General features: G+C 37.9%; 1 protein-coding gene across 1 annotated transcript; it reads left to right on the top strand.

The window, feature by feature from the left end:
• Positions 1 to 36344: 36344 nt before the first annotated feature.
• On the top strand, positions 36345 to 84331 carry BTC (betacellulin; the record flags this gene model as incomplete). The annotated part of the gene is made up of 6 exons (XM_054554777.2): positions 36345 to 36471; positions 57924 to 58022; positions 73163 to 73280; positions 78428 to 78574; positions 80955 to 81064; positions 82428 to 84331. Coding segments are annotated over 5 exons (600 nt in total), but the record flags the coding sequence as incomplete, so codon positions are not given.
• Positions 84332 to 133525: the final 49194 nt, after the last annotated feature.

The following is a 133525-nucleotide window of genomic DNA, read 5'->3' as shown; positions in this document are numbered from 1 at the left end:
TCGCCATTGTAACTGGGGTGGAGGGTATCTCCTTGTGGTTTTGATTTGCATTTCTCTAATGACCAGTGATGATGAGCTTTTTTCATGTTTGCTGGCTGCATGAATGTCTTCTTTTGAGAAGTGTCTCTTCATATCTTTTGCCCACTTTTTGATGGGGTTGTTTGTTTTTTTCTTGTAAATTTGTTTAAGTTCTTTGTAGATTCTGGTTATTAGCCATTTGTCAGATGAATATACTGCAAAAATTTTCTCCCATTCTGTAAGTTGCCTGTTCACTCTGATGATAGTTTCTTTTGCTGTGCAGAAGCTCTTTAGTTTAATTAGATCCCATTTGTCAATTTTGGCTTTTGTTGCCATTGCTTTTGGTGTTTTAGTCATGAAGTCTTTGCCCATGGCTATGTCCTGAATGGTATTTCCTAGGTTTTCTTCTAGGGTTTTTATGGTTTTAGGTCTTACATTTAAGTCTTTAATCCACCTTGAGTTAATTTTTGTATAAGGTGTAAGGAAGGGGTACAGTTTCAGTTTTCTGCATATGGCTAGCCAGTTTTCCCAACATCGTTTATTAAATAGGGAATCCTTTCCCAATTGCTGGTTTTTGTCAGGTTTATCAAAAGATCAGATGGTTGTAGATGTGTGGCATTATTTCTGAGGCCTCTGTTCTGTTCCATTGGTCTATATATCTGTTTTGGTACCAGTGCTATGTTGTTTTGGTTACTGTAGCCTTGTAGTATCATTTGAAGTCAGATAGTGTGATAATTCCAGCTTGTTCTTTTTGCTTAGGATTGTCTTGGCTATATAGGCTCTTTTTTGGTTCCATATGAAATTTAAAGTAGTGTTTTCTAATTCTGAGAAGGAAGTCAATGGTAGCTTGATGGGGATAGCATTGATTTTGGGCTGAGATGATGGGGTTTTCTAAATATAAAATCATGTCATCTGCAAACAGAGACAATTTGACTTCCTCTTTTCCTAATTGAATATCTTTTATTTCTTTCTCTTGCCTGATTGCCCTGGCCAGAATTTCCAATACTATGTTGAATAGGAGTGGTGAGAGAGGGCATCTTTTCTTGTGCTGGTTTTCAAAGGGAATGCTTCCAGTTTTTGCCCACTCAGTATAACATTGGCTATGGGTTTGTCATAAATAGCTCTTATTGTTTTGAGATACATTCCATCAAAACATAGTTTATTAAGAGTTTTTAGCATGAAGGGGTGTTGAATTTTATTGAAGGCCTTTTCTGCACCTATTGAGATAATTATGTGGTTTTTGTCATTGGTTTTGTTTATGTGATGTATTATGTTTATTGATTTGCACATGTTGAAGCAGCCTTGCGTCTCAGGGATGAAGCTAACTTGATAGTGGTGGATAAGCTTTTTGATGTGCTGCTGGATTCAGTTTGCCAGTATTTTATTGAGGATTTTTGCATCGATGTTCATCAGGGAGATTGGCCTAAAATTTTCATTTTTTTTTGTTGTATCTCTGCCAGGTTTTGGTATCAGGATGATGCTGGCCTCATGAAATGAGTTAGGAAGGAGTCTCTCTGTTTCTATTGTTTGGAATAGTTTCAGAAGGAATGGTACCAGCTCTTCTTTGTACCTCTGGTAGAATTTGGCTGTGAATCTGTCTGGTCCTGGGTTTTTTTCATTGGTGGACTATTAATTACTGCCTCAATTTCAGAACTTGTTATGGGTCTATTCAGGGATTTGACTTCTTCCTGGTTTAGTCTTGGGAGAGTGTTTGTGTTCAGAAATTTATCCATTTCTTCTAGATTTTCTAGTTTATTTGTGTAGAGGTATTTATCGTATTCTCTGATGGTACTTTTTGTTTCCGTGGGATCAGTGGTCATATCCCATTTATCATTTTTTATTGTGTCTATTTGATTCTTCTTTCTTTTCTTCTTTATTAGTCTGGCTAGTGGTCTACCTATTTTGTTAGTCTTTTGAAAAAAACAGCTCCTGGATTCATTGATTTTTTGAAGGGTTTTTGTGTCTCTGTCTCCTTAAGTTCTGCTCTAATCTTAGTTATTTCTCGCCTTCTGCTAGCTTTTGAATTTGTTTGCTCTTGCTTCTCTAGTTCTTTTAATTGTGATGTTAGGATGTCAATTTTAGATCTTTCCTGCTTTCTCCTGTGGGTATTTAGTGCTATAAATTTCCCTCTAAACACTGCTTTAAATGTGTCCCAGAGATTCGGGTGCATTGTATCTTTGCCCTCATTGGTTTCAAAGAATGTATTTATTTCTGCCTTAATTTCCTTATGTACCCAGTAGTCATTGAGGAGCAGGTTGTTCAGCTTCCATGTAGTTGTGCGGTTTTGAGTGAGTTTCTTGATCCTGAGTTCTAATTTGACTGCGCTGTGGTCTGAGAGACTCTTATGATTTCCATTCTTTTGCATTTGCTGAGGAGTGTTTTACTTCCAGTTATGTGGTCAATTTTAAAATAAGTGCGATGTGGTGTGAGAAGAATGTATATTCTGTTGATTTGGGTGGGGAGTTCTGTAGATGTCTATTAGGTCTGCTTGGTCCAGAGCTGAGTTCAAGTCTTGGATATCCTTGTTAATTTTCTGTCTTATTGATCTGTCTAATATTGATAATGTTGTGTTAAAGTCTCCCACTATTATTGTGTGAGAGTCTAAGTCTCTTTGTAGGTCTCTAAGAACTTGCTTTAAGAATCTGGGTGCTCCTGTATTAGGTGCATATATATATTTACAATAGCTCTTCATGTTGCATTGATCCCTTTACCATTATGTAATGCCCTTCTTTGTCTTTTTTGATCTTTGTTGGTTTAAAGTTGCTTTTATCACAGGCTAGGATTGCAACCCCTCCTTTTTTTTCTTTCCATTTGCTTGGTAAATAATCCTCCATCTCTTTATTTTTAGCCTATTCGTGTCTTTGCAAGTGAGATGGGTCTCCTGAATACAGCACACCAATGAGTCTTGACTCTTTATTTAATTTGCCAGTCTGTGTCTTTTAATTGGGGCATTTAGCTCATTTACATTTAAGGTTCATATTGTTATATGTGAATTTGATCCTGTCTTTATGATGCTAACTGATTATTTTGCCCGTTAGTTGATTTAGTTTCTTCATAGTGTGAACGGTCTTTACAATTTGGTATGTTTTTGGGAAAACATACCAAAAGGTACCGGTTTTTCCTTTCCATATTTAGTGCTTCCTTCAGGAGCTCTTGTAAGGCAGGCCTGGTGTTGACAAAATCTCTCAGCATTTGCTTGTTGGTAAAGGATTTTATTTCTCCTTCACTTATGAAGCTTAGTTTGGCTGGATATGAAATTCTGGTTTGAAATTTCTTTTCTTTAAGAATGTTAATTATTGGTCCCCACTCTCTTCTGGCTTATAGGGTTTCTGCAGAGAGATTTGCTGTTGGTCTGACAGGCTTCCCTTTGTGGGTAGCCCGACCTTTCTCTCTGGCTGTCCTTAACATTTTTTTCTTCATTTCAACCTTGGTGAATCTGATGATGTGTGTCTTGGGGTTGCTGTTCTCAAGGAGTATCTTTGTGGTGTTCTCTGTATTTCATGAATTTGAATGTTGGCATGTCTTGCTAGATTGGGGAAGTTCGACTTTCAATATAAAGCTTTTCTTTTCTCAAAAACCTGATGTCATAGTATTGACTTCTAATGCATTGGGCAGCGAGCCCCTTTTACTCCATAACACTTTTAGATGGTCACCATCAATAGAACCCAAATTATGTAGATAATCTTGACTATAACAGCATAATGATTTTGCTGAAACAAGGCAAATAAGTATAAACAATTTTAAAGAGCAGATTTTAATAACATAAAAATTTTCTCTTTATTTTATTACCCAATCACACATCACTAACTCACTCAGATTGAGCCACCATCTACAGAACACCCACATTTGTGCAATAACAATTAAATTCAGTCATCCTTAGTCATATTCTAGATATAGCTTCACATACTTTTTTAAATTTTGTTGTTACGAATGCATATTTATTGAGATAGGAGGACAGAACATATTTTATTTGACAGCATTTTGGCTTGAGTTCTATTTTTATAATATTTGGACATATGAAGTATGGGCCTCCATTTTTACTTTTGCCCTGGGCCTATGAATTGTTAAGTCTAGCTGACTGGAACCGGTTTCATCACTACAGAATCCCTAAATTCAATCGTTGATTTTTCTGCAGTTCTTCCTTTTCATCTCCCTCTATTTCCGTTAGCATTTCCTGGTTTTTCACAAATTTAGCCATGTGTCCACTCCTGCTGCTTCTGGTGGCTTCCCATATGAATCTGTCAGGTTGTGCTGGCCCCTGTGATCACTGCTGGCTGTGCAGAGACATCGGGCTTCATCTCCGGAGGGCAGAGGCTGAAGAGGATTGTGTTGGGGGCACCAGTGTGTGTGTGTGTGTGTGTGTGAGAGAGAGAGAGAGAGAGAGAGAATTGGAAAGAGATGGGTATGGAACAAAGCTAGAAATAATGAAAAGAAAATGATGATGAGGAGATACACTGAAGGAAGGAGTAAGTAAAAATAAAATGTACATATATACAAAATGATGATGGATGAGGATTTGTCTGTCTTAGAATTTCAAAGTGAAAATAAAGCAGATGTGAGTGTAGGGTTTGGAGCATAATAACAAAGGTGGCATTGAGAGCTATCTCTACATCAGCAGTCATGGGAAGCTCACTTTTGGAACTGCAGATATTCAGACTCTAAATTTCTTTAACTTACAGAGCAAATGTTAGCCAATTTACTTTAATGGACAAAGCAGAACTTTACTTATATTTTAGCCAAAGCCCAGTCAGATTCATTAAGAGGGTATAACCACTGCTTTATGAAAATTTGACCCTTCTTGTCTTTCTCCCCTGCCTTACTTCAGGCTAAGATTCCTAATGATGTGAAATCCTCTCAATGAATTGGTCAAGAGAAGTATGGTCTCATCAGTCCAGATGTCCTTTTGAAAGACTTTTAATGATAAAAATCAGAGGTCGGCCAGGCGCAGTGGCTCACGCCTGTAGTCCCAGAACGTTGGGAGGCTGAGGCGGGCAGACCACGAGGTCAGAAATGGAGATCATCTGGGCTAACATAGTGAAACCCCGTCCTACTAAAAATACAAAAAAATTAGCCGGGTGTGGTGACACACACCTATATTCCCAGCTACTCGTGAGGCTGAGGCAGGAGAATCACTTGAACCCAGGAGGCAGAGGTTGCAGTGAGCTGAGATCACACCACTGCACTCTAGCCTGGGCGTCAGAGTGAGACTCTGTCAAAAAAAAAAAAAAAGCTCTGGGCAATGGCTTGGGTCTTCAGAACATCCGTAAGCACTAAAGGCATTTAAAGATGAAAGGAAATCCCTACACTGTCTTCTTAACAGCTGTAGTCTCAGAATCAGCACTCTGCTTCATAAACAGAAATGGGGAGAAATGAGATAAAATAATGTTAATAAAAAAGTTCAGGGGAACAACAGAAACAAGAGGAAATATACAAAGCAGGGGGTTGCGGAAGCATCCTTACATTGTCACCCTAGTGGTGTGACTCCAGTGTGGGGACAATTAGAACCCCAGTGAACACCATTCCTGGACCAGAGAAAATGTAACAGGATAATTATGCCGCACACTGTGATTGTTATGTTTAGAATTCCTGCCTAGGAAAGGAGATATAGGAGTGCATTGAGAGCTCTCCTACTGTGATCTGAGAATCAAACACCTGCATTAGCATCACCTGGGTTCTTGTCACCATTATTCTTGGGCCCTACCTGAGACCTACTGAAGCAGAAGCTCTGAGATCAGCGTCTGGGGATATGCATCTTAAACAAATTCCCTAGGAGGTTCATATTCACAATGAAATTTGAGAATGACTTGCTTAGAGGATAACTAAGAACACAGATATTATTTTACCTGCCTTGTAATATGTTTTCTTGTGTTTATCTCCTTGTGCTTTGACTGATGAGAAATCAAGTAGCACTAAAGGATTCCATGGTAAACTCAGAAAATCTCTTCGAAACAGAAGTTCACTTTCCTACTGTGTCTTCACGGAAGGAGCCAGCTTGCCATATGGAGGTCTGTTTGAATATCCTCATTGACATGATCTTATCTAATTTTGAGTTTGAATAATTACAAGTTACAGACACTTATTAAGCTCATGAGCATGGAAGAGCAATGAATATAAGTAAGATATGATGAAGTATTTAGTAAAAATGCCAATATAAGCTCTGAATCTGTGATGTTTGAATAGGGTAACTACAGTCACCCTTATCTGTTTAATAAGGCCAAACTCAGCTGAGCTATTCATTAAAGCTGGATCCAGCTATGTAATGGTTGCATAACAGGATATTGAAATAGAAGCATCAGATAACTAAGTGACTTGTGAAAGAACACTGATTGAATTTGAAAAACGTAGGTGGCTGAGAACTAGTTGACATATGGCCAGATAAAAGAGGATTTGAGGGACGAAAGCACTTTTTGGAGAGAACGGTTTATGTGTTGTGAGCCCTACCTTCCTCCAAAGAAGAAGGATGGCTAGGGCTTTCCTTTTCATCTCAATGCAAGGGAGGTATTGCAATGGACTGAATGTTTATGTTCACCTGAATTCATATGTTAAAGTTCTGGCCCCCAAGGTGATAGTATTGGGAAATGGGGCCTTTGGGAGGTGATTAAGGTCACTCTTATGATAGGATCAGTGCCCTTATAAAAGAGACCGAAGAGAGACCTCTTGCCTTTCTGCCATGTGAAGTTAGAGTGAGATGTCCCTCTGTGCAGAAGCAGGCCCTCACCAGACATTGACTCTTCCAGCACCTTGATCTTAGACTTCCCAGCCTCCAGAAGAGTGAGAAATAAGTTTCTGTTTTATAAGTCATCCAGTCTGTGGTATTTTGTTATAGCATCCTGTACCGATGCACATAGGTGCTCTAAAGAGATCACTGAGAGTTTATCAAGATTACTATGAGTCACTGGTAGTTTCAGTGGTTCACGGTTACTATTTGGGGACCTTGCCTGAAAATATAGTGAGCAAAAGTCCATCTGCTGATGGATGAGCTGATGGATCAATGTTCTAGAATTGGCCTGCTACAACAGGGTTGCTCTAAAACATGCCCACGTGTTTCCTTTGCTTCAGATGTGCACCACATGCAGAAAAATTGCTGGACTAGAGTTGTCTTAGGTCCAGAAGACCCCCTGCTGACCAAACAGGCCTCATTTTTTTTTTTTTTAAAGGTGCTGAGGATATGGTCAAATTCGTAGGATCTAGGTGACTAAGAGAATAGAGATGTACCCTCTAATATCAAGAAAACTTCAGGGAAACCATCCTGATAATGGAAGTTTTCTGAACAATCAGTGAATGTGCCCAACAAAGGAAAAGCCAGCTCCTGTGATCTTCTAGGCTCTGAATGCTCTAGGCCAGCTTATCATCAGGCCAGTCAGGTGAGAACTTTGATGTCTTCCTTCTGTTTTCTCCTCTCACCCCCCCACACCTCTATTTGCAAAGCCAGAGGCATCAGTAAGAGCAGCTGGCTGTTGAGGGAGAATATGAGAGAGGAAGGGAGGAGCCAACCACACTCTCTCTCCCTAGCTTCAACATTGCTTCTGGCAGCAAGAGGTGGCTACAGGTGAAGGGAGAAGCCGCACCTTTGAATGAGGATCAGACATCCTGGATTTGAACGGGAACTTTGCTTTGTAACTTTAAGTAATCATCAGATTTCAAATTATTTTAAGAGACTTACAGGAATATAAAAAAGGTTTTGATTTATCGTCCAGGAACAAGAAGAACAAAAGGAAACAAACAAAAGCAAGGACTGTAAGAGACAAGAAAAAAAATAAAGTAGCTTTGTAATTGCATCTCATGAGATGCTCTTGATTGGTGCAGTGGTTGTATTTGGTTAGTGTAGCTCTAGAATTTTTGTGCTTCAGGTGTAGTTTGAACAACTTTTTCACTGTTAGTGTTATCCTTTTAATTTGATTAGTCAGGCTGAAAAATTGGAACTAAGGAGGATTTAGGTTTTGTAGAGCTTGAAGTCTTAGAGGTCCTTTTTTTAAAATAAAGGTTATGAAATTACAAGTACAAAATTGCCAGCATCCCTCTGAAATGCTTGAAAAGTGTCCTTTCAAGTGAGTGGCCTTGAAGTTTGAGCTTCTGTAGCTCCAGAGCACAGTAGATCCACCTCTTTCTAGAAGTCAGCTTCTCTCTGCTGCACCCCATCACTAAACCATCAGGAAGGCTTGTGGGCTTTACTTTAAAAATACATCCAAAATCCCATTACATGATAATTTCTCACTAACTCTCAGCCAGACCCACCCTCGTGTCTCACCTGGACTGTGTGGCCACCTCTGACTTGCCTCCTGAGTCCACCTTTGCCCCTTTTTGCATGTTCAATAGTCAGAGCTATCTTGTAAAAGCATAAATTAGATCCTCATATAATTTCTGTCCTCCAGTGGATTCTTATCAAACTTTGAAGAAAACCCAGAGACTTTCCTATGTCTTAAGTGGTTTTATGTGACTTGGCTCCTGGCTATTTTCTGACTTCACCTCCTGTCATTCTCCCCCTTACTCACTGTGCTCCTGCCATGCTGGCTTTCTTGTTGTTCCTCAAACACACCAAGCCAATTTTTATCCCCATGGCCTTTGCATTTGCTGTTTCCTCTGCCTGGAATATCCTTCTCTTGGATTGTCTCAAAGTTTGAATTCCAGATTTGGTTACCAGGGCAGCCCTGGAGATATAGCTGAGAAAGTTCATTATTTTCTTAAACAGTAAGTAGCTGAGAAAGCTCATATTTCTTCTTAAGCAGTTTTTTTCTAGTCTCTTTGTCTATAGGTGTGCTTGCTTAAAAGAACTCTAGATGGCCCGAGAGGCCACGGGAGCTTCAGGACACTTCAGCAATTACAAGAAGAAGATGATGTCAGTGTGAAACAGGCACACACCAGAACTGGGGACCCCTTGTTACCTTTAAATCATTAACATATCATCATAATGTTAAAATCCCTGCCCATAAAGAAAATCACCACCTTTGTAAACATACGTTGTATGAAGAGGAAGGCTTGTTACCTGTGCCTGCATGTCTGGAGTTCTTCCCTGCCTGTGTTTACATACCTCCTTGCCCCACATCTAACTCCTTAATATTCACTAGCTTCCCACACCTGGGAAGAAGGTGACAGCAGGAGCTCTCTCCTTCTCCACTACTGGCCAGGAATAAATTTGCTTGTCTTTTGTTCCCAATAGGGTATTCTTTCTTCGCAACTGATAGAAAGTAGAGGAAGAAGTCAGTTCACTGGTGACAATTTCAGCTTCTCAGAAAGGCCTCCCCTGAGCACTTTTCCTATAGGTCCAGCCCCTGCTCACCCCATAACCTGATTTCAGTCTCTACTCGCCAGTGCTGCTTTAGTACCTTCATGGCACTTAATATGGTCTAAGAATGCATTAATTCAAGTTCGTTGTGTATATCCCTGTATCGGTCAGTGTTCTCCAGAGGGACAGAACTAATAGGATAGATGCATATAAAAAGGGAAGTTTATTAAGGAGTACTGACTCTCGTGATTACAAGGTCCCATAGTAGGCTGTCTGCAAGCTGAGGAGCAAGGAAGCCAGTCTGAGTCCCAAAGCTGAAGAACTTGGAGTCTGAAGTTCAAAGGCAGAAAGTATCCAGCATGGGAGAAAGATGTAGGCTGGGAGGCTAAGCCAGTCTAGTCTTTTCACGTTCTTCTGCCTGCTTTTTATTCTGACTGCACTGGCAGCTGATTAGATTGTGCTCACCTAGATTGAGGGTGGGTCTGCCTCTCCCAGTCCACTGACTCAAATGTTAATCTCCTTTGGCAACACCCTCACAGACACACACAGAATCAATGCTTTGTATCCTTCAATCCAATCAAGTTGACACTCAGTGTTAACCATGACACTTCCTCACTCTTCCATGAAGTAGCAAGCTTGTCTTTTTAAATGCTCTATTTACATTTGATTTGAATCTTCAGTACACAAAAAATGGTCAAATAAATTTGTGAAATAAACAAATAAAAGTCTTAAATACATTCTAAGATGGAGACTTTCCACTAATACAGAAGACTTCCTATCCAGCAGCCTTCACTGCATAGATTTCACTATAATGAAAGCTTTCTTTAATCCTTCCCAGTTGATTATTAAATTAGAGGTGCCTAGAGGTTAGTGTGGAGGGAGCATGGAACTTGGGCATTCTAACAACAAGCATTTAAAACTGAGTGAGGCTCAACCTCCTTTCTCACAGAGTTTATATTCTATAAGGGCATAGATTCTCTCTGTCAAAGAGCCAAGTCCTCCGGGCCATCTTAGGACCATGATGGAGGCCAAACACTTCTAGTGGGCTCAGAATTTGTCTGCTGCCCTTGGGACCAGAGTGTGACTCAGTGATCATCCAGACCTGAAGAGGCTGTTCTAGAGAGAAGACCCTTCTGTTTACGTCCTTACCACCTAAACCTGTAGAGTCTGGTCATTCTGTAACCACCTGCTGGCAGGAAATGAGTTTGACAGTAATTTACCTATAACATCCAGATCTCAGTGATGATACCAGAAGGGCACATGACCACACAAAAAGGAGCCTCTTTCCTGTTGCTGCCTGATGCTGAAAAATCCTAGAACAGACTGCAAGTTGCCTACATCTACTGAGTGGCTACTGGGGATAGCAAAGGTAAAGAGTATTGAGTTACATGATTTCTCCCTGTGAAGACTTGCCATGTTGCTATGGAGACACATCTGTATCCTAGCATCTGCATTAATGATCTACTAATAAAGAACATATATATGCTGAGGACACAGAGAAAAAACAGTGGTCAAAATAATGTTGTATTAATGAGGGTGCTCCAAAGAAATAGAACCAGTTGGAGGATATATATATATATACTCTTTATTGAAAATACACCTGGTCACTCAAGAGCTCTGATGGAGATGTACAAGGAGCTTGTTGTTGTTTTCATGACTGCTGACATAACATCCATTCTTAGTTCGTATATGTGTGTGTGTGTATATATATATATATATATATATATATAGCCTATGTACATGGATATAGGCATACTTTATTTTATTGTGCTCCACTTTATTGCACTTTGCAAATACTGCACTTTTTACAAATTGAAGGTTTATGGTAACCCTGAATTGAGTAAGTCTATTAGTGTCATTTTTTTCCAACAGCATGTGCTCACTGTCTCTTTCACAATTTGGAAATGATTGCGATATTTCAAACGTTTTCATTATTACTATATTTGTTATGATGACCTGTGATCAGTGATCTTTGGTGTTGCTGTGGTAATTGTTTTGGGGCACAATGAACTGCACTCATAGAAGACAATTAACCTGATAATTTCTGTGTGTTCTGACTGCTCCACTGACTGGCCCATCCCCCATCTTTTTCTGTCTCTGTACTCAGGCCTGTCTATTCCTTGAGACACAACAATAGAGGCATCAGACAAATTAATAATCTCACAATGAGCTTGAAGTGCTCAAGGGAAAGGAATTGTTGCATGTTTCTCACTTTAAATCAAAAGCTAGAAATGATTAAGTTTACTGAGGAAGGCATTTCAAAAGCTGACACAGGCCCAAAGCTAGGCCTCTTGTGCCAAACAGCAAAGTTGCGAACGCAAAGGAAAAGTTCTTGAAGGAAATCAAAAGTGCTACTTTGATGAACACACAAATGATAAGAAAACAAAATAGCCTTATTGCTGATATCAAGAAAGCTTAAGTGGTCTGGATAGAAAATCCAGCCAGCCACAACATTTTCTTAATCCAAAGCCTAATCTAGAGCAAGGCCATAACTCTTCAATTCTATGAAGGCAGAGAGGTGAGGAAGCTTCAGAGGTTTAAGGAAAGAAGCCATCTCTATAACACAAAAATGCAAGGTGAAGCAGCAAGTACGGATGCAAAAGTTGTAGCAAGTAATCCAGAAGATCCAATTAAAGTCGCTGATGAAGGTAACTACACCAAACAACAGATTTTCAATGTAGAAAAACAACCTTCTATTGAAAGAAGATTCCATCTATGACTTTCATAGGTAGAGAGGAGAAGTCAATGCCTGGCGTCAAAGCTTTAAAGGACAGGCTGACTCTCTTGTTAAGGAATAATTCAGCTGATGACTTCATTTACCATTTTCAAAATCATATGACTCTTAAGAATGATGCTAAATCTACTGTGCCTGTGCGCTATAAGTGGAACAACAAAGCATGGATGACAGCACATCTGTTTACAGCATGGTTTGCTGAATATTTTAACCCTGCAGTTGAGACCTATTGCTCAAAAAAAAATTCGTTTCACATTATTACTGTTTATTGAAAATGCACCTGGACACTCAAGAGCTCTGATGGAGATATACAAGGAGCTTGATGTTGTTTTCATGACTGCTGACATAACATCCATTCTTAGTCCATAGATCAAGGAGTAATTTTGACTTTCAAATGTTATTATTTAAGAAATACATTTTGAGGTCTGGCATGGTGGCTCATGCCCATAATCCCAGCATTTTGGGAGGCTGAGGCAAGTAGATCACAAGGTCAGGAGTTCGAGACCAGCCTGACCAACATTGTGAAACCCTGTCTCTACTAAAAATACAAAAATTAGCCTGGCGTGGTGGCACACCTGTAACCCCAGCTACTCAGGAGACTGAGGCAGAAGAATCGCTTGAGCCAGGAGGCGGAGGTTGCAGTGAGCCGAGATTGCACCACTGCATTCCAGCCTGGGTGACAGAGCAAGACTCCTTCTCAAATAAATAAATAAATGAATAAATAAAATTAAAAAAAGAAAAGAAAAAGAAATACACTTTGGAAGATGAAAGCTCCCTAGGTAGTGAATTTTCTGATGGATCTGAGCAAAATAAATTGAAAACCTTCTGGAAAGGATTCATCACTCTATGTACCATTAAGAACGTTTGTGATTCATGGGAGGAGGTCAAACTATCAACATTAACAGGAGTTTGGGAGAAGTTGATTCTAATCTTCATGGATGACATCAAGGGGTTCAAGACTTCTGTGGAGGGAGTAACTGCAGATTTGGAAATTGAAAAAAGACTGGAATTAGAAGTGGACCCTGAAGGTGTAACTAAACTGCTGCAATCTCATGATCATATTTGAATGGATGAGGAGCTGCTTCTTATGGAGGAGTAGAGAAAGTGATTTCTTGTGATTAAATCTACTCTTGGTGAAGATGCAGTGGACATTGTTGAAATGACAGCAAAGGATTTAAAATATTACCTAAACTTAGTTGATAAAAGCTGCAGCAGGGTTTGAGGGGATTGACTCCAATTTCGAAAGAAGTCCAATTGTGAGTAAAATGTTATTAAATATTATCACATTCTATAGAGAAATCTTTTATGAAAGGAAAAGTCAATTGATGTGATAAACTTCATCATATTATTTTAAGAATTGCCGCAGATACTTTAATCTTTAGCAACCACCACTGTGATCAGTCAGCACTCATTAACATCCAAGCAAGACCCTCCACCTGCAAAAAAATTTACAGCTCCCTGAAGGCTTAGATGACTGCTAGCATTTTAAAGCAATTAAGTATTTTTAAATGAAGGTATGTACATTTTTAAGAGTCAGAAAACAACAGATGCTGGCAAGGCTGTGAAGAAATAGGAATGCTTTTACACTGTTGGTGGGAGTGTAAATTAGTTCCACCATTGTGGAAGACAGTGTGGTGATTCCTCAAGGATCTAGAACCAGAAATATCATTTGGCCCAGCAATCCCACTACTGGGTAAATACCCAAAGGATTATAAATCATTCTACTATAAAGACACATGCACCCTTATGTTTATTGCAGCACTATTGACAACAGCAAAGACTTGGAACCAACCCAAATGCCCAACAATGATAGATTGGATAAAGAAAATGTGGCACATATACACCATGGGATACTATGTGGCCATAATAAAGAATGAGTTCATGTCCTTTGCAGGGACATGGATGAAGCTGGAAACCATCATTCTCAGCAAACTAATACAGGAACAGAAAAACAAACACTGCATGTTCTCACTCATAAGTGGGAGTTGAACAATGAGAACCCATGGGCCCAGGGAGGGGAACATCACACACTAGGGCTGTCGAGGGGCCAGGGGCAAGGGGAGGGAGAACATTAGGAAAAATGCCTAATGCATGCAGGGCTTAAAACCTAGATGATGGGTTGATAGGTGTAGCAAACCACCATGACACATGTATACCTATGTAAGAAACCTGCATGTTCTGCGCATGTATCCCAGAACTTAAATAAAATAAAATAAAGAACATGAAAAGAAAGACACAATTCTATTGAATATTTAATAGTGTACACAATATGGTATAACTCTCATTCAAAGAAAACTAAAGAAAATATGTCACTTGTTTAATGGTGATTTAGCTTTATTGTGGTAGTCTGGAACAAAACCCACAATATATGTGAAGTATGTGTAGTTTGTGTGTGTGTGTGTGTGTGTGTGTGTGTGTGTGTGTGTAGACAGAGAGACAGAGAGAGAGAGAGCTTTATTACAAAGAATTTGTTCACATAATTATGGAGGCTGAGGAGTACCACAATCTGTCTTCTGCAAGCTGGAAACCCAGGAAAACTATTGTTGTAGCTCCAATCTGAGTCTGCAGGCCTGAGAACCAGGAGAATCAATGGTACAGGTTCCAGTGCAATGTCTCAGTTCAAAAACAGTCAGGGAGAAAGAGGTATTTCTTCCTTACCCCACTTTTTATTCTATTCATGCCTCCAACAGATTAGGGATTGGAGGAGGCTCACCACACTGGGGAGGACAGTCTGCTTTACCCAGTCTATTGATTCCAATGTTAATCTCATCCAGAAACACCCTCATAGGCACACTCAGAATAATACTGAACCAAATTTGGGCACCCTGTGTCCCAGTCAAATTGACATGTAAAATTAACCGTCACACAAATTAAGGGGGAGACTTCTTGAGGAAATTTTTGAGGATGGTTTTGAAAGAGAAGAGAATTGTTTAAAGAAAAGTAATGAGGATGCAATATGCCCAGATAGCAAACCTGCACACGTACCCCTGAATCTAAAATAAAAGTTGATTTTTTTTTCAAGTGGTGAGGAATTATCTCTGCCCTGAATGTCTTTCCAGAAGTCCTTCCTGCTTGTGGTTAGGCAAACTCCCCCCTTGTGATGTCCTCCGTAATCCTGATCACAGATACATGTCTACTCGCTGCCCTCTGCCTCTTTTCTACCTTATTTATACCTTTCTTTATGGGCAAAGTGCACCATTTTAGTATTACGTCTTTACATGGCTCTCTACTCCCCTTCAACTGTTAATGTTTTAGGCAGGCTTTGTGTGTGGCACACAGTGAGTAGTTTGTGTGCCACAGAAGTGATTGCCAACAAGTCAAGAGCAGAGGTTGCCAGATAGATATATCAATCTAGGGTAGAGTTAAGGAATGCGGTCCTGGGTCACTCAGTCTAATTTAAATGCCCAGGATATGAGTAAGATTGTCTGGGTTCAAATAAGGGCTTGAGTTAATACATAAAACAGAATGCCTGACTAGTATGTAGTAAAAATTCAAAAAATTTTAGCGACTCTAATCATTCTTGTTATTATTACTATCATTCTGTTTGTCAGATCTCATAAAAACCTTTGATTTACTTTTCTGTTCATTAATTACACTGTCTTTCTGAGAGCAGAGGCTAGTCTTATTTAATACAAGATGCCCAGAGCCTTTCAATATACTGGCACATAGTGGGTGCCTTCCTCTGACTGTTGAGTAATTTAATTGAATGTATCCAGGTGTGAAGGAGGTACTGTGGGATGAGAGGTCAGAGGCCTGTTTTGAACTATTTGCTCCAGATGTGTATTTTGCTGGAAGAGTCTGGACAGAGGAAGCAGAGCTGTGCCAGGTGTGTTATAACACGTCTGGCAAGATGAACTGAGGGTACAACTGGATCATATTTGGGAGAAATTTTTTAGCAGTGGTACTATGGGCTTTTATTATTCCTTGTCTCTTGGCATACAATTTGAAGTTTAACTGACCTTCACACACAAAAACCTAGTAATGAATTCAACTCATTTTTGAACAGAAGGTGATAAAAGTAATACTGTGCATCAGGAAAGTAAGAGAATTAATGAAGTAATTAACCTTAGTCAGCATGTTATATGACCCTGGCCCAAGGAACATAACAAAACAAGGAAAAGTGCCTGAGCCAAGAACTTAGTTTATGATCAGCAGAAAAAAAAAAGAGATACTTGAAAACCATGCTAAAAGGGTACTGACAGAAAAAAAGCCTTATGGGACTAGTACTCAGCAACTTTTCCCATTGAAAGGAAGTGGTTTGAAATTGGGCTAATGACAACCAGAGCATTGCAAGGACAGTTCTGGTAAAAAAAAAACAAACCATGCCCTCCACCCCCAACCTCAAACCCAATAATTCTTTTTGTTTTCCCCTCTTCTTTTTCTTTCCTCTCTCTGGTTTCTCTGCTTGTTCCAGCTTGAATATTTGATCTAGCATACAATATTGGAAGCTCTGTGGAGTCATCCTCTCGTGCGTGATCACCCTTCCCTGGATTCCACACCTCTGCTGGCATGAGTCAAGAGAGACTCCCTGAAGTTAATGCAATTCAGGAAATATCCAGAAATCTGGGTGGTCCAGATATGACCCCCTTTCGACTTCCATGTTCCCATCAACGGATAAGAAGACAGTACCTCTGGGCTCTGTGTGTTCCTAGCTAGATCCCTGACCTTTCTCTACCTGTCTCTTTCTGCCTTACCTTTGTTATCTTCCTTGAGAGCATCATCAGTAGTCTCGGGTTCATTTGAAACACATAGGCAGAATATTTGACCTGGAGGAGCTTTGACTTTCTAAACTTTCTGCTGTTATTAGGTAGTATGGGAATCAGCATATCCAATAGACATCTTTCAGGCATTCCTATGACTATTCAACAATATAGATTGAGTATCTATAATCCATATGGCTTACTTTGCACTGAACATAGTGCTGGGTGTATGAGTAAGTTGTCTGCTCACATGTTGTCCACAATATGGTCAAGGGAGATAGGCATGGAAACAAATGAAATCAATACAGTGACTTTATTGCTGAGCTAGAAATCTCTTCAGGATATACCAGGGGCACAGAAGAGGGAAAAATACCTTCTACAAGGAATTGGAAGGTTAAGAAAAGCTTCTCAAGTGAGGTGACGTTCTGAAAGCTGGGAGGTGTTTACCAGGTGGAAAAGAGAGCACAGGCATTCAGATCAGCAGGAGATGTTTGGCTGCATGGCCAGGAAACTTTAAGTAGCTCAAATAGTTCAGTGTGTCTTGAGAGTGCACTGTGTGTGGGTCACCACTAGAGATCAGGGCTAAGGGATGGGCAGGGGCTGGGTCATTAAATGTACCTGGCTAAGAAGTCTGGACTTAATTTGGCAGTGGGGAGATATTGAAGGGTATTCAGCAGAATGGCAACATGTTCATTAACTTGTTTATTCATTGTTTTATAGGATAAATGTGTATTAAATATGTTACATGCCAGGGATTCTTCTAAGCATTAAGGACACCTCAATAAACAAACAGATAACAATCTCTGCCCCTGTGGAGCTTACTTTTTTACTGGAGGTGGGGGATATATGTTATCAACAAGTAAATTATACAGCACGTCAAAAGGCCATATGTACCATGGAAAAATATAGAGGAGGTTAAGGGATGTCAGCACTACTGGGGTAGAGGAAGAGTTGCAGTTCTAAATAGGGCAGCCAAAGATTGGAAAGAGATAAAGGAATAAATGATGAAAATTGTATGGGAGAGGGGAGAAGATGTCACAGGAAGAGGGAACTGCTGGTCCAAAGGATCTACAGTAGGAAGAGACTTGGCATGTGTGGAGTATCCTGAAGAGGCTTGAGAGGCTGAGTTAAGTAAACCGCGAGAAGTGGAGGTGGAGGTGACATCAGGAAAGTAAGGGAAAAAAGGTCATGGACTGTGCAGGGCCTTGGAGACCACTGTAAGGATTTTGATGTGTACTTGTAATGACATGAAGAGTTGAGAGAGAGAGGGAAAGAGAGCACAGAGGAGTGACATAATCCAACTTGAAATTCAAAAAGATCACTTGGCCGCTGGGTTAACAGACCAATTTGGAGTCTATTTTAATAATCCAGGGCAGGTGATGATGGTGGCTTGGACCAGAATGGTAGCAGCAGAAGAGATGGGAAATGGTGGATTCTGGGTGCATCCAGATTTTCACTGTAGAATGATCAGCCTTGGGGAAGCATAGGAGATAAAATTTCATATGTGGTTAACATTTACTGAGAGCTTACTATGTGCCAGACACTAGTCTAAACAGTTTCTATGTAGTCACTCATTTGTTTTTCATAGCAATCTATAAAAGAAGGTGCCATTATTATTCTCTACTTTACATACAAAGGAAGTGAAGCAGAGAAATAATATTGGAGTCAGGAGAATCAGTTAGCAGACTATTCCATGCATGAGATGATAAGTGTCTGAGTTATTGCAATAGCACTGGAAATGAAGTGGGAAGTCAGGCTGTGAAGGGGTGGGGGTGGAGATTATCTTTTCCATCTTTAGTTATTTCCTTCTTTCTAAGCAGGACATTTCATAAGTCCCTATTAAGAGGGTGAAGACAGCTTGAATCTCTTCCCTGGACAGAAGGGCTTTTGGAAACATTTTCTCTGAAAAGCCATGAGAGACATTTATTGTTGGCAGAGCTATCATTTTGATTCATGAGGGAAAGTATTTTAGATGTTAATAAAGGAGATAGTTGAAAATAACTGCAGTATAAATAATACCCTTAAACTGAGAGAAATGATGGAAGTATAAAAATTGAGAGAGTTGAGGGAAGTGTTTTTTTTTTGAATAATAAATGATTTAATTTCTTTTCCACACTATCTTCTGCTAAGTAAATTTCTAAAGAAGGGCATAATTTTTTTTCTTATCCCTGAGATGTTAGGCAATGACAGTTTGCAAGTCTGGATTGACTTGAAGGGTTTTATTAATGAACTTATCAGCCCTAAGGTGGGAGAAGATTATAGTGTGCTAGATTATATATTGGGTTTGGTCACAAAAGTCCTTGATTCTGGTTCTAATGTTGAGACTTCGGTTACAAAACTTATTTGTGTCTTATTTATAAAACAAAGGCCAAAGACAGCAATGGAGATGAATACTTCCCAAGCCTTATTGAGGATGAAGAAGATGTGAAATGAATAAAAGGTACATAATGAAAAATTAAAAACTCAAATTATAAATATTTGAAGGGAGAGAATTAAGGTTATTTAGTCACTTGTGTATTTTCTGCGGAATTTACCATTTTGACAAGGGATATAGCAGTTAGAAGTTATTTAGAAAAAAGGGATATAGCAGTTAGAAGTTATTAAGATTTATAAATATCATTTGTCATCACAGCTGGAAGTCTCAATAACAGCTTTTCAGTGTAGATTACATTTAAAATCTCATTCTTCATCTTCTTAGGTCATTGACTGAAGTTATTATAGAAAGAATCCTTCCTTTAGATTCCTTTGTTCATGGGAATATTTACTCTGCTTAAATGCAGTCTTATGTTCTTATTATGGTGTCAAATCCCATGTTGTGCCCTCAGCCATACATTTAAAAATATATTCTAGATGGCTTAAAGATGTTGATATGGACTGCATCAAAATTTAATGTGATCTAATTCACATTTAAGTGCTTTAATAACTGATATTAGCTTGTAATTGTTGATAGGCTACAGAATGCAGAAATTGCTAAATTGTGCCCTTTATGGCCAGTGATGATGAGCATTTTTTCATGTGTCTTTTGGCTGCATAAATGTCTTCTTTTGAGAAGTGTCTGTTTATATCCTTCACCCACTTTTTGATGGGGTCTTTTTTTCTTGTAAATTTGTTTGAGTTCATTGTAGATTCTGGATATTAGCCCTTTGTCAGATGAGTAGATTGCAAAAATTTTCTCCCATTCTGTAGGTTGCCTTTTCACTCTGATGGTAGTTTCTTTTGCTGTGCAGAAGCTCTTTAGTTGAATTAGATCCCATTTGTCAATTTTGGCTTTTGTTGCCATTGCTTTTGGTGTTTTAGACATGAAGACCTTGCCCATGCCTATGACCTGAATGGTATTGCTTAGATTTTCTTCTAGGATTTTTATGGCTTTAGATCTAACGTTTAAGTCATTAATCCATCTTGAATTAATTTTTGTATAAGGTGTAAGGAAGAGATCCAGTTTCAGCTTTCTACATATGGCTAGCCAGTTTTCCCAGCACCATTTATTAAATAGGGAATCGTTTCCCCATTTCTTGTTTTTGTCAGATTTGTCAAAGATCAGATGGTTGTAGATATGTGGCATTATTTCTGAGGGCTCTGTTCTGTTCCATTGGTCTATATCTCTGTTTTGGTACCAGTACCATGCTGTTTTGGTTACAGTAGCCTTGTAGTATAGTTTGAAGTCAGGTAGCGTGATGCCTCCAGCTTTGTTCTTTTGGCTTAGGATTGACTTGGCAATGCAGGCTGTTTTTTGGTTCCATATGAATTTTAAAGTAGTTTTTTTCCAATTCTGTGAAGAAAGTCATTGGTAGCTTGATGGGGATGGCATTGAATCTATAAATTACCTTGGGCAGTATGGCCATTTTCATGATATTGATTCTTCCTACCCATGAGCATGGAATGTTCTTCCATTTGTTTGTATCCTCTTTTACTTCATTGCGCAGTGGTTTGTAGTTCTCCTTGAAGAGGTCCTTCACGTCCCTTATAAGTTGGATTCCTAGGTATTTTATTCTCTTTGAAGCAATTGTGAATGGGAGTTCACTCATGATTTGGCTCTCTGTCTGTTATTGGTGTATAAGAATGCTTGTGATTTTTGCACATTGATTTTGTAAAAAAAAAAAAATTGTGTCCTTTTTGAGACCAATAGACCACAATTTGTAATAAAAACACTTTAGAATTTATTTTATATTTCTTTAGGAGCAGATGAGCATATAAATATTACAGAATATTACAGACCATAAATCAAAAGTACTAGTTTTAAATAAAGTTGCAGTTAGAGAATAGTTTAGAACATAGGAAATTCTCAGCCATTAGTATGTTAATGAATTTTTAAAATTATTATTATTTTGCTTTATTTTTAAAATTTGTATAAGTTTAAGGTGTTCAGGTGCAATTCTGTTACATGGTTATATGGTATACTGGTGAAGTCTGGGCTTTTAGTATATCCATCACCTGAATAATGTACGATACCCATTAAGTAATTTCTCATCATCCATCCCCCGAGTCCCCAAAATTATTTTTTCAATGGCTGGTTTCATGGGATATTTAAGCAGAAATAATTTATTAATGACCATTTGGTCAGTATAAAACTATGTTGAAGGAAGAAATCTTGACATGCATTAGCATTTTAGGGCTGAAAAGACTGTTTGAGGTCCTGTAGTCTTAGAGCATCCTAATGTCCAGTTTAGGAGGGAGATGAAATTATTTTAGTTTCCTTTACAATACACAGCATGTGCACTTCCAGTGCCAGGGAACTTACTATTTCCCAAGGGAGTCTATTCTCTCATTAAAATTTTAGACAGACTTTCTTATATTGAATCCAAACTCATCTGCCTCTAAGCGCTAGGTCCTTGTTATAACCACTGGGACTCAGCAGTTATGAATATAATTCATTCTCCACATGACAACTCTTCAAATATTTGAAGACATCTGTCATGCAAGCCACTTTCCCTCCCTCCTTGCCCTGTCCTCTCTGCTTAAGGCTAAACAACCCAGAAAGAGCTGTTACTTGTGAAACAGAGGCAAGAACCCACCCCAGTCTGGTTAAGTTTAGCAACCTATCATTTATAAATACATATTCTTCCCTTTTGGGATCACTAAAAATATATTTCCTTATCTTCAGTCTTTTGGAACTGATTTCACATGGATTACTAAGAGCTTCTCACCAGCACCCCCCTTCCCCACTGTCTTTGGAATGTGATCCATAGGAATAAAAAATACTCAAATTCATTAAGGGAGTTGAGAACAATTTTAAAATCTCTACACGCATCTTGAGTTTTCATACTACTTCAGGTGTTTTTTTCCTGCCCCTTTTGTTCTCCTTGGTAGAAAAAATAAAATCACAATACAGGTGAAAAATTTAAAAATGTATGTGATTCATGTATGTTGCACCATTGGCATAGAACAGTCGGGCTAGGCCTTTTTTTTGATATTTTCATTATGAACATAATTAGGGCAACCTTTCCGTGGTCCTGAATCATTTTCACACACCTCAGCCCCTTTTGATGCTATTTTTAGAAGTCTGTGACTGCCTCTAACTGAAATTGTTAATAATTACATAATTCGAATCATGTTTTCTTGAGCACTTTTACCTCTTGAAACATTCATTCACCTCTTTTAGCTTCATGTGTCCTATTAATTTAACATGCCTGTTTTCCCTGATATGCTTTTGCAAGTCTGCCTTCTTTCAACTGAAGCTACAGAGTGGACTCCAGCTTTCCCCTATGTGGCCATCACTAATTCTAGGGTTGCATAGTCATTTTTCTTCTATAATTTATTTTGCCTTAACCGTATAACCTGTTCCTCCTGTGAGTTACAACTACATCCAAAGCAATAATTTTCCCATCTCCTCCTCTATATTTTGAAGAGATATGATTTTTCAGAAAGGAAAGTGAAGAATTCATTAGATACACTGTTGTTCCCAAATGTGGCTTTCAGCAGGTGGTCAGAAGGCTGACCTCACCCCACACTATTATTTGAGGTCTTCAAAGTCAGAGTTAGTGATTTACTACTAGGTCATTGGATTTGAAGTGTGTGTTCAGGGTTCAGAATTTGCACGTATGTAGCACATATAGCAAAGCTCTGCCACATTTTACCCACGTGATCTTGGGCGAGTTATTCAACTTCTGTTTTAGTTTTTCTCAATGGTGAAATGAGGATAACAATAATACATAATTCACAATATATGTGATGAACATTTAAAAAAGTTAATGTACATAAAGTGCCTAGAACAGTGCCTGGTACACAGTAAGCGTGCATTGTTGTTATTATACTAGCAGAGGAATAAGGCACTCACATACTCTTAACTGAAGGAATTCCTTCCCTACCTGTTAAGGTGACCTTCTATGGAATAGCTAGGTGGGCAGGAGCATCCAGTTTGTTCGGAATAAGTGTGTCTACAGTCTAGTGAAAGATGCTACAGGCAGAGGGCCCTCATATATGATGTTTTCATTTGAGTAATAACAGCACTTCCTAACATAAAGCCTAGTACAAGGTAGGTATTCAGTATATATTTGATGAGCTGGAATAGGGACAAAAGTAGAAAGAAAATCTTTTCTTTCTAACAATTTTGCCATTATATAGGTTAAGAAATTATTTTTTATCTGGCCAGTAATTTGCAAGATATTTTCACAACAGTGTTACTTCTGATTTCTATCCCCCACCATCTCCCCCAGCCCCACTTTTTTTTTTCTATCTTCACCCTGATACTTTCTACTATACCTCATAAGGTCTGCTTTCAAGATCTGAGAGTCTCATACAGGTGTAAATCTCTACATCTTCTAACAAGGCTGCTTCTTTCTAATATACTATTCCAGTGATTGCTACAATTGCACCAAATCTTGGGATAACTTTGAGGCTATCTTGTGCATCATTATAGTAATGAATAGTGAATGTTTGTTATGTACCAGGCACCATGCTACAAGCCTTTAATTTCCCATTTGAATCTTACAAGAACCCTATGAGTAGTTCTGCTATAATTTTCAATTTAGAGCTGTGAAAATTTGGGTTGGATAAAGCTAAGTAACTTGCTCAAGGTCACATAGCTGGCAAAGAACAATGCTAAGTTTTGAACCAAGGTTGTATCTTTACTTAAGATTTAAATTTTAAGATTATACTATCCTCCTTGTTTAACTTTTTAACTTACTTTTCTTGTGATATTAGCACATATAAAGTAGTATTTTCTAAAAACTCCTCCCAATTATTTTTTTCCTCATGGGATTTATGATAATGCTTATGAATCAATTGTTGGTCACTTAACATTACTCTCTAGGGGGTGCTCTGTGCATTCTTTCTTACATCATTCCAAAGGAGGAATGTTAACATGAGTCAAGGATGTAATGGAATCCTCAGAGATCCACAATTGGACCACTGTGCTAAGAGGAGGAGCAAATAGGGCAATGTTTGGAGGAGCAAATAGGGCAATATTTTCTTCATAGTACTGTATATTTGCTTGGAGAGGGCTCAGAGGCGTTACAGAACCAGAATATGATATGGGATAAATGAGGCAACAGGATAGGCTAGCTTTGCCCTATGTGTAGGGAACGTGGCTCTCTTGTCCTTGGGCTTTGTCTTCTTACCTCCTCTCAAAACCTGATAAAATCCAGAGAACAGGATCAGGATGTGACCTGGAGGAAAGGCACTAGGGGCAGGTATGACATTCTTTAGTGTCACTCTGCTTGGCTCATTGTAGATTCTCCAGGAAAATTTGCCAAATAGAATAATGAAATGATGAACTAATTGTTCTGACAATTCAGGTGAACAGGAGTTTAGTGACACTTAGTGTTTCACTTCTACATCTATGTGTTCAAAGTACTCTTCTTTTTCTTGATAATGAATCTAGAAGCTGGGATGGATAATAAACTTTCTAATTTTTTTATAGGTTTTTCAGAAATGTTGGTTCTTAATAGAAGAAGAATCAGTCATTGTGATTATTCTTGGTAGGTTCTCTAGATTTTAGTTTTCTTGATTTAGAACATCTCAAGCCCAGATGCATCCAGTTTTGTAGAGTCGTACCCTTTTTGTTGTAGTCTGTAAAGCTGTTCTAAGATTTCTAAGAAGCTTAAATATTTTTGTATTATGATTGCAGTGGTAGGACGCCATACCACCAATGTAGACCTCCTGCACTCAGGCTCAGGTGAGCAAGAAAAACATATCATGGGCCTGGAGGATTCCATTGTCACAATGTGTGTCACCACCTTCCAGAATGCAGAACTGGTTATTGCATGTATGTGGTTACCTATAATACCTCCCCTACAATTTTATTTTACCTGCACCGCTTAACATCCCAAAAGAGAAATCTGGCCTTGTGTTAGAAAATTCTACAGTTCTAAATCACAGGATCTGAGAGTGAGACCAAGTTGTATCATGTACTCTCTATGTGTCCTCAAGCAAATAATTTAACTTACTTTAGCCTTAGTTTTTCCTCTTTAAAATGGGAGAAATAACATTTCACAGGGTTATGATGAAAATTAAATAAGAAAATATAGAAATAGATTTTTTGTATATTATTTCTACAGAGATGCTTTGTGAAATTATTTAGTAGAAGATATAAGCACAATTGCAATGCTAATCAGATTTTACCTTCATAAATATGAGGCAGAGAGGAAAGGCACGGTTTGCTTTCTTGAGGTTCAGTTCTACCCAGGTCCTCAGGCCAGTGTTATATCACTGAGATTTGTATTTCTAATGAAATTCTACAGATCTTTCTGCAAGAATAGAGGAGCAGAAAGAAATACTATAATGAAGGCCAAAGTGGACTATAAACAAAATGCAGGGTAAGCAAAAATTGTCTCGGTTTTCCCTCCTTTGCCTTTTGCTGTGATTTTTTTCCCTTTCTTCCTACTCAGCACATTTGCCTATAGTAAGGTGACCCAGCTTTGAGTTTGATTTCCCAGCCTGTAGTCTTTAATGATACTTTATGCAGCAGACAGAAATTTCCTGTCATATCTCACTAAGTGACTGACTATCTCTTATACTAAATTAGTTCATCTACTATTTAAAGGATGTTAATGTCTTAATGAGTTAGCTCTCTTGGATAACAACTTTACATTTTTTATGAGCTTATCTAGGAAATATACTTAAGGGAGAAAAGAATTTTAGTGAGAATTTTAGCAAACCAAAGAAGGGGATTTGAGCATATATTTTGGGCCACGGCTTGTGTTGTGGTTGAAATAACATAGCTGAGGCATCAGCCAGCTCTGCCAAGAGTGCCAGCCCAGACTAGAGAATGTCAAGGAGTTTATAATTTTGAGCGCCAAATGCCATACTTTGTCTAATATAAAATACTATTGTTTATAAGATGTATCATTACTTTATGTATGTTAAGGAAACAATTTTTTAATTAAAAATTAAACAATGACAAATATTTTCTTATTACTTGGAATTTTAATTTTATCCTAATTGAAAGAAATATTTTAGATTTATACATAGATTATTATATACTGGTATTATGTATGCATAAAAAGAAATAAATAGGCAAATGTTAAATACCAAGTCTTACTTTTCCTAACCAGTTTTAACTTTGAATTATTGCTATTTTTGTTATTCCACACAAATTTTTTAATGCTTTTAAAGGTATTAGTGATATAGCATTACTCAAAAGGATGTTCCATTTTGGTCTACAGGATTATCTGTTAAGCCTTTGAGAGTATGCTGAAGGAATAACAACTTTATTGTAATTGCTGCGTGACAACATGGAGAGATGCATCCTGATGTCAATGATGATAAAGCATCAAAAAGTGTGCATCTCAGAATGAACAAATTCTAAGTTAGTTATGATTGTTGTGGATAACACATTTTCAATATATATATATTTTTAATGCATGAAGCTAAAATGAGAAATAATTATAACATTTCACACTTGTTTACAAGTTTACAGCCTCCAAAGCATTTCCCTACACATTATCTGATTAAAATTTCAGCCTAGAACCAACACTAGCAACAGCAGCGTTATCTCTGGTAGTAGATGACATTTTTAAAACCATGTCAGTGATGTTATTCTGCAAGTTTGTATTCACACACTTCTTCTTTTCATTTCATTTACTAGTTGTGGCAGACTGCGTGTCCACCAAAATCCATTCTCCCTTTTTTCCTGGTACAACTAGACTACATTTTCCAGCCTCCCTGAAAAGTTATGGCTGTGTGACTGAGTTCTAGTCAATGGAATGTGAACATACAAGGTATATACTACTTTCAGGCCTGGCCCATACAATTATTCAGTACATGCTCTCCCCTCCATTTAAACATTGGAGACATTTTACTGGGAGACAAATGTGAAGATGGCATAGCCTCCATCACTCTAGGTCTTTAAATGGCTTTGTAGTTCCTGTTATCCCCACCCTAAGCAGTTACATAAAAAAGTAATAAACATTGTTCTTTAAGCCACTGAATTCTGAAATTTATGTGTCATCATATCTTAGCTTGCTTTTTTAATTAAAAAATTTTTAAACTTTTATTTTAGGTTCAGGAGTACATATGCAGGTTTGTTACATAGGTAAATTGCATGTCATGGGGGTTTGGAGTACAGATCATTTCATCACCCAGGTAGTAAGCATAATTTCCAATATGTAGTTTATTGATCCTCACCCTCCTCCCACCTTCCATCCTCAATTAGGCCCTGGTGTCTATTGTTATCTTCTTTGTGTCTATGTGTACTCAGTGTTTAGCTCCCACTTATAAGTGACAACATGCAGGATTTGGTTTTCTGTTTCTGTGTTAGTTTGCTTAGGTTAATGACTTCCAGCTCCATCATGTTGCTGCAAAGGACAAAATCTCATTCTTTATTATGGCTGTGTGGTATTCCATGGTGTACGTGTACCACATTTTCTTCATCCAGTCTACCATTAATGGACATTTAGTTGATTCCATGTCTTTGCTATTGTGAATAGTGCTGCAATGAACATACGTGTGCATGTGTCTTTATGGTAGAATGATTTATATTCTTCTGGGTATACACCCTGTAATGGGATTGCTGGGTCAAGTGGTAGTTCTCTTTTAAGTTCTTTGAGAAATCTCCAAGTTGCTTTCCACGATGACTGAACTAATTTACATTCCCACCAGCAGTGTATGTGTTCCCTTTTCTCCACAACCTTGCAGGCATCTGTTATTTTTTTGACCTTTTAATAACAGCAATTATGACTGGTGTAAGATGGTATCTCATTGTGATTTGCATTTGTGTAATTACTAGTGACATTGAGCATCTTTTTATATGCTTGTTGGCTGCTTGTAAGTCTTCTCTTGAAAAGTGTCTGTTCTCCCATCCAAGTACTAACCAGGCCCGACCCTGCTTAGCTTCCGAGATCAGACAAGATCGGCGGCGTTCAGGGTGGTATGCTAAATGACGAGTTAATGGGTGCAGCACACCAGAATGGCACATGTATACATATGTAACTAACCTGCACATTGTGCACATGAACCCTAAAACTTAAAGTATAATAATAATATAATAAATAAAAATAAAAACATAAAAATAAAAATACAAAACTGAAAAAAAAAAGAAAAGTGTCTGTTCATGTCCTTTGCCCACTTTTTAGTGGGTTGTTGGTTTTTTGCTTGTTAATTTGTTTAAGCTCCTTATAGATTCTATACATTAGACATTTGTTGAATGCACAGTTTGCAAATATTTTCTCCCATTCTGTAGGTTGTCTACTTACTCTGTTGGTAGTTGCTTTTGTTGTGCAGAAGCTCTGTAGTTCAATTAGGTCCAATTTGTCAATTTGTGTTTTCGTTGTAACAAAATCTTTACCAGAGCCTATGTCCTGTCTTAGCTTACTTTAACAAATACAATAGATCCAGTTGCATGTTTTCCTCCAATGTAACCTGTATTCCATACATGACTGCAATAAAGAGGAAAGGAAAAATAACTCATACTCTATTAAAACGTGCATTCAGCAGGTGGTAAGAGAGATCCAAGTTGTTTTGGATTATAGGGTAAATATAAAATAATTCCATTAATTCATAACAATATAAATGAATGATTGAATAAATAAATATAAGAGAATAGAAAAATCTTTGCAAAAAATGCTAAATAATTTATGTTGATACCTCCTCCTTTAGAAAGGTAGAGCATAACTCTCCACCAGTAAGTATGGGCTGGACTTAGTGATTTCCCTCCAGAATACAGTATGGGGAGTAGGAGGAGGTAAAGAATTACTTACTATGGAGAAACCTGACAAAATGAACTCGACCAGGTGACCAAGGTCAATATCAAGAATAGTTATCATGTTGACATTATTCACCCTTCATAAAATCAGTAGAAATGACATTTTATCATTGTGGTCTTCTTCCACCAAACCAGAAAAACCTCAGAAAAGACACAATTGTAGAACATGTTATAACATACCTGGTGAGTACTCTTTGAAACTTTCAAGGCCAGCAAAAAAAAAGTCTGAAAAACTGTCACAGCCAAAAGGATCCTTAGGAAAGATGACGACTAAAGGTAATGTGGTATCCAGGATGGGACACTGGAACAGAAAAAAAAAATTAGACAAAAACTAAGAAAATGTAAGTAAAATATGGACTTTAGTTAATAGCAATGCACTAATGTTTGTTCCTTAGTTTCAACAAATGAACCTTACTAAGGTAAGCTATTAACAATAGGAGAAACTACATGCAAGATGTACAGAAACTCTCTGTAATATTTTTGAATTTTTCTTTAAATATAAATGTTTTAAACATAAAAAGCTTTATTAAAAAGAAAAAAGTGACAGAGCTAAACCTGTCTAATTCCCAAACCCAAACTCTATGTTATGAACTAAATGTTTGTATTCCCTCAAAATTCATACATTGAAGCCCTAACCCCCAGGGTGACTTGGATATAGGATTTTTAGGAGGTAATTAAGGTTGAATGACGTCATAATAATGGAGTCCCAACCTGATAGGATTGGTGGCCTCATAAGAAGAGAAAGAGCGAGATCTCCCTATCTCTCTTAATGTGAACATGATGAAAAAAGGCCATGTGAGCTCACAGTGAGAAGGTGGCCATCTGCAAGTCAGGAAAAGAGCCCTCACTAGGACTGAATCACCGGATCTCATACTTCCTAGCTTCTAGAACTGTGAGAAAATAAATTTTTGTTGTTTATGCCACCCAGTCTATGGCATTTTGTTATGATAGCTTGAGCCTTACTGCCTTTAGACCTTGATTCTAGGAGTTACTTTGAAAGTTGGACCAATCACTTGACTATACATACATCTATTTCCTCTCATTAAGATGAGAATAATAATACTGCCTGCTTATCTCAGCAGCTACTTTAAATTCAAACGGTTAATATATGGGAAAGTATTGTACAAATGTAGATAATTAATTCTTATTAAATTAAACGGATACTAGTTTTTCTTATCTCCCAAAAGCCTAAACATAGTAAATTTAGAGAGTAATGCTGGTTTTATTTTCTAAGGTTTAAACTTCTTTGCATTAGTGGATTATACTCCTTGGATCTCAAAACTAACTAGTTATGTGGACCATTATTAGGTGGTAATGCTAGGGACAAAATTATTAAAAGTATCTTACAGAGATTCATAGGGACAATAATAAGAACTTTCAATATACCTTAAAGACAAAGGACAGTAACTTCAGAATATTTTGTAAGCATGATATCATATTTTCTGCTAAGTCATTTCTGAAGAGTTTACATTAGTTTTAGCATTTTAAAAATACTGTATTTATGGACAGAGGGCAGGTATATATTATAGGGCTAAAGAAATATTTCCAAAAAAATTACACTATGAGAAATATAAAAGCAATTTAAATGTATCTATTAAAGGAAGACATGTAGTTCTCTCTGAAAAAATCTTAAATTCCAAGGATTGTTAGACTAAAGATATAACTGAATTGTTTGGGGGAATCATAAGGACCATTAAATTATTTTGAGGTTAATAACACGTGTATTGATGTCACCTTAAAACAAAGGAAGGATGAGAAACGAAGATGATACAAAAGGTAGATTTCACCTTTTTTTTTTTAACTCCTTTAGTGTATCATTCTACATCTATGAAAGATTTTTCTAAGAATTATTTTAAGCTCAACCTCCCTCTCTTCTCCAGCTTTGCTGCTTCTCATTTCTTACTCTTTCTTGTCACCATTTCTCCTTACCAAGAAGTTGGGGGAAGGAGGGAAAATGACCACTTAAAGCCATGTTAGTTTGTTGTAAACTCATTAAACATTCATTATTTGGCTGGGTGCGGTGGCTCACACCTGTAATCTCAGCACTTTGGGAGGCCAAGCTGAGTGTATCACCTGAGGTTGAGAGTTCAAGACCAGAGTGGCCAACATGGGGAGACCCCATATCTACTAAAAATACAAAAATTAGCTTGGCATGGTGATGCATGTCTGCAATCTCAGTTACTTGGGAGGCTGAGGCAGGAGAATCGCTTGAACCCAGGATGCAGAGTTTGCAGTGAGCCAAGATTGTGCCATTGCACTCCAGCCTGGGCAACAGAGTGAGACTGTGTCTCAAAAACAACAACAACCTGGGCAACAGAATGAGACTCTGTCTCAAAAACAACAACAACAGCAACAACAAACATTCATTTTTTGAGTTAATTTTTGAATTTATTTCTTTGCATTCTGGGAAACTAGGTAGCTCATTTATTTAAGCCTTCAAATCACAGTACTTTGTTTATATTCAACACGTTTTTGTATCCTGGTTTACATGCTATCTTGGTCTCTAAAGAGAGTTGAAGGAGGAAGGAGAAATGAAAAGGCTGGAGAAGGCGGTCAGAGAGGTCTAAGGGCATATGAAGAGGCAAAATTGTACCCAAATCCATGGAATTTTAGCTCAGTGTTACTTTCCCAGCAGAGCCTTGCTCTGTGCTTTTCTTTCTCTACCTCAACTATTAGTAAGAGAGGGTTAGTAAGGATGCCTTTTCCTACTGGTTCTCTCTATGTACCATGTAAAATTTTATAATGACATGACAACTATCAGTGGAACATGGTGGCTCATGCTTGTAATACTAGCATTTTGGGAGGCTGAGGAGGAAAGATTACTTGAGGCCAGGAGTTTGAGACTAGTCACATAGTGAGACACCCATCTCTACCAATACTACTATTACTAGTACTCCTACTCCTACTACTATCAACTGTAATTCACTGAACAGTTTCTAATACACCAGATTTTTTCCTTGAAGATATGTATTATTGGGAATCATAAAAACTGTGCAAGTCATTACCATCACATTTTATCAATGAGGAAACTGAGGTTCAGAGAGGTAGGTAGTTTGTGGTTCAGTCATTGGGTGACACAGATCCAAATTGAACAGACTGAACAGATTCCAAAACCAATTGTACATAATATTCCAGCTCTGTTGTCCCACATAGAGGAGTGTCTACCTTGATGGGAGTCTGGGACCAAGTAGGAAGAGATGAAGCCACTGTGGCAGGGACTTTAGGAAGAGATGTCTAGGGCCACATAGGTGCTTTCTCACTTAGCCTACAACTAGGGCCAGCACAAAAGCCCAGATTTTTTAAAATCAGAAGTTACTTCTTGAAGTATGTTTCAATATGGCCAAAGAAAAAGATCATCATGGTGAACTGAAACTAACAGGTATAATGTCACAGAGACAATTATTTTTGAGGTTTAATAACATATGTTAAGCTGCCATTTAAAAGAGATAGCAAGTCAGCTGGGCGTGGTTGCTCACGCCTGTAATCCCAGCACGTTGGGAGGCCGAGGTGGATCACCTGAGGTCAGGAGTTCGAGACCAGTCTAGCCAACATGGTGAAACCCCATCTCTACTAAAAAAAAAAACCACAAAAAATTAGCTGGGTGTGGTGGCAGGTGCCTGCAATCCCCAGCTACTTGGGAGGCTGAGACAGGAGAAGTGCTTGAACCTGGAGGCAGAGGTTGCAGTGAGCCGAGATCATGCCATTGCACTCCAGCCTGGGGGACAAGAGCGAGATTTCGTCTCAAAAAAAAAAAAAAAAAAAGAAAAAAAGAAAAAGAAAAGAGATACAAATCAAACACATTGAGAAATAAATATAAAAAGTGGATCCCCTAGACTGAAGAGGAAGATACAAGAAAGTAGGCAGGAAAAAAAATAACCACCTCCCTCAGAACAACTAGATTATAAAATACAATTACCTGAATACAACATTTGAGCAGTGATTTTTCATTGATATTTTCTTAGAAACCAATTTAGTAGTTTTAAATAAAATATTTGAAAGTTCTCTCTGTGTAACTGTACCACTAATAATCTATAGTGCATGATGCTTATCATTACTATAAAAATTACAATTTTTAAAATGTCTTTCATCATTTTCATTCATCCACTCTTATTAAATTTAATAAAGTTAATGGTCACTAGGAAATTTTCCTATACTACTGAATGCCTTAAAGTCTTCATTTGGAGAATACATGTTGGCCTAGAAGGAATGCATTCCAAAATTTTCCTTTCCATCATGGCGTGTGTCTGTTTATGTGTTGTGCCCTATATGTAACTACAAGTTTATTTTGTCCTGTCCAGAAGACGGGGAGGACGGTCCCAGCTGCAGGCTGTTCTGTGTGGGAAGAGAAAAAGGCTGATGCTTAAAGGCCCTCCAAAGGAATCTACTTAAGCCTCATACCAGATTTGGGAGGACTGGTTATACCTGCCTAAACCTGGCACAGGAAGAACAGCACTCAAGCAATTCCTACCTTGGGGTTAACTAGGAATACAAGTTTCACCTTGTGACTCAGGTGTAACTTTGGTCTATTTTTCTCTTAGTAACAGCTCAGCTTGCAAACGAAAGCACTGAGACGCAACTCAGTTACATGATTGAGGACTCAGGAAAATCAATTCTTACCTTCCACTCTTCCAAATGTAATGGTTGTATTCCAGCTTTACCATGCCCCATAAGCAAATGACTTGAGAGAGAGAGGTGGTTGGGGGTGGGGGGAGAAAAAGAAGAAGGAGAAGGAGAGGGAAGAAGAGGAGGAAGAACAGAGAGAAAGAAAGTGAGGGAAAAAAAGAAACAAACAAACAAAAAAAGACAGGAAAAGTCTCTTAACCTTGAAGAGATTGGATATCCAGTGTCAGAAAATTTGGAAGGCATAGTCTTGGGAGTACTTATTTTATTTATGGTGGTAAATAAAGCCCTCAGGGAAGGTTATTAATTTATCTGTCCTATTTAGTATATTAAATTATACTACTTCATATTCTAGTGGCCTGAAAAAGTTAATTTACCACTTGAATAGCATAAATGATGAATACTTACACCAAGTCCTGGAATTTTCCAATGCTCAACAAACATTTAGTACTTTTTGTTTAGGTCTCACTTTTTTTTTTTAATTAGTATCTACAAAAAAGGAAAACAAAATTGTAGCATTCTGTTGGGGCTAACAGGACAGCTGTTGGCTAGGCTAAATGCCATCTTGGAGTAAGAGATACTTTAACTTAGGGCACTGGTGCTGAGAGATGGAGAGAATATCAGAAAGGAAAAACACAGGGTGGAAGTGTTGAGAGGGAGGGAGATGATGTCAAAATCCACTGGCTTCCAGTGTTTCTGCTCTTTTTAGCTGGGGTGCAGTAACCTTCCATCTTACAACTTTGGGTTTCTTTAAACTTCATGCCTGCCCTCTCTACCAATGTTTTATGAGCTGTCATGTGGGACTAGAATGGGATTCTGAAAATTAAGAGCTGATTTTTATTCCACTGGATGTATCAGTTGCCTAGGGCAGTAAAATAATTTAGTTTTGAAATGAAATGTTATTCTTGGGAGAAAAGTGCACAACAATTTATTTAATTTAAACAATAGAATGAGGAGGAAGAGGTAGACACCCAAACTACATTTCATATGTAAAATAAGGCTTACATGACTTTTGGATGCTATAGAAATAAAAATTCTGTACTGAGGGGCATAATTATCCACATAAATCTTATATGAGGAACACAGACCAGTACAAAAACAGCTGTAACTTCTGGTTATCTTGGAGGCAATATATAACCACATAAGGTAAAATTGGATGCTGCTTGCTTTCTCTAAAAGCTGTGAGGATGTCTTTTTGTTCCGGAAATTGCTTAGTGCAATTAAATGAAAATATACTGAATACATGAGTAAATTCATAAACAGAAATACAAATGAAATTTCTAAAGTAGGTCCTGGTGAGCCCAAATTTTACGAATTATTAGAAGACAATGCACCCGGAAACTAAGACACTAGCTTGAAGACTTTTTTCATTTCTTTTATTTTCTTTCTTTTTTGTTGCTGTTGTTGTTGTTGTTGTTTTGAGATAGTGTCTCACTCTTGCGCCTTGGCTGGAGTGAAGTGGCTCGATCTAGGCTCATTGAAGGCTCCATCTCCCCATCTTAAGCGATCCTCCCCGCCTCAGCCTCAGGGAATGGATGGGACTGCAGGTGCACACCACCATACCCGGCTATTAATTTACTTTTGTATTTTTTGTAGAGACGAGGTTTCGCTATGGCTTCAAGACTTTAAAAGGCAACAATGACTCTTTTGAAATTGCCTGCATTATCAAATGCCTGAAGTCAACCACAATGAATGGTGATTCTGGTTTCTCCATGACACTAGCAATCCTCTGAAATAAAGGAAGTTAGAATTCCAGAACACGTTTGGGTCTTTGACTCTTCCTCGGTGGCTTCCAGGAGTTTAGGTCAGCCTGCAGGCCCGACGGGAACCCCCGACACCCCTCCATGCGGATTCTTTACATCTCCCTCCATACCTTGTTTACGCCCTAAGGGGGAGGGAAATGAACAGTCAGTCAGGTGAGACCCAGCAGGGGGAGTGGTGAGCTAGTCCGAGGGCAGCCCGAATATGTCCCTGGGTGTGGGTATGGGTGTGGGGCAATTTGGGTGGGAGCAGCGTGGAGGCTCCCAGGACCAAGTCCTGCGCCTCTTTGGCGGGGTGTGTGCAGGAGGAGCGGGGATAAATAGGAGGCTCCCTCCTCCCGGCGACATTCACGGAGCCGGCCGGCCGCCCGCCCTGGGTGTTTCCCTGCCCTGTAGCCAGGGTGCCAGCCTGGGAAGTAGTTTCGTTTCCTTCTGGCTCCGGGATTAGTTTCCAGGCACCCTCTCAGGCGCCCGAGGCCCGGGAAGGGGGCGAAGAAGGAGGGAGACTTGTCTAGGGGCTGCCCGGCCCGGCAGAGCGGGGTTGATGGACCGGGCCGCCAGGGGCAGCGGCGCCAGCTCCCTGCCACTGCTCCTGGCCCTTGCCCTGGGTAAGTGGCCGTGCTGGGCACTGGAAACCAGGAGGAAAGTCTGGGGCTGGAGTCGCGGGGAGGGCGAACCCTGAACCGAGCTGGCATCCGGACAAGAGGGCGCGCTCGGGCTGGCAGGCGCGGGTTGGAGAACTTTGAAGGCTGGGAGAGCGCGAGGTTAAGGATCTGACAATTGGGCACCGGGGCTGCACCTGTTGGAGGCAGTCCCTAGACGCGTGAGGAGGCCCGAGGGCGGAAGCGATTCCGAGGTCCTCGCTGACAGTGTTGCGAGCAGGCCGCCAGCTGCTGCCTTGTGCGCACAGCAGAGGGCCTGGCGGCGTCGGCGGGCTGTCCACCGGGGTGAGGCGCTGTGCCCGCGAGTGAGGGGCGAGGGGGGAGGGGGGGCGAGCAGGGAAACCCACTAAAGAAGCTCACGCGGGAGTATAGACCAAGAAGCATATCCTGCAGGAGGCAGAAGAACGGGAACTCTTTGACCGAAGGTGTGATCACCTGGCGTTAGGGAAGAGTGCCAGCGGGAGGAGGAGTAGCAGGATACCTAGCGCCCTCCAGAGGGTCTCTCCTGCCTCCTTAGAAGTCAGAAATCACCAAGCAGAGCTGGAACTTCAGATGCGGCTGGAAGCAGGCCTCCCCTTCCCCTCCACCGAGGGAAGGTAGTGAGAAGGCTTCTAGGTAGGAAAAATCCCAACTCTTCAAAGCATGCTCTCTGCATCATGGTCATTTTGTGGGGCATAGAAGGGAAGGGAAACCAGTAACATTTGCTAATCTTAGCTGGGCTGTAGACACATCTGGGTTTGGAGCATTTATGTGGTAGGATGAGAATCTCCACAGCTGAAGTGTCACCACGATATCACTCCTACCTTCAAGCCTGGGAAGGGGACACCACAAATGAAAAAGAATGGGAATTCCTCTTATGGAGGAAAAAGAGGGGGAGCCTAAATGAAAACTTTCATTTGACCGTGTCCTTGGAGTAAGAGAGGTGGCTAAAAAGGTACAGTGAACTTGCTTGGAGGTGGATCAGACTTAGGACCAAGGTTAGAGAATATAAACTTATTTAACAAACCCTGAAGAGGAAGGAGTCAGTAACAATTTAGTGGTAGAGTGAATGTGTACATTCATGAAGAAGAGCAACGGGGCTGAGACTTAACTCTAGAAATAGTACTGATGCTTTTGCCAGCATTGCTTGCAAGTAGCTGGCATTCTCTCCCTCCACCGTGTCTAAACTATCCAACAGTCAAAGTATTCCCTGAGAATCTGTCGTAGTCAGCAAGGTGCTGAGGTATGTAGCAATGGAGGTGGGGAAAGGGCTCATGAGTTTCCTAAAATAAAACATGATTCCTGCCCTAGAACTTACACTGAATTTGGAAATGCAAGCCCAGCAGGGTAACCTGTGGAAAAATTCATGGAATCAGAAAAGGGAGAAAGAGCTCAACAGCGGGGGCTGGAATAGTGGGGAAAGTCTGAATGGAGGACACGAATGCCTGCCTTGAGGCTTGGGTAGAGTTTGCAATAGTAGAGAGGAAAGAGGGAACAGAGACAAGGGAAAAAGCAATTAGTAAAGGGTTGGCGATGTGAATGAGCATGCTTTACTGGAAAGAGTAAAATTTCTGAAAGGCAGACAGATTATGAAGAACCGAAAAAGCCAGATTAGAATATTTGGAAAAGAATTAATAAGCTATTAAACACACACCATCACAGGGCTTGACTGGGAGTGATATGATGCAAACAATGGTTTAAAGGTGATAAATCTGGCAGTGAGGTGCAGTATAGGAAGAGGGGGCGCCTGTGGGCCAGAGGACCTGATTGTCTCATAGGTATAATCTGGGCATGAGCTGCTTGGGGCCTAAATTAGGGTGATGTTTTAGCAGAAGTGTCATAGTAGAAATGACTATTGAAAGTCGATGGACATTCTTTCCCCTTTACTATCACACAATATTTTCTTCTCAAAACTTGTCAAAAGACAGAAATGAAAATCAAAAAGCAAAACTCTAATCCAGTGCCATTGTACACTCAGGTTTACCTAAATGTACAACCACCCTGTTAAATGATTGGCTTGGGAAATTGAATTTGGTCTCTGGATTCCCTTAAAGCTCTACTTCTTGCAAAATGCTAAAGGATGTAATTTGTTGGCATCGCTGTTTCCATTAAGTGGTCCTATTTCTGTCATACACACTTTACTTTTAAATCCCCTTCCTAAATTATGTCACATGTTGTTCTATTTACTTTTTGAAAAGAATGTGAGCAATAAGATTTGTGAGGCACTAGTGTGTGTGTGTGTGTGTGTGTGTGTGAGAGAGATGGTGGAAATGCGATGAGAGTGGGCATTGAACAGACATGAGCCCTGGTTCCAGCTCTGCCATCTCATGACTCTGAGATGTCTGTAAGTTACAACTTTCTGGGCATTGTTTTTCCAATTTGTAAAATGAAGAGGTTTCATTAGATGGTGATGCCCTTTCCATGTCACATTCTTTTCAAAAAGTAAACAAAATAACATGTGATTTAAATTAGAAATAGCTTACGTCTATTATAAATGTAGATGCTCCTTAAATACATCTGGCATTTAGTAGATGGATCTTTACAGGATAATTTCCATTCTAACATATGCAAATTAGGTACTACTTTCTTTGAGAAATTTTATAAAGACAGAAGTGGGGTTGAGATATAAAAGGAAGGTATACCATAAGCAGATTATATGGTACAAATACATTTAATATAAATATAAATTATATGTTTGTGTGTTATTGATGTTCTTTATATGCATTAATTTGGTTCAATTTTCTAAAACTGTTTAAAGGCATTTTCTAAGTCAGTAGAAATCCTGAGCCATTTAATCTTACTTTCTCAGAAAGTGAGATTTTCCAAAAGGGGCTCATATTTCTCTACTGTATTTTCTTTTTCTTTCTTTCTTTTTTTTTTTTCTTTTTTTTGAGACAGAGTCTCACTCTTCCGCTCAGGCTCAGGTACAGTGGCATGATCTCAGCTCATTGCAACCTCTGCCTCCAGGGTTCAAGTGACTCTCCTGTCTCAGCCTCTCGAGTAGCTGGGACAACAGGCACTTGCCACCACTCCCGGCTAATTTTTGTATTTTTTGAAGAGATGGGGTTTTGCCATGTTGGCCAGGCTGATCTTAAACTCCTGGTCTCAAGAGATTGTAGCAGATAAATATTTGTTGCTGAATTACGTAGGGAGAGATAGAACATTCAAGTGCAGAATGTCCTATCTAGGGATAGATAGGACACTCAAGTGCAGAGATGTTGCATTGCATATAACAGGAAAAACCAATACTGGAAACCATTTCTTTTGACTTATTTAAAAAGCATGTAAGCTCATCCTAGCTGTCTCCTACACCTTTGCTTTCCCTACTGCCTACCCATACATCTGTGCCATCCCTGGCTCTGGCTATTCTCTGACAGATTCTTGGACTCCTGGCTCTTCCTTGCTTCCAGGAAACCCTGCTTCTCCTAGCTCAGGGCCAGGCTAGCCTGACTAATAATGTTCAGTTGGTATTGGTCAGACCAGGTGCTTTATTTTGGACTGTGTCTGGCCTGTGTCACTCGGTGTCTATTCTGATTCTATTCTAGTCTGACTCTATCCTTGAACTTGTGGGTGACTCCTGTATATTCTCCAGTCTGCTTAGTGCACCAACACCTAGGGGATGCTCCTTTGGGCAGATGGAGAAGGGGTGACATTGTTTCATAGTCTCCCTGATAGAACCCATGTGGCAATTATTGAAAATGGGTAAAAAGAGCATATCTTGAGGCAGGGTCATGTAGTGGTCAAGCCTGTAGACTCTGAACCAGACCTTTGGGGCATGGCCCCCTGGTGCTGTGACTTGCTGGCTCTGAAACTTCGGGCAAGTCTCTTTACTCGCCTGTAAAAGCTAATAGTAATACGACCAATGAAATTATGTGAATTAAATGCATTACTATGTAAAGCCACTTAAAATGTGCCCCAAACATAGAATAAGCATGAGTTATTATAATAGACAGTAGGAAAGCACAGGACAAATCATTAATTGTTATCAATACCTCTTAAAATTTTTTGACATTTTGATTCTGGATACTTCCCGAATGTCATCAGGCTCTACTAATTAATGGGAAGACTTTCTGTTGCCTTCATTTCTCAAATTCCTGCCCCCTTTAGTTATGAAATAGGTAATAGATAAAAATCCTCAAAAAAGTTTTATTTTGACTGGTTTTGTCAAAAAGGAACAAATGTAAAAAATAAAGCTGCAAAAGTAAAATGCATATCTACTTTTGAAAAAATAAATGCCTCTACAGATTCTTCTTCCTCTGCCAGTTTTGATCCTAATTTTATGCAATGAAGAGCTTTACTGCACTTGCCTAGCATTGATATCAGATACAAAAGTTAGACTGCACTAGCAGAGTAAAATAAAATACTTAGAAGGTAATTTTAATATTTTAGGAAATCTCATCAAAATTGGGTTGTCAGATTTATTTGAATTATATAAATAATTGCCTTAATTAAAAATAAATAAAACTGTCATTTTAGAAGAATGGATGATGATGCAATGTCAAAACTTGTTTCTCTATATAAGAAAAATACATTAATTTAGGAAAGTTTTCTTAGGACAAAATTTTTTCAGATGCTCAAGAACAGATAGCCATGCATAAATATTTTTATTCTATAATGGTTGCCTTGTAACATTGAGAAAGTTGCTTAAACTCCTTTTGTGTAATTCTCTCACCTATAGAATGTTAATAAAGGTAACTATCATTTAGAGACACAGAATTATTTTGAGGATAAAATGAGAAAATGCAGAAAAAGATTTTAGAAGAATAATTGGCAGGTAATATTCAATGTATTATTACTATTTTAACTTTGTGAATATTCAGATGACTTTTCAATTATTTCATAGGTATTTGTCTAAAAAGAACTAGAATCAGTGTTTATTAAGCCAATTGGAGTGTTAGAGTTTGTACTTTGATCAAAGGAAACTGCCATAATAGTCACCACTATTATGGAGGCAAGCAAAGGAAAATAGGGCAGGAATTTGCCCACCATGGCCATGCTTTCAAAAGTGCTTTGAATTGTTTCTTTAGAATGTAAGCTCCACGATGGCAGGGATTGTTTACAGTTGTAGCCCAGTTCCTATGTATAGTAGGTGCTCAATAAATACTTGTTGAATGAGTGAATGTCAGTGGGGATAGTCCAGGAAGTCCTTCTAGGTCAGTAGCTTCTCAGAGTGTATCACAAAGGTCTTGATGTGAACTTTTCTTTTTCCTCACATACACACTCACATCCACTCCCTGTCTCCTGACACACACTTTCCTAGCTTTGATAATCAAAATGTAAGAATCGCTTTCTCCCAGAACTCAGTATCCTATCTTTAATGTCTTTAGATTTGCTAATGATGACTTACTTTTGATCCACAGCTCCTTGCTGAGATGGCAGCTGACTCTGGTTTTGCCAAATAGGCAGACCAGGTATGAGTTTTGTTCATGAAAGTTGGTTGCTGACTATCGCAATTAGAAAAACATTAACATATCCACATGTATAACTCTTTTGCTCATGGCACAGTACTTGGCAGGTTGATGAAAAGTACTGTCATTATTTCTAAACATGTGATAGTGAGGAAGGCAGACCTAAAAATTTTCACTGTTTTAAATTTTACCATTTTAAAGTATACCAATACTGTTTACAGGGTGTCTGAAACTGTATTAAACATTAATGAGAAAAGTCTAATTATATAGGCCATTGTCTTTCTAGAAAGACTTACATATAATAGAAATGTTCATTCCAAATGAAACATTGTATAATAGTTCAATCCTTAAGGAAGTTTAAATTACATAGTACAGATTAAATATGATCTCAGAAAAGGAGAATTTATTACAGGCTGGAGTGATTAGGGGAAAATTCACTAATAGTGACAATTCTTCCTTGGTAGTGGTGAAGGAAAAAATGGGAGAAGAATTAAAAGGTGGACAAATTAATAGTTACCATTTTTTTGTGTAGCAGTAAGACTCAAATATCTCAAACAAAAAATTAATTTTGTGCAGTTTTAAAGGAAATATTGTCTGGATAAGAACATGATTTCCAAAATGAGGGCATTAGTCGGAATCCTGAATTCTTGATACAGTTCTATCTCTGCAGGATATCCTAGGAATTGGAGGCAGGGGATTTTGTAATTTAGACAAATTCATGCTTTTTGTTACAAGATAGACTTAAAATATTACATGGTCTCCTATCTGGGGAATTTGTTAAAATACTCTGGAAATGTCTAGACTTCCTTTTACCTTATTCCCTACAGCTTGGGGACAAGCTGGCCCCACCTTTTGTGTAAGGTCCAGATGAGTGGTTTGCTGGTTTGCTTCATGTTTCTTTTTCCCTGTTCCCTAATCATGTATTGCTAGGCTTTCTTAGGTTGGAGATGGCTCGTAATCAGGAGGTCCTCCAGGTCCATCTTAGAGTAGCAACAGCACCTGGGAAAAAAAAGACTTTACAGATGTGGGAACTAACACTGTGAAAGATTAAGTAGCTTCCCTAAAACATAGTATATGCCTAGAACTCAAATTCTGATCTTTATGACTCCGTATGTGATTTCAACCCTACCCTGTCCTGCTTTTATGCTTATTGATCTTAGGCTGTGCCAGACCCCAGCTGATACTGGATCTGCAAAGAATCATACATAAGTTGGTCAAGAATGCTCACAAGTCAAATTTAAGAGGAAAGCAATTGGATTAAAATTCATATGTTTTATATTGCTCACGATGGCTAGCCTTTCCAGACATATTTATATCTTAAAAAAGAAATCTTAGTATTTCAACTGTATATCTGATTGTTATAATTTAAAGAAACAGTGAAAGACCTTTTTAGATGATTGGAGGGAGATGCAATATTTAATCTTAATTCACATCTATTAAATAAGGTCAAATAACCATGAAAGCTTTCATTTATTCTCTACATTTTCTTTCCTGAGGATATGTAGTATGTTACTTACCTAACTCATAGACTAGAGGTATTAACTACAAAATGGGGATGGGAAGTTTAACAGTATTCATATTCAGCCTCCTTGTTTTAAAGTGATGAGCTAGTTGCATAACAGGATGAACTACTAATATAACATTTTCCTCTTTGCAAGATTATGGATTTATTCACTTGTTTAACTTTATTTAGTTTTGAAGAGTTGCATAAGGAGTGCCTGACACATAGTAGGACCTCAAAACGTATTAATTAAATGAATGAATGAATGTAAGCGGCTATTGGTGGAAGATGCCCAGCCAGTAAAATGACAACAGGTTAAGTAAAAAAAAAAAAAAAAAAAATTGTATTTCTTGTTGGCAAAACACTGAGCCCAGATTCAGAGATGTGGTAGAAGGACAGGTTTCTCCATCCTTTATTATATGGGACTTGCTGCTAGCAGTGCTAGAGATTCTTTCACAAAAGGCTTTTCTTCTTCTTGTAGCATTTCTTCTATTTCTCATGTTTTGTATTAAGGATTCAGACTGCTACATATTTGGTTCAGGGCAGATTTTACTGGTCGAAATGTAAACTTTTAAAATAAGTGTCTAAGTTGGGGAGGGAAGGGCAATGGACTCAGGACACTCTCCAGTGGTTTATTTAAAAATACCCTTGAATTCTGTGAGATGTCAGATGATTTTCTCTCTTGTGTGATTAGAATTGTTTTTAACAGAAATGGTTTTCATTAATGGCAAGTAATCAAATTGTTGGGTTTATGTTTAGTATTAAAAAGAAAAACAAACTTTTGGTGGCTCCTATAGAAATGGAGATAGCTTTGCTTTGGAGGCTGACTGCAGCCTGAGTTGTTAGTGTTGAGAATCCCTAACTTATCTAGTATTACATATAAGGATTTCATAACAATCAATTGTCTGAACTTTTTAGTGGTTAAATTTAAGCACATTACACACGGATCTTTGTTCTCTACTCTTTGGAGTGAGCTGCATGGTCCAGGCCATCCTAGAATAGGTGAGAACCACTTCCCTCTGTCTTCTAGTGCAGAAAGCCTGTAGCACCACCAGGAAATTGTCATCAGAGCTGAATTAAGCACTTTCAGGACACTTGACTTGTTCACCATCACCTTCCTACTGAAATGTCATCTGAGTTTCTGAGACTCGACTGGTCTCATCTCTTAGGGTGACAGACACAGGATGTTACTACGTATTCAGGTATCTCCTTGACCTTCTCTATAGAATATCAACATAGTTACTTACATTTTGGGGAAGCTTTATAATTATAAAAGCATTTTAATACCCATTTTCTCATTTGATCTTCACAATAAAAATAATAGCAGAATGGTTGTGTAATATGTGCCAGGCACTGTTCTAACAGCATAATAATTCATTTCATCCACATAACATTCATCTAACACAGGAGCTAGGTTGATGTCATTATTATTCCCATTTATAGAGTAGGATATGAAACACAAAGGGATTAAGCAACTTGCCCAAGGTTCTGGCTTTAGGAGAACTATATGTGTGAGGTGATAGTTTTTTCTTAGTCCTGATAAATTTACCACAGTGATATGAGATGATAACATTAGAGGAAGCTGAAAGTGGGTAAAGAGTGTGTGAGAATTCCCTGCACTTTGCAACTTTTCTGTAAATATAAAATTGTTCCAAAATAAAAAGTTTATTACAAAAAAAGACACTGCAGGAAATTCCAATTACTAGCCAGTTTGGCTATTCACCTGCTTAGAATGTAGGGCTTGACACATCAAAAATCTAGAAAGATCTCAAGTTAACAACCTAACATTACAACTAAAAGAACTAGAGAACCAAGAGCAAACAAACCCCAAAGCTATCAGAAGACAAAAAAATACCCAAGATCAGAGCTGAGCTGAAGGAGATAGAGACATGCAAAAACCTTCAAGAAATCAATAAATCCAGGAACTGGTATTTTGAAAAAAATTAATAAAATAGACAGCTAGCTAGACTAATAAAGAAGAAAAGAGAGAAGAATCAAATAAACACAATCAGAAATTATAAAGGGGATATCACCACTGACCCACAGAAATACAAACAAACATCAGAGAATACTATAAACACCTCTATTAACATAAACTAGAAAATCTAAGATAAATGGATAAATTCCTGGACATATACACCTTCCCAAGACTAGCTCAGGAAGAAATTGAATCCCTGAACAGACCAATAATGAGTTCTGAAATTGAACCAGTAATAAATAGCCTACCAACCAAAAAAAGCCCAGGGCCTGACAGATTCATGGCTGAATTCTACCAGAGGTACAAAGAAGACTTGGTACCATTTCAACTGAAGCTATTCCAGAAAATTAAAAAGGAGGGATTACTTCCTAACTCATTCTATGAGGCCAGCATCATCCTGATACCAAAACCTGGCAGAGATACAAAAACCAAGAAAGAAAACTTCAGGACAATATCCTTGATGAACATCGATGCAAAAATCAACAAAAAACTGGCAAACCAAATCCAGCAGCATATCAAAAAGCTTATCCACCACGACCAAGTTGGCTTCATCTCTGGGATGCAAGGTTGGTTCAACATATGCAAATCAATAAATGTGATTCATCATATAAACAGAACTAAAGACAAAAACCACATGATTATCTCAATAGATGCAGAAAAGGCCTTTGATAAAATTCAACATCTCTTCGTGTTAAAAACTCTCAATAAACTAGGTATTGAAAGAACATACGTCAAAACAGTAAGAGCCATATATGACAAACCCACAGCCAGTATCATACTGAATGGGCAAAAGCTGCAAGCATTCCCCTGAAAAAGCAGCACAAGACAGGGATGCCATCTCTCACCACTCCTACTCAACATAGTATTGAATGTTCTGGCCAGGAAAGAGAAAGAAATAAAGAGTATGCAAGTAGGAAGAGAGGAAGTTGAATTATCTTTGTTTGCAGATGACAGGATCCTATATGTAGATAACCCCATCGTCTCAGCCCCAAAGCTTATTAAGCTGATAAGCAACTTCAGCAGGCTCAGGTTACAAAATCGATGTGCAAAAATCACTAGCATTCTTTTTTTTTTTTTTTTCCCGAGAGGGAATCTCTCTCTGTTAACCAGCCTGGAGTGCAGTGGCACTATCTCAGCTCACTGCAACCTCGGCCTCCCAGGTTCAAGCAATTCTCCTGCCTCAGCCTCCAGAGTAGCTGGGATTATAGGTGCCTGCCACCACATCCAGCTAATTTTTGTATTTTAGTAGAGACAGGGTTTCATCATGTTGGCCAGGCTGGTCTTGAACTCTTGACCTCAAGTGATCCATCTGCCTTGGCCTCCCAAAGTGCAGGGATTACAGGAGTGAGCCACCATGCCAGCCTAATCCCTAGCATTCTTATACACCAACAACAGTCAAGCCAAGAGCCAAATCAGGAATGAACTCCCATTCACAATTGCTACAAAAAGAGTAAAATACCTAGAAATATAGCTAACAAGGGAAGTGAAGGACCTCTTCAGGGAGAACTACAAACCACTGCTCAAAGAAATCAGAGAGGACACAAACAAATGGGAAAACATTCCATGCTCACGGACAGGAAGAATCAATATCATGACAATGGTCATGCTGCCCAGTGTAATTTATAGATTCAATGCTATCCCCAGTAAACTACCATTGACATTCTTCACAGAATTAGAAAAAACTATTTTAAAATTCATATGGTACCAAAAAAAAAAAAAAAAAAAAGAGCCGAATAGCCCCAGGACATTCCTAAACAAAAAGTACAAGGTTGGAGGCATCATTCTACCCAACTTCAAACTGCACTGCAAGGCTACCGTAACCAAAACAGTATGGTACTGGCAGAAGAACAGACACATAGACCAATAGAAGAGAATAAGGAACTCAGAGATAAGACCACACAGATATAACCATCTGATCCTCAACAAACCTGACAAAAACAAGCAATGGGGAAAGGATTCCTTATTTAATAAGTGGTACTGAGAGAACTGGCTAGTCATATGCAGAAAATGGAAACTGGACCCCTTCTTTACACTATATACAAAAAATAACTCAAGATGGATGAAATACTTAAATGTGAAACCCAAAATTATAAAAACCCTAGAAGAAAATCTAGGCAATACCATTCAGGACATTGACATGGACAAAGATTTCATGACAAAAACACCAAAAGCAATTGCAACAAAAGCAAAAATTGACAAGTGGTATCTAATTAAACCAAAGAGCTTCTGCACAGCAATAGAAACTATTATCAGACTGAACAGACAACCTGCAGAATGGGAGTAAAATTTTGCAATCTATCAATCTGACAAAGGTCTAATATCCAGAATCTACAAGGAACTTAAGCAAATTTACAAGAAGAAAACAAACAACCCCATTAAAAAATAGGCAAAGGATATGAACAGGCACTTCTCAAAAGACATACACGTGGCCAAGAAACACATGAAAAAGAGCTCAACATCACTGATCATTAGAGAAATGAGAATCAAAACCACAATGAGATACCATTTTCACACCAGATTGGCTATTATTAAGAAGTCAAAAAACTACAGATGCTGGTGGAGTTGCAGAGAAAAGGGAATGCTTTTACATTGTTGGTGGGGGTGTAAACTGGTTTAACCATTGTGGAAGACAGTGTGGCTATCCCTCAAAGACCTAGAGGCAGAACTACCATTTAACCCAGTAATCCCACTACTGGGTATATGCCCAAAGGAATATAAATTATTCTACTATAAAGATACATGCATGCATATGTTCAGTGCAGCAGTATTCACAATAGCAAAGATATGGAATCAGCCTAAATGCCCATCAGTGATAGACTGGATAAATAAAAGGTGGTACATATATACCACTGAATACTATGCAGCCATAAAAAGGAATGAGATCATGTCCTTTGCATGGACATGAAAAAGTTGGAAGCCATTATCTTCAGCAAACTAATGCAGGAAAAGAAAACTGAACACCATTGTTCTCACTTATAAGCGGGAGCCGAATGATGTGAACACATGGACACATAGTGGGTAACAACACGCACTGGGGCCTGTTGGGGGATAGGGAGAGCATCAGGAAGAATAGCTAATGGACGTTGAGCTTAATACCTAGGTGATGGGATGATGTGTGTAGCAAACCACTATGGTACATGTTTACCTATGTAACAAACCTGCATATCCTGCACATGTACCCCTGAACTTAAAATGAAAAAAAAAAAAAATAGGGCTGGAAATATACCTGAATCATTTCACTGATTATAATTTCAGGGTCTAGCATAGTGCCTGGCATGCAATAAATCCTCAGTAAATGTTTGATCAAATATTCATTCCATGGATGGTTTGTGAGACTATGTGACATTACAAAAAAGAAATGACTTTGACTTTTTTGGTCATGTCTATGACTGAGACAAAGTCATAGAGACAGAAAGCAGAATGGGGGCTGGGAGGAGGGGCAAGTTGGGAGTTATTGTTTAATGGGTATAGAGTTTTAGTTTTGCAAGATGAAAAGAATTCTGGAGATGCATGGTGATGATGGTTGCACAATGTGGATGTATTTAATGCTACCTTAAAAAAGGTTAGGATAATAAATTTTTTGTTATATGTATTTTACCATGACAAAAAAGTGAAAAAAAAAGACAGAGGTAGATTATTTGTGGCACACATATTTATGGTGTGGGAGTCAGAAAAAGAGCTGGCAAAGTTGAGTAAAAAGGAGAGAATAAGCCAGGAAGCCAACAATGGGGGTGGATTTTAGATGGAAGATTTGGGAAAGTCAACCATATCAAATACTCTAATGTGGATGTGAAGGAGGATGAGGCTAAAGAAGAGGCCACGCTTGAGTGAACTATGAGGAAATTATTGGTGCTCTTGAAACACAAGGGACAAGAGATTGTTGGTAACTGAAGCCACACACACACACACACACACACACACACACACGTGACTGAGAGAATAGAAATTGGGGTTGTGGATGGAAAAGAGACAAGATATGGCTTATGAGAGTCAACTTCAAATATGTGAAAAGTCGTTTCAACCAAGGTTTCCCCTGTATAGTTCAGAGAACACAGCTTACATTAGTGAACTAAAATTCCAGGAAGGCGGCACTTACCTTCATTTGGAAGAAATTTTTTCCCAAATGGAGCTTTGAAAAAAGTGGAGCCAGCTGCCTTGGGATGTGGTGAGCTTCCCCTGCCTGTACACACATGTGGTCTGGATGGTACATAAATGGAGTTGTATAAAGGTGATTCTTAAGGTGGGTAGGGAGTGGGCTATGACCATCAAGTTTTCTTATGTTCTTATGACTACAGGATGATATTACTGCACTTTGGCAATGTTTTTGAGGTTGAAAGATAGAATTTCAAAATAAGAAACTCTCACATTGTGCACATGTACCCTAAGACTTAAAGTATAATAATAATAAAATTTAAAAAAAAAAAAAGGAACTCTCAGTAGACTTCCCTGCGAAGGACAGAAGACTCAGGCCACTTGGAACCTGGGAAACCAATAATGAAGAATTTTTAAAAAGACAATTGAGTTTTTCTCCCAAAACTGAATTCAGTAACTGTGTTCTCTTATGGTCCTCATCTTGGAATATAGCACCAATCCTATGCCCCAGGCTTAGTTTTTGCATTAAAGACATTGCATATTTCATATTTTACCATCTATTAAAATAAGGATGACAGACTGATATCTTATTATGAAGGGGAAAAATAAAGCACAACAACAATAGGTAAATGACATTGACAAAAAATTCAAATATTGTTTCATCGGGAGATAGTTTTTTGTAACATTGCCATCCTGTGATAGAAGACTTCTGTGAGGAAAACCCCTGCTCATTTTTAGGTAAATGACAATCATCATGTAATGGAGGGTCAGAAGAGTGATTGTAAGTTTGGTTGAGATATGAGATGAGACTACACACAAAATAATAAACTTCGCTTCCATTTGCCTTTGCAGAAACATAACAAAGAATACACACCTCATTCTTAGTGATTTCCACACAACAGTTGTCTTCACTATTAAATACTTAGTAAGTGGTTTTCTATACTAGTCAGATTCTTAATTGGGAATCTGTCTTTCAGGATGTGGTGGGCAGTCACTGAGAAGCTTCAACTGGCAATATGTGTTGTGACTATTTCTTAATGAGTCTTCTTTTCATAGGCCACACAATGAAATCAATTGAATTATTTCATAGTCACACCAAACACACCAAGAAGGCCATTGTTTCTTAATACTTTTTTGTATAATTCGTCACTCCAGCTGAACAGCTTTACTCATTGTCTCCCAAAGACACCAAGCTCATTTCTATGTCATTTCCTTTGGTCCTCAGTTTTTAAGTTCTTCTGTGAAACTTTTTGATTTTTCCAGCTTAACACATTGCCACTTTTTGGAATTCCAATATAATTTATGTTCTAAATACCTGATACCTAAAATATTCTGCCTAATATTTCTTTCTTTATATTCCTAGTCTCTGCAAATGGTTTTATTGATAAAGATGATAAGAAATTCGATGCTAAGTTGGGTTGGCTTACTCTTAACTCATTTAAAGGGTTTAAGTTCTGGGGCTTTTTCAGGTTGGGTGAGCATCTACTCTGAAATCTTATGTTCTTTTCTTTACCATTATTAAAGTTTGATGACTGTTTCCTCATGGGTCAGAGACCATGTTATCACTAGATCCAGAAACCAATGCCACAGTTTCACCTCACTTTGCACTTGGATAATCCTCCTTGAAAACAAATTGTCCTTTTTCCTTGGTTCCTTCACCTCCTCTCTTTGAACTACTATGGAAATTCAGTGAGTCCAAAACTTTTCATTCAAATTGTCACAATGCCTAACTACCTGGTTTGGCCTTATTATAAGGGAATGGGAATCAAAAAGTCAAGTTTTGACAACTGACAATTTCTGAGAAACTAGCTTCGGATTATTTTGGAGTTCCTACTAAATTTAGTCATTCAATCAATTTGTCACAGATTTAATAATGGTAATAGTAAAAAAAAAGGTTGATTTACTGGCAAAGACATTGTCATGTTGACAGTTTTCAGATACCTGAATTAGTTTCTATATGACAGGTTGTTAAATTACTTTCCCTTCTGGGCTTTAAAAATATAAGATTGTGAAGTACTTTTATGAGTTAAAAATTGTATTATCAATCACTTTTAGCCTTTCCTAAACACCAAGATATTATTTCTACCATTCAGAATAGAGTTTTACATTGGAGGAAGAAGGAGTTCATATTTTATTTTTCTGAATTTGAATGAACATACACTATTTGTAAAGACCCTCTTCTTTTTTTCTTTGCTCCTGTCTCTTCTTCCCATGCTGGCCCTGAAAACCCAGAAGCCTGTCTTTCAGTTGTAGAGAATAGGCAGTTCTCCAGATGATGTGATTTAAGAAAACTTGGAAAGTCCCTCTGTCCTGGAAAATTGTTCCCCAGGAGATGTCCTGATGCCCAAATTGCTCACTGTGTTGGGACACAAATATTGTGCACCTCCTAAGAGTCTTTCAGCCACCTTCATTGCTTCTTGGTCAGCTCCTCCCCATGCCAGGTTGCTCCACTTTGAGACTTGGATAAAACACCGTGTCCCAGGGCATGAGTTCTGGCCTCTCAGTCACCAAGGGGTCAGAACTGAGGGAGTTAATACTCAGTGGGGTGAATTTTGACCAGTGGGAAATTGATGATGAAAGTGATTGGGTCTGATACATTCTTCCTCCTTTCATTTTTTTTTCCAGTGGACTGCTTCAAGGTATCAATTTTTTTCTTGAACCGTTCATGTGGCCTACATACTAGTAAACATGCTGTCTGAGCAAATTTCTGTGTTTCTCTTCATCTCACTTTGAAACTACACACTGCATGATAGGTGCACAAATTTTATTGTTTTGTCCCTTTCTTTGTTTCGTTTCCTTCCTTCCTTATTCTCACTACCCCAAGCTTGTAACTCTCAAATAAAGTGGTAATCCCTTAGTCTGTACATTAGGTTCTGCTTTCTAGGAAACCCAAGTTGAGGCACTCTAGATTTTAGAGTGTTTCTTTTGAGTTAAATAATTTCTCTCCTTGAAGGTCTGCTTTGAAAGCAAATACATTTAGAAAGAAAAATCTGTTCAAGAATTATGTTCTCCTTGGGGCCATGTTAAAGCAGAATGAGGACAATGGTTTAAAGGAGGGCAAAAGACAAGAAGAAGAAAAGATAGAAAAGGAGTTAACAAAAAAGGAGAAGAACACTGTCACATTTCACCCATTTCACAGTTTTCATCTCAGCTAACTACAAACCCAGTGTTAAATATTATTTTCACTCCCTATTTTTTTTTTTTTCAAACTCCACATTAGATAGGGTCTCTTTTTGGACTTGGAAATTACTCCGTGTGTAGTATGCATATTTAAGATTCTGTTTTCTTCCTGACAGTGAAGATATAATAAGAAAGTTCCCCAAATGCTTATTGCTTTTACTCCTAGTGTTGATTTCAACTTAAAAACTTTAATTTTATTTTTTAAAAATTAGAGATACGATTTATAATTCACTTGATTTTTAGTTATTACTGTCTATGATCTGTCATTATCAGCTATATTTGTATTATTGAATCATTTAACCAACCAACTGAATCAGTAATCCCAACTGACATAAATGGTATGCTGAGTCACTGGCAGAACTCTACTGAAAATACAAAGAACTATGCATGTAGAAGATGCCATATTTCTATTAATTAGCTGAGGCATATTAACTTCAAATTTCTTTCAAAAATTAGAAAGAAAGAACATGCAGAGAGGCCAAAATATAGTTTTGTCTCATTAAGTACATACCAAAAAGCATACTGCAGAAGGTATGCATATATATGTGTATTCATCTTTCGTAGTTTATATCAGAAACATATTTTATACACAGTGAAATCACACCACAAATGTAGAAATTTGTCAGTATCAACTTATGAGGCTGAGAATCTAGTTTTTTACCAGGGTAATTTACATTTTTGTTCTTTTACTTCTGGTCACTTAGAGCTAATATTTTTTGAGCACTTACCCTATGCAAGGCATTACCTAAGTTAAAAACTCATAATTTCTACCCTCCACCTTCTTTTCATCACACAGCTACATTTTTACCATGGCTATGTAAGTTAGGTATTATGAGCTTCAGTTTACAGAAGAGGACCCTGAAGCTCAGTGGTTGAGAAACTCAATCTTAATTATAAATCCCATGCTTAAAAGGTAGATCTGGGATTCAAAAACAGCTCCATCTGACCCTAAAGCTGCCTTTTCTCCATTACTCTGCACTGCTTCTCTTTAATATAAATAAAATTATAGAGGTGTGACTATGAAATATTCTTCTAATTTCTGCTTATGTTCATAGGTTGATACATTCTTCTTTGACTTAAAGCTGGATTTTCTAATGAGACATGGAATGTGATTCTGATCTTAAATGATATGATATGGCAAGGAATCACTGGATTTAGTATACATAAGTAGAAGTTTGGAGTGTATCTAGGAAGATGTCCTAAATCACCAGAATATAAATGAATGGACATTTTGTGATATTATATTTATTTTTAAAATACAAAATGCACTTGGCTCTAAAAATGGAAAATTCAGCTCAGAGATGAGGCAAATACAACGCACATGACTGTTTAAGTTGGTCATATACGATCTTTTTAAATAGTTGACCCAGCTGGTGTACTACTTACCTCAGCATTAGCAGTGATTTTGAGATGGCGTGTCATGCTCCTTGTCAGGCTGCCTCTTTTTGAATGCTCGTATTGTTTACACTGACTTCATTCCCCATGCTGACTGATGAGGATAATACTTTTAACACATTCTGTAATATTTAACTTGAGAATCTCAAAATGCATAAAAATAAATACAGCCTTGATTCACTGAAGTAGAACTGGATTTCTTTTCCTTTTGTCTTTAATTTTATGAGTGGAGTTGATATTTTAAAACTATCCCCAGAAATAAGGACTAATTTCTAGTCACTTAGCAAATGCAGTTAACATTATTTTATTTTGTTTGTATTGCTTTAATGCACCTGAGAAATTCTTCAGGTCCTGCAAAGCAGGGAGGTATGGATAATAGTTTGAATGAAAGGATCAGACAACAAAAAGATTGTGAAATATTTGAATGACAGGTGAAATCTGACCCAAAAAACATTTAAAAGGAAAAAGTGTAAAAACCATTTTCTTAAGGTAAAAAAAAAAATGCAACAAAACAGAACTATAGCAATGAAAAAAAGAAACCATAAATACATTGCTTTCCAGCAGTATAAAAAATAGAGGAGCTTCATTTTATGGTAAGGAGAATAAAACCCCAGTATTAATGTGATAGGCAAAAAGGGTTGATAATGCTATGGGGAGCTCCCAGTGTAGGGCCTGAAAGCCCCACTTAATTCTGTCTTTGCCAGACCATGTGGGATGGCACTTTATTTTGACTTCGCATTTAGGACAGGACGACAACACTTATGACGGGTCTTGATGATACCATAAAATATGATTGAAGGAACTGGGATATTTAGCTTGAAGAAGTGAAATTCTTTCAGGAAGACTTGATAGCTGGCTTCAAATATATGAGAATCTGTCAAGGAAAAGAGAGCTTAGACTTATTTTAGGTGATTCCAAGGAGCAGAGTAAAATAACAGGAAGGCAAAAACCAGCTCAATATAAAGAAGCATTTATGGAGCTTTAGAAGTAGGTGTTTAATTTTTTTGAATGAATGAATGATCATGATTGAAAGAATTGATGAATGGTCTCCTTGAAATGGCATATTTTGGAAGAGATTGAAATTTCTGTCCTGAAATTTTAAATACGGGCTTGATGAACTTTCCCAGGGGACGATTTCTGGAGAGTTGAGAGTTAGTTGGTGGGAAATTTTAATACTTTTAGTTTTTACTATTTCTAAATTTTAACATAACCTATGATCTTTTTTAGTGGAAATCTTACTGTGTTTTCTACAGCTGAGTGTCATATTTTCCTTCATCTTCTTTAAAATACAATTCATGCTTTCTCTGATAAAGATGATTATTTTAATAATGTACGTTCCTTTAAACGTTCTTATTTCACCGGATTTTCAGAATTCTGCCCTTAATCAGCCTTTTCTTTTCACATTGCCTTTTTTTGAGAAGTCTATTCTCGTGGAATTAAATTCCAGTTTATTTTCCATGATTCCCCAAAATAGAACCTGTAGCTTGGCTTTGCTCCAGAGTTGTGGATCCATACCTCATCTACTGTCTTCTAGATGAGCCACAGTCATCTCAAACTTAGTGACCCAAACTGAATTCCTCTCTATGCCCAACCTATTTCCCTTCTTTATACCTTGTATCTTTGTGATTGGTACCACAATCCAGACAGTTATCCAAGCAGTAAACTCTGGGGTCATCCCAGACTCCTTTTTTTCACTTCCAGTCACCAGGTCTTTCATATTTGATTTGTGGCCATCCCTCATAGGCCTTTCTTTTTTCTGCATACCCGGTGCTACCATCTTGGTTTAGGTGTGTCTGAATCACCCATGCTGATATTAAAGTAGCCTTTTCAAAATGGAAAAAAAAAAGATGATTATGTTGCTTCTCACTTAAAACTTTTCAGTGGTCTCAACTTAGCTGCATAACAGAATCCCAACTACTCAACATGGCATTTAGACCTTTTGTTGCCTACGTGCTTGCCAGCCTCTGCTTCCATCACAATCCCCACCCACCCTCCAAACAAGCAGGAAAAGTTGTGCTGTTTCATGCCATGTCTTTTAACAAGTTATTCCTTTTACTTATTACAAGTTGTTCCTCTTTTTTTTTTTTTTTTTAAGAATGCCCTGGTTAACTACAACTTTATTTGTCCTTTTCTTAAAAATCAGTTATATTTTTAATGAGGCTTATAACAGTAAATAGCAGATCTTTGCACCATACTTTCCTGCCTCTCTACCAACCACTTTTGACTCTTTTTGATGTTTCTTCTGGTATTCAAATATTTACTGCAATAATTTCCTTATAATGCAACTTCTTGACTTGTCAGGCTCAGACTTTATCTGCTGACCTTATCTTCTCTCATAATTCCAGGACCGGTACTCAAAACATTCAAGAACTGGCACAGCATACATTGATTAGTCACAACCAGTTATCCCATATGGTATATGTGGGCTAATTACTGGCCCTGAGTTTATGAACATATTTTGTTAAATTATCAATATTGACATTATTATAACCACATAAATATTATCCACTGCTGAAACAATTAACGCATTATGATTGTTATCTTGCTTACACATTTTTTGTTTTTTGTAAAAGTTATTAACTGATGCTTTTAAAAATCATTTATTCCTCATTAACAACTCATGGCAAATCTCAATTTCTCCATGAAGTCTTTGCCACTAGGCAGAGTTGATTCTCTATCCTATTACTTCTGCATTATCATCGTTGTTGAATATCATCTTTTAATGGCTGAATAGTATTTTATTGCATGAATTCATTCAATGTACTTAATTAATCCTCTATTGTCAGTTATTTAGGTAATCTACATTTTTTTTAAACTCATGCCATTTTGCAGCTAAATATCTTTATTTATCCTGAATTATTTCCTTAGGAAAAACCATTTGCCATGTAATTACTGAATTTAAGACTTATACATTGTGTGTGTATTTGCTTTTATGTTTTGTATAGTGCTAAATTGTTCTCAAGAAAAGCAGTACTAATTTACCCACCACCGGTGGATTTGAGTTTCCATTTCTCTTCACTATTACCCACGCTAGGTACATTTCTTTCTTTATAAACATGTTCCAATTAGATAGGTAAAAAAGAGCCTCTCTTTCAAAAGACCCTTTTGAAAACTCTTGACCCTTGAACTTGCTGGCCACTGTTGCTTTCCAGTACAGTAGTAGCACTTTGTGTTATGGTTAATTGGCTCCACAGCTTGGGGGCAACTTGAGGATCTAGCGATCTAGCACATCCTATTCACCTGTGTGTTCCTGTATGTCCATGAATGTTTGTTGAACCAAATTGAATTGGAGAACATCCATAAGTTTAGAAATCATTAGATGTATAAATTTCAATACAACTGGTGGACGGGCTATTTTATTCTTGTCAGTTGCATAACAATAAGTAATTTTTATTGCACATTGATTACATACCAGCACCATGTTCAGTGCTTTTCATACTTATCTGGCAAAAACAGCCCTTAAACTCAAGACAAGCTAATTCCTAAGCCATCTTTCTCTTCCTTGACTTTCCTCTCTCCTCTCTTCTTCCTTGTTCTATTCTTTCCTCCTATTATTATGGACACGTTTAAACATATACAAACTAGAGAGGACAACATAATGAACCTTGATATAACCGCCATCAGCTTCAGCAATTATCAATATGTGGCCAACCTTATTTCATCCATGCCTTTTTGTCACTTCTTCGTATCCTCCTTCTCATGTTGGATTATTTTAAAGCAAACCTCAGATACGTCAATTTTATCCATAATTATACACACACACACACACACACATACACGATATAGACCCTGTTTTGTAACTTAAACCACAATATCATTATCATACTTTAAAATATCTATAACAATTTTTTAATATTATCTAGTGTCCAGTCAGTGTCAAATTTCCCTGATTATCTCAGAAGTGACCTTTTCTGGTTGGTTTGTTTGAAACAGTATCTACACAAGGACTGCACATTGTATTCTGAACCATTCTAACCACAGCATGGCATTCTTCTCTCCCTCGTAAAACATGTGGCCTGTCCTTCTCAGAAACAGAGATTCTTAGCTGGAGGAGGCTAAAATTTTTAAAGAATTCCCATGGATCAAATATCTCCCCAGAAAGAAGCACATTCAGTTGTTAACACCTGAGAAATGCTGGCTCTTTGTGGAATGGAGAAGGCACTTTGCTTGCCGTGGAGGTTCACCATTCACTCTCCCTGGAAATTCATCAATAGATTCACTCAGGGACTGGGAATTCAGCTGCTCTTACTTCTGCTTTTGTTATAAGGCTCTTTCACAAGCTATGGCCAAGTTTCCTCCTTAAGATCCATAGTTAGATGTAAGTGATGGTGGCTTGAAAATTCATTCTTTAGCAATGAGCTGAAAATATGCAGCATGCTGGCCTCTGTATCCCTTCCTGGGAGTGAATGACTTGGAAATGGAAACCATAGGCTTGTTATTTTCATAAATAGGTGAAATGGGTGATGACTTTGATAGACTGTTTCACAATAAGCAAATTTTCATGTTTGGTTTTGGTTCTGTTTTGAATTTGAAGGTCTAGTGATCCTCCACTGTGTGGTGGCAGATGGGAATTCCACCAGAAGTCCTGAAACTAATGGCCTCCTCTGTGGATACCCTGAGGAAAACTGTGCAGGTAAAGTTTAACAAGTTTTATATTCAAATCTGAGTTTTAATTTTCTGATAATAATAGTACTTATTATACTAGGTAATTATTTGAACACATATTAAGGTACCAGGCACTGTGCTAAGTGCTTTATATACAGTAATTCATCACTACTCACGAGAGCCCTCTGAGATAGATAATATTTTTTATTTTATTTCAATGAAAAACCTACAAAGATTAAGTAACTTGCCAAAGGTCATACAGCTGGAAAACAGCAAATCTGGAATTCAAATGCAGGTCTTTCTGATTCTAGAGCCTCCAGTCAGCCACTATATTTTGGGTCACAGATGCATGCTCCAGACTCTAGCATGTGATATCTTGGACTGGATTCATGAAAAGCTGACATATTCTACCCAAAGTTAAATTCTTTTTTTCTCTTCTATTTCATAGTTAAAAGAAGGGAAGAAGGTAAGGATTTTACATATTTTACCTTGGAGATGCTTGAATTAGTGTTCTCAAACTTATCAGTCTAAGGCAGGATTTGGTCTTAGTAAAGGGTTTTAGTAAAGGCCTTAGTAAGAGTTTTAGGCTTTGTGGGTCATGATGTCTTTGTCACAACTACTCAACACTGCCACTGTACTGTGAAAGCATGCTGGAAAGCACTATGCAAATGAATAGGCTTGGCTCTGTTTCAATAAAACTTTAGTTAGAGAAACAGGCTGTGGGCCAGATCTGATTCTTGGACTACAGTTTGCTGACCCCTGGTCTAAGGTTATGTTTGTTCTGTATAGATTGTATGTTCTGGTCTTCTACAGGTGTTATTTCTGACTTAAAAAAAAAGAAAACAAAACACAGACCAATTAAAAAAGTGGGGTGCAGTAGAGAAGAGCCTCCTGTATTCCCTGGAAACTTCTATGAACTGGGAGTATGATGACTTGGTGCAAACTGCTCCTTTCCTAGCACCCTTGGGAAGTTGTAACAGAGCCAGGAACACACTGAGCAAGTCTTCCTGATGTGAGTCATCAGTTCCAGCCCAATTTTCCCCTTTCATCCCTCACAGTAGTGGGTGGTCAGAGGGTGCTCATCGGCTGTAGAATCTAATGGTGTCTTAGGTCATGTTTAGGTCTTGTCATCCATGTAGGCAGAAGAACAAGGCCAACTTTATGTGTTCATGTGTTTTTCTTCAGTCTGGTTTCAAATATCTTCAATGATGGCATTTTTTCACATTTCCCTTGGGAAATTATTCCATAATTTGACGACAGACAATGTTCAAAAATCTTCCTCATCATGATCCTAAATGTGTTTTCTAATTTTATTTTTATTGTAGTAAGAACATTTAACATGAAATCTACCCTTTTAACAAATCTTAAACTGGACAATACAATATTGTTAACTATAGATTAGCATATCTCTTCAAATTTATTAATCTTGCACTAACTGAAACTTTGTGCACATTGAATAGCAACTCCCCAAGCCTCCAGGAACCACCATACTACTATCTGCTTCTATAAATTTGGCTATTTTAGATGCCTCATATAAGTAGAGGCATTCATATTGTATCTGTCTTTCTGTGACTGTCTTATTTCACTTAGCAAAATTTCTTTCAGGTTCATCCATGTTGTCACAATGGCAGTATTTTTCTCTTTTGTAAGGCTGAATAATATTCTATGGATGTACCGTACTTTCTTTATCCATTAATCTGTCAGTAGACCCTTGGGTTGCTTCCACCTTTTGACTTTTATGAAATAATGCTACAGTAAACATGGGCATACAAGTATCTCACTGAGATCCTGATTTTTATTAGGTTATTTATTTTCTTGTTATTGAATTGTGAGAGTTCTTTATGTATTTTGGATATGTGTAATCAATATGTTTTGTATAGTGCTAAATTGTCTTCAAGAAAAGCAGTACTAATTTACCCATCACAATGGATTTGAGTTTCCATTTCTCTTCACTATTATAACTTCTAACCCTATCTCTGCACAGCCCAAACTCTGTTGTTTCTTTTGCTGTGAAGAAGCTTTTTCATTTGACATAGTCCCACTTGTTTATTTTGCTTTTGTCACCTGTGCTTTTGGTGTCACATCTAAGAAATCATTGCCAAGACCAATGTCAAGAAGTGTTATCTTATGTTTTCTTGCAGGAATTTTACTGTTTCAAGTCTTAAATATAAGTCTTCAGTCCATTTTGAGTTGATTTTTGTATAACAAGCGGGTCCAATTTCATTCTTTTGCATGTGGATATCTAGTTTTCAAACATCATTTATTTAAGAGATTACCCTTTCCTCATTGCGTATTGTTAGTACCTTTGCTGAAGATCAGTTGTTCATATATTCATGGGTTTATTGCTCGGCTGTCTATTCTGTTCTATCGGTCTTTATACAAGTACCATGCTGTATATGATTTAAAACCAGGAAGAAGGATACCTCCAACTTTGTTCTTGCTCAAGATTGTTTTGGCTATCCAGGGTCCTTTGTAGTTTCCTTTGAATTTTAAAATTGTTTTTCCATTTCTGTAAAAAAAAGGCATTGGAATTTTGATAGTCAGTCTATAGATCACTTTGGGTAGTATGGACATTTTAACAATATTAAATCTTTTAGTCCAGAAAAACAGGATGTCTTTTTATATATTTTTGTCTTCTTTAATTTCTTTAATTAATATTTTATAGTTTTCAGTGTGCAAGTCTTTCATTTCTTTAGTTAAGTTTATTCCTAAGTGTTTTATTCTTTTTGATGCTACCGTAAATTAGCTTATTTTTTACTTTGCTTTTTGAATAGTTCGTGATTAGTGTATACAAATACAACTGGTTTTTCATGTTGATTTTGTATCCTACAACTTTTCTGAATTTGTGAATTAGTTTTTACAGTTTGTGTGCGTGTGTGTGTGTGTGTGTGTGTGTGTAATCTTTAGAATTTTTTAGGTATAGGATCATGTCATCTTCAAACAGAGATGAAATTATTTCTTTTTTTCCAGTTTAGATTCCTTTTATTTTATTTTTTCCTAATTGCTCTGGTTAGGACTTTCTGCACTATGTTGAATAGAAGCGGTTAGACTGGGCATTCTTGTCTTGCTCCTGATCTTAAAGGAAAAGCTTTCTAATTTTTTACCATTAAGTACCATGTTAGTTAAGGGCTTTACATATAAGGCCTATTATTTTGGGGTAATTTCATTCTATTACTAGTTTGTTAAAAGTTATTATGAAAGGGTGTTGAATTTTGTCAGAATGAATTATGAATGAGTCTATATTAATTAAGGACATTGCCCTGTAGTTTTCTTTTCTTATAATGTCTTTGTTTAACTTTGGTATCAGGGCAATGCTGGCTTCATAAAATGAGTTTGGAAGTGTTTCTTCCTCTTCAATTTTTTGAAAGAGTTTAAGAAGGATTGGAATTACGTATTTAAATGTTTGATAGAATTCACTAGTGGAGGCATCTGGGCCCGGGCCTTTATTTGTGGAGGTTTTAGATTATGACCAATTTCCTTATTAGTCATAGGTCTGTTCATATTTTCTGTTTCTTTATGATTCAATCATGATTGGTTGTTTGTTGCTAGGAATTTATCTGTTACTTCTTCGTTATTCAATTTTCTTGGTAGTCTAATATAATCCTTTTTATTTTTGTGACATTTTTAAAAGTACAAAAAATAGAAAAAGCTTATAGGATAAGATACAAAGAAAATATTTTTGTAGCGCTGTACAGTGTGTTTGTGTTTTCAGCTGCTATTACAAGAGTCAAAGGAAAAATTAATTTAAAAGTTTATACAATAAAAAAGTTATAGTAAGTTAAAGTTAATTAATTATTGAAGAAAGAATTTTTTTGTAATACAAATGTATTGTAGCCTAAGAGTACAACATTTATAAAGTCTACGGTGGTTTATGATAATGTCCTAGGCCGTCATGTTCACTCACCACTCATTCACTGACTTACCTAGAGCAGCTTCTAGTCTTGCAAGCTCCTTTCATAGTAAGTGCCTTATACAGATATACTATTTGCAAACTTTTATATCATATTTTTACTGTACTTTTTCTATATTTAGATATTAAAATACTCACTATTATGTTATGATTGCCTACAGTATTCAGTACAGTAACATGCTGTATAGGTTTGTAGCCTCAGAGCAATAAGCTATACCATATAACTAAGGTGTGTATAGGCTACACCATCTAGGTTTGTGTAAGTACACTCTATGATGTTTGCTCAATGAGAAAACCGCCTAATAATGCATTTCTCCAAGCATATCCCTGTCATTAAGTGATGGATGACTATATATCATCCTAGTCCTTTCTGGCATACAAGGTTTCTGCTGAGAAATCCACTGAGTGTGATGGAGGTTCCTTTGTGCATGAAAAGTAATTTTCATCTTGCTCCTCTCAAAATTGTCTGTTTATGTTGAACTTTTGACAATTTGATTGTAAGGTGTCTTGGTGTAGATTTCTTTGGGTTTATGTTTTTGAAATTTGTTGGTCTTCTGAATATGTATGTACATTTCTTTCCTTAGATTTGGTAAGTTTGGGGCATTATTTCTTTGAACAAGCTTTCTGTCCCTTTCTATTTTCCCTCTTGAACTACCATCAGATGTATATTGGTCTGCCTGTACTATGGTGTTTCATAAGTCCTTTAAGCTTTTTCACTTGTTAAAATTCTTTTTATTCTTTTTGCTCCTATGACTGTATAATTTCCAATTATCTGTCTTTAAGTTTGCTGATCTTGTCTTTTGCTTGACATAGTCTGCTGTTGAAGCCATCTGTTGAATTTTCCAGCTTAGTTACTGAATTATCCAGCTGGAAAATTTATATTTGATTTAAAAAAATATTTTCTATCTCTTTGTTGAAAATTTCACTTTGTTCATGTATTGTTCTCCTGTCTTCATTGAGCATCTTTATGATAGTTATTTTAAATTCTCTGTCAAATAAATTATACATCTTCATTTCATTAGTGTTTTTTTTTTCTTTCTTTAGGCTATATTTACCTGTTCCTTCATTTTTCTTAACTTGCTGTGTTGGTGTCTGTGCATTAGAGAAAACAGCTACCTCTCCTGTCTTCATGGACTGGCCTTATGAAGGAGGAGACTCATTAATCAGTCTAGTTGAAGATTTGGGGGCCCTTCAAGCCTTTGTGCTAGTCCAACTCTCTTTGTTCTGAGATCTGGGAACTTTTCTTCTGATCATATGGTGCTGTGTTAGGGGTAGGGATAATGATGAGACTGTCTCAGGTTTTTTTTACCTTCTTCAATGTGGCCGCTTTTACATTCGCTTAGAGGAGAGGAGCTTCTCAACTATTTTCTGAATTTGTTACAAGAGAATTTGTCTGTGTTTTGTAATGTTGACTCAGTGTGTTTGTGGAGGGTAGGATAATTGAAGGCTTTCTATTCTGTCATCTTGATGATGTTACTCCTCTGTTTTCTTTTCTTTAAAACAGTTTTTATTTCAATAGTTTTGGGTGAATGCCCATCAATGATAGACTGGATAAAGAAAATGTGGCACATATACACCATGGAATACTATGCAGCCATAAAAAAGAATGAGTTCATGTCCTTTGCAGGGACATGGATGAAGCTGGAAGCCATCATTCTCAGAAAACTAACACGGTAACAGAAAACCAAACACCACATATTCTCACTCATAAGTGGGAAATGAGCAATAAGAACATGTAGACACAGGGAGGGGAACATCACACACCAGGGCCTGCTGAGGGGCGGGTGGCAAGGAGAGGCAGAGCATTAGGACAAATACCTAATGCATGGGAGGCTTAAAACCTAGATGACTGGTTGATAGATGCAGGAAACCACCATGGCCGTGTATACCTGTGTAACAAACCTGCACATTCTGCACATGTATCCCAGAACTTAAAGTAAAATTAAAAAAATAGTTTTGGGGGTACAGGTGGTTTTGGTTGCATGGATAAGTTCCTCAGTGGTGATTTCTAAGATTTTAGTTCACCCATCACCCACGCAGTATACACTATACCCACTATGCAGTCTTTTATCCCTCACCCCACTCCCACCCTTCCCCTCTCAGTCCCCAAAATTTATTATACCTTTCTTGTGCCTTTGCATCTGATATTATTTGACTGTGTCCCCACACAAATCTCACATTGAATTGTAATAATCCCCAGGTGTCAAAGGCAGCAGGGCCAGGTGGAAATAATTGATTCATAGGGGCGATTTCCCCCATACTGTTCTCATAGTAGTGAATAAGTCTCACAAGTCCTGATGTTTTTATAAATGGGAGTTCCCCTGCACAAGCTCTCTTGCCTGCTGCCATGTAAGACATGACTTTGCTCCTCAATCACTGTCTGCCATGATTGTGAGGCCTCCCCAGCCATGTGGAACTGTGAGTCAATTAAACTTCTTTCCTTCATAAGTTACCCAGTGATTGGTATGTCTTTATTAGCAGCATGAGAACAGACTAATACAGCATCTTCATAGCTTATCTCCCACTTATAAGTGAGAACATGCACTGTTTGGTTTCCCATTCCTGCATTACTTCTCTTAAAATAATGGCCTCTAGCTCCATCAGAGTTGCTACAAAAGACATTATTTTGTTCCTTTTTATGGCTAAGTAGTATTTCATGGTGTTTATAAACCACATTTTCTTTATGCATTCATTGGTTGATGGGCACTCTTTTCTAATTTTTTATGTACTACAAATAGATGTGGTTTTTTATGTCTAATACCCTCTAACAAAAAGAGGGGTCTAAGGAAATCCTTGAACAGAATAATCCCCAGTCTGTCACTCTAAGCCATTTTGTTGTCTTAGGCAGTTTTCTGCTTCCAGCACCAAAATTTTCATTTTCAAAGTCTATGCCCATCAATGCAGACCTTCCATAGTAACTCAGTGACAAGTTGCAGCCTGCCTGGTCTTAGCGTGCCACAGGTCTAATCACTCATTGTGTAAAAGACAGTATCCCACAGTGTAGAGGCTACAGTATATGATCTTTATTTTTATTTTTTTAATTCAAATACTCATTTTTGCATGATTTGCATAATTTTTAGCTTTTACATTTATCTCTAATTTTTCCTCTGGAGGATCACTGAGGAAGTAGTTACTTTTGTTCACCCACTCAAATCCATAATTTTCTCTGAATTAGTTGTAATTTCTTTTCTGAGACTTTGTCTGGGGACATTCCCAGATAATTATTTTTTGGTGTATTTTCTGCTTTCTTTAAAATTTATTATTATTATTTTTAATTGACACAATAATTATACATATTTATAGGATACAGTGGGCTATTTTGACACATGTATACAATGTGCAGTGACTAAATCAGGGTAATTAGCAAGTATCTATCACCTCAAACATTTATCATTTTTATGTGTTGAAAATATTCAAAATCTTCTCTTTTAGGTATTTCAAAATATGCAGTAAATTATTGTTAATTATAGTTACCCTACAGTGTTAGAGAACATTAGAACTTTATTTCTCCTATCTAACTATAATTTTGTATCCTTCAGCCAATCTCTGGCTGTCTCCCCACTTCCTCAGCATCCGTGAAAAGTGAAATTTATTAATCCCTGATTCTTTTTTTCTCACTATTGTTGTATGTTCCCTTTCTCTCCCATTCAAGAGGTTAAGCCTGCATTTATAGATCTTATATATTTTAGTAAAATTATTGTAAATATTGTAAATTATTTTACAATATTAAATGTAAATGTATTATTTACAGATAATAAATGTAAAAGCGGAAAACTATGCAAATAAGGCAAAAATGCGTATTTGAATTTTAAAAAATTAAAAATAGAGACCATATACTGTAGTCTCTACATGGGGCGAACTGGCTTATACACAATGAGAGATTAGGCCTGTGGCACACTACGACCACGCAGGATGCAACTTGTCACTGAGTTACAATAATTTTAAGAAAATATTATTTGTAAATTATTTTGGTAAAGTTATTGGCATAATTAAAATACAAATACATTAGTAATTTGGTGGAAGATCACTTTGCTTAAATATCACAATAATAATATAATGTCAAAAAATTATTTCGTGTTTTTCTGTATAGGATATAGAATTTTTTCTTGCAAATGGGCTTAAAAACATGGTTATACATTTTACTATTTGAGAAATATTATCTAGTGATGGCCAGAAAACAGACTTCAACATGGCTATGTGCTGGACAAACGTTGAGAAATCAATGAGAAACCAGAAATACAGAGCAAAAATGCTTAATTATTTCTGTGGTTTACTCTTCTTCTCCTAGTAGCCTATTAGAAAACAGAAAAAAAGCAAACAAAAAAATCTCAAGAACACGATTCCAGAGGTGTTGAAAATCAGTTGATTTGATTTTGAAAATTCTAATCAAGGATTGAGCTTCTTGAAATTTTTGTGGCATTGAGTAGTGTTATTTACGTTACCACTGTCCTTTCATATTATCAGGCTAAAATAACTGCATTACCTTAAAACATCAGGTAAAATTAATAGGTAGACTATGCTAAATATATTTGAGCTTGATCTCTTAGAGTCTAAGGTAGATGGGTCTACTCTTACATGATGTTCACAATAGCATTAATTATTTAAATCAATTTTCTTCCCCTTTCCACCCTCCTTCTCATTCTCCTTCCCTCTATTTTTTGTTTCCTTCCTTCCTTCAGCCCTCCTTTCCTTCCTTTATTTGGTGATTTATTTTATTATACTTTATTCCTTTGGGGTATAGCATCATCATCAACAACTACACTTTTAATAAAAAGATAGCATCCATCATCTATTTATCTCCTACTATGTGCCAAGGACTGTTCTGAGTGCTTTATGTATATAAATTCATTTAATCCTATGGGGTACCTACATTATTCCCTTTTTCAAATGAAGACACTGCAGCACAGAGAGGTAAAGTAATTTGTTCAAGATCATACAGTAAACAAAGTAGCCTGACATGAATTCAGAGACACCATCTCTCTAGAAAGTGTGTTGTTAATCACCGTGCTAAACTGCTTAGAATCACATGGGAAGATCAAAATGTGGAACATGTGAGAAAAATACTAAAAATAATAAGAATAACAATAATTTCCTGAAGGCAAAGTGCAAATGAGAACAGTAGGTTTTTGAAAATAAATAAATACAGTGCAGGAATAGATCTTCTGTACTGACTGTATCATTTTCTAACTTGGGTGATGCATTCATTCATCTTACTAATATTTATGAGCACCTACTATGCAGCAGGCTGTCATCCAGGTGTCAAGGATGCAAAAATGAACAGTGGTCAAATATAAAGTCAAAAAGGTAACAGAGAAGGAGAGGTAATGAGTAATGTATAATAGAGCCTTGCCAAGGAGTATAAGGCCTTCAGCTTTTTCTCTGAGTGAGTTTTAATGGCATTACTCTGGTTCGTGTATGCAGACTTGATAGTCAAGTGGGCAAAGGCAGAAGGAAAGAGACTAGTTAAAGGTGTCGTCATAGAAGCTATTTCCAGCCTGAGATGCTACTGGGCTCAGACCAGCGTAGTGGAGATTGTGAGGTTATTCTGCATATATTTTGAATGCAGCCAATAGGGTTTGTTGATGCATTGGATGTAGTGTGAGAGAAATAAGTCAAGATAATTCCAAGATTTTTGGCTGAAATAATAGAAGCATGGATATTATTTACTGAGATAAGGAAAGACCAAGTTTGAATGGGAAAATCAAATATTTTATTTTGAAAGTGTTAAGTTGAAATGCCAGTTAGATATCCAAGTGAAGATGTTAGTTGGACAGTTGGGAGTGAGGGATGATGTAAACTAGGATGTAAACTAAATTTAGAAATTGTTATCATAAAGATGTGTTTAGGACAGGAGTCTTGATGAGCTTACCCAGGAAGGAGAAGAGATGAAAGAGTACCCAGCCCTGCTCTATTTGCAAAATTTTAGAGGTCAAGGGAGGCGAGGAGGAGCCTGCAAAGGAGAATGAGCAACGGATTCATCATGGACACAAGAATTCTATAGCATGCATTCTTGGAAAACAAGAGAAAGATAAGTTTTCTTCCTGTCCCTTCATTTTCATTTGCCTCCAGCCATGAATATTTTTAAACATATGCAAAGATACCCATGCTTCAATACTGATACTTTTTTTTTTTCCTCCAAAGGGATTAAATGAAAAAGGGCAGCTCTGGATGAAGGCCCATTCCTATAAGCTCAGAAATGGTTGGCAGGGCCCTCCTAGTTAAAAGACATGCTAGGCCGGGCGCCTTGGCTCACGCCTGTAATCCCAGGACTTTGGGAGGCCGAGGTGGGTGGATCACGAGGTCAGGAGATCGAGACCATCCAGGCTAAAACGGTGAAACCCTGTCTCTACTAAAAATACAAAAAATTAGCTGGGCATGGTGGCGGGCGCCTGTAGTCCCAGCTACTCGGGAGGCTGAGGCAGGAGAATGGCGTGAACCCGGGAGGCGGAGCTTGCAGTGAGCCGAGATCGCGCCACTGCACTCCAGGCTGGGCGACAGAGAAAGACTCTGTCTCAAAAAAAAAAAAAGACGTGCTAATCTGTCCATATCATGCTACTGAACTCCTATATAAGCAAATTCTAGAGCTCAGAAAAAGTTAACATGTACCTCTGTGAGATGTAACGTCCCCTTTCACTTTTCTGTAGGAAATGTCATTGGATGTAAGACAAATGGGAATCCTCAATTTAAATAAATTTTCAAAGTTTGTATTTCTTCAAGGACACTGTGAATTTACATTCCCCTGACCAGAGATAGCTGGCAAGATAAAAACGAAAATTAACTTTAAATATCTAAAACTTTCTTCTTCACATTTTGGCCTAAGAAATTTGTAAAAGGAGTAAATCCCTACTGGGAAGATGCCTGGAAGCCAAGTAGTAAAATAATAAAGCTCTAGGCTCTAATTCCTATCTCTGTGGGAAGATGAATTTATAGTTGTTTTTCTTCCTCAGTCTCCTTGTTAAGACCTGTGAGACGTCTATTTCAAAGTTTAGCCTTTCCCTTTACATTTGTACATAGAGATTTAACTATGCATCTCACTACGGAGCTGGAGATATTATAAGGCTATAACCATTGTAATAGGTGTTACAAAAAAGCACTGTAATAACAGTTGTAGTATTGATTGCCCTTTGAGTTGACTTCAGCATACAGTAGCTGATATTAATGTCATCTACAAAATTATTAAATACATTTGAATGAACACTGTTAGAATAAATAAGCAAAGGTTTTATGAAAGATACACCTAACAGATCTACTCTGAAGACTTTTAGTCACAAAGGCATCACAAAGCCTCTTTTGTCTTGAGTACTAGAATCATATAGAGACTAAGGAACTATCCTATGTTTAATCAAAACATCCATCAAATTGAGGAAAATTCCATATGGAAACTAAGACATTTAGGTGTCTGCCGTATTCCTCCACTTTGGCTCAGCCCAAGGGAATCTAGTACATCTCATGTAACTACCCATATGACCCAAAGAGTATGACTACTTCTTGTCTAATTGCTGTATGATCTAAGAAAGATGTCCTTGCTTCTGATTCCTTTTGCAAACCCTTAGAGTTAGGTTTTTACATCCACTGACCTGCAGTAACCCTAAAGGTTTCCTTTTTTTTTTTTTTAACTTAAATGTCGTCTCTTTATTTATACTTTTTATCTCCATTAAAGTGACATTTATTTTAAAATATATTTTAAAATTATTTAATTGGTGTTTAGCATCTTTGTAATATAGAGTCCTGTGAAGAGATTGGTCTATATTACCTGTGGTGCCCATCCACTTATGAGATTGTGTTGCAGCCTGGCCCACTAGTGGATGTACTTTTCCAGTGAAATTCTCTGGGACAGAGGCATGTTTTGTTTTTGGAATTTGAGTTGGAAAAGCGTAATGTGGGAGGAAAAAGATCAATTGCGTCCCACCACCTCTAGGATCAGAGGGATATTTCTGGTTGCTACATTGCTACATTTTCAAGACTATGTCATTCACTTTAAAACAGAGAAACACGACACTTAGGACCAATCCCTCTTTTGTCATAGGGTTAACTTTTCCTTCTTCTTGATAAATATCTCTGGAATGGAAGGGTATATTCACCCTCCTGTGCCCTATATTATCAGGTCTCATGATGGGTAGAAAACACTGGGTTCCATAGTTCAATTTTTAGATAACTTGAACTTGATGAATACTGGATTATAAGGCACTGAAATTTTAGGTGCCGTTCAAAAAAAAAAGAATGCTGATAAGATTTCTCATTTTCACGAGGAAGAGACGATCCCATCTGGGTTTGTGTGTGTGTGTGTATTTATGTGCCTGTGTGGCAGTATGTGTGATTTATTTTTCTTTCAGGTTTTAAAGTTCCATAAAGAAATCGCTGGACATTTTCTGCCTGGTAGCATGGAAATGTTTTAAAATCTAAATAATGCTGGGAATATTTAAGAGCATGCTTACTTGGCAAAGGAGAGAGCTCTGTGAGCGATCAAAACAGGACCTGGCAAACATTTCCTTGGCATAGATTTGTGCTGCTTGGATGAACGAAGGCTGATCAAATCACTGCATTCAGCAGCTGCTGGTTAATTTGCTTTTTGGTATCATACTCTGCATGGTGTTTATCAAAAGTCTGGGTGCATTTAAAGGGGCACAGCAACTAGAGAAATAAGTAAAGTTTAGGATACATAGCCAAATGACTTTGATATTTAAAGGCAGGTATGCTTTGCAAATCTGGAAAGGTCTTTCCGGTTCCTACAAGATCTGTCATTAAGTCTTATGCCTCTTGAGTTAATCTCCTTGCCTTCTATCCCCTTCGCCCAGACTCACATTGCATGTGTCTGCCCTGGTTTTCTCTTTGCCTCCACTAAGAGCCCAGTCTATACTCTCCTATATAATATGGTGACAAAATGGTCCACAATTTAAAGTATTTTTGTGTATACCATTTAATTTCATCCATAGGAATCATCTTCAGCTCTCTCTTGCTTTGTGTTTCAAGTGTAAACACTTCAGCCTACTGACATCTGAGATTTCTTTCATTCGCAGCCATTCTTTGCTGTTCCCCTTCAGGACCCTTCCATTCCAGTGAAATCTGCCTCCCACTGCCTGCATTAGACCTGCATATTCTTGACTCTGTGCCTTTGCTCTTGACATTCTCCATAACTCAATTGCTTGTTCACTTCCTCTAAAATCTGCATTTTCCATACATTTCTCTTTGATTAGGTCAGCATTCTTCATACTTATATGAGATTGCTGTTAGAATTGCCAAGATTTTAAGATTCTGGGATTAACTCATTTACTGAGGAGATTACTGTCCCAGGAATTCTGCTATGGACTTCTACATATCCTTTTTATCTGCACCTCTCAACAGCCCTTCAATGTAGATGTTATCATGTCTATCTTACAGATGAAGAACAAAGGTTCAGACAGCCTAATCAGCTTGCCCAGACTCATACAGCTAACGAAAGGCAGAGCTGAAAATTAAACACAAATTTTCTTTCTCCGAATCCAGTGTTCTTTCCACTGTTTCCAGTGTACTAAAACTATTATCTGGTTATGATGGTTGTTTTTACTGGTTAATTGCTTATTCTTGTTTTTTATTTATTCTATTCTACCAATTTAAATAGTAAGATAGGGTATCCTTTATTTCTTTGATGTTTTCTAGTGCCTATTATAGAGCTCTGGAAATGGAAACACTCAACAAATGGAAGTTGACATCAATTGATTTGTCAAAATACAGAGGTCTTTGCCTTTGATACATTTTGCAGTTATTTCTGGAAGAAATTTCAGTCCTTCTGATGAGTCTCATTGGTTGACATGTATCAAGCAAATATCTGGCATGTAGTTCAAGCAGTCAGCATAGGTGGTTATCAAGTCACCAATCAAACCAGGTTAGCCAGTTCCTTAGTGAGATTCTGCCATCCCCTGAAAGTCTGCACTGTGACCTGGAATCACAGGAATTTGCAGTATTTAGATCATCCTAAGTCCTTTGAGATTCCTCTCTCTGGCGGCCTGGGGCAATTATATGTACCCTTTTCATAATATTAATTAAGATGTTTAGTAGTCATTGCTATTAATAAAATGATTATTCAATGTCATTGGGATGCCAGGTGCCATACCAAACCTAGCATGACATGCTCTTCTGACATGAACACGCTATGGTCCTCCTGGCTCCACAGACATCTGGATCCTGCAAGCTGTTGGTTATATGATGAACATGGAAAGTTTGACCCTGGGCTGGAGCTGGCTTGTTAGTTGTTTTCTGTTTTTTGTGGGTGTGGGCATTATGTCCCTTGTAAATTAACAGATGAAACAGCTAGTTAGTATTTCTGTTCTGTTTCTCTTGATTGTTATTTACTGAAATTTTACATGTTGGTGATGGGGAAATGGCTACATATTACTATTCTCAGTTGAAAAATTAGGCAATCAATTAGGCCTTTACCTAAAAGTGTAGGCAAGGAAGTCAGTTCAGGATTGAAATCCAGAGCATGAAGTTTTCAGTATTTTCCTCCTCCTTCAGAGCAGCAGAACGAATTTACGGGCCAAATGAGAGGTACAGTTGCCCACGGAGGCAGGTGTGACTTCTGGATGCATCAGGCTGAGAGTCGGTGACAGATACCTGGTGAGCAGCTGGCTCAACAAAATGCCAGAGTGTATGTGGCAGTCAAGAACATGGACTCAGCGGCAGACTGCCTGGGTTTGAGTCCCAGTTTTTCCATTTTCTATCTGTGTGATCTTGGAAGGTGACTTAGCCTCCATGTGTCGTGCTTTGTGCATCCATAAATTGGAGATTGGAATGGTGCTTACCTCACAAGGCTATTATGAACATTAAATGAATAATATACAAAAAGCAAACAGACCAGCATCTAGCACTCAGGAAATACTATGTAAATGTTTAAGTTAAACAACCAAAACCAAACCCCAAAAGCAACCAAACAAAAAACCTCTCTTCTCTAGCATGGCTCTGATAACTTTCATGGAATGAAAGCCTTCTCTCTTATTATACTTGTGTTTTACCCTTTAAATGACACTAAAGTTTCTGAAAGGTAGGTTGAAGTCAAATCTTAATTAAAGTAGGAAACATTCTCACCACAATCCCCATTGTCCAATCTCTAGAGCTATTTTGGAGTCACAAAAGTCTGACTTTTATCCCAGTGCAGAGAGAAAGCAAAATGAGAGACTGAAATATATTCTACAGAGAAACTTGCAGCAAGATAAGAAGGTGATTCTATTTACAAGTGAATATTTAAAGAGAGTTGATTTATTGAACTTTTTCTCATTTTCCAGCTACCACCACACAATCAAAGCGGAAAGGCCACTTCTCTAGGTGCCCCAAGCAATACAAGCATTACTGCATCAAAGGGAGATGCCGCTTCGTGGTGGCCGAGCAGACGCCCTCCTGTGTGTAAGTGGAGTGTCCTCAGCCAGCAAGCAAAAGGGTGCAGAATGGTGCCCGCCTGGGTCTTGCCAGGACTGGAAAGTGTGAGCTAACCATGCCATCTGTCTGAATACAGTTCTGCCTGGTCCTGCCCCCAGCCACTTGTTTAGGGGCCCACTCAGCAACTACTTATGGAGAAACTGACGCACACTTTCCTCCTGAAACATGAGTATGTGAGAGTCCAGCTCCACTTCCGGGCTGGGCAGTGTCCTCTGATTTCTTGCGCAAGCAGAACTGATTCTTTTTGGCTCAAATAATCCCCTGGGTGGTTCAAATGGAAATGAATTATTCTGGCAAGTGTTTGGTGGTTTATAGTTAGTGTAAATACGAGGAAATTCCTGCCAAATTAAGAACTATGTTTGTAGGTGTCAGTTAAGTGCAAGGAATTAGTCCTATTTATAAATAAGAGATTAGCGAAGCCTGTTTAGTATAGTGGGGAATTGGGAGAAAAGTTTTCTTTTCAACTCTTTGTATTTGAGCCTAGTTCAGTTTTACTCAGGCATACGCAAATTTCTTTTTGCATCTTTTAAATATGTGTTTTCTTCTAAAAAGATATCCCACTAATGTGCTTCCTGGGACCTTTCCTTAGAGAAGTGGGAGGTGATTCTTCAAGTGCAATTTTGACTTAAAATTCGTAGAATGTTTATGTTCTTCTGCACAGTTGCCCCAGTATATAAGTTTTCTTTCCATAAGTATCTCAGAAAAATGATTCCAAATCCTAATTTTGTGGAAACTTTAAGGGTCATGAACTTTTTAAAAATTTAGATATATTTAATTTAAAAAAGAAATATGCATGGATAATACATGGAGGCAGGTAACAATTGCTAATGTAAGAAAATAAGGAAGTGTGTGTGTGTGTGTGTGTGTGTGTGTGTGTGTGTGTTGAGGGGATAGATCTAATTTTTTAAAAAATTCATTTAATTGCTCCCTGGCTTGGAAGCACATATTGAATTTTAAAAATATTAATGATCTTTAACCCAATACATTTCCCTAATTGGTTCCTACGTCTGCAGATTTATTGTTCTTTGATATTTTTGTCCTCTAAAATGAAAACCACAGTGTGTAATCTACTTGCCTAAGATCAACACATAGATTGTTCCCTTCAATGTAAAGTTTAAACTCGTTTTCTTAGCCTTCATAGATCATCTGATCCTGGCTTAATTTTCTAGCTATATCTCACCATATTCCTAAGTGCTTTTCTAAAATTCTATATTTCATTTCATGATTTATTATATAAGCGCTTCTCGTAGCCCAGAAAGCTTATTCTTGCTGTGGTTTAAGATGCACTGCACTCATCATCTCCTTGTGGACCCCTTCACTGACTTCCTCCTTCTCAGGCATACACTCAGGTCTGAGTTAGATGTCCTTCCCCTGTGATCTAGCCACCTCTATGAAAGCTCTTATCCACTGGAGCATAACTGGTGGTTTCTTTAAATGTGCCTTCTGTGACAGTGAGCTCCTAGAGGGCAGGGCTCATGGCTTATTCATTTTTGTATTTCAGTGTCAAACACAGTCCTCAGAATTTACTAGGTGCACAAGAAATGACTGATGCCCGAACAAATAGTGCCCCTATTACAGTCCATCTAATGCTATACTAAATTTCCAGACCAAGGCCTTAATCTGAATGGAACATCTTCTTAGTAGAGGAATAATACACAGTCAATGGGAAGCAGAATATCATAGCAGACAGGGCACAGATTTTGGAGTCAGATAGGCCTAAAGTAAGATTTTGTTTTTGCCAATTATAAGCAGTGTTAACAATGGGTCAGTTACCTTTTCTGAGCCTCAGTTTTATCATCTGCAAGAGAGAGTAATAATACCGTCCAGTCAAGTGGTGAAGATAGCAAAATAATAAATGCGAAAACACTAATTGTGGTACCCAGCAAAGAGCAAGTGTTTCATAATTTTTAAAGTTCCAACTTTTTAAGAACATATTTAAGTGTGCCATAAATAAAAAGTTCCCACTTTTTAAGAACAATATATATATATATTTTTTTTTTGGAGAGAAGGTCTTGCTATATTGCCCAGGCTAGACTCAAACTCCTAGGCTAATGTGCCTCTCCTGCCTCATCCTCCCAAGAAGCTATGAGATGAGTGGTAGATAATCAACCTAGGACTGATGTTTCAGGTGATATAGCACAGATTCAGGCAAAACTCTCTTGCCATTGGTGATAACACTGTCTTGAGAAACCAGAAATATCTCCTTTTCTTGGGATCATGGGAGTTTGTGGGTTCTTGTTTTTACATGAAAAACCAAAGTGTGTTTCAAATAATGCAGATCTTCTCCTCTCAGTAATCTTCTCAGTATTTCCTTTGAAAAGGGACAGTTTGTTTCCAGATACATAATTTTTATTTATACATGCAGCACAGCACATTTACTATGCAGTTAAGAGCATGAACTTGAGAGCCAGACTGCCTGTTTGAATCCCCATTCCCTTAATTTCTCTGTGCATCAGTTTCTTCATCTATAAAATGGGGTTAATGATAGCACATACCTCAAAGGTGGTAATAAGGATCAAGTTAATATTTATAGATCTTTTACAACAGTTTCTGGTGGTTATTTCAGAATAGTGATCCCAATGCCCAATTCTGCATTGCCCTTAAGGATCATGAACATCTTTTAAAATTATTTTTGATTTTAAATAGTATAAGATGCTTATTAAATAAAAACCCACTTAGTCACCATTTAATAAAAAAACTTAGAATCTGCTCTCTTTGCCTCTTCTACATGAGAGATACACTCACTGAAAATAAACATCAGCTGATATGTTATTGGTTTGCTGAAGGGCAAAATAACATGAGAACCACTATAACCAGCTATGTTAAGGTTTGACCTTTTATCATGGATTCATTGGGGTACAACTTACAGGAAGTACTGCTTACTGAGAAATTCAATTAAAGCATTGTTAAGCCACCAATCCCACAGCATATAATTAGAAAAACATTCTAAAAGAGTAGAAAATAATTGCCATGCATTTTATGGGCAAAACTATTGTTTAAAAATACCACATGTAGCAAATTTGTTAGAGGAATATTTAAGCTAGTTGGAAAAGATTATATTTGTAAGATTTATTTCCAACCTTATAAAAACTCTGAAAAATCTCCCTCCTATACATGCAATTAAAGGTGATTCCCAGCCAGTCACGGTGGCTTGCGCCTGTAATCCCAGCATTTTGGGAAGCCGACGTGGGAGGATCACAAGGTCAAGAGATTGAGACCATCCTGGCTAACATGGTGAAACCCTGTCTGTACTAAAAATATAAGAATTAGCTGGGCATGGTGGCACGCGTGGTTTAGTCCCAGTTGCTCCGGAGGCTGAGGCAGGAGAATCTCTTGAACCCAGGAGGCGGAGGTTGCAGTGAACCGAAATTGCGCCACTGCACTCCAGCCTGGCTACAGAGCGAGACATTGTCTCAAAAAAAATAAAAATAAAAAAATAAAAGTGATTCCCCCATCCCTAGTTTTAGTCTTATGTATGACAGATTTTTGATATCTCAAGATATTTCTAAGCTCTCTTCCTGTAATTTTGACCTCAGAATGAAGATACTTAGCTATCTTGCAGGAAGCAATTTTCTTTCATTCATCCTTGGGTCCTTTTATAATAGATGCCTTTAGGTGTCTTTTCTCCTTTGCTTGCATTAAGCCTCACCTTTCAATTGATGGCTGTTACCGAGCTTGTTTTTTGTTTATTTGTTTTGAAGCACTGTCTCAGCTGCAATATTGGCATTAAGGGATCTCTTCACTTGAGAAATACAGGCTTTGTGAGGATTAACTGCCTTGGCTTTTGTCAAGCATAAACTATAGAACAGCCCAGCCGTAAATCCTTTCTTAAAGGAAAATGGGGTTGCACATAAGTTTTCTAAGGAGCAGAATGTAATCTTTTTGACGTTTGAATAATTATGTATATGACCAGTATCACTTTGTGTTTTAACTTCATTTCAAGCATTCTTTTAAGGAAAATATTTATTAATATTTTCAATTACTATTTCCCTAATATTAATAAAGGAAAATGTTTATTAATACTAAGGTACTAAGGTTACAACAGATAATTTTGGTTAAAATGTCCCCAAACTTTTTATGTACCCTAATTCTCTGATGCAGTTCAGATAATTCTATGGGGAGTACTCAAATCACTGAGTTGTTAGCTCCCTTGGTGTTACTCAGACAAGCCCCAGCTTGGTCAAATGGATGCATAACTGTAATCTCAGATTTAGGACATCTGTTTATGTTAGATGTATCCTAAGGCAGATTGATAGAAAGCTGAGAGAATGAGGAAAATGAAGAGAGACTGTTGATTTCTGCTCATTCCCTTGAAGAAGGCCATGGAAAAAATGGAGGCCATTTAGGGGAGAGTGAAGGGAATGGTGAACAGATCTGCAAATGTGGTTTTAGGAATCAGATAAAGGAGCTAAAGAGGACAAGACCTATGTGTTTGCGGGGATGTAATGAAGGAGGCGGTGAATAGAAGAGTAATAGAAGGGCATGACCTAATCTGTGATGCCCTCAAGCAGTAGAACTAGAATCAATGGGTGGAATTTACAGTGGAGGAAAGAGGAAAGAAATTCTGTAGAAATAACACTTGTGGAACATTCTCTCTATCTAACGTTTATGGAATATTGTGTTATGAACTTTCACATGCATTAGCACATTTGATCATATAAAACCATACAATTTTTATATAATTTATAAGAGAGCATGGGAACATCGAAACTATTTGCGTTATCTTATGATGAAACGGGAAGTCCTAGGGATTTTTGAGTTCCTTGTCATGGAGGTATTTAAGCATTGGGAATGCTGTGGAGGGAATTTTATCCTCCTTTCCTTTTTGAATTCAGAGACTAAAATTTTAAAATACATTTTAGTTAATTGTCATCATCCTTGTGTATTTATATTAGACCTATTAATAATGTCTAATGATCAAGTGATGACAAGTATTCAGCAAAGCAAAAAAAATTGAAATTAGTGGTCAACAAAGTACTGCATCTTTTTTAAAAAAGGGAACTGTGTTCTTTATTAATTTCAAGTAATGAAAACTGTTAATTTCTTCAAAAAAGAAGTAGAGATTCTTAAAAGTCTTGCAAGTTTTACTTCCTTGCCCTCTTCTTATTTTATAGCTGTGATGAAGGCTACATTGGAGCAAGGTGTGAGAGAGTTGACTTGTTTTACCTAAGAGGAGACAGAGGACAGATTCTGGTGATTTGTTTGATAGCAGTTATGGTAGTTTTTATTATTTTGGTCATCGGTGTCTGCACATGCTGTCAGTAAGTATTTTTAAACTTAATTTTAAGTAAATCTGAGAAACAGTATTTGCTCATAGTTTTTCTTCTTTTCTTCCTCCCTCCATTCTCTTTTGCTTTTTCTTTGATTCAAATAAATCTACTTTTTGAGCTTTGCTATTATTGATATAGAAGTATTCATAATAAAACACATAATACATAATTTTTATCATTTACTTAATAAAATTGTTATAATTTAAAATAAAATTTGTATAGTAGGCTACATAAGACTTCTATTTTCTAAAACTGTACCATAACACAATAACATTGAAAGATAAAAACAAAATTTTTTTTTTTGCTTTGCCACATTAAAATAATAAACTTTATGTGTAAACCGTATTACTTTGTTTTTCCTTTTACTCTCTATTATATACCAGAACCTTGAAAATCAGGAAACATCCTGCTTTTTCTCTGAGACAGAGTGGTGCACAATTTTTATTTGTATTTATTTATTTATTTATTTATTTATTTATTTTGAGACAGAGTCTTACTCTTTTGCCCAGGCTGGAGGACAGTGGTGCAAACATAGCTCACTGCAGCCTCAAACTCCTGGGCTTAAGCGATCTTCACATCTCAGCCTCCTGAGTAGCGGGGAATACAAGTATGTGCCACCAAACCAGGCCTTTTTTTTTTTTTTTTTTTTTTTTTTGTAGAGACTGGCTCTCACTATGTTGTCCAGGCTGGTCTTGAACTCCTAGCCTCAAGTGATCCTCCCGCCTCAGCCTCTTGAGTAGCGGGATTACAGAAGTGAGCCACTGTACCTGGTCCTGGGACAATTCTTAATTAAATTAGTTTCTTTTTGGAAACTTTTTTTTTTTTTTTTTTTTTTTTTGCAGAGCAGGACTACCACGAAGTATGCTACTAAAAAAAAAAAAAAAACTATCATATTAAAGTGGTATCGTTTTGTCTTGAGAAGCTTGCCCAGATTCCTAAACTCTTGCATCTACCCTTCACTGTGGTCCACACATAAAGAGGGTTCTCGTGATTCCTTTCTTTGCAATGTGCTAGGGAAAAAAGCACTACCGTAAAGGCAGTCTTTGATTATTTATTTATTATTTATTTATTTATGTATTTTGAGACAGAGTCTTGCTCTGTTGCCCAGGCTGGAGTGCAATGGCATGATCTTGGCTCACTGCAACCTCTGCCTCCTGGGTTCAAGCAATTCTCCTACCTCAGCTTCCTGAGTAGATGGGATTACAAGCGCCAGCCACCACACCCAACTCATTTTTGTAGTTTTAGGAGAGATGGGGTTTCACCATGTACACCAGACTGGTAACTCCTGATCTCAAGTTGATCCACCTACCTCGGCCTCCCAAAGTGCTGGGATTACAGGCATGAGCCACTGCACCCAGCCAGAGTATTTGATTTTTGTCTCAGCTCCTCCATTATGTATCTTTGAGAATCTGGGCAAATTTCTTAACATCTATGAAATTTCATTTTCTGTAAAACAAGAGTGTTAAACCAAATAATCTGTCAGATACTTTCTAACTATAAAATTGAAAGATATATTTTTATTTTACCTACTTTAAGGTAGGAAGAAATATTATGCCAGGTTTAGGGCAGAGAATCAGTTGGGCAAAGCTGGGAAACGGCCTATTTTGTTATATCAACTTGGAGCTGCACTTTAGGAAAACAGGAATACAGTCTGGAATATCTAACACATTTCTTAATGTATCTAGAAGCTCAGTTAATATATCCAAACACTATGTCACTCTTGTTTTTCTTATGCCTGTTTCCAGTTTGTACTGTTTCTTGTACACTACATGTACACTACATAATACTCATTAGTCTATTTTGTAAAATAACTTGGCCTGAAAAATTTTCTTCTGCTAACTAAACTCCATCAATATAAGTGACATATTCTTTCTATTTAGATAACTATATTCTACCCACACTGTTGCCTGTTATACCTATCATCTGAACCTAGAGAAGGAGATGGGTTAAGAGAGAACCCTAATTTTTTTTTTTTTTTTTGAGACAGAGTCTCACTCTGTCGCCCAGGCTGGAGTGCAGTGGCGCAATCTCGGCTCACTGCAAGCTCCGCCTCCTGGGTTCACGCCATTCTCCTACCTCAGCCTCCTGAGTAGCTGGGACTAAAGGCGCCCGCCACCACATCCGGCTAATTTTTTGTATTTTTAGTAGAGACGGGGTTTCAGCGTGGTCTCGATCTCCTGACCTTGTGATCCACCCACCTCGGCCTCCCAAAGTGCTAGGATTACAGGCGTGAGCCACTGCGCCCAGCCTAGAACCCTAAATACTTTTTTTTTTTTTTTAAAGAAACCTGATCATAGGATCTCTTGATGGATAATTTTGTGTTCAAATGAACTACTAGGCCCATACTAATTTCTAACATGTATTTTCTAAGTCCTCTTCGGAAACATCGTAAAAGAAAGAAGAAAGAAGAAGAAATGGAAACTCTGGGTAAAGATATAACTCCTATCAATGAAGATATTGAAGAGACAAATATTGTTTAATGTAAGTGAGATAAACTTGCTGATAGAAAACTATTCAGGTGACATTTAACTGGTGAGATTGGGCTTACTTGCATCTAGTAAATCATTCATTAGAATTTGATTATATTTAAAAACATCTAAAAATAAATCAATGTTTTTTTCATAGAATCTGAAGCCAGATAAAATACTTCCTCATATCTTTTTTCTGCATGTTACCACAGAGATAGGCATTCTAATTCTGCATGGTTGTGGGGATATTTATGTAATTTTTTCTTTCTCATTTTTGGGCACAGGAAAGAGGTATTTTAACATAGACACTTCACATTGAAAGAAAATAACAATAGCAATAATAACTACATATATTGAGCATTTACCACAATGCCAAGCACTGTTATAAGCTCTTTAAATGTAGCATCAGTAAGGATTGTGCAGGAATCACAAATCTTCTCAGATGATCCAATAGGGAGATTTTAATGAAAGAACCATGGATCAAGGTTAAGAAAAGGTACACTGAGGCTCCCTGAGCTTGAGAATGGTTGGGAGCTGTTGCCCTTCCTCTATAGGAAGGGCCGAGGTAAATATTACCTTAGCATTCAGAGGCACATTGGAGGAGGGTCCCCTAGGCAGGAGCTGTGGTTGTGGAGGGAATAGCCACTGTCAGATATAAACAAGGACAGAGGGAGGAAATAGGGGAAGAAGTATTCCAGACTTTCTCTCCTTTTGCCTTCAGATCTTCAGCAGGTGCCTCCTACTAGCTAAACCCACCAGAAACCAGAGGGCAATGGAGCCCTGGTGATGGAATCTAAAGTGGTCAGTCTCCTGGAGACAGAGCAGGGCAGAGAAAGGCTCCAAGAAGGCACATGACACGTAACTAGCACAACAAAGCAGGATAGTTGTGGTTGTAATAACATAAAATCCAACTCAAACTGGCTTAAAATGAAGGCAACGTATTGGCTCACATGAATGGCAGTCCAGAGGTAAGGTGGGCTTCACACTTGTCAAACCAGAGGCTCACACATAAGGAAACAGATTATTTCTCTCTTTCTACTCACTGTTCTGAGTTGGCTTTCATCCTTGGTCAGTTCCTCTTAGGTCATAAGAAAGGCCAGTAGCAATTAGGGCTACAAGCTTCCTTGTTTACATCCAGTATGAGAGAGTAGTGTCTTTCCACAGCTCAGTTGTACAAAGAATCTCTTCCAGAAAATCCCAGCAGATTAATGGGGTTGGTAAATGCTTGATGAGAAATTATATGTGCTCCTAACTTATTACAAAAACAACATTACTGAATTGAAAACAAAATCACTGGCTCTGGATTTTTAAATTATTATTATTATTGCATAATCCATTTCTTTTAAGTGATGTGCTGTTATTTTCTTCATTCTCAGAGGCTATGAAGTTACCTCCAGGTTGGTGGCAAGCTGCAAAGTGCCTTGCTCATTTGAAAATGGACAGAATGTGTCTCAGGAAAACAGCTAGTAGACATGAATTTTAAATAATGTATTTACTTTTTATTTGCAACTTTAGTTTGTGTTGTTTATTTTTTTAATAAGAACGTTAATTATATGTATATTGTCTAGTAATTGGGAAAAAAGCAACTGGTTAGGTAGCAACAACAGAAGGCAAATTTCAATAAACTTTCACTTAAATATTGTCAACAGGATTACTAGCCAAACAAAAAAGAAAAGTAGAAAGGAGGTTAGGTCTTAGGAATTGAGTTAATAATAAAGCTACCATTTATCAAGCATTTACCTTGTGCTAATAAGTTTGAAATATATTATTTCATTTATTCTTTTCAGCAGTCCATGAGATAGCTATTATAATCCTCATTTCCTACATATGGAAACAGGGCCAAAGAAGTCAAGTCAAATAATCTAATCCAGATTTAGAGAGTTGGAGATTGGTAGAGATGGACTAGAAATCAAGATTTATCTAAATCAAAATCTATGCTCTTAACCATCATTTTTGTTAATCTGAATCAGTGCAACCTAACTCAATAATATAACCCAAGGTTTTATACTGAACTGTGTTTTGGTATGATTGTAAGATGTCAAGATCGTCTTCCTACAGGCACATAGAATGGGAAATCCTGGCCTATATTGCTGTTACCATCATGCTTTCTATAGAATTGACTTTTATTATGTTTCTTTGCTCCTTTATAAATTCTCAATGATGTGACTACATTTTTACATTATTAAAGCAAATAGATTGGCTCCATAACTAGGGAAATGAATAGAGATGGAAAAGTAAATGCTTGGCATTCCTTAAGCCCTGGGTAAGTGTTTATGCTCAATAAAATATAAATAATATTACTGAAAGAGGCTGTTTATACGGGAGTAATGGTCAGTGACATCACTGGAGAGACCAGGTAGGGACGGGTTGTGACCATATCCTCATTTATGTTCTTCTTGATGACAGCATATATGATTGCTCTCAGGTAAATTTTGATGCAGTAAATTCATGACCATAACATCTATTACTTGGGACCATCTTGCCAAGTGCTCCTTTACTCCATGGTATATTTAATAAACACTGCTTTAAACCTGGAAAAGTATAATCTACATTTAGTGAATATTTCATAGAATATTTAACTTTTTACATTGATTAAGTGGTTCACTTACAAAAGTTGATGAAAGATGCCCCCCAAATTGTGCCTATCGGCCAAGCAGCTTCTTTTTTGGAATCTTTGCAAATTTTACTTTGCAATGTAGGTTCCATAGTGAAGTGGAGAATTCAGACAAATGCTGAAATCGCATATTACCTTCTAGCATCTATGGTGTTTTGAGTGAAGCTGGGGCTGTACTTACATATGATACAGAAATAGCTCCCCTATCAGTAAAAGCTAAGCCAAACAACTGATAATTTTCAAAATCTACTTTTTCTCCTTATTTAATGATCATACTTGAAACACAATTATATCCAACTGATCCATGTTGTATATGCCTTATTTTCAAAAGTCTCATTTAAGCTCATTCATGCCCTTTCTTTTATGTAGTCTTCTTTGATAGGAAAGGAGCTTGGAATAAATATCCATTAGAGCTTTTAAAAACACAAAACATTGCTTTAATGTTTCTTTTTTCCTGGACTGAGTTTGGCTGACCAACAAAATCTCTCAAGCTGTTTTGTTTTGATCCTAAAATATCAATGGTGGCTCTCGAAATTTGGTAGATCTGATATCAAGAAAGAATTTCAAAGATTTTTATATCTTTTCAAAATGTATTTTATAGTTGCTTTGCATACACTAACTTTGTTTATGTAAACCGTCAATATTATCATGTAATAAAATAAATTTATTTTTAAAACAAAGTAAACATGTAGTTACTTGGGAATTTTTTATTTTACCATGAATTACTAATGAAAATAAATTTGAACACTATTGCTTTTAAACACCTCATGCTTTGTAAACCCTATCCATTAATGTACTTGAAAGAATCCATCCTGATCATGTGTTTTCTTTAGGAACTAAAGCATCTGGGAGTGTGTTGGACATCTGTGGGACTGTCTTCCCAATACCCTGGCCATATTTTTGAACTCCACCTCCAGCTGCATTTGATTGGTCTGAGGTGGGCACTTAATAAACTTGGGCCAATTAGAGTCATTCCCAGAGAAATTGGAAACTTGAACTGAAGTCAGTCTTCTTTGGGTTCTTGGGGTGAAAAAATATGCATTTTGAAGCTACTGGCAGTTACCTTTTGCTTCATATGGCACAGTAAAACAAAGGAATCTGGTCAGCATATAGCAAGAGAAGATTTAAGCAAACACTGAGTGAAAAACAGAGACAAGGCACAAATTTCCCGACAGAACATGAGTCCTGATTACAGGCATTCTCAAAGTTTAGCACCATTCCTGTCTATGGGCACGATGAGACATGTTAGTGTCTTCATAATAAATTCTTCGTTTGTCTTAAGCTAGTTCTGTTTGGGTTTCTGTAACCTGGAACCAAGATCCTGACCAACTCAGGTGCATCCTGAGATTGTGGACAATGGTTTCTTAAAGAGGAAATGACATCTTCTGTAAAACAAAATATCAAATTATTATTTTCAAATAGTGTCTTTTATCATATTAAATGAACATTTCCAGCCACAGCATTCTGTTTGCACCACACAGACATTCACGGGAGCATGGAGAGGGAGCAGCGAGTTCAGCAAGCATTGATTGGGCACCACTGTATTTCAGGTCCTGTTCCACCCACTGTGACAAATGCTAAGAAGGAATGACTCTTAGAAGTTTAGAGTTTCTAAGTGGGGGAAACAGCTACTCACTGAACATTTCAATGAAATTTGTTGCTCTGAGAGAAGCTCAAGGTATTAAGGAACAGAGAGGAGTGTCACTTAGCCCTGCTTAGTAAGAATCAGGGAAAGCTCCTGTAGGAAATTACATCTGAACTGATGATTGGCTCTGAGAAATAAAGGCCTCTGTCCCAAATCTTTGGTAAGCTCAAATATTTCTTTTTTCTTTTTTTTGGAGACAGAGTCTTGCTGTCCCCCACGCTGCAGTGCAGTGGCACCATCATAGCCTCAACCTCCCAGGCTCAAGCAATCCTTCCACTCAGCCTCCTGAGAAGCTGGGACCACAGGCATGTACCACCATGCCTGGCTTTTTTTTTTTTTTTTCCTTGAGACGGGGTCTTCCTATGTTGCCTGGGCTGGTCTTGAACTCCTGGACTCATCAAATATTTCTTAAGTCTTTGTCAAATTCTACTAAGTTCCTCTGAAAGCACCAGAAGTGGAGGGACCAGGAGGTGGTGCTTCAAGGGAACAAGTGAAGAGAAAGAATCAAGGCTTCATCCCTTGTTCCAGGCTGTTTTGGGCATAGCAGGGTAGAGCATGTGGGCACGTGAGCTGTGAGAGTAGATGTTTCTGGTCCCGATGACGCTATCTGATTAAGTGATGTCCTGAGGTGGCAGGGAGAGACTTTTATAGTTTCCTACAGTTAGTTATTGAGGGCTTTCCCATTGTCCACTTTATTTTATTGCCCATGGTAAAAGCAAGTCACATTGAGAGTGGAATAAAATGTTCCAGGTCAAATAACCTTATTTAGATAAGACCCTGTTTGTGCAATATTTTGTAAATGAAGTCCAGAACATATTTCAAAGCCCATGGCTTTAAGACCCAGCTATAGCTTTAATGAAATCTTCATTTGAGTATATTGTGAATGTACTTTGTTATGCCTAAACATATCGGGGCACTGCTTTCATTAATTAATTCATACAAAAATATTTATTAGGTTTCTGCTAAATGCCAAGTACCTTAGGTACTAGGGGTATACCACTTGCATAAAACAATTTGAAAAACCCTATGACCTCATGAAGCTTATCTTCTAGTGGATTTAATCTTTCATAGCATGGAATTTAAAACAAGACTTACCCAAGAAGTTATCTTATACTGAGGACATTGCCTCTAGACTTTAACTTAAACAAGTGTCTTGGAGCATAAAACTCAAGATGAACTCATGGAAGATCTCAGTATATCATAGGTTTGGCAGGTTTTCCTTGACTGAATAATTTTCATATTTTAATAATGACTATGTAGAACAAACAAAATATAACTATGCTTTTGCTGTCAAATATTTATTTTGCTATGCTTGATTAGTATTGGTGCTACATTTGGGCATCTGCTCTTCTTCAAAAGATCTTCTATGCTTCAAAGCATTTTTCTACAAAGGAACATGTTCCCATGTGATCATCTTTGTTAACTAAATGTTAATGCCAGAACATAATGTGCAAATAGTGTACTCTTGCCTGTTTGCTAATGTCTTTGGACCCTAGGAATGTGTATCTTTTAATAATATCTAATTGGAACTTCTGTAAGCTCCTCATTCTTCCCCAGGATGTGTCAGCTATTAGTGTTTGAAGCAGTCTGAAATTATATATGAGGAAACTGTATAAACTATACAACTACAGAAACTATACTGGTGATTATTTTCAAGAGCTGAATGATTGTTTTTGGAAATTTCAAAATGTTGACTTCAATATGTTTAATCAAAAATTATAGTCAGTAATTTACTCAAATAGAAGTGTTAACAAAACATATTTTTAAAGAACTTTCCTTTTATATTTTATTATTTTTATTCAAGTTTAAATTACAAGAAAAAAATATGCAACAGAAGTACTCAAGGCTTGTTTTCTTTATTTTGTTTCTAATCAATTTACTTAAAAATGTCAAAATTATTCACAAACATGGAACTCTTTAGTGTTGCTTTCTCTAGCAAGTGTAATTATTCTTCCAAGATATATGCAGAATAATAAAATATTCTGAAACTCTGTGATCCAAGCTAAATAATGATTTACAGTATTTTGGGCTTTAGTAAGAAGTGACAGAAAAACTTGTATCTCTGACTTGTTTTCTAATACCATTTTTGAAATACTACAATATGTAAATTAATTAAAATAAACTTGTTGCTAGCACATTCTTTTTTAACATCCTAAGAACATTTCGTTTATTCAATGAACCAGAGCTAGCAATTCTAAAAAATCATTTACACAGTGTTTTTTGTTTGGTTGCCTGGTTTTTGTCTGTTTTACTCTTAAATTAAAGATAATCTGGTCTCAGGTGTTGTATCACCATCACTCTGCCTCCTAACTTCAACTGGACTTCAAAATATCTGAGCTCTTAGCCAAGCCAGTGCTCCTGATAATTCTGTGACTGCAATAGGGATAGAAGAAATTTGCTACTGAACTATCATAATACAAAGGTTATGAACATAGGATCTTTATTCAGACAGATGTAGGCTTCAATTCTAGGTCTGCCACTTACTGTGAGGCCCTGGACAAGTTATTTAACCTTACTAACGTTTTTGTCAGCAAAGTCAAAATAAATAATAAATAAGGTGGGTTGAGAGACTTAAATGAGATAAAGTCAGTAAAATGCTCAGCTCAGCACCTGGAATATTTTAAATATTCTCTAGTTATGGGCTCAATTGATGTTAATTATTATTACTAAGATCAATAATCATAGTAATGATGATAGTGATGATGATGATAATGATGTTCTCTAATTCTGTGGAAAACAAGCAATTATTTTCTGAAGTTGAGTCACTGCACTGATACATTGAAAAGTTTCTGTATTTTTTAAGAATTCATGATCCCTGTGGAAAAGAATGTCTTTCTATTCCTATTAGAACAAGTTATGTTTAGGTGAAGAATTCCAGCTCAGTGACTAGTCCTATGAAATTGCTTCATTTTTCTCTCCACATTCTTCCTTTCTCCCTTCCCAACTCCTTCCTTAAAAGCACCCAATAAGAAAAAATAAGGAAGAATCACTCTAAGGTTATTGAAAATAACTGAAAGCCCAATAATTTTCAAAACTATGCTGAGACAGAGATATGATAGATATTTTTGAAGGTGGAGTTATACTCTGTACTACTTGTATGTTCAACATTAAGGGAGATTTTAAAAATAACTGAGCAGGGACTGGGAATAACCTCTGCTATTTGTTACTCACAATTGGCCTGCACACTAAGTATTAGGATACCATCTTCTGGATGATAAACCTTATGCTCAGGAAGCGTAAGTACCCTGCCAAGGGTCATACTACTTGTAAATCATGCTCATCTGCCTCTTAACTTTGGCATCTCCATCTTGAAATGAAAGTACACTGGAATTATCTATCTTCTAGATGGAAAGAAAAAGAAGCCTATTGTTCTGGACCCTGCCAATCGGCTAAATAAATGATTACTGAAACTATGTATTTGACAGATCTTTAAAACATTTTAAATATTGAAAAACTGTACAAGAACAGAAGAATCTGAGAATTTTGTATCAGTCAGATGATTGTTTTTCTATTTAAAGAATTAAACCTTTCAATCAGATTTAACAGGCTTGGCAAATACGAGAAAAGAACATTGAGTACAGCATATAGACTGAGCAGTAGAGTTTGCACCCTTGCCAAGGGATGCTCTTACTGAAGAGTAACACAACTTGATGGGATCAAACTATTTTTCTCAATCAACACATGATATGAAGAAGTTGACCTCTAGGAAAGTATCTGGATGTTCCTAAAGCTTTTGCAAATAGTAAAGTTTTATACACATAGATGTAATTTTAAAAGTTTTATACAAATAGATGTAATTTAAAAAATATGTTTATTGATAATCAAAATTAACTCCATAGTCCTTGAGTCTCTTGAATTCAATGTCACGTCATTAATTTAGGCCCCACCAGTCTGCAAGTTGTCACCACTAAGGCACTAACTAGGTAGATGTTTACCTTCATGATAATTAAGATGCAGTAATTTTTTTAAACTCATAGGGGAGATATTACTGTTATAAATGTTTCCAATACATTGAAAGTTATACTTCAGCAGCAGCAGAGTCTTTTTAATTTTGGTGTGGTAATAAAATCACCTTACATGACATCTGTAACATGTTTAAAATCATACTCATTATTTTTGTAAACTACCTTCAGGTTCTAATTTAATTATTTAAATATAACTGAACACTGACAATGGGCACATACACAAAAGTGTTCTAAGTGCAAGGGGAGAGTTAAAGGAGATTAAGAGACAGTGCATTTGTTTTCAAGTGGGAGAAAGACATATACATAAATAGCTATAATAAAAGGCCAAATGGTTCATTCATTCATCCAGTGAATATTTAGCATCTATTGTATGCATTGTGCAAAGTGCTAAAGGGAAAAAGATGAACTAGACTTAGTTCATGCTGCCAAGAATTTTGTTCTCCGTTAAAGATGAGAGTTTTACATGAACACACAATACTTTCTAGTATAGATTATAGACTGAAGGGATTAGAGAACACTTCTTTGAAGAGGTGGTATATACCTAGACCTGAAAGAATAAATGAAATGTGATTGGCAAGTATAAGTGAGGAGACGTTCAAATTCTGGGTCAGTTCAAGAGCAGAGGAATTTTCAATTAATTGAGAAGTGGTGAATACTGCTGGTATAAATCAGGTGCCTAAGATAGCCCAAGAAATGTCCTGGTGCAATGTTCATACAGATAATGATGAATGTAACAAGTGCTCATTTTGTTATCAAAATGACTGTCTGCTCCCACATACAGTTAATTCTGCCTATTGGACAAAATATTCTTTGATATTTTTATGGACAGAGTGGGTGTGTATCACCAATTTCACAACATAATGGAGCATACCATGAATCATAGGCCTTATGTAAATTGATACTCAAGAAAACAATTTGTTGTCAACAGTGTCATGCCAAGACATATTGGAGCCTGAGGCAAAAAGGAAAAAAATATGTTCCTCTTAAATATACACATCAAAATATTCTCCTATATTTTGAACCAACTAGAAAATGTTAGTAAGCATTCTATAATCAGAAAACATGACTATGGATATAGTATATAATGTTTAAAATTACATCTATGTGTATACATACATATAAAGCCTTTCATTGTCCACCCTGTTCACATACTTTTGTCAACCCTCATAAACCTTGGTGTCTCACAAGCTTCTGGGGACCTGATAGCCACAGGCCAGGGAACTGCAGGCTGATTGGAAACAGACTGTTCACATTTCGTAATAATGCAAGGTTGTAAAACAAATAACCATTGCCTGTCTTTATCTACAAGTTTGATATTTTGTTCACTGTGAATTTTTAAAAAGTAATTTAGATTTTTTAGAAGATATCACATTGCATATTATTTACCTTGATTCCTGAGTTTTTTTAAACCCTTAAATTTTGGGCCAGAGCAAGTGTGTACCTCACTCTTCATACTCTGATCCCAGACCTGGTTGTTGACAAAAAGCAGGATGGGAGAGTAAAACTAGCAGGCTCTATATTCAGTTTTTCATAAACATACAACAACAAACAAAATATCCACTAAAATCTAAAAAATTTACATTTCAATGATTCCCACCAACACTCTGGAGATTTCATACAAAGTCCTTTGGATTGAGTTTTAATGGAAACTCTAGTCCTTGCTAGTGATATGAGTTCTAGTAAAGAACATAAATTTACCCAGCTTCTGTTCCTTAATCTGTAACTTGATATAATATCCTCCCCATGGGTTGGTGGCCAGAGTTTTTATGAGCTTCATGGATGTGTGACCTGTGCAGCCCACAGGCTCTGTATAGGGATGACACTGTAATTGAAATTCTCAATAATTTTTGAACAAGATTCCTAGCATTTTCATTAGGTACTAGATCCCCCAAATTATGTAGCTGGGCCTGGCCATGGCAGAGTGCCTGAGATACACTATGCACTCAGGAAGCTGTAGTGGGACCAGCTGTATTGTGGTTGATTTGTGGACACATGTTTATGAGTATTTTCCCTATTCTCAGCACATGAGAACCTGGAGTTTAAAGAAAGCATTGCATTAGTTATGGTCCTTGCCTTCTGTGCAGGGCAACCAGAATGGAATGGAAGGAGAAAATGGGGACAATGGAGAATATCCTCTCCCTTCCCTGTTTCCTGGGTTCTTTCCTAATCAAAGCTCAAACTCCTTAGGTTCTTCTGCTGTCTCACAAGCTTAGTGGCCTTAGCCATACCTGTGTCAGGATGCCTATGTGTTTTCATGGAAAGAGATGGCTTTGTCTTGGGGTATGCTGGTTTCTTCCCTGCCTACTCCCCAGGCAAACACGGAGGCCTTCGACTATACCCCTATTAAGTATCTGATCAAGCAAATCTTGCCATTAGAGGGATTTATTCTCTACCATACCCCCCTGAGAGATATCTGTATCCCTTTTATTAGTGAATTTTTAAGTCTATTTTTTGAAAACCAGTACCTTGGCATTATTATGTTAGGTAAGTATCTCTGACTCCCATCCCTCGCCCCTTGAGTTATATTATACATCACTTTATCTTTAATAAAGGCCACCTTAGGAAAGCAGAAAGTCAAGTCTTAATTGTATTCCACTACAGGTCTTTAGACAAGGTCCATCCCAGGAGAAAAGAGGAGATGGATCTTGTCTATTGGTAAAAAAATCTATAAAATGGATGAGAAATTAATAGGTGAAAGAGTAGGGTGAAGAATTCCATTTGAAGAGAACAGCCACTACAAACAAGATCACATGGGTTTGTAAATGTATGGTGCATTTGTAATATGCTATATGGAATAGTGTTGCCAGATAAAAGAAAGACATCCAGTTAAATCTGAATTTCAGATAAATAAATATTGCAGTGTATGTTCCAAATATTGCTGCTTATCTGGGCAGCCTGTATTTTTATTTGCTAAATCTGACAACCCTCACATGGAATAGTGGATTATGGGATGCAAAGGGGCATATGCTTAAAATGAGGCTGTCTGGCACCTGATATGTCATGGCAAGTTTTCTTGCACTTTACTGAATGCCAAAGACAAGGTTTTGAGCAGGCTAGTGACGTGATAAGATGCATGGTTTAGGAAAATATTTCTGCAGGCATTATAAAGGGTAAAATGAAAAGCTGAGAGATGGAAGGCAGGGGAAATGATAGGAACTGGAATTGAGAGGTAGAAATGGAAAGGCTGTAATATGCTCAAGATGTTTTGGTCAGAGAATCAACATGATTTTGCAATCTGTTGAATTTGGAGATGTGAGGGAGGCAAGACTCCTTGAGAAGACTGTTAGCTCCAAACTGGTGACCAGCAAGTTCTTGGTGTGATTATTTGAGATACGGATTAGAGGAGGAGGAGCTGACTGGGAGTGGGTGCTTGGAGGCCATAGTAAAGAAAAAGACTTTGGTTAAAAAAAATAGTTTTGAGTACACTGGGGACATCTCTGTAGAGACATCCAGCAAGCAAATGGGAATGTAGCTCTGAAGTTCTTGAAAAAGTCTTGGTAAAGAAAAAAAAAAATCTTGGGCAGGGAAAGATAAAACAAAGAAATCACAACTTTAAGAAGAATTACCTGAGAATGTTGGAGATGGACTAATGGGACCAGATACTGAGGTCATGAGGAGAAGCTGAGAGGATTTGCAGTGTCTTGATTTGCAGCAGTAATGTGAATGTGAAAATGGTGAGATAAGGGGTAATACCTAGATATACACCAAAAGAAAAAAAGCATCAGGATTTGACATTAGGTATGGTTGGAAATAAAGCAGAAAAGAAGGAGACATAGGTGCCTCCGATGCTGTGGGCAACAGAAACTGGGACATAGAAAAGCCGTGCTCATGACAGCAAGAACAAGGTGAGATGGAGCCGACTTTACACTGCGCATCCATTGAGTTTCAGCTTGCTTATGAAACGTCAAAGTTAAGATATCTTGCTAGTATAAATTATACATTTGGGTTGAAAATATAGACTTTGAAAAGGAGTGTTGAGTAAATGGTATTTTGAAGGTATGAATGTAGAATAGGAATCTTAACCATCAGAGGTGCTGTGTGAATGCCTGAAAAAAATGCCAATTTTTGTGTATGTTTTGATTTAAAAAATGCAACTCACATTCTAAATTGGTTGTGCAGGAAAAGGAAGTTCAATAAATTATTTAGTCCATTACTAATCAGTTTTTCTCTCCTGAATGCTCATCTGCTAGTAAGGGGAAAATTAAAACAATTAAATGTCCAATCTGGTTTAAATTTAGCTTATTTGAGAAATACGAAAAGTCCCTTTCAGCAATTTCCTAACTTGCCAGGAATCCAAAGCATGGGCTCTCCGAGAATCTGCATCTCCTGTTTCTCTCACTACCGTGGTACAGATGGGATGAGGAAAGGGCCTCACGTGGGTCTTTGGGTTGTTACGGCAGGTATCCATAGTTATTCAAGAACATGGTCCCTGGCCCACCTGACTGCTGTGCAGTTCTGTTGGCCTTGAATGCTGAACTCTGAGGTACAGGTATGATCCCAGGGAGCAGTGCATCCTGCCTTTGCTGACTTGACTTCTCTCATATCTCACTGGCTCTCAGCTCATCCTCCACCTGGCCTCTGTCTATCACAGCCTCTGTGGTGTTTTCTCACCTTGCCATTTGCCCTTTTGTGGCAGGGCAGGCCACATGGCAGGGTGTCTAGTTATCAACCTAACATCCATACCACATAAGAACTGAGGCATGCAGGGTAACTATGCGTCCTCATTGGCAATAGCTGACTGTTATGACCGGGGAGACTGGCACAGGGCTGTACGCTCAGTGAGGCAAAAGAAGAAGATGAAAATGTGGAATTAACTCCCTTCCGTGCCTCTTTCCAATGCATGCTCATGTGAATTTTTCTGTGAATTGAATGTCTGTAGGTTGATCAGAATCTCAAAGTGATCAATTCTCAAAGTGATCAGTTATGCTTTCAAGTGTTAAGGACCTCTATAGAGATAGAGGCAGAAACGTGCAGGTAAAACCTGGAAGGAAGAAAGGGGATGAAACAGGAGGAAAGGCTGGAGTTGGGAACAGAACAAAAGAAGTTCAATGTAAGGAAAATCAAAGCAAAAAAGGAAGGAAGGAAATGAGCAGGACAAGGTGATCTGTGGTAGCACATGACACTGAAAAAAAGTTGGAGGTTTATACCAGTCAGAAGCAATGATCAGTTCTGTAGAAAATATGAAAATATTCAGTTTTCTATCAGTCTACAGATGGTCCCACTTGGAGTAAAGTGTGAAAGAGTCAGCTCTCAATAGGTGCCTTAAAGTATATGAATAAGTATATGCTTACTAGACTGATATAACTTAGAGAACTCCTCCGGGAGGATTTAGGACTGATAGCAGCCATAGTGGGATGGAGTGGTGAAAATGATGTAAGATTTGGATATACTAACATGTTTTGTAAGTGCTTGGCTGCAAAGCCTCGGTAGGGATAGCTGACCAGTCAAGGGAACTGGGTATGTAAGTTTTGGACCACCTTGTTGTTATAGACATCTCTGATGGCCAAACTAGAAATTCTCTGCATAATCATGTCAAATAGTATGATAGATGATGGTCCTCATAGAGTGTAGAAAAGAAGAAATTGGGTAGCAAGAATTTGTCAGTGTTTATTCAGCACTGTCTATGTGTCAGGTTTCTGGCCTCTGCAGATTCTACCTGGGTGACCTGAGTTATTTGCTATACACATAAATTTACCACATTCTTTTCTGCATTTCCCTCTGCATTACAGGGCAGAAACCTGGAACCTTATTTTTCAGAATCCTTTTCCTCTTACAGTTCTAGATTACAATCTTCTAATCTGCACAGTATTTGGAAGGTGGAAGAGAAGGTTCCATTCTCCAGCTGCAGTTGTAAGCTGATATCTGAACAGATGGCAGCCATATGGTTTGCAGTGGTTTCCAGGTGTGTGTCTGAGAATCACATGCTTCTAGCTGTAGCTTTCCTGACCTTTGATTCCCTAGCTTTTCCAAAGACTACATGAGCCTCTAATGCCCTGCAGTACAACTCTTCTACATGGAGACCTAGTGAGATTCTGTTTCCCTGATGGAATCCAGAGTGAAGCATTGGAGCAATGTCGACCCTCAAAAATATTGACTTCCTTTTGCTTTAATAATTAATAATTAATAATTATTAATAATAATCTAATTGTTATATTGCAGACACGCTGATGCCAAGAAAGGGATATGCTAGTATCTTGGTTTGAATTCACCTAAAAGAAGGCTTTGAGATGAGTACTTGGAAGAAATTGTTTATTTGGGAGCTAGTTCCATGATACACATGATGAAATGAAGCAGAAATGGGGAAAATGAAGTGGAGAAGCCACTGAGGGTATGTTAGTGAGATAATTACCTCTGTGGACAGCCGAGCTTAATTCCACTTGAGTCTACCTGAGGAACTGTGAGATTGCCCCTAAGAAATATTCCACCAAGGCTGGTGTCAAGATGGAGTATTTATTCACATACACCTGTTCCTCCATGGCTGAGGGTTACCCCTGGGGGTGACATTCAATCCCCTGCACCTGCAGGGTCTCCTGCTCACAGGTAAAGAAATGCTCCTCTGTGTTGGAAAAGGTCCTCAGGCAGACAGGCAGAGAAATGTGAGGTGGGGAAGGGGAGTTCCTGGGTTTGTAGCACTGACGTCCAGGCCCCTGTTGTACCATCGGCATATGGCTTCCCTACAGGTCAGCCAGCCTCTTCTACTTCTGCGCAGTGGCAGAAGCAGAAGTCAAAGTGCAGAAGGATGAGGGGCTGGAGAGAGGAGTGAGTGCAGACAAAATGCCCTAGGAGTGTGAAGGCAAGCACTGAAAATAGCAAGAATTTAGCTAGGAGCCTCAGGGGAGCGCCACACACACTTGTGTTTATTCCCTTCCATCCTCTCTCTCTTTTTCTCTCTCCTCCTCATCTTCTTGATAATACTTTATGTTTCAGATAATGCATACAACAGAGTTTTAAATCAGTCACTTTTAAAGACTTTAGCCTAAGAGTTCCCATAACATTAAACAAGATTCCTTCTTCTAAATGGCCTCTCTCTGGACTGCTTCTTCTCCCCACCCCCACCAGGCTGAGGGAAAGCAATCACCTGCCTTCAGCAAATACACACAAAACTGCTCAGAAAATACAGGTTGCCTTGGAAACCAAACCAAAAGAGAAGAGAAAGGATAAATATTAAGGATTTGTTAGGCCTTAATGACTTATTTTTCCCAAATCTGAATTTTCTTGGCCTTTGAAAAAGTGAACCATAGTCCCCTTTCAGGCATATACCACGTGAATCCTGAAGTCACTCCTAACCCCAGGTTTCTACACATTTTAATGCTTTTTCACCAGCCCTTCTATCTCTTTTTCTCTCTTCCAGGAGATTGTAACAGAGCCATTGTAAATAACCCCTGGTGGCGCCTGCATTGACAGGAGTGCTGTGGTGGATAGCACAAGAGTTTGGAGTCAGACAGACCTGGGTCTGACTCAACTCTGTTGTGATATTTTTCCATCAGCATTTGACACTGACAACTTATTACATAGGGGCATCTTTTTTTAATATTTATTTAATTTCTTTCTTTTTTGAGATGGAGTCTCGCTCTGTCACCCAGGATGGAGTGCAGTGGCATGCTCTCAACTCCCTGCAACGTCCGCCTCCTGGGTTCAAGCAATTCTCCTGCCTCAGCCTCCCGAGTAGCTGGGATTACAGGCACCTGCCACCACACCTGACTAATTTTTGTATTTTTAGTAAAGATGGGGTTTCACCATGTTGGCCAGGCTGGTCTCGAACTCTTGACCTTAGGTGATCTGCCTGCCTCGGCCTCCCAAAGTGCTGGGATTACAGGTGTGAGCCACCACATGTGGCCGAGGCATCTTGACTATTTATTTTATAAGTTAAAAAGCTCTCATTTTGCCTTATAAAATGAAGAGGGCTTCAAGGTCCAGGGCATTTTTTTTTGTCTTTTCATCTTACTGTTTATATTCAAATCTGAGACTTATTTCTTGTTATAAGCATGATTTTCTTAGTGCTGTAGTTGAAGTATTGTAACACAAAAAATTCAGTTATGCAAAATACACATACTCATAAAACCCCTTTTATTTCCCCATTTATTTCTCCACAGCTCAGGACTATCTCAGAAAATTAGTCTTTACTGATTTGGAAAGAACAAGGCACATTGTTGCCAATGGCAATATTACTATGTCAATTATCCAAAGGTTCTTTCTTGAAGTTTGAAGATGACATTTTTTACCTAGGCTTGGGGAGGCCTCGTGGAGCAAGTTTGGAATCAGAAAATGTGCGTTTGAGTTTCAAATCATGCAGTTTGTCAGTTAAGTAAACTTGAGCAGGTACTTACACTTTTTGAGTCTCAATTTTCTTAAAAGTCATAGAATGATTTCTAAATGCCTAATCGAACTGTTGTGAGCTTTCTTTAGTCCTAATAACAGCTAACATTCATGGAGCATCTACTATGTGCCAAGAACTGTTTTAGTGCTTCCCATACGAACTCATGCAAGCCTCCCAGCAATCCTATGATAGTTGAAGTAGTTAAGGTTACCCTGATGTTACCTTCAAGGAAGCTAAAGGACCTGGGTGAATGCCTTGCCCAGGATCACACAGCTAGTTAAGTGGCAAATGCAGAATTCAAATTCAGGAAGCCCAGCTCCAAATTGTTACCACCAACAGAAAATACTTATTAAGTACTTACCAGGTACTATGTTAAACATTTTATAAAAGAAATCTAATTCATTCCATGGTATAGGTATAATGATTTCTATCCCTATTGTGAAGATAAGGAAATAGGCTCAAAATCTGAGCTCAAGGAACTTGTCCAAGGTACTGTAATTCACAAGTGGAAAATGTTTCTTTTGCTTATTATATTGTTTCTTTGGCTTATAATATCACCTTCTCCTTTGTCTGGCTAAATGTTCATCATTTTTCACATCTCTATTTAAATTTGCTTCTTTTGTTTGTCTTCCTGTTAGTCCTACACTAGGCTAGACCTCCTTTTATAAGTAGTTTTAGAAATCTGTATATTCTCTTTGTAGTAGCTACTATAATTTGATTTAGTTGTCTTTATGTCCCTATTTGGTAAATACCTGCCTCTCCCACAAGTATAGAGTTACATGGAGACAGGGACTGCATCTATTTCTGCTTACCAGTTTATCTCTAACACTTAGCATGTATTAGGTATGCACCAAATATTTAATAAATTAATGCACTTTAAACTTTCTTAGATTGATGCTGATAAATATTAGAACGTAAACTGGACAAAAGGATTTCCATGCTATATTTCTGTAAAGAATAGTGATAGGAGTCTTGAGAATAAAAATAGAAATGAGATGAACTCAAGGGAAAGTCAGGACTCTACTATGAAAAAAGATTTCATTTTTAGGAAGATGAAGATAAATGACCCATCATTTTAAGTGGAAAAAAAAAATCCAAAACCCAGACTTAATTTAAAACTATGTTGGCAGGAACAAGAAGGGTACTGTCCTTCCTGCTTAGACTTGAGAGTAGCTGAATGTTTTCCTCCTATTTCAAACCACATTTTTACCACTGCTGGCTTAGGTAAAATCATATCTTTCAGAGGTAGGTAATGTTTTTGTTCTCATTGAATCAAAGATCATTTTGTAGATGAGGAAAATAAGGCTCCGAAAAATGCAATGATTTACTCAAGGTTACAATTTGATGGTAGAGCCAGACCCGTGACCCAGGTCTCTTTGTACAAAATCTGGGGAAAAGAGGGGGTTGCGGGGGAGACAGAGAGAGACTGACAGGGAGAGAGAGAAAGCACTCAGTAAACAATTATTAGAGGGTGTGACATTTGAGCTATTTTGAATGATGGGCTCTGTGGTAGATTGAAATTAAATGGCCACAATCTTTTGCAGTTCCTTCCATCAAGAGACGGAATCAATTTATCCACTTCTTAAATCTGAGCTTAGCTATGTGTTTGCTTTGGCCAATGGGACTTCAGCAGTGCTTGCACACTGGGATTTGATACCTCTTGTTGCTGGGACCCCTGAGACCATACCTTACAAAGACACCTGGGCTAGTTAACTGAGGGTGAAGAATAATTTGGAACATGAACTGAACCATCCAAACCACTTTGAGAATTGTGAGCTAAATGAAATGGTTGTTGTTGCATGTCATTATGTTTTGGGATGGTTTGTTATACAGCAATAACTAATTGACACAAGATGTTGTACAGTGGGATGCTTCCATAACAAAACCTAAAACATATGACATTGATTTAAGGATTAGGTAGCTGGTAAAGGTTAACAAATCAGAAAGGAAACTGTTAGAAACTGCTGGTAAAATGTCAAAATGAAAAAATGTAAGTGGTGACCTGAAACTGCTACAGCAGGTTGAAACAAAATGGACACCAGTATGATGTGGCAGCAAAACTATTGGCAAAACTGTTACCATAATAACTTGGAAGATAGAATGTACTTAACTAACTTGTGGATGTGGAGAGGAAAACTTCCAAGCAGAGTGTTGAAAGTGTCAATTAGCTTCTTCTAGATGAGTATGATAAGTTATTTCAAGAAAGATAAAAGGTAAAGAAATAACTGTTCAGTTTTAGATAGAATTTAGAGGAAATACAGGAGTCTTAGAATTTTCTGGATTGGAAAATAAAATTCTCTCATCTCTAGTTTCTGCAACTAGTATAAGATCCTCAAAATGAAATAAGTAATTAATGCAAAATAAAAAGTTCAGTTATACAATCCTTTGTTAAGACTTCTAGAAATTTGTTAAGATTTGTTGAAATTTGTTTAAATTTATAGTGTATAGTTGACCTTTCAGTTAGATAAAAGAGTTTCTAAGACTCTTATAGGCATTCTGTCACAGCAGCCAGGCACACCCTTAATAGAGACACGTATGTCAAAAAAGAATTGTGGAGAGTCATGAAGTGGACTCAACTTAGAATCATCACAATCTCCCAATGTTTTTAAAGAGAACTGCAGGGCAAAAGCACTGTAAATTTGGATGAAAATGGACAGGGATGATTCAAACAAATTTTTGCTGGGTTCCCAAATTTTTACAAGTAGGAAAGAAGCAATCTGAGAACACTTCTCAGTTTCAAACATGTGTCATTTCTTATGGAAAATGAAGGACATCTCAGATGGTGAAAACAAGACTGTAGGGAGTGGAACCAAGAAACAAAGGACAATGGGGGAGGAAACCACTCCCTGGGAGCAGAATTGCATTCTAACCAGGGATCATTCCTTGTGATTCTGTGTGGAAAATCTGACAGTATATATCCAGCTGGACTTCAGAATTACTACACAACAGCAACTACTGTATGTCTCTCATTTCTTTTCTTTTCAAATGAGAATCTCTGTGATGATTATTTTGTCCCTATTTCAGCATTGCATGTTAGGAATGTAAAGAGCAGATATCTCTTCTTAAGTTTGAGAGGTCTCTGGGTCAAAAGGAAGTGTCAACATGTGACACGTGAGGACCCTCATCCACATTTGAAGAAGATACAAATTGCAAGATATTAGCTCTTGAGACTGCTGTCATGTTGGACCAGATTTTGAGGCAGTCATAGATGCTCAGTGTATTTTGCATTGTGAATAACTTAAATAATTTAAACCAGAGAGTGGACTGTGTTAAATTAAAACAAAATGGACACAATATTTAGCAGTTTCTCTCATTAAGAGGTAGAATTACTTCTCAACCCCTTAAGTGTGGATTTATCTACGTGACTTGCTTTGGCCAGTGGCACACTGGAAAACATGATACAGGCAGAGGTTTGAAAAATTATTGCGCATTGGAGTCACTCTTTCTTATTCTGGGACTGCTCCATTTGAAAAGAATGAACTGGCTTCCTGTAAGATGAGATCTAATGTGAAGAAAGTCCCATCAATCTGAGACAACTCAGAGGATCATGAGCTAAATACAATGGTGTTGTTTTAAACTACTAAATTTTGAGGTGCTTTGTTATGCAGCAAAAGATAACTGATACTGGTTGGATTTTGCACAGATATACAGAAGATGAGAGACTAAGGAGTTCCATTTCTATCTTCCAATAAAATAGCATTAGTGGAATAACATTTGTTAAGATAGTGCAAAGAGATCTATGTGCTATAGCAGCTTTTTCCCCCTCCAGTTTATAAACTTAACTAACACACAAACAGCTACACAAGTCCAGAAAGTACAGAGATTTGCATCAGCTGTTAATCAAGGCCTTCCAGTTAGGATTGTGTTGTGAGATAATGCATTTGGAAGAAAGCTGAGGCACCAAACCAACTTATAATCACACCCACGAGATAGTCTAGAGACAGAAATTGTACTAAATGAAACAATAGAAAGAAATTTTATTCATTCATCAAACATTTTACTGGGTGCTATATCTGGGCAAAGAGAAACAATATGTGATTCTACTAGGGTATTGTAATTACAACTTTAAAAATTACTTTCCAAGGCATTTGCTGTAATCTGAAGCTCTAACTAAAAGGCTGAATAACTAGGAAATAACTCAAGAAAATAGACCTAAGTATTATCTTGGCAGTAATTTCATAGTAAAGTTGGTTTAATAAAAATTTCACATGGATTATGTCTTAATTGACTCTCAACCACTGTGACTCTTTGGAAGATACACGTCAGAGAATAAATGTTACATCTTGCTAATTTTAAACACACTTACAATATAATGTCTAAAACAAAGCAAAGACTTTTATCTGCTTGTTTTGCAAGTTGAAATAGCATTTTTAAGTTGAAATAGCATTACAGTTATTCATAAACTTTCTTTTGTTCCCTCTAATACAGATTTCTTACATTTTTGCTATGTAAAGTGCTTAAAAGACATAGGCAAAAAATAATTTAGGTATTCTTTTTTTTTTTGCATTTAGAGTCTGATTCATTTAAATCACTTTTTAGAATAAACTTTACTTTCAGAACAGTTTTAGATTTACAGAAAAACTGTGAAAACAGTGTAGAGAATTCTCAGATATCCTCACACCTAGCTTCTCCTATTATTTTCTTATGTTAGTATGGTACAAATTGTTATAATTGAAAAACCAATATTGATATGGTATATCATCTAAAGTCCATGCTTTACACAGATTTCCTTAATGTTTCATTAGTGTTCTTTATCTGTTTTAGGTTCCTAACCAGAGTAACATTGCATTTTGTCCTCGTGTCTCCTTAGGCTCCTCTTGGTTCATTTGTTTTTGATGACCTGAGAAGTTTTGAGGAGTAGAGGTAGGGTATTTTGTAGAGTGACCCTCCATCGGTATAGGTCTGATGTTTTTGTCATGATTGGATTGAGATCACAGGTTACCAACGAAACCCATAGAGCTAAAGAGTCATTTCATATCAAAGTTACTAACATGACTTGTCATTATTGATGATAACCTTGATCATCTGCCTGTGGTAATATTTGTCAGATTTCTCCATGGTAAAGTTATTCTTATTTTCATCTTTTCCCTATTTTTGGGAGGAAGTTACTGCGTGTATCCCACACATAAGGGGTGGGGAACTATACTCCACCTCCTTGAGGTTGAAGTAGCTACATAAATTATCTGAAGTTATTCTCAATGGAATATTTGTCTTTCCTCTGTTTATTTATTTAACAATTTATTTATATCAGTATGGATTCATGAATATTTACTTTATACTTTGGGTTATAAATACTAATTTATTCATTTCACCAAATTGTTCAGCTTTGGCCAGTGAGAGTTCTTTCAGTTGATATCTGTGTCCCTTTGACATTTTAACTTGATACATTCTCTCTCTTGTTCTTTCTTTTCTTTCTCTTTCCATTTCTTTTATTCATTATGAACTGAAAATAAAAAATCATATGTGGTCTCAAATTTTGCTGTTTGAAGATAAAGTAAGTCTCTTTGGAGCCTAGGCAGAAGTTCCTATGCATCCAGGGACAGATAAGGAAACTGTTCTCAGTTTTCTCATATCTAAGTTGAGGGGACTGGTTTCAATATAAGTAATAATCCTACCATATTTAAAGGTGCCATGATTATGATTTTTAGTCACTTTCAGGCTGTTGCTGACAAATATCACAAAAATTATGAATTAATTTATTTTGTTACGGTTTTCTTTCCATTCTAGAACTTTGCCTTGGCTTTCAGAATACTTGTTAGAACTGGAGAAGAGTTTCAGGCCATTCAAATTTCTGTTGTTTTATGATCTACTGAAGGCCATTTCATAAATGAAGTGCTCAGGACAGCAAAGCTGGCCAGTACCTTTAAGCTATAAAAGAGATGATATCTCACATCATGGCCATGTACCAGAGAGCTGTGTGTATGCGTGTATGTGCATGTGCACATGTGTGTGTGTGTGTGTGTGTGTGTGTGTGTGTAAGGAGGGATCTTTAAGTAGAATTTCAGAGCATACATTTGTAAAAGATACATATGTATTTATATATTGTAAAAATATAAAATGTTTATAATATATTTATAAATTACATATAAATTATATGCATATATATCTAATAAATATTAATCTATAATAAATATAAATCTATAATATATACTTACATATCAAGGATATATAATTTTATATATAAATCAGATCCTTTATATATCTATCTGTACACACACACAGACACACACATATCACAGAAGAAGAAAATGTGAAACCAACTGATTGAAACTCCTCTTTCCAGAATGAGTCATACTACGGCAAGTAAACAGGAATCTTTTGTACCTTTGTGAGGCTGTAACATGATTAAATCACACAGTATCTTGCCTTTCCTTCCCTCTGGCTTGGCTTGGCATCCTCAACTTTTTTCCTTCTCCTGCAATCCAAGGATGTTCCTTTCTTGCTGAGCTGGCAGTTTGGACTTTTGTGATGAAGGGTCTAGAGGACATGGAAGCAAGGGGAAAAAGGAAGGGGTTGGCTAGAGGCAGTCAAGGGGGTTTCCAGGGAGATTGGGTAAGAGAAGCACAGAAGAAAGGATGTGAGAGAAGAGGCTGGAGCAAAAAGGGGGTGCTAAGAAATATTATCCTGGCTCAGGTACCCCTTTCCCATAATGAGAGAAATCTAATTACTTTGAAACTCCATTTTGCTGTTGGAGTGTGTTTTGAGTGGTGACATGTTTTGGCTCTGTGTTCCCACCCAAATCTCATCTTGTAGCTCCCATAATTCCCACGAGTTGTGGGAGGGGCCTGGCGGGAGATAACTGAATCACGCGGGCGGCGGGGTCGGGGGGTCTTTCCTGTGCTGTTCTCGTGATAGTTAATAAGTCTCACAACATCTGATGGCTTTAAAAACAGGAGTTTTCCTGCACAAGCTCTCTCTTTGGCTGACGCCATCCACATAAGATGTGACTTGCTTCTCCTTGCCTTCTGCCATGATTGTGAGGCTTCCCCAACTACGCGGAACTGTGAGTTCTCCATGAAACCTCTTCCGTTTGTAAATTGCCCAGTCTTGGGTTTGACTTTAACAGCACCATGAAAATGGATAATACAAATGGCAATGCTGCTTGGTAACCAAACCACATAATTAGTGGCTCTGTAAGTATCACAAAAGTTTCAGCTCTTTGCAAGGAAAATCAATGGGTTTACTGGAGGAAGACTCGAGAAGTACTTTGGAACTGATCCTTTTATCCTTGGAAGTCAGCATTAATGCATTATTGATATGATGTTACAAAGACTGGAGTTGTACCGCAGGGGCGCAGATTGGAAATCCCGTGAGGATGGGTCTTTACCAATTCTGATAGCTGATACGTTGGAGGAGTTACATACATCTTTTTGGAATGAATGAATATTCATTCCAAAATATTGAGTAAATAGGAGAATCTGTGTATTCAGGATCTGTTTTAGGTCACTGATTCATACTTATTAGGGCAGTTTCTCTAAAGAATGATTCTCTGGACCAGTCCTAGGGAAATATACAAGTTTGTTGAGAGAGAGAAGCAACAAAATATGTGAGAAGTTTAGAGTTGAGAAAAAAAATGAAACTATATGAGAAAATAGGGGTGTTGGTGATAGAGGTGGATTATTTGCCATTCTTATCTATAACGCATGACATTCTTAACTGGACATAAGAGAAGGAGAAGAAGATGCATGTATTTGGGGTCATCAATCTCATATGTAAAAATGAAATAATACTGTCTTTCCTGCAACATGAGGACTAGGAACAATAGTTGTTGATGTATATAATTTATGGGACCAGGCACCATAAAATGTAAAGATTTTTTTTCTTATAGTTACTATTAACCAGTCTTATTTTTCAATTTGTCTTATACAAACCAACAAAAAGCCACATCTTATTTCTTCCTAAAACAAAAATCTTATGTGAGTTAATGTACATAACAGATAAAAGCTGAAGGGTGTGGAACTTGGGCTGCCCCTAAGCACGTGCTCAGAACACTCCAAATGCCACCGAGTACAGCATGGAAACTGCCCAACTGGCCCACGGCTCTGATTTCCAGCGCTGGGAACTGAGGGTCAGAGGCAGTTCATGATTCACTGAGAAACCCAGTTCTCTTCTGGAGTGTGTCTCAAGTCAATGAAATTGGTTTCTGTCTTAGCAGGGTAAAAAACATTGTTACATGATTGTGATTTCTCTGATCTCAAGAAAAATGCTTAGTCTTTTTTCTTTTTACTTAGCTTGGGTGTTTCTCTTCTCACCCTGCCCTGCTTCCTTTAGTAATTAGTTTTGGAAAGAAATAACTCACATAGTAAAAATGATCTGGAAACTCAAATTAAATTTTTTTCTTGCCCACATGGATTTGTGTGATTCATAGTTGCTTTAACCCCATAGAAATGTGCTTGCACAAATTAATAACAACTTTTCATAAACAGACTTCATTGTTCACTGCTAAACATATTCCAGTTAGGCTTTAATTGAAAGGAAAGATGTGATAGGAATCTATCTCCATGGCAGAAATGCTTTAAAAGTAGTTTATGCTTCTGCAATGATCTGTGACAGGTTTTGAAGATGTTAGGGGGTTTGTGTTTCACAACTACCTAGGGAGATGAGAGGGAAGAAATAGAAAGGACACAAAGCTAAATATGTGGATTTTGAATGAGCAGCTTACTTGGCTACAGCTGGGTGAGTCTTCGCTTAATTATATGCAGAGGTGAAACTAATGGTGCTGTGATTATGAAACTGAAACTGGTTAGGAAGGTAAATTACCTCTCTCCGTGTGTAACTTGCCAACCTTGTGGATTAGTCTCTACCTGAATAGAAGACCACATGTAAGGTCTTGATAAGAATAATAAAGACTTATGGTTATGTAGACTTAATCTTGAGTTAAAACAAGGTTCCTCGGGCCATCTCACAAGTCTAAGAGAGACCAAGAATCAAATTTGTTTTAGTTAAAAAGATGTTGCTGTAGGCCAGGCATGGTGGCTCATGCCTGTAATTCCAGCACGAAGTGAGGCTGAGGCAGGTGGATCACTTGAGGTCAGGAGTTCGAGACCAGCCTAGCCAATATGATGACAGAGCAAGACTCTGTCTCGAGAAAAAAAGAAAAAAAGTTGTTGCTGTATAAATGGTAGGTTTTGTTAGAAAGTGTTAGAAAGTGTGTCAGCACTGACTTGCTCAGTTATACCATGATAGAGACCTTAATAAGCCATACTCTATGGTGCTCTTTGCTACTCTAGTGACAGAGTAAAGGGGGGCAGTCAGTATGTCTAAGGAACCAGGCCAGCAAATCTTAGAGCAGGTTTGGGGCTCAGTCAATACAAAGGAGGCTTCTTTGATAGCAAGTAAGCACTGAAGCAAAGTAACTGGGGTCCAAGGTTCCATGTTTGAACATAAATAGAAACTAAGTAAATTTAGGGTGTTCCTCTTTATTTCTATTTTTTTCTGATTTGAGAGGGGATTATTGCTTATTGTTAAAAAATTCAAGATACACAAAAAAGTATAAGATGGAAAAAATTGTTCCATGCCACAAGCCAGCTGTAATGTCAAACAGATTTTGACATTCTGAGATTTTGACATTCTACTTATGAGATTTTGACATTATACCTGTCTACTTGTTGTACTTGGGATTACCTAAATACATTTCATAACTTGGACAGAGTTCTTGTGAAAATACTAATTAATAGTAAAGCTGGGCCAAAAAAAGTTATTCTCATCAAAAGTACATTTATTTTTTCTGTGGCCATGTGCTTAATCTCCCTATTCTGGTATGTGGGAGGGAGGGCAATGCATCTGTGGTTAAACAATGAAATAGCTGTTACTCCCAATTACTTAAGCTGGGAGTTAATTAATCCAACTGGGAGTGTTTCCAAGTAATTAGAGAGCATCTCAGGACCCACAGACTCACGAACATGTTAAGACATTTATATTCCTAGTATCTTTTATTTTTAGAGGCTTTGCTTTTCACCATATCAGATATATTAAAATATAACCACACTTCCCATATTATGTATAATTTTTGGCTGCTTATGAAAGAATTTTTATAAAGTTGAGAGTTGTTAAGAGTTGATAGTCTTATGGTGTGAAGTTCATTATGTTATTGTTATGATAGCTGAGCTGCAGACCAGTTGCCATCTGTGTTAGTTTTCTATAGCTGCTGTAACAAACTGGGTGGCTTAATACAATCGAAATTTATTCTCTTGGAATTATGGAGGCCAGAAGTCCAAAATCAATTTTGGCTGGCAAGATAGCCGAATAGGAACAGCTCCAGTCTGCAGCTCCCAGCGAGATTAATGCAGAAGGCAGGTGATTTCTGCATTTCCAACTGAGGTACCTGGCTCATCTCACTAGGACTGGTTAGACAGTGGGTGCAGCCCATGGAGGGTGAGCAGAAGCAGGGTGGGCGTCGCCTCATGTGGGAAGTGCAAGGGCTTGGGGCACTCCCTCCCCTAGGCAAGGGAAGCCTTGAGGGACTGTGCCATGAGTAACAGTGCATTCTGGCTCAGATATTGTGCTTTTCTCATGGTCTTTGCAACCTGCAGACCAGGAGATGCCCTTGGGTGTCTACACCACCAGGGCCCTGGGTTTCAAGTACAAAATTGGGCAGCCATTTGGGCAGACACCAAGCTAGCTTCAGGAGGTTTTTTTCATACCCCAGTGGCTACTGGAATGCCAGTGAGACAGAAAATTTCACTCCCCTAGAAAGGGGGCCGAAGCCAGGGAGCCAAGTTGTCTAGCTCAGCAGATCCCACCCCCATGGGGCCCAGCAAGCTAGGATCTACTGGCTTGAAATTCTCGCTGCCAGCACAGCATTCTGAAGTCAAACTGGGAAGCTCCAGCTTGGTGGGGGGAGGGGCATCCACCATTACTGAAGCTTGAGTAGGCATTTTTCCCCTCACAGTGTAAACAAGGCCACTGAGAAGTTCAAACTGGGCAGAGCCCACCACAGTGCCACAAAGCTGGTGTATCCAGACTGCATCTCTTGACTCCTCCGCTCTGGGTGGGGCATCTCTGAAAGAAAGGCAGCAACCCCCGTCAGGGGCTTATAGATAAAACTCCCATCTCCCTGAGACATAGCACCTGGGGGAAGGGGTGACTGTGGGCGCCGCTTCAGTAGACTTAAAGGTTTCTGCCTGCCAGTTCTGAAGACAGCAGTGGATCTCCCAGCACAGCCCTTGAGCTCTGCTAATAGACAGACTGCCTCCTCAAGTGGGTCCCTGATCCCTGTGCCTCCTGACTGGGAGACAGCTCCCAGCAGGGGTCAACAGTCACGTCGTACAGGAGAGGTCCAGCTGCCATCTGGTGGGTGCCCCTCTGGGATGAAGCTTCCAGAGGAAAGAACAGGCAGCAATCTTTGCTGTTCTGTAGCCTCCACTGGTGATACCCAGGCAAACAGGGTCTGGAGCAAACTCCAGCAGACTCCAGCAGACCTGCAGCAGAGGGGCCTGACTGTCAAAAGGAAAACTAACAAACAGAAAGGAATAGCATCAATGTCAACAAAAAAGATGTCCACACAGAAACCCCATCCAAAGGTCACCAGCATCAAAGACCAAAGGTAGATAAATCCATGAAGATGAGGAAAAACCAACGCAAAAAGGCTGAAAATAATTCCAAAAACCAGAATGCCTCTTCTCCTCCAAAGGATCACAATTCCTCACCAGCAAGGGAACAAAACTGGATGGAGAATGAGTTTGACGAATTGACAGAAGTAGACTTCAGAAGGTGGGTAATAACAAACTCCTCCAAGCTAAAGGAGCATGTTCTAACCCGATGCAAGGAAGCTAAGAACCTTGAAAAAAGATTAGAGGAATTGCTAACTAGAATAAACAGTTTAGAGAAGAATATAAATGAGCTGATGGAGCTGATAAACACAGCATGAGAACTTCATGAGGCATACATAGGTATCAATAGACAAATCAATCAAGTGGGAAGAAAGGATATCAAAGATTGAAGATCAACTTAATGAAATAAAGTGTGAAGACAAGATTAGAGAAAAATGAAAGAAAAGGAATGAACAAAGCCTCCAAGAAATATGGGACTATGTGAAAAGACCAAACCTATGTTTTATTGGTGTACCTGAAAATGATGGGGTGAATGGAACCAAGTTGGAAAACACTCTTCAGGATATTATCCAGGAGAAATTCCTCAACATAGCAAGACAGGCCAACATTCATATTCAGAAAATGCAGAGAACACTACAAAGATACCCCTTGAGAAGAGCAACCCCAAGACACATAACTGTCAGATTCACCGAGGTTGAAATAAAAAGAAAATGTTAAGGGCAGACAGAGAGAAAGATTGTGTTAATCACAAAGGGAAGCCCATCAGATTAACAGTGGATCTCTCTACAGAAAGCCTATAAGCCAGAAAAGAGTGGGGGGCCAATATTCAACATTTTTAAAGAACAGAATTTTCAACCCAGAATTTCATATCCAGCCAAACTAAGCTTCATAAGTGAAGGAGAAATAAAATCCTTCACAGACAAGAAGATGCTGAGAGATTTTGTCACCACCAGGCCTGCCTTACAAGAGCTCCTGAAGAAAGCACTAAATATGGAAAGGAACAATCGGTACCAGCCACTGCAAAAACATATCAAATTGTAAAGACCATTGACACTATGAAGAAACTGCATCAACTAACAGGCAAAATAACCAGAAAACATCATAATGACAGAATCAAATTCACACATAACAATATTAACCTTAAATGTAAATGGGCTAAACACCCCAATTAAAAGACACAGACTGACAAATTGGATATGAGCGTCAAGACCCATTGGTGTGCTGTATTCAGGAGACCCATCTCATGTGCAAAGACACACAGAGGCTCAAAATAAAGGGATGGTGGAATATTTACCAAGCAAATGGAAAGAAAAAAAAAAAAAGCAGGGTTTTAAACTTAGTCTCTGATAAAACAGATTTTAAAACAACAAAGATCAAAAAAGACAAAGAAGGGCATTACATAATGGTAAAGGGATCAATGAAACAAGAAGAGCTAACTATTCTCAATATATATGCACCCAATACAGGAGCACCCAGATTCATAAAGCAAGTTCTTAGAGACCTACAAGTTCTTAGAGACTTAGACTCCCACACAATAATAGTGGGAGACTTTAACACCCCACTGTCAATATTAGACAGATCAATGAGACAGAAAATTAAGAAGGATATTCAGGACTTGAACTCAGCTCTGGACCAAGCAGACCTAATAGACATAAAAGAACTCTTCACCCAAAATTGACAGAATATACATTCTTCTCAGCACCACATCACAGTTATTCTAAAACTGACCACATAGTTGGAAGTAAAATACTCCTCAGCAAATGCAAAAGAATGGAAATCATAACAGTCTCTCAGCCTACAGTGCAATCAAATTAGAACAAGGATTAAGAAACTCACTCAAAAACACACAACTACATGGAAACTGAAAAACCTGCTCCTGAATGACTACTGGGTAAATAACGAAACTAAGGCAGAAATAAAAAAGTTCATTGAAACAAATGAGAACAAAGGCACAATGTACCAGAATCTCTGGGACACAGCTAAAACAGTATGTAGAGGGAAATTTACAGCATTAAATGCCCACATGAGAAAGGGGAGAATGATCTAAAATCGACATCCTAACATCACAATTAAAAGAACTAGAGAAGCAAGAGCAAACAAATTCAAAAGCTAGCAGAAGACAAGAAATAACTAAGATCAGAGCAGAACTGAAGGAGATAGAGACACAACAAACGCTTCAAAAAATCAAGGAATCCAGGAGCTGGTTTTTTGAAAAGGGTACCAAAATAAAAAGACCACTAGCCAGATTAATAAAGAAGAAAAGAAAGAAGAATCAAATAGACAAAAAATGATAAAGGGGATATCACCACTGATCCCACAGAAATACAAACTACCATCAGAAAATACTAAAAAAACCTCTATGCAAATAAACTAGAAAATCTAGAAGAAGTTGATAAATTCCTGGACACATACACCCTTCCAAGACTAAACGAGGAAGAAGTCAAATCCCTGAAAAGACCAATAGCAAGTTCTGAAATTAAGGCAGTAATTAATAGCCTACCAACCACAAAAAGCCCAGGACCATACAGAGTTACTGCCGAATTCTACCAGAGGTACAAAGAGGAGCTGGTACCATTTCCTCTGAAACTATTCCAAAAAATAGAAACAGAGGGACTCCTCCCTAACTCATTTTATGAGGCCAGCATCATCCTGATACCAAAACCTGGCAGAGACACACACAAAAAAGAAAATTTCAGGCCAATATCCCTGATGAATATTGATGCAAAAATCTTCAATAAAATAATGGCAAACTGAATCCAGTAGCACATCAAAAACCTTATCCATCACCATCAAGTCGGATTCATCCCTGGGATGCAAGGCTGGTTCAACATATGCAAATCAGTAAACATATCCATCACATAAACAGAACCAATGACAAAAACCACATGATTATCTCAATAGATGCAGAACAGGCCTTTGATAAAATTCAATGCCTCTTCATGCGAAAAACTCTCAATAAACTAGGTACTGTTGGAATGTATCTCAAAATAATAAAAGCCATTTATGACAAACCCGCAACTAATATCATACTGAATGGGCAAAAGCTGGAAGCATTCCCTTTGAAAGTCAGCACAAGACAAGGATGCCCTCTCTCACCACTTCTATTCAACATAGTATTGGAAGTTCTGGCCACGGCAATCAGGCAAGAGAAAGAAATGATAGGTATTCAAATACAAAGAGAGGAAGTCAAATTGTCTCTGTTTGCAGATGACATGATTGTGTATTTAGAAAACCCCATCGTATCAACCCCAAATCTTCTTAAGCTGATAAGCAACTTCAGCAACGTCTCAGGATACAAAAATCAATGTGCAAAAACCACAAGCATTCCTACACACCAATAATAGAAAAACAGAGAGCCAAATCATGAGAGAACTCCCATTCCCAATTGCTACAAAGAGAATAAAATACCTAGGAATCCAACTTACAAGGGATGTGAAGGACCTCTTCAAGGAGAACTACAAACCACTGCTCAACCAAATAAGAGAGGACACAAATGGAAAAACATTTTATGCCCATGGATAGTAAAAATAAATATTATGAAAATGGCCATACTGCCTAAAGCAATTTATAGATTCAGTGCTATCTCCATCAAGCTACCATTGACTTTCTTCACAGAATTAGGAAAAAACTAGTTTAAATTTCATATGGAACCAAAAAAGAGCCTGCATAGCCAAGACAATGCTAAGCAAAAAGAACAAAGCTGGAGGCATCATGCTACCTAGCTTTAAACTGTACTACAGGGCTACAGTAACAAAAACAGCATGGTACTGGTACCAAAACAGATATATAGATGAACGGAACAGAACAGAGGCCTCAGAAATAACGCCACACATCTACTACCATCTGATCTTTGACAAACCTGACAAAAACAAGCAATAGGGAAAGGATTCCCTATTTAATAAGTGGTGTTGGGAAAACTGGCTAGCCATATGCAGAAAACTGAAACTGGACCCCTTCCACACGCCCTATACAAAAATTAAGTCAAGATGAATTAAAGATTTAAATGTGAGACCTAAAACCATAGAAACCCTAGAAGAAAACCTAGGCAGTAGCATTCAGGGCATAGGCATGGGCAAAGACTTCGTGACTAAAACACCAAAGCAGTGGCAATGAAAGCCAAAACTGACAAATGGATCTAATTAAACTAAAGGTCTTCTGCACAGCAAAAGAAACTATCATCAGAGCAAACAGGCAACCTACAGAATGGGAGAAAACTTTTGCAATCTATCCATCTGACAAAGGGCTAATACCAGAATCTACGAGGAGCTTAAACAAATTTATAAGGAAAAGACAACCCTATCAAAAAGTGAGTGAAGGCTATGACAGACACTTCTCAAAAGAAGACATTCATGCAGCCAATAAACATGAGAAAAAGCTCATCATCACTGGTCATTAGAGAAATGCAAATCAAAACCACAATGAGATACCATCTCATGCCAGTTAGAATGGCAATCACTAAAAAGTCAGGAAACAACAGATGCTGGCAAAGATGCGGAGAAATAGGAACACTTTTACACTGTTGGTGGGAGTGTAAATTAGTTCAACCATTGTGGAAGATAGTGTGGTGATTCCTCAAGGATCTAGAACCAGAAATACCATTTGACTCAGCAATCCCGTTACTGGGTATATACCCAAAGGATTATAAATCATTCTACTATAAAGACACATGCACACATATGTTTATTGCAGCACTATTCACAATATCAAAGACTTGGAACCCACCCAAATGTCCATCAATGATAGACTGGATAAAGAAAATGTGGCACATATATACCATGGAATACTATGCAGCCATAAAAAAGGATAAGTTCATGTCCTTTGCAGGGACATGGATGAAGCTGGAAACCATCATTCTCAGCAAACTAACACAGCAACAGAAAACCAAATACCACATTTTCTCGCTCATAATTGGGAGCTGAACAATCAGAACACATGGACACAGGGAGGGGAACATCACACACTGGGGCCTGTTGATGGGTGGAAGGTTAGGGGAGGGATAGCATTAGGAGAAATACCTAATGTAGATGACAGGTTGATGGGTGCATCAAACCACCATGTCACATGTATACGTATGTAACAAACCTGCACATTCTGCACATGTATCCCAGAACTTAATGTATAATAGTAAATACGAGAAATCAATTTCACCAGGTTAAAATCAAGGTGTTGACAGGTTTGTGCCTGCTCTTGGAGCTACCACAGAGGATGTTCCTGGACTGTCCCAGCTTCTGGAGGCTGTTGGCACTTTCTAGTTTGTAGGTATATCTCTTCATTCATAGTTTGTAGGTATATCTCTTCATTCATTGTCTCAATCTCCACATCACCTTCTTCTCTGTGTGATAACTTCCTCCTCTGTCTCTCTGTTCTATGGACCCTTGTGATGGCATTTAGGGCTGGCTCAGATAATCCAAGAGTATCTCCTCATCTAAACATCCTTAACTTATTTCTGCAAAGATTTTTTTTTTCAAATAGGTAATATTTATGGATTCTGGAGGTCAGTGCTGGATATCTCATTCAGTCCACTACAGCATAATATTATGCTTTGTAGTTAACTAAACTTTTATCAATTTTGATTTAGTAAGATTTTTATTTGCATATGCCAGTACCAATACATTTTTTCAGGTCTCAAACTTTCCTGTGAGCCCTTCAGAAGCTTTTATCCTCGGCACCTTGCTCATAATGATAGAGACTTTCCCCCTACCTAAAGCAAATTTGATTGAAAGAAATCGCATCACCTATAGCTAGAGCAGGTGTTTTCATTTTTTAAAAAAACTTTTAACTTCAGTGTACAAGTGCAGGTATGTTACATAGGTAAACTGGTGTCACATAGGTAAACTCGTGTCATGGAGGTTTGTTGTACAGATTATTTCATCACTCAAGTATTAAGCCTAGTACTTGGGTGATGAGTTACTTAGTTATTTTTCCTGATCCTCTCTTTTCTCCAACCCTCCATCCTCTGAAAGTCCCCAGGGTGTTTTGTTCCCCTCTATGTGTTCATGTGTTCTCATCATTTAGCTCCCACTTATAAGTGAGAACATGTAGTACTTGGTTTTCTTTTTATGTTTCACTTTTCTAAGAATAATGAACTCCAGCTCCATCCATGCCCCTTTAAAGGATATGATCCCATTTTTTATGGCTGCATAGTAGTCCATGGTGTATATGTACCACATTTTCTTTTTCCAGTCTATCCTTGATCGGCATTTAGGCTGACTCCATGTCTTTGGTGTTTTTCTAAGAGGCATTTTGCAGAGGGAATTGCTAGGATGCATTGACAAAGGAGGGGAATTCTGTCTACAGAGTTCTTGGATTTCATATTTCTGTGGCAACAAATAAGAGAATTACAGAGAGAGTGAAATACTTAATGTTAACTACAGCTCAGACAGAGAAGCATTAAACTTTAAACCTCAAACTTTAAGCAAATTGTTCCATTTGCCAGCTGTCAGGGGCTTACTGTGCTGCTAGGCACTATACACAGTCCTTTTTACTTACTAGTTCTACTGCTCAGACAATTTCTTCAAATGAAGTATAATGCCTTCTTATAGATGAGGAAGCAAGGTACAGAGAGGGTAAATAATTTGTTCAAAGTCACCCAGCAAGTGGATGGCAGAGGCAGAATTTGAACCCAAGTCTGTCTAGCTATAAAGCCCAACTTATCTTGTATGTACTATGCTGTATCATTTCAAAAAAATACATAAAGCACATGACAAAGAAATTAAAACTGTAGCTTAAATCACAAAAAGATTATAACCAGAATAGAGACTTAACCTCTGTCACCCCAACTTAGTTTTCATTCATTCCCTGAGATAGGGAAACAATAGTCGATACCATTACTTGAACTACAGATGTGTGTGGTTATTTACTGTTTGACAGGACTATATATAATTGATTTCATTATATAAGTTTTGATCTTTGCAACTAAACTTTTTCTGTAATGTTTAGTCTTTGAGTGTCTTGAATTAGAAAGAACTTGCTCAGATAGCATTCATGTCCAAACTTAATATATTCTGTTAATATTAACAGTCATTATCACTGTGCCCATAGTGGATGAGCCAGGAAAACCCTTATCTCATACTGAAGAATTTCCCAAATGTTGGAGTCTTGTTTAATAATTATACTTTTCTCTGTGCTATTTACTATAGTATTATTTACTTGATATTCCTTTATTTCCTGTGTTTTAAATTAGTAGTTATTTAAAAGGCAACTATATCACTATCATAATTAGAATATCAGCATCTCTATAAATAGAAGGCAAACAACAAATATTAATGCAACGAAAAGGAAACAATATTTTAAAATTCTGGGTAGACAGTATTAACTGCCCATGGAAAAGGTTTTGGACTTGCTTTGTTATTGTTAGAAAGGGAGATGAGCAAGTCTTTGAGAGCTGGTAAATGCACAATGGCATTGACCCTAAACTTCCTCCTTGATAAAATCTGAGGATTGAATGAAATCCTCATTCAATCCCAGCAAAAGGAGTAATTTTCTCACTAGATAATCAATATACTTATGTGTGTGTTGTGAACCACATGAACACATCTTGCTATCACCCGTGACTGTCCTCCGCCTTGTGGTATCAGGCTTGAAATTAAGATTCAGCATTATGTGCTTCTTTGCCATCTGAAACTGGGAGAGTTTTTAATGGCCTAATCACAAGCTCCCCCCTCCTCCACTCTACTCCTGTGGATAAAGTCCTCCAGCCAAACAACACTCCTTATCAGAGGAACCAGGCAGAGTGTCTGCTTATCCCTCAATAGCAGGCTTTAGTTCTGGGCCTGCAACATTATTAAAACAAGCCAAGCACGTGCTTCTGCAGGAATCAAGGGTCACCTCACCCTCTTAGTACTACAAAGCCTGCCTCCCACAACCGTGCTTGTTCACTCTGTTCCCAAATGCAACTCACCCCCTGTCCTGAGTGGAGTGCGGTGTTCTTCCCCAATCCGTGCATCTATGTGACTGATAAACTGCTGGGACATAATCTGCCCAGTGCTGGGTGTTGTGTGTTCTTCCATCCCTATAAGTCCAGGGTGGGAATGCCTCCCTCACCAATGGAGTGAAGAAGAGACAATCAAAACATACTCCAGTTTGGGAAATAGTGCCATCCTATAGAATGGCACCCAAGCAGATCATCTTCCTATTTATAGGAGCCCACTCCTTCCTTAAAGGAGCACCAGATCATCACTGGAACAGACAGACTACTACAAGTGTCATTTGGGTAGTAAGTTCTTGAGATGAGGGAATCTTTTATCTCCTCAAGAGTCTTCATTTAACCTTATGAAGAGAAACAGTGCGCTTGGTTTGGCACGCCATTGGTAGGTTTTTATCTACAAGGTCCGATGTGAGGACTTTTTATGCAAATTATCTTTTCTTATTGTCCTGCCAAAGTAGTTTTAACTCCTGTGAGCACAACACTTACCATTAAAAACTCTTATTTTCCAAAGATGACTGACAAAATGCTAAAAGTTGTGCTGTATGCAGTTAAAAGCATAGATTCCAGATGCTCAGGAATCAGACTGCTTGGGTTCAAATACAAACCACTTATTGCTGTGTGAGTTTGGGCAAATTTCTGAACCTCTCTGAGCCTCAGTTTTCCTACTAACAGTACCTTTGTCGTGGGATTTCAGTGAATATTAAATGAGTTACATAGAAAGAGCTTAGAATAGTACCTGGTACATAGCAAATGTTCAAGAAATGCTAGCTATTATTACTAGAGAAGCAGCAACACAGTATACCTTTAACACTTGTTAAGCAAGAACCAGAGGCAGTAAGAACCTGAGGAACAAGGAAACTTGACATGCATATACTGATGGGAGTATGGGCATAGGGTACCATCCAAAGCTGCTGGGACACTGCAAGGGAGATTTATAGAAGATGGAAGGCTCCGGGTGCCTGGGAAAGGAGGAAGAAATATGAAATAGGCAAAAAAGATGGGTGCAAATAAGCTTCACCACCCTTATCATTTTCATGGAGGCTGGCTTGTCATTCCACGTATTGGGCATTCAAGAAATGATGTTGGTTACAAGTTTAAGAGATTGACAGAATTTTATTCTGTCTTCCTTCTCTGATGCATTCTTGCATCCTCCCTTGCTTTGTAGTTACTTCTGTGCATATCATTTTCTACTAGTTTTTAACCTCTGTAAGGTAAGAAGTAGATCTTCTCATTTTTTTTTAAATTTCCCACTGAGAGTAGCACAGTACCTAGCACAAAGAAAGGAGATAATCAAATATATGTTGAATTAATTGCTGTGGGTGCTAGTATGGATACTAATTGAACTTCTGTCATCAACAAACTGAAAGCACCATTGTTTAAACAAAATAGAAGTTTATTAATATTTCTCTGTCATGTAACAGCTGAAAAGTAGGTGGCTTTGTTTCATGATGTCATTCAAAGAACCAGGATCCTTTAATCTCATGCCTTTATTACTCCCTAGGGATTTGCCTTCATCTTGGGGTGGTCAATGTTGTTCAGTCCAAGGAGTGAGGAAAAGAGCAGTGTAGGGGATGCAGTTTCCTTTGGGGAATAGCTTCTGTTGGCTTCTGTTGGCTTTTCACAATAGTTCACACACTGTTGGCCAACACTCAAGCACCCAACCTCACTTAGCTGGGAGAAGTGGACTGTAGAAGAGCAGCCATTCACTCAACTTATACTCAGAGATATAAAGAAAGAAGGAGAGAACGATGTTGTGAAATGATTAGAAGCCTCAGCACACTTTGCTAATTCTGGAATATTCATCCAACACTTACTTTGTGTGCCTTAAGTGCTTCTTAAGAATAGACATTAGATGGGAAGGGAGAGGATGAGAATCTTGACTCTAGCACCCTCCTGACATAAGGAGGCTTTGTGTGCCTCAGCCTCTGAACCAGGACCTCTGTGACTGACACCCATCTTTCTAGGAAGTCACAGATCCTCAGGTGATTTTTGGTCTGAGGCCAAATGGCCTGTGCCATCCATACCTTGAAAGCATTTTCTTTCCCCATGAAAGAAAAATGTAAAGGCAAAGGGGAGCTGGAATTACATGTTAAACATGGTATGATCCTTCAAGAAATAAATGTGCATATTTTTGTTTCTGATGCAGTTCTACCAAATATAGAAAGCATTTCAGAATTCTCTGAGAGCAATCCTAGATTGGAATGTAAATGTAGACTGGAGAAATAATTTTTAGCACAAATAGACAGACACATAAATGTGAACAGTCTTTCTAATTCAGGAGTTTTCCATTTTTAAGTCATGAAAACTTTGCAATTAAAAAATTTTGAGGCATGAATCAAATGACTAAACTTTACTGATGTGAATGTACAAAGTAAATGACAATAAAACTAACAGTCGGTGTTTGGGGACAATCCATGACTGTAGGATAGTCGGAGGTTTTAGAGTTGGAATAACTTTTCTCTTCTTTCTTTGCTTTTTACCTGATTCATGCAATTCAATTATAAGGCAGTCTGCCTGTACGTGGTCACAAGGACTTTCTGTGCTCATTTTTTAGCTTCTTAATTATACTTGAGGATAATTGCCCTAATATAGTATGTAAATGGGAGTGTAATTGTTGAGTTAGGAGAATAGAAAATAACTGATTTCAGAAATAATATTCTTATGAAATGTAATCATATAAAAATTTGAATACTATTACACACATAGACACACACGTACACACATTATCTTTAAAAAAATATTCCTTAAAAGTCTAGGGTTATTCTTTAGCTGAATCTCTTTGAGTTTGAGGTTAGAAGAATTGGGGTACTGTTATTCACCCTGATATGATTTCTCCATGAATGTACCCATACAACCAGCAGTTGAAGGGATAATGCTGTGTTCACAGACTCTGCAGCCTGGGATCACAGGACACTGACAGAAAGCTGCATTTCCGCAAAGCAATCTTTCCCTCTGAAGGCATCTTTCCCCTCTGATGGGTCACTCTGGGGGAGCTGCTCGTGCATGTCTTAGCACGGCTGCCTCCTGTTACTGAAGTGTCAGCTCTTCTTAAAGAAGCTCACTGTGACTATCTTTCTTAAAGTCACTCCTCACCTTACCCCAGTCACTTGGTGATATCATCATTTGATTGTCTTCTCTCTCTGTGCTTCCATTAGACTGTGAACTTGATGGCAGGAACCATATCTGTAGGGCATAGCTATGTCTCCTGTGCCTAGAACACTGCTTGGCACTGATCAAGTACAGGATAATTGTTGGTTGGATAAACAAATGATCCTTGATTGTGATTTATACTTCATCCTGGTGACTTTTACTTTACCATATCTTCACAATAAAAAGTGTGATTATTGTAAATAGCACATTTATTACTTAGGAGATGCAGCTATTGAAGGAGAAGCCCAGAGAATTTAGGCAGTGTTCCCAAAGCACACAGGATGTGTAGAGCTGGAATCACAGGCCAAGTCCTTCCTAGTCTAGGACTCCTTCTCTTTCAGCTCCCTCAAGTTGCCTCCCAATCTGATGAGAATCCAGTGATGTAAAGTATGTGAAAATACCTTGGAGAATGTAATGGATTATGGAGGAGATATCTTTATATATTTTTTAGTATACAAAATTCTCACTGTTGAAAATAGTTATTTAATGGCAAAGTGTTTTCAGCCTCTAAGTAGAAATAGAGATGCTGTCAGGATACTCGTTAGAAAAAAACTATGCTAAGACAATGCCTTTCCATAGCAATGTAGCTTAGCGTGTCCATTAATAAATTGGTTTGCAGTTGTGTGAGCTTGCAGAACTGATATTTCTAGTGATCTGAAACAAGTGTGGAGAAGGTGATGAGTAGAATTTACTGAGGTTTTTTGCTTAATCATTGATTTAAATGCATTTTTATATTTTTGAAATCATCACAAATTTACAGAAAAGTTGCAAGAAAAATACATAGACCTTTTTTCTTGAAGCTTTTGAAAGTTTCCAAACTGATGTCCCATCATTTCCAAATACATTAGTGTGTATTTCTCACAAAAATGACATTTCCTACATAACTACAACTATTAAAATCAGAATATTAATAGTTATACATTATGTCCATGGAGTTCTTAGACCTAATTTAAGTGTCTACCTCCATAGCAAAATAATTTTATAAATTGAGTTTGTATTTCTTTTAAATTTTCTTTAAAAACCTCAAAAAGAGCCATTGTCTAGATAAATTACAAATAATTGATATTTTTTGTGGCAAGTTAGTTTTGGCCACATTACGACTGTATATGGTCACTTAGATGTAGAAGAAATAAAATTCTGATGGTTTTAATATTCCTTAATTTATTCCTTAATATATCTTAACATTTTGACAGAACAGAAGGCACCCGTACTCACCGTGAGCTTGTCTGACTGCCACTCGTGAGGACCTTCTTCAGAGTATTCTTTATGCAACAGTTTCTATCTTCTCCTCAAGACAGTTCTGCTGGTGCCACAGACTAGTCTGAGCTGAGGGTTTCTTACTTTCTCAGGAACAAACAGAGAACCCCAGCCCCCACCCCCAATCCCTCCCAAGTCCATCTCCACAGCTGGTCATGTGCTCTGTCAGCAGGTTTTTAAGCAAACAGTAGGTTTTGGTTTTTGGTTTTGTTTTGAGACAGAATCTTACTCTGTCACCAGGCTGGAGTGCAGTGGTGCAATCTTGGCTCGCTGAAACCTCTGACTCCCTGGTTCAAGCGATTCCCCTGCCTCAGCCTCCGGAGTAGCTGGGACTACAGGCCTGCACCACCATACCCAGCTAATTTTTGTATTTTTAGTAGAGATGGGGTTTCACCATATTGGCCAGGATGGTCTTGATCTCTTGACCTTGTGATCCATGAAGCAGCCTTAGAATAGTCATGCTATCTACGGCAGATACATTACGGGAATGTAGTTCTATTACTTAATACAACATGCAAGAACTTAACATGTTTCCATTCATTCCCTCCAAGTAAGCAGAATTCTACTGAGAAAACAGTATTGTGGCTTTTTTTTTTCTGATTACAAGAATGGCATAAGTAGTTATATTTTATATAGATGGTATGGAAAAACAAAATAAGTAAATAGATAAAAATGTTCACAAGACATAATCTTAGTAAACATAAATACATACTATAACCTGTTTTTTTACTTAGGAAAAAGTCATTAATTATGTCCTATATTATTGATATGTCATACATCAGAATTTCCCAAAGTTTGTTCTAGTGAAACCGGGGCATTGAAATGGATAATGAAATAAGTGAGAGAAATGCAGTATCCTGTACTTCCTTAAATAAAGTAAGCTGTTTAATTTGCTTTAACTTTGTGTTTCCCAAACAATTGTCCATAGGACTGACTTTTGATCAAAATCTTTTAACACACTTTGATAAATACTCTTATTTCTAAAACATATACTTTAATGACTGGAGCATGTAATCCACATTATGTCAGTTAAGAATTAATTCAGATCCAAATGGCAGAAGATTCAATCACAGTAGTTCCACCAGATAGGAGTTTATTTTTCTCACATCATAAGAAGTGTGGCTCTGGAGCAGCTTCTCAATGGTGTCATAGGAGCTCTTTCTGTCTCGTTCCACCAAATTTCTACTTCACTGTTGTAAAATGCCTGCTACACCTCCAGGTATTAATTACCTAGTCTAGGCAAGAAGAAAAAGGAAGGGGTCAGGAAGACAGATGGAAGGACCAAAGGGAACGACAGCCTTTGGCCAGACTGTGCCTTAAAAACCAATCATATTTCTTGGAAATCTCACCGGTAACTTCTACCCATGCCTCGTTGGCCAGCTCTGGGCTACTTGATTACCCTGAGCTACAAGCATGTCTGGGAAGGTGAGTGCTTTTGCTTTCCAGCCTCCGCAATTGAGGAGGTCAGGAAGGGGCGTAGGGAAGAGCCTTTGGATAGACAAACCACCACATTTGCCTCTACCCATTCCCTTGGCTACCCAACATTCCCAGGCCCTTGTTCCTCATCATTGCTGGTCTCTTGCCTTTCCAGTGAAGACCACACCAAAGTTTCATTCAGTTACCACATCCAGCTTGAAATTCAGGACCTCTGTGTTATATGCTGTCCTATTTGTCAAATCTGAGTGTAGCTTATATTCTAGCGACTCATAAGTCAAAAGATAATTATCTGTCTTCAATGTGTACAACATATAATGATGGAGAAAGAATTTTCATATAGGAAAAAAATGTGATAATGGCAAACAGGCCAGGCCCAGTGGTTCATGCCTGTAATCCCAGCACTTTGGGAGGCCCAGGTGGGTAGATCACCTGAGGTCAGGCGTTCAAGACCAGCCTGGCCAACACAGCGAAACCCTGTCTCTACTAAAAATATAAAAATTAGCTGGCCATGGTGGCAGACACTTGTAATCCCAGCTACTTGGGAGGCTAAGGCAGGAGAATCACTTGAACCTGGGATGCGCAGGTTGCAATGAGCTGAGATCGCACCATTGCATTCCAGCCTGGGCGATAAGAGCGAAACTCCGTTAAAAAAAAAAAAGAATTGTAGGGACCACCGGACTTGGAAAAGACTGCACTTCTTGGTTAACCAAACTGGCAGTTCCTAGTTCTGCCACAGCAAGATTCCTCGTTGTTCATTGTCCTCCATGAACACAGGGAAGATGACTTTCTGGGAGGCTGCACATCTTTTTCGGGTCCTTCCCAGTGGTACAAGTTTAAGGACCCTAATCCCGCTTTTTGGATTAAGCACTCACAAGGTTACCATTAGCTAGGGCTGGGATTCCTCTGTCACTACAGTTTCTCCAAAAATTTAGCTTTCTTGTCTGTTTTCTCTGGATTAATTCCATGTGTGAAAAATCATAGCCAAAGACTTGCATCTGGTGGCAGGCTCCTATGCTCATCCTTCTCTCCCTTAGATAAAGTCATTATAACCTTAAGGCAAGGAGGAAAACAGTCTCTATTGGGGCACCTCATGTCTTTCATTTGGAAATAATCTTCTTGCCCAAACTCACACTTCTTTCTTTGCCTCCAGATATACCCCATATCATGGCCATGCCCTGGCTAAAATATCCCCCCCGCTAGTTTTTCTACAAATCTTGCTCTCCTCTTTCATGTACATGCACAGGTCTGGTTTTAATCAGAGAAAATGCAACCTGAAATCAGTAGGCTCACAAGAAGAAAATGATTTAAGTTTTCTCCCACTACTTCCCTCCAACATTCTGTTTCTTATCTCCCTTCCATACCTTAGATGACATTTTAGGCAAAGCCCCACATACCTGTTGGCTTCAGCACTTAAATAGCAGTCATTTTTGTTGACTCTAAATTCCACCAAAGGCATTAAAAAGTGCAGTGCAGTTAATATCTCAATGTCACATGCAATTAAAAATCTTCCTCCTCCCCAGTAATTTCTGTCCTGACTTTTGGCCTGGAGGCTGCTATGGAAAGAGGGACCATGTCTGTTTTTCATTCTTCCTTCACCCATACACTTTCCTGCTGCTGGCTTCAGGAACCAGGAAGTTGAAGTTTAGGGAAGAGAAAGGAAAAATTAAAGGAAGAGGTATAGAGTTGTATCTGCCTGGAGCTGTGGTGATAGGATAGTTGGTGTCTTTTGTTACCTTTGAGGGAGGCAGTGCACAAACAGCTGGTATATTGTGAACTCCCCTTCACAGATGTACCCTCTGAAACCCTAGTGCACCTCACTCATTCTAGAAGTGACATGTTTGAATGAGATCTACTTCAACAGCTTATGCTTAACTATTTTCTGTGCCATCACTTAACTGACGGGAAGAAGTTCACGCATATTCCACCACCAAATGGTGGGAGTATAACTGACCCAACTGTTGGCCACTTTCTTGTTGCTCTGCTCTTCTCTACCACCACAGCATTTCTTCTGCCTTTTGCATTCTCCATGTGGGAGACAGACATCAGTTTCTATGTTCTTGTAATTCTTACATTCATGGGGATCTATGTGATGTTTTTCCTCTTTAGCTGTCTCAGCATGTTTTTCTTCTCTTTAGTGAAAGCACCTGGACTTGCATTTCTGTGGTTTGGTAAACAGCAGCGAGGTGCTCATCTCTTCTTCCATCTCTAACAGAGGTTCTGGAGATTCTCCAACAGGGGTCCTTGTAAGGGAAGTGTTCCCTTACATGGCTTTCTTTACATGACTTAGGGAGAGGAAAGAAAACTGCCACTCACATCTCCCTGATGCTCCCTCTATCAATTCCCTTTTTGCGGCCCTCATTTTGAATGTCAGTTTTCCTCTCATAGAGCCTAGAAAGAGTGATGATCACAATACTGGGATGGCTTTTTTCTGATATCCTGCATGCAAATCATAAAGAGTGATCTCTTCAAAGAGTGTAGGTCCTTATCACTAATGTCCCTAACTGCAGGAGTTTAGCCAAAAAATGCCAACACCCCTGGGAAAGTCCCTTTTAACACCCAATAAATTTTACTGAGTGTTTTCTATATACCAGGCATTGCACTCAGGCATTGTATAAGTTCTTTCATTCTCATAACTCAATGGAGTGGATATTAATATTCCATTGTACAGATGAGAATATTGAGGTTTAGTTGAAGTGCTTACTCAAAGTCACACAGCTGACAAGTGTCTGAGCTGAAATTCAAAGCTCAGCAGTCTGATCCCAGAGCCAAGACCATTAAAACTAAGCTATCTTGTCTCCCTTTGTGTGTAAGCCCTCTGCATCCAATAGGTTTTTCTGTATTCGATCAAGTGATAATTCTTTTGCTGTAATCTCTCTAAGAAAATCCAGGGAAATCATTAGATTAGGAGTTGGACAATTTTTGTAAAGAAAGCTGAATTGGAACATGCCCACACCCATCTGTTTATGTAGTCTATGGCTGTTTGCATGCTATAGCTGCAGGGTTGGATAGTGTGCCAGAGGCAGTATGGCCTGTAAGCTGAAAATATTGCCTATCTGGCTCTTTACAGGATAGGTCTTCTGAAGCTTGTCTAAATAATTAAGGAAGTTGACTCCAGCTCTGCAATTTACATAGTCTATTGTGCCACTTCAGGTGGTATCCCTCTCAGCTACCTGTTTGCTCCCTGGGATCGTTGTGAATATTAACTGTGCAAATCTAAAATCTCATTTGGGTTGTGCAAATCTAAAATCTCTCAGACTTTTAACAGACTTTTTAAGCTGAGAGTTGATTATGTGTTAGGTTGTACCATATGAAATTGCCTATAGCTGACTACCTTTGATCTACAAAAATGGTAATTTCATATGTAGTTTTCAGATGAAACAGACATAGGGTTTGAATTCTGTGCTCTTCACTTATCAGAGATATGACTTTGGAAGACTTATTTAACTTCCCCAAATTGCCGTCTCCTTACCTATACAATGAAGAATAGTAACTTCTCTCTTCTCAGAATTGGTACAAGAATGGTGAGTATTATATAAAATATTTAGCAGGAAATAAAAGTTCTTAATAATCTATAACTGAGTTTTTATTGCTGTTTATTATCATTATCAAGAAGGTGTAGATCAGGGAACCCCTTTCATAAGATTTTATGAGGTCTGGCCTTGCTGGGGGCAATTTACCTGCCTCTGTGTATATAGATTTCCCTAGGATTCTCCTTACTGTATTTCCTTATAGACAGATCCCATATATGGGAACAGTTAGCTCCAGTCCAGGAGACCTGTGTTCTCAGAGAAATCTAAAATTGATATGCTTTGGCTGGGATGGTAGTAGTGAGTACATGTAAATAAAATGGGTGACCTCTACCATCTGAAGCAAAATACAGGATATTGAGAAATAGTTTTAGAATTGACTAACTGGGTCATGATATCTCACCTCAAACTGATGTTTTTTTGTATTTCCCGTCTAGTGGGTTAGGCCTCTTTTTTATAAACTGTCCTTTCTGTTCAACTAAAGACTGGAACACACATTTATTGTCACTCAATTTATTTGCACTCAGGAGCAGAAACTGTTAAACTGCCAATAACAGATAGTGATACATCCTGTCTCCTTCAATCTAAGGCAGCTATATTCTAGATTAAATATAAAATTGATCTGACTTAGCTGGAGTGATGGTGATGGGTGTACATGAAGAAGAATTGTGGTCTTCTAAGATGGAGAGAAGAATCCAGAGCTTAGAATTCTTATGCTAAATATAACGGAAATAAAGCATGTTCATTTAAAAGCTATAGGCTTTAAAATATTGGGAGAAAACATTATTTTATTTAGCAAAATACATTCTAACATCTTCAGGTTGTGAAAGTTGATGTTCCTGTAAGAAAAACACTGCAGATTGAAGTATTGTGGGGGCTGGCAGCCATGAAAGGAAGGAAGGTAGTGAATGAGAAATAGAGAAATGAACAAGGAGCTAATAAAGCTAATGAAGTCTAGGTTTTGGGGCACCTCATTTGCATGAGCCCCTCCTAAGGCCCTGTATCTAATATTATATTTATACTTTTGTACTTGTTTGTCTTTTAAAAGGCCCCAGAATAGTACAAGCATCAGGCCCTTAGGAAACAGTGAAACATGAAAGAAGAGAAAGACGAGGAGGAGGAGTTGTTTCTAGTTGTGGGAATGCAGGAGGAAATTTTAAGAACCAGGAGAATTAATGTGGATTTTAGGCTGATTGCCTTGCTGCACTGAGATATAACTTCCTTTTGTAGTCACACTTTGGATGACTCTTTCAGGAAGTTGAAGAAGCAGGGCAATGTCCACTGTGAAAGGGCACAGTGAGGGAAAGGGCCAGGGTGGACAAGACCTGGGATGCCAGAGGTGGAGGTAAAAAATTTGGCAGGAGATGCATGGCAAGACACCACCATAATCTCCCTTTGCCCTCCAATCTTTGGAGACACTGGACTTTCCATTATACATAATAAGGAGATATTTTTTCCTTTATTTACATGTTAAAAAAGGCAGTTCTCCCAGGGTGAAGTGCTTGGTAGCCATGTGCATCCCTGACACTGGGATACGTCTTTAAATACAATGTAGGAGTGTTTACTAGTGCTCACATTTGGTTTAATCACAGGAATAGTCCTGGGAAGTGGGTAGTGGTTAAATAAGCTAAGCCATGATGGGTTGAGAACATTCATGGTACTTATCTATTAGATTGGGAAGGTAAGTAGCCTGGAGTGTGTGGGAATTAACAAAACAGGACATAAGCTGGATATAAAAGGTGAGGACAATTCGTCAAGAGTTTCATATCAGGCAGAAATAAAGAGCCCTGGATTTTTCTGCAAAAGAAACCAATGTTTAAAAGGAAGCTTTACCTGACACCTCCTCTCCAAATTCTGCCCCCTGCAGAATTAATTACACCTTCTGCTCTTAGATTACATTGGGGATAAATGTCTATTACTGGACTCATTTGTTAGTATTATCATCAGCTGTTTATGTTAAGTCCTCCCTTTTGGAGCAGGAAAGAACAATACAGATAGTTACTGAAGGAGTGCACTGCATGTTGTAAACACTGAAAAACATCTTAAGGATGGATGACTAGCATTTGCCTACTGTGTCTTTGGAGTCTCTTAGGTACTCCAACTCTTGTGAAGCTCCTACTATCTCTCGCCATATGTATTTTGTGATTGCCCAAAAAAGTAATTGTTTCACGTGGTGAGCAGTAAGATCCGGATGTAAAATGCTTCCAAAATTGCTCACAAATTTTCTTCTATTTTTGATGGAGAGGTGCTCCAGAGACTCCTTTTCAAATACTCGTATTTCATAAGCATTAGTAGATTAATGCCTAAAAACTCATTTTATAATAATTCTTGGCGAAATCTTTTCTCTGTGGAAAAGCTTTGTCCACAGCTGATTTCCAAGTTGCTTCTTCCTCCTCCTGGCTCTCTGAAGTTCTGCCTTCTCTGGTCAGACATTTCCCTGGAAGGGAGGCAGATTTGCTGGCATTCCTCTGAGGACAGAGATGGATGAAGTGTGTGGGTTTGTTGATGTTCATTTGGTATTTTTAGCCCATGGTTAACAAAAGTAGAAACAGCCGCGGGGTTTGCTTTTATTGCACATGAAGTTCCCGTCTCTCCTGTGAAAGTCCTTTTCTTCAGGAGAATCCATTTTAATTGGCTGCTACAGCAGCTGCTCCTGGCCCCAAGACTGGGTTTGCTGCCTGAATCCTGGCATCTGGTGCAGTGGGCCTCACTGTTGCCAGGAGCCTTCCTAGTCCTTAAAAGGTTTGGTGTGTAGTCTATTGTAAGACTCAGCCTTAAAGACTACAATTATAAGTAATTTAGTTAAATGTGTTTCTAAAGGATGTGGATTTTTGTCCATCTTAGGAAGTCCCTGCCACAGGACTTTTTAGGATCAGAGTGTAGTATAGAAAGAACACTAACTTCCAGCTGCCAGGTCCATCCCCACCCTCATCCAAATAATAAATGGCTGCAATATTGTTTTAAAGTTTCCTTGCTTAAAATAAAGAAAAAAATGAATATGCAGTCATCCCTTCATATCTGTGGGTTCTGCATGGATTCAACCAACCATGGATGGAAAATACTGACCGTAAAATAGATGGTTGAGTCTGTACTAAATATGTACAGAATTTTTCTTGCCATTATTCCCTAAATAATATGCTGTAACAACTCTTTATGTAGCATTTACATTGTAGTAGGTATTATAGGTAATCTAGAGATGCTTTAAAGTATGTGAGAAGATGTGTGTTGATTATACACGAATACTACACTACTTTACATAAAGGACTTGAACATCTGCAGATTTTGGTATCCTTGGGGAGTCCTGCAGCAAATCCTCAGTGAATACCAATGAACAATGATATGTATCTCTACTCTATGTCTAAATAAAGAAGAAGGTGTATGTGTTCATGAGAGTGTGCTTGTGTATGTATGCACGCACATGTAACATATATGTAGCATATATACATTTATGTCCAGTTCCACTTGGGTACTTATGCTGGGCTTTCATTCTTACACTCCTACAATTTATTTAGGTATCAAGGCCCCCAACCTTTGTTTTGCTTCATGTTTCATGTGCTGTTGAAAACAGGATGATGGTATCCATAGAGGGTAGTTTGGATAAACTTCAACGAAGTCTTGGGTTCTGCTGGATGATGCACGGGCATCATGTGGGCAACTGACCAGAGCAGGCTCATACCACAAGGCAAGGAGAAAACAGGTTTCGTTCTTCCCTGAAGAACCAGAAGTCTGCAGGTGGTTGGTCTCCACAGATCTCATGTCCTGAGCTGCCAGCAGGGGGGCTTCCTGGTGCTGCCTCGGCTCCTCTCCAGATGATTCCCTTACATCTCCCCCACCACCCAGGCATCTCTCCTGTCCTCGCTAAGGCAACAGGGCTTCAGGGTTAAGAGGACAGAGAGGGCAAGGTGGATTGGTTCTTTCCCTTGTCATAGCATAATCTCTGAGTTTCCTAAAGACCTTCCCTTTTGATTACCAAAAGAGTCTTAGCATAAACCTACACATTCCTCCCTTCTTCCATATATAGACTCTTTCTTCTTATTTTTGCTCCAACGTGCAATTTTAGGCACTGTGAATGCCTTCAACAGAGAAGTGGAAAGGTCACACACATAGAAGTGAGAAAAGAAAAAGCACAAGAGTTCATAAATCAGGCTAGGTGGTAAATACATTTAAATATGTGTGCAGTGTTGATATGAAAATCCAGAGATTATTTCATAAAATGAGCTTCAAAAGGAATTCACTTTTTAACAATTTGCTGATTTCTATTTGTGGCCATACAGAAGATCGGAGACTCTGAACAACTCTCTTGCTGGAAACAATACTAGAATCATATAAAAAGTAATCTTTTAAAATATATCATGGAGCTAAAAAGCAAGTAAGAAATACAGAATATGAGGCCTGGTCTGAAGATGTTTCTGTTGAGAGGATTTGCATTTACTTGAATTGACTAATAGAACATAAACTCCACAAGGATAGAAATTTTGTCTGTTTTTTCACTTCTCTATCCGTTTTACCTAGAGCAGATAGTAGGCAATAGTAGGCATGTAAGTAGGCAATCAAAATTATTACTAAATCTATTAGAAAAAAAATTCCCAGAAGGTGCAAATTTTCAGTGTTGCAGTAAAAGATTATAGACATGCCAGGAAGAAGGCTGGAATGATCCATGCAGTGATGGATTAGAGTTGGAGGGGTTGATATGAACTTTTGTTTAGATTAATATTGATCCAGGTGGATACATATAGACATATTTGTAGATATGTGAATATACATGGGTTAGTATACACGCATACATTACCTTGATGTCTGAACTGAGAGGGTCTTGAAGCAACAACAACACAGTAACAATGAGCATACTCAGTATCCAGATTTTGGTTTCTTCATTCTTCAGTAAAATGAACCAGGGATCCTTGGAGAAATGGCTGATACTAGGACTGGAGCAGAAAATACAAATATACAAGATGAGTCTGGAGCATCTTGTAATGCCAGAAACTAAAAAAGTGCTAAAAAAAAAACCTCACAAAGATAAGGATATGTCAAAAGGACATAGAAGGCAACTGAAAGAGTTCCCCATGATCAAATCTGGATAATTTGAGCAACAAAATAAAGTAGTATTGGCTTATAACTCAGAGTACAAAATACATATCCGTGAGTCCATACTGATAGAAATAAACAATTGAATGAAAAAATAAAAGAGAGAAATGAGATAAAAATCCCATGGAGACAAGTTCCAAATAAGTTATGTAGATAATTTACCCTCAAGCAGGTGGAGCATGACTCCCCATCCATTAAGAAGGAGCTGCATAAAGTGACTTCCTTTCAAAGAGCACAGCACAGAAAGCAGAGTGAGAAGTGACCTTGCAGTGGAGAAACCTGCAAAACATTGCCTCAGTCAGGTAACCAAGGTGAATATCAACCTTCCTAAGTAATGTTAATAGCATATACTCTAGATGTGATGTCATTACAGTGGCATTTTACCTTTGTGCGCTTCCTCCCTAAAACCTGTAACTCTAGTCTAACAGTGAAGAAACATCAGACAACCCCCAGTTGAGGGATGTTCTATAGAATACCTGACTGGTACTCCTCAAAACTGTCAAAGTTACGAAAAGGAAAAGACTGACAAACTGTCACAGTTAAGAGGAGCCTAATGTTACAAGATGACAAAATGTAATGTATCCTGTGTGCAACCTTAGAACAGAAAAGGACATTATATTAAAACTAAGGAAATATGCCAGCCTGGACAACATAGCGACGCCTCATCTCTACAGCTAAAATAAATTAGCTGGGCTTGGTGGCATGTGCCTGCAGTCCCAGCCCCTAGGGAGGCCAAGGCAGGAGGATCACTTAAGGCCAGGAGGTTGAGGCTGCAGTGAGCTGTGATTGTGCCACTGCACTCAAGCCTGGGCAACAGAGGGGAGACTCTATCTCTAAAACAAACAAGCAGACAAAACAAAAAAATCTGAATAAACTACGGACTCCAGTTAAATGTAAGGCACGAATATTGGCTGCTTAGTTGCGACAAATGTATAATAATAATGTATGATGTTAGCAATAGGGGAAAGTGAGTGTGAGATATATGGGAACTCTATTATCTTTGCAACTTTTCTGTAAATCTAAAACTATTTCAAAATAAAACATTTATTCAAAAAAGAAAGTTAAATGGTTACATTTAAATTATAGTGCCTATGTGTACACATTTGGTGATGTCAGACTTTTAAAGAATAAAGAAGGGATTACTATAAAATTCAGAATAGTGGTAGTTTTGAAGGGAGAGAAATGTCTGTGATTGGGATGTGGCACTTAATTCTCCCAATAGCTTTAAGATGTGGGAACTAATATTTTCTCCATTTTAAAGAGGAAGAAATGGAGGTTGGAGAGTTTATGTTATTTTCCTAAGACCACACAACTAGTATGTGGTGAAGTTAGGTTTAGATGCAGATAGCGTGACTTTGAAGCCTAGTCTTTTAGCCACTGGCCTGCCAATTTAAAGCTGTCCACATAGGCTGTAAAAATTTAAACATAAAACTAAGATATACTTTCTTCTCTATTTTTCCTTAACTAAAAATAAATTTCAGGAAATTATTTGCTAATTGGTTACAGAAGCTTTTATTGCTTTTGTTTTTAAAGCAGTGATGTGAACTGAATTTGCCTTAGAAGGCTAGAAACAAAAGCTAATAACAAATGGAAATACAAACAACTAGGAGGAAAGATGTTGGTGAAAACCCTCAACAATTTAAAATGGGTTCACTTTCTTTAGGGTCTCTGTTCAGATATGGAATCAAAGGTATGGCATTTGGAAATTTTCTTTCCAGAAAGAGGAAGTTGGCATACTTTTTCCTATTTCTCCTGATAAGTACATCTAAAAATCTTGGACATTATAGATAAAACAAACACAAGAAGATTAAAGATGGAGAAAAGGCAACACATTGGCTATAGATTTTGGGACCTAAGGAATTACATGGTGGTGAATTGCCTGGCTTCTATTTTTGCTTCATGAATCCCAGACTCAGAGCTGAGGAAGCTGGCAACTGAGAAGAAACAATGGGTGCAGACAGAACACAGAAACAAACAAAAAACCGTCAAACACCTGCT

The sequence above is a fragment of the Pongo abelii genome, chromosome 3 (genome assembly GCF_028885655.2).
Source record: "Pongo abelii isolate AG06213 chromosome 3, NHGRI_mPonAbe1-v2.0_pri, whole genome shotgun sequence".
Lineage (NCBI taxonomy): Eukaryota > Metazoa > Chordata > Mammalia > Primates > Hominidae > Pongo > Pongo abelii.
The sequence above is the reverse complement of the archived record's forward strand: the minus strand, read 5'-3'. Positions and strand labels throughout refer to the sequence as shown.